Genomic DNA, 133,897 nt, shown 5'->3' on the forward strand with positions numbered 1-133,897 from the left:
TGTGATCTGACAACTATAGTGCATGGTGAGGACTTGTGAGACCTTTTGATGGTGGAAGACTACACAGAATTCTTTATCACTGGGTGTATATATATACTGTACACTGTATACTGGACACTTTTGGCAATATAGTATTACACTATGATTTGTTGTTTCTTTGTTTGTTTTTATGAGGGATACTGCTTCAAGATAGCACAAGTGGAATTTGACACATCAGAGCGCAGTTTCTGGGAGAGACTTTGGAATTTACACAACATGCTTGGTGATTGATACTGCGATCCATGAACACGTATATTTTTGGACTTATATATTTTTGGACTAATAATATATTGAGCACAGATTTATGTTTAATGCAATTAGTTTGTACAATTTATGTAGATAAGTGGAGGTTTTAGTGAGCGCACTTTGCATTGTGTATTGCTTAGTTTTGTATTATTGTAATACAAGGCTACCTAAGCCCGTTTAAAAATGGGCTCTAGGTAGTGATTTAACCACGCACGCCAGCCGTGCTCCCGCCGCGCGCCCGCCTGTCATGCGCGCACACGTCGGTCCTGTTTCCTGGCCTCACCTCCCGTCACAATGGCTTTCTGTACTGCGCACATGCGCAGTACAAAAAAGCTTTGGACAGAAATACAGCGAAAGTGGATGACACAGGGACAGTTAGGTTTTATTGTATAGGATTGCATATTGTTTTGTGTTCCGACCCTTGCCTGCCTCTTGACAACGAATTTGCCTAGTTCTTCTGTATTACTGCCATCTGATCTATTGTGTATGACCCAAGCCTGTTACCGACTACGTCTGTTGTGTATTGTATAACATAGCATCTAGCCTGATAGGCCCTGAGCTGCAGTTGCTCTGGGCAATCTTGCTCCCTTGCTCATTACTCCTGTGTCCATCTGTGGAGCCTCTTCCATTACCCAGCTACTTAGCCTTGTTGCGCTGGGTGGTCAGAAAGTATACCCCCCAGGCATTACATTATCATTAATGAATGATCCCACATCAATTTTCTCTCAAATGGTCCTACACCAACATCTTCTAGATTAAAGATCCCTGTTAAAACCCTATGCACCAATTGTTCCCACTACCAGCTCTTGCTATACTTAAGTATAGCAAACCCCTGACAACACCCATAAAACTTCCCGCGGACACTCCAAAATCCCGCCAGCTACTCCATATTTGCAGCACCACTTACATCCACCACTCACTGCTGAAACTTTGCTGGCCACTGCACTACAAAAGGAACTATGGAAAAAACATCTTTGAATGTATAATAAGGAGGGGTGCCATGAAGAGAAATCTTGTCCTTGCTTGTCACTGCTCACTGAGAGACATGCTCCAGTGCTGATGGCCTAGCATGTGCTGTATACAGTGATAACCCTAAAGCTGTTCAGTGATTAACACCTTAACTATCACTACACCATTGTTCCATTGTTAATTAGGTAGCTAGCTTGATTTCATTCAGTGACAGTCAGAGTGTGTGCTGCAGGCAGCAGCTGCTATATTCTGTCCTGTGTCTCTGTGTGTGCTATGCACAGGCCAGGCCAGCTGCTGGCCTGCTATTAGCCTTAGCTACAGTATAGTTAGGGAATAGGATTACTTAGTTATTGTGTCGTTAGTAGTACTGCAGTCAGTGCTAGTTAGTTGTTATAGTAGTACTCCTGTGTTAGCTTACTACAGAACTGCTATGCTGCTGAGCAGTGCCAGTGTGACAGTTAGTGTGCACTAGTGTCTTCTCCTCTGCTGTCTGACTGTCACTTGGCACTTGGCACTTGGCAGGTGGCACCTGGCAGTTGGCACTTGGCAGGTGGCACTTGGCACGTGCCAAATGCCACCTGCCACATGCCAAGTGCCACCTGCCAAGTGCCACCTGCCAAGTGCCAAGTGCCACCTGCCAAGTGCCACGTCTGGCATGCTCCTGGCAGACGTTACACCTGCTGCTGCTGCATTGCCCTGCTACTGCTGCCTTTGCTGCTCCCACCACCAGGGTGCCACAGGCCATTGCAGCCCCAGCCTCTGTGTGCTAATAGGTTTCTTAAAACCCACCTCAGGTTCTCTTTAAAGGGTTCACAGACATTAAGGGATACATTATTAAAAGTTCAGAAACACTATTCTAGAGGGTGGCTGGATAGTATTTTGGCTAAATACACCCCCTCTAACACTAGAGACTAGGGTTGAATTCTTACTGAAGCCTTTTACCTTTTCAGAATGTAGTCTAGGGGCAAGACTCCCTAACCTGCAGGGTAGCTTACTGAGTGTACCGCTAGTGGCTCTCATAGTTTAGCATAAAGGTTCTTACATTTTAACTCGATTATTTAATAATATAGTTTTATTTGTTTAAGATTAAACAATACCTTTAAAAGAAAAAAAACAACAAAAAAACTAAGATACTAAAAGTGGGTGTCTTCTTTTGTTTTTCTACATACCTTTACTGAATACCTCAGCTCTAGATATATTTGATTAATAAGTCTGATAGTTAAGTGGAGGACAGAAGGTTAAGGTTAAAGATGGGAGGCGGAGGGATGGTGGTTAAGGTTAAGTGTGGGAGGTTAAAGTTAGGCATCGAAAGGGGGGGGGGGGGGGGTCGGGAGTAAAGTTGGGTATCATAGAGGGAAAGTTCTCTAAGTGAATAGGGTGAGGTTTTGCTGTAGTAAAATATTGGTGAATTGTACAGATATTTTACTAATACAAAATACCACCGTAGACTATAAATAAAATATTAAATAAAGTAATTGAACCCCAGTCACCCGATGACCAACTGTGCCAACAATAGCAGTTCTAAAAATGGCTGAACTCAATGAAACAAATCTGATTAGTGGTTCTGCTCCCTTTTCTGAATTTGAACCCCGGTCACCAGATGACCGACTGTACCACGTTTGAGGCCTCTGCTATTACCAGTGGAAGAATGGCTGCAATTTAAATATTCCCCTTGAAAATCAAAGAGTGAAATTTGATTGGTCTATATAGGTGCTGCACACTGAGCTGGTGGTCATTTCAGATGCAGCCTTAGTGGCATGCGCTGGCATTCTCCTTGCTCTCCAACAAAATGTAAGTTACACTTTTTTTTGCTTAGCTGCTCCCAAGGTTTTAAATTTAGGTTAGGTCACTTGCCCGGAGGTCTGCCTCACCGTGGCGCAAGTGTCTAGTACTGTATACTTTGCATGCAAACCATACTGGAAGCTAAAGTTCCTCCTAGCGTAATAAGTGTTAGAATTGTTTTGGATGCAGGGCATGCATTTTTCAGTCTAATAGAGGCGGTGTATGCCTGAGCGATTAACCATTCCATTGCAGCATGTGTCTAGGGATGCGCAGCCTTCCCCTCACTTTTTCTTAACTTTGTAACTGAATAACTATCAGGTTAGCAGCTCCCAGCCCCTCCATCTGAGTTTCCTGTTTGCATAATAAGTAGTAGCAGATTTGGATATGATTTGCATCTGAATTGAATGCAAAATGTGCAGAGAGTTTATATAGGTGCTGCACACTGAGCTGGTGGTCATTTCAGATGCAGCCTTACTGTTATGCGCTGGCGTTCTCCTCGCTCTCCAACTAAATGTAAGAAACTGTAAAAATGTAAAGAGCACACCAAATACTTTAGAGTAACTTCTTTAATAACTTCAACTTTTCTTCATATAACACTGCAACATGTGCAGCAGATAGTCCATGTACAAAATGTGGTGCATAAAAATCACAAAAGGTGGTTTAACAGTTCAATCTTGTCAGATAACATAAAATGGTGGATGTATTTGACTCTCTGTGCTTGAATCTGTACTCTGGATCTGATTGGATCTATACTCTGATGATGAATCTACATTTGATCTTGTATTTGTGATCTGAATTTGATATTCAACTTGTATTTGATATTCAGCTTGTATTTGAATTGGCATGTGCTATTCGATTTGATTTGCATTTGAATTTGCATGTGTTATTTGATTTGCATTTGCATTTGAATTTGGTGGAACTGCAAGTAAACACGTAACAGCAGATTTACTATATAAGCCTACTCTACCACTATTAAACAATAAGGGAACATAGATAAGTGTATTCAATACCTATTTGACCTTCTGTACTTCCATAAAACTTCTCTGGAACTCTGGTCTCTTTTCTTTCTGATGAGCAATGACTCTAGAATGATCTGGCTAGGGGGTTTCCCACACAGGCTCAGTATGTAACTAGCTAGGATTGGTTGAGGCTCTGGTGCAGTGTGAGGCTGGCTGTGATTGGCTCATCTATGTGATGACTCTTAAAGGCATATTTCCCCCTGCTGCCTTTGATAACACAATGCATATATATTCTGTTATATAACATTCTGAAACACCTTTCAGCAATAACTCTGTTTTTTGGCTTAAACGTATGAACATGTGAACTGTACTGAGGTTTTTGGCAGGTTTTGGTATATATCAATATAAACTATAATAGCAACTTAGAACAGGTCTTAGCTGGCCAGCTACAACTTCCATTGCCATAAATCTATGCAATGGAGTGGGGTGAGCTGGGGGGAGGGGTTAAGAGAGGGAGGAGTGGGGTGAGCTGGGGGGGGGTTAAGAGAGGGAGGAGTGGCTAAGTTACAGTATGCCCGCTGCTACCGCCTCCTTCACTGTAACCCCCCAGCCTGACAAAGCTTTGCAGGGATGGGGGCACATATACCTGGCTACCTATACTGGTGGCATCAATACCTAGCTTGCTGTACTGGGGGCACCTTTACCTGACTACCTATACTGGGGGCACCTATACCTGGCTACCTATATTGGGGGTACCTACATTTGGAGGAAGAAAATACTGCATTCCAATATGTGAGCCTTATCCCATCTGTGAAACATGGTGGTGAGAGTGTTTTGGCTTGGGCCTGTTTTGCTGCACCTGAGCCTAGACCGCCTAGACAGCTTATCTTCATTGATGGGAACAATCAGTTCTGAACTACAGTATACCAGAGAATTCAAAATGAAATTGAAGTTATTACACCAACAGGTCAAATAAACCTTTGGTAGTCTTTGGAAGGTTTACAAGAAATCGTGTCCCCAAGTACTTCCAAAGGTGTGCGAGAGTGAGAGCTCGTGCATTCATAGTACAGAGTTGCCCTTCTACAGAAGCACTTGGGAGCATAAGTGCTTCCAAGCAGTGCTGCTCAGCAAGATTTCGGATATCTGAGTTACCCAGATAATCTAAACTTTTTCCACTATCCGAACCGGATTCGGATTCCGGATACCTGGGCCAAATCCGAATAGCCCTATCCGAGTTATTGCGGATATTAATCTGAAAATCCAGAATTCGTCGGATACTAAGGTCGGATATCCGAATCCGGGTACTGTAACCATGGAGATGATGTCCATGAAGTCATTGAGCCAATCAGAGGGCTCCCAGCCTAAGCCCAAGCAACCAATCACAGAGGGGAACCTTGGCCAGTCCCTCCTGTGTATAAGGAGGGGGGCCATGATGAAAAATCGTCCTTGCTTGTGACTGCACACTGAGACAACCCCAGTGCTGTTTGGCTAAGCAAGTGCATCACACTGTTAAACCCAGCGTTTTTGAGTGGAAACACCTTCACTACACTACTGTTATATTGTGTTATAGTTAGCTAGCCTGTGTAATTTGTCAGTGTCAGTCAGTCAGACTTTCAGCTGCAGCAGCTGCTAGTTAGGACCTGTGTCTGTGTGTGTGCTGTGCACAGTCCAGGCCTCCTGCAGCTGGCTGGCCTGCTATTAGCCTTAGCTAGCTACAGTATAGGTAGGATTACTGTGTTATTGTGTAGTTAGTGCAGTGCTAGTTAGTTGTTAGAGAGAGTAGTACTACTAGCTCCTACAGATTACTGCAGTGCTGCTCTGCTTCTGAGCAGTGTTAGTGTGTCTTCTACTCTGCTGTCTGTCACTCCGTGCTGATTTTATCCAAAGTCCAAGCCCAATATTAATAAAGAACAAGTACCCCACATCATCTGTGACATCAACACATTATCTTGTACTATGTCTGGCACTGGCAGCCGGGGGAGGGTCAGTAAGGCGAAGACGAGAGGGAGCAACATTGCGGCCTCCGTCAGCAGTTCTGCCGCCTCAGTCTCCATTCCGCCACTAGACACTGGCCGTCCAGCTGTTAGGGGGAGTAACACTGCAAAGACGCAGCAGCGTGTAGCGGCCATTTTCAAGCAGGGTCGGCAGCGCAAATTGGAGGAGCAGTTGTTTGAGGAGGGGGAGTATGATGTTGATGACGAGATGAAGGACCAGGTCTACCATCCACAGGAGGGGATGTCAGCTCTGACTCTGCGGAGGAGGATGCATCAGTGGGTCTGGCACGGAGGATCAGCATTGCTGACATTCGCAGGAGCAGCAGTGGGCATGGAATGCGTGACCCACAGCCTGCCGCTTCATTTGCCACTACTACCACCAGGTGCACCACTCAACCCCAGGCCCCAACTAGTGTTGGGCGAAGAAGTGTTTGCCACTGTTCGGGTTCTGCAGAACATCACCCTGTTCGGGTGATGTTCGAGTTCGGCCGAACACCTGATGGTGTTCGGCCAAACCATTCGGCCACATGGCCGAACTAAGAGCGCATGGCCGAACGTTCCCCGAACGTTCGGCTAGCGCTGTAATTGGCCGAATGGGTCACGTGGTTCAGACCCGAACGCGCTCTGATTGGCCGAACGGTCACGTGGTTCGGGTAAATAAATACCCGAACCACGTCATATCTCCGCCATTTGTCTGTGGGTTTAGCTTTGGGTAGGCAGGCAGGGTAGTTCGCGCTCCAGCCACGCTAGCCAGGGTCCCCCCAGTCATTGTGTCGCTGCTGGGAATAGTAGTACACCGCTCGCTCAGCCACACTATATAGCATTGTGTTTACTGCCACTCTGTGTACCTCGCTCAGCCACACTATATAGCATTGTGTTTACTGCCACTCTGTGTCTGCTGGGAATAGTAGTACACCGCTCGCTCAGCCACACTATATAGCATTGTGTTTACTGCCACTCTGTGTACCTCGCTCAGCCACACTATATAGCATTGTGTTTACTGCCACTCTGTGTCTGCTGGGAATAGTAGAACACCACTCGCTCAGCCACACTATATAGCATTGTGTTTACTGCCACTTTGTGTCTGCTGGGAATAGTAGTACACTGCTCGCTCAGCCACACTATATAGCATTGTGTTTACTGCCACTCTGTGTACCTCGCTCAGCCACACTATATAGCATTGTGTTTACTGCCACTCTGTGTCTGCTGGGAACAGTAGTACACCGCTCGCTCAGCCACACTATATAGCATTGTGTTTACTGCCACTCTGTGTCTGCTGGGAATAGTAGTACACCGCTCGCTCAGCCACACTATATAGCATTGTGTTTACTGCCACTCTGTGTACCTCGCTCAGCCACACTATATAGCATTGTGTTTACTGCCACTCTGTGTCTGCTGGGAATAGTAGTACACTGCTCGCTCAGCCACACTATATAGCATTGTGTTTACTGCCACTCTGTGTACCTCGCTCAGCCACACTATATAGCATTGTGTTTACTGCCACTCTGTGTCTGCTGGGAATAGTAGTACACCGCTCGCTCAGCCACACTATATAGCATTGTGTTTACTGCCACTCTGTGTACCTCGCTCAGCCACACTATATAGCATTGTGTTTACTGCCACTCTGTGTCTGCTGGGAACAGTAGTACACCGCTCGCTCAGCCACACTATATAGCATTGTGTTTACTGCCACTCTGTGTACCTCGCTCAGCCACACTATATAGCATTGTGCTCCGTGTCGCTGCTGGGAATAGTGCTACACCGCTCACCCACCACTGTATAGCATTGTGCTCTGTTTCGCTGCTGGGAATAGTGGTACACCGCTCACCCACCACTGTATAGCATTTCTGTACTGCCACTGTACTGCTGCCAGTCAGCGTGTACTTTAAGGATAAGTGAAATGAGGAAGAAATCCGGTGAAAGAGGGAGGGGCAAGGGAAGAGGTGTTTCCCCTGACGGTTCACGTACAGGCCACAGGGGAGCACCCAAGAAAACCCACTCAATACCGCCCATGTTGTTCAGGACAACAACCCTCACAAATCCAAAAGAACAGGACCAGATAATTACTTGGATGACCTCTCAAGCGTCCAGCAGTGGGTTAAGCAGCACCAGCACATCATGCACGAGGTCCGAGTCCTCAGCCAGTTACAAGGAGCCAGTGGGCACAAAGCTGACACAACCGGCAGCGACACCACGCACCCAACTGCCAGATAACCAATCCGATTAATTACCTCAGGACACAATGGGGTATTCGCAGGAGCTATTGCCAGCCCAACAAACTTCCACCTTTGAAAGGTCAATGGAGGAACAGCCAGAAATGTTGTGCCCGGATTCACAACCATTAACTGTGGGAAATGCACTGAAATACAAGGCGAGTCCGAGGACTTTGAAACCCAAATCCCAGAGCAAGTTGGGCAGGAGGGGTTGCAATTGCAGGAGGTCGGCCGACAAGATCTGGAAAACGACGTTGGAGTGAGCTGCGCAGAGGTTGTTCTGGGGAGCTCTACTCCACGGCGGCGGCCCCCCACAATGACATATGACGAGTTTGAGGAGATGGAAGAGGAGGGTATGGACAATGTGGACATAGACCCAGATTTTGTTTGTGAACGAGAACATCGCCATCGTAGCAGCAGCACAGATGAGTCTGTTGAAGAACCCACTGCTGCACGAGTTCGCCTTGTGCCACAAGGTAGGCGGCGCGCAATTTCAGGCACCACAAGCGTGGAAGTTCAAGTGAGAGGCAAAAGAGGCGCAAACAGAAATCGCCAGCAAGGCAGGTGCTCCAAAGTCTGGCCTTTCTTTGAAGACTGCAGTGAGGATAGTACAATGGTGATTTGCAAGGTGTGCAAGACCCGCCTGAGCAGGGGGAAACATATTAACAACGCTGACACTGTCACTTTCCGGAGTAGTGCTCTTGAGGTCTCCCAGTGTTCATCAAACACAACAACCAACAGCCCTTCAGTGTGCAGCCCTACGGTTCAGTTGTCTGTCTCGGAGATGTTTGAGCGCAAGAGGAAATTGCCAGCAAATGACCCCCGGGCCGTGGCAGTAACAGCCAGCATAGCCAAGCTTCTGGCCTGCGAAATGCTGCCATATCGAGTGGTGGAGACAAACAGCTTCAAGGGCATGATGTCAGTGGCCATCCCACGTTACGTGGTTCCCAGCCGCTACCACTTTGCGCGCTCTGCAGTGCCTGAGTTGCATGAGCACGTGGTCAGCAAAATAACCCGAAGCTTGAAGAATGCCATTGCCTGCAAGGTTCACCTCACCACTGACACCTGGACGAGTGCGTTCGGCCAGGGTCGATACATCTCCCTTACCGCGCACTGGGTGAACCTTGTGGAACCTGGCAGCGATTCCTCACCTGCTACGGCGCGGGTGTTGCCCACGCCGCAAACAGCTGCACCGCCGTCCCTCCCACTGGATAACAACAGCAGCACCTACCTCTCTGACTCCTTCTCCTCCAACGCATCTCAAAGCTGTACCTCATCCAGAAACGCTAACCAAGCAGCAGTAGGATCGTGGAAGCAGTGCAGCACAGCTGTTGGCATGCGTCAGCAAGCGTTGCTGAAGCTGATCTGCCTTGGGGATAAGCAGCACACAGGGGAGGAAATTTGGAGGGGAATAAAGGAACAGACGGATTTGTGGCTGGCACCGCTAGACCTGAAACCGGGCATGGTTGTGTGTGATAATGGGAGTAATCTCATTTGCGCTTTAAGGTTGGCTAAGCTGACACATCCCTTGCCTGGCGCACGTGATGAACCTAGTAGTTCAGCGGTTCCTGAGGACATACCCAGGCGTGGCCGATCTTCTGTTGAAGGTGCGACGAGTGGCCAAACATTGTAGAAATTCCAGTACTGCTTCAGGGGCACTCGCCAAGATGCAGGAGCGCTTCAATCTCCCCCACCATCGCTTGCTGTGTGATGTCCCTACACGCTGGAATTCTACGCTGCACATGCTAGCCCGCTTCTGTGAGCAGAAGAGTGCAGTGGTCCAGTACATGACGGCGCAGTACCGAGGCGCATCCGGACAGCTGCCAAGCTTCTGTGGATCCGATTGGGCCAACATGTTGGACCTCTGCCAAGTCCTCCAAAATTTTGAACAATCCACGTTGCTTGTGAGCAGTGACAACTCTTCAGTCAGCATTACCATACCACTGCTGTGTTTACTGAAGAGGTCAATGTTGAAAATCAAGGAAACAGCTGTCATGATGCAACTGGGGGAATCTGAAGGAGAAAACGATCAGCGTGATGGTACCAACATCAGGCCATCCGCCTCAGGAAACGCTGGCCCCAGCAGCTATGACGAAGAAGAGGAGGAGGAACAGCTGGAGTTGGAGCAGGAATTTCATGCCACCACTGACGAGGGCCAGAGCGGTGCACGTTGGACTTCCACAATTCAGCGCGAATGGTCAGCAGAAGCAGACCAGGAAGAAGGTGACGACTATGATGCATCACAACAACTATCACAACGTTCACAAGAGAATGATGAGGATTCTGGCAGGACTCTGTCACACATGGCTCAATTCATGCTAGACTGCATTGAACGCGACCCACGCATTGTGCGCATTATGGACAACACCAATTACTGGGTTTATACCCTTCTGGATCCACGGTACAAACACAATGTTCCAAAACTGCTCAAAATGGAAGAATATCAGCAGGCCCTTGTGGAGACTTTAGAGAGGAAATTGACATCCTCCCCCTCCTCTAGCCAGTTGTACACCAACAGACTGACTTCCGCAAACCCAGGACGACCAGGAGGGAAGCAAACAACACAAGCCGCAGCTAGTGCCCAAAAGGGAATGGTATCGGCAGTGTCCTTGGAGTGGGAAAATTTTCTGACACCCATGCAGCAGCCCACAGAACAGCAAGCGTGCGCATCCACCTCCAACACCGATCGCCTGGAGAAGATGGTCAAGGACTACATGTCAGATGGCGTAGCTGTGTTGAACAATCCATCTGCACCCTTCAACTATTGGGTATCGAAGCTAGACACCTGGCACGAACTGGCAATGTACGCAATAGAGGTGCTGGCTTGCCCGGCAGCCAGCGTTATGTCGGAACGCTGTTTCAGTGCTGCCGGAGGCATCGTCACAGATCGGCGTATCCGCCTCTCCACAGAAAATGCAGACCGTCTGACTCAAATTAAAATGAATCGATCCTGGATTGGAAACGACTACGCAACACTCCAGGACCCCAACCAAGTAACATGACCAATGAACATCTGAAATGGTTTAGCGTTGCCGGTCCCTTGTTACGGAACCTCTCATCTGTATTACATTTATGACTGCATGGCGGCAAAAAGCATTGCTATATCCGCACGCTATTTGTCCTCATGCAAGGCCTGGGTTGTTGTGTCTCAAAAAGCGTGGCCTTCTCCTCCTGCGCCTCCTCCTGTTCCATCACGTGTGCTGCTGCTGCTGTGTTAGCGTTGCCGGTCCCTGTTTATTGAACCTCTCATCTGTATTACATTTATGACTGCATGGCGGCAAAAAGCATTGCTATATCCGCACGCTTTTTGTCCTCATGCAAGGCCTGGGTTGCGTCTCAAAAAGCGTGGCCTTCTCCTCCTGCGCCTCCTCCTGTTCCATCACGTGTGCTGCTGCTGCTGCTGGGTTAGCGTTGCCGGTCCCTGTTTATTGAACATCTCATCTGTATTACATTTATGACTGCATGGCGGCAAAAAGCATTGCTATATCTGCACGCTATTTGTCCTCATGCAAGGCCTGGGTTGCGTCTCAAAAAGCGTGGCCTTCTCCTCCTGCGCCTCCTCCTCCTGTTCCATCACGTGTGCTGCTGCTGGTGCTGGGTTAGCGTTACCGGTCCCTTTACCTGGAACCTCTTCTCTGTATTACATTTATGACTGCATGGCGACAAAAAGCATGTTACCTGTGTAAAGAAACATGACATTTTCCACATTTAAAAGACAGTTTTTCCTTTGAAACTTTACAATCAATTTTCTCAAAAACTATAAGCTCTTTTTCAAATATTTTTTTTCCTCTTGTACTCACTCCCAAGGTGCACATACCCTGCAAATTTGGGGTATGTAGCATGTAAGGAAGCTTTACAAAGCACGAAAGTTCGGGTCCCTACTGACTTCCATTATGTTCGGAGTTCGGCGCGAACACCCGAACATCGCGGCGATGTTCGGCGAACGTTTGCGAACCCGAACATCTAGGTGTTCGCCCAACACTAGCCCCAACCACCACAGGGAGAAAATCAGAAGCAGCATCCCATTCTGGGCATAAGGGAAAATTGCACTCCTCAATTTGGCAGTTTTTTCATCTGCTCTCACTCCAACTATGGCACCTCCAGCTTCATAAACTATCTGGAAAAAAAGCACAAACAAGAGCACGAGGCATTCAAGAGGCTGAAGGAAGCTGCTGCTGGCCCTTGCAGTAGTCAGAGCACCATAACCCTCTTTGCCACTCCTGCCAACACTGAGGCCTGTTCAAGCAGCCAGTCCTCCTCAATGGTCTGTTCCCTCCTCGGCAAGCCAAAAACACCACCAGACCCTGCTGAGCAAGTCCTTCATGGTCAAGGCTCAGCCTCCCGGCAGCCGTCGAATACGCCAGCTGAGCATCCTGCTTGCATGGGCCATGTCCTCCCAGCTCCTCCCATACTCAGAGGAGAGCCAGATGCATGCGCTCCTGCAGTGCGCAGCGCCGAATTGGCCAATCTCCAGCTGGCACTACTTTGCAAGCATGGCCATCCCAGCACTGCACCAATTTGTAAAGGCCAATGTGGAACGTGGACTTGACCATGCGATGGGTGAGCGGGTCCATGTGACAATGGACTCATGGAGCAGCCGGTTCGGGATAGGCCGCTATTTGTCCTTCACCGCACACTGTGTCAGTTTGGTGGAAGTTGGTGAGGAGGGGACAGCAGCATCGGGCACAGCAGCAGCATCATCATCACCCCAGTGGGTGTTGCCACCCCGCAGCAGGTTCAGGGGAAGTGCAGCAGGTTCCAGCGGTGATCCACTTACATCCTCCGGCAAACCCGCCTCCAAACACCCCCGCCTCTGCATCAGCGTGAAGGCTCACCACTGCCATGCGCTGCTGGAGATGGTCAGCCTGGGGAAGTACAGACTGATGGCAGACCACGTCCTGGCCAAACTCCTAGAGCAGGTGAGGAGTTGGATAACCCCCAGAGGCCTGAGAGTCGGAGAGGTGGTGGCCGACAATGGGGTAAACCTGGTTGCCGCCATCCACCGGGGAAACCTCACCCACATCCCCTATCTGGCCCACGTCCTGAACCTGGTGGTGCAGAAATTTCTGCATACCTACCAGGGTATGGTGACTCTTTTGGGAGCGGCAAGGAAAACCGTAGGTCATTTTTGCCACTCGGGTGGGGCCACGGCGTCCCTGGAAGCCGTACAGCTGGAGCTGAACCTCCCACAGCATTGACTCATCATAGACGTTCCAGCACGCTGGAATTCCACCCTGGTTATGTTGGAACGTCTGGTTGAACAGAAGTGGGCTGTCAACCAGTTCCTGGCCAAAGCCACCATGGAGGCCACCTTGTCCGGGACCGGCACCACCCACATCCCGGATATCATCCTCAGTCAGTGCTGATTGGGGAATAATTCAGCTGGTGTGCTTGGTGCTGGCACCCTTCCTGGGGGCCACCAACATGGTCAGCCGGACCGTGCGTCGCTGTGTGAGTGGGTGACCATTAAGTGCATGCTGGGCAAGGCCCTTTATGCTCTGCTGGAAGTGAGAAAGGCAGCATTGAGCCAGCAGGAGCAGCAGCCAGCTGCACAGTCCACCTCTGTGCGGCAGGAGGAGGAGGTTGAAGAGGACATGCAGTATGAGGAGTTGGAGGTCCCTGACCATGAAGAAGAGGTGGCACAGCGGAGTGCAGCTGCATTGGTGCGGGGTTGGAGAGAGCAGGAGGAGGCTCAAGAGTCAGAGGTGGAGGAGGACAGCACTGTTATCTCGGAGGGTGCCGAAGATGTGTCAGCAGAGATGGCGTCCCTGTTCCCCATGGCAGCGCACATGCTGCAGTGCCTGCGCAGTGAACCAAGGGTGAAGCAGATGCATGCTCGGGAGGACATCTGGATCACCCTGATGCTAGATCCACGGCTGAAGGGGAAGCTGGCTCAGTTCCTGCCTGGAGGAGGATACCCGGTGCGCTAAATGATGGACTTGCAGCGGATTCTGGTTCAGCGCTTGGAGGAAGTCTTCCCCCAGCCTCCCATCCCCCCTGCTGTCACAATCCAGCCAGCACAGCAGCAGGTGCCCAAAAAACCTGCTGTCTCTGACAAAGGTGCTCTACACTATGCCAATACTGCTGCCTACAGAGGAGGTGCCTGCAGCAGCATCCGGCTCTCAAAGTCAGAACCAGCACCTGACCCAGATGGTGGCAGACTACATGGGGTCCTACAGCGGGCTTGAAACCATCACCCCTGTGGACCCCTTGGATTACTGGGTCAAGCACCTGGATATCTGGAACGAGCTGGTGCAGTACGCCCTGGAAGTGCTGTCCTGCCCGCCTTCCAGCATGCTGTCAGAAAGGTGCTTCAGTGCGGCCGGTGGCGTGGTCACCGAGAAGCGCTCTTGTCTGTCCACTCAGTCTATGGACAGACTGACGTTTCTGAAAATGAACCAGGCTTGGATGGTTGGTGAGTTCCTGGCCGCTGTTGTTGGTAAGAGGGGAAAATGAAGTGGCTGAGTGGGAATCACTATGCCTGCCTTACCACCACCCTTTACCACCATAACCTCCTGGTTCTGTCTTCAGTAATAAGCCTGGTTCCATTTTTTTCACAGCCGTGGTACCAACACTAGGTGCCATGATGATTATCTGAACACAATTGCTGTGTAATTTTTTGGAGGTGTCTGGGCTGATAACTGTGCTGTCCCAGTTGTGGGGAGGCCCCAACTGCGGCAGTACGACTGCTTCCTGGAACCTCTCCTTTTTAATGTTTTACCTGTGCCGTGGTATCAACACTAGGTGCCATGGAGATAATCTTAACACAATTGCTGTGTAATTTTTTAGAGGTGTCTGGGCTTATCACTGTGCTGTTCCAGTTGTGGGGAGGCCCCAACTGCGGTAGTACGACTGCTCCTGGAACCTCTCGTTTGTAATGTTTTACCTGTGCTGTGGTACCCATGGTGATTATCTTAACAAAATTGCTGTGTAATTTTTTGGAGGTGTCAGGGCTGATAACTGTGCTGTCCCAGTTGTGCGGTTGGGCTTTGGACACAATGTGGGCTGCACGACCGCGGTCTGGAACCAAGTCCTGATGTTAATTGACAGCCATTTTTTTTTGGGGGGGGGGGATTTTAAGTCTTCACAACATCAATTAGTGTTTCCCTTTAAAAAAAGCATGATGCTACATGCCTCATTTACCCTACGTTTTAGAAGCAATTTAAATGCCACTTCTGGTTTTCTACTCGTATATCAGAATCCGGGTCGATATCTCCGATTCTGGTTCGGATATCCGATTCGGATTCGTGTACCAAAAAGTTTGAATTTGGACATCCGATTTGGATTGGATTTCTAGGTAACCGGATCCGAATTCTATTCGAATTTTGAAAAGGGGTATCCGAGCAGCAATATTTCCAAGCCTTCCGTAAACTCCTGAAAGTGTGGAATTTAAATGGAGATGGCGGTGGACCGAGGACACAAAGAGAGGACCAGGAAAGCTGTAAGGGATCTAAAACATTCCCCTCCATTAGGGATGCTCATTTGGAGTCCGCGGAAATGCAATTTCCACATTTCCGATTGGAATTTGCATTTCCGCATCAGAATGCAGAAATCAGTAATACAAGTGCGGTAGGTGGATTTTCGCGGATTTCTGCCGGATATAACATACATTTCCACCAACTTTAACATCGATTTTCTCAAAAACTATAAGGTATTTTTGATTTTTTTCCTCTTGTTCACAGTCTAATGTTTAACAAACCCTAAAAATGTGGTGTTTCGAGCACCTATGGGGGCTTTGCTATTAACCACTAAAGTTGGCGGCTTTTGACTGTAATGTAAAATGCGGAAAATCCACATTATCCGATATGCGGTAATTTTATGACAATCAGAAGACTCAGAATAAATAAACCAATCACAGAATGAGGATTTAGGCAGAAATTTCTGCATTCTCTGATTGGTGTAACGTTTGCGAAATCGTTTCCGTGGTCAGCGCACCAGACGTGCGCTGACACGGCGGAAATCTTCCACAAACATGTAATTGGGAGAACCCAGGTTAGGTGCAATGCACGCGTACATCAAAAAAGGGCGTCGGGAAAAAAGGGCGCGTGGTGTAAACAATAAGCAGTATTATCGTTTATAAACATATTGTGTAGAATTTCGTTTACAAATAGTGTTTTAAGAATTTATAATTCATTAAATAATGTGTATGAGATCGTCAATTATTAAAACGTTAATCTTTCCTATTTCTAAACTGAAACTTATATTTACGTTTGTTAAAAACCCTCCCTGTTCCTATCCCTAACCCCTAGACCCCCTGGTGGTGCCTAAACCTAAGACCCCCCTGGTGGTGCCTAAACCTAAGACCCCCCTGTTGGTGCCTAAACCTAAGACCCCCCTGTTGGTGCCTAAACCTAAGACCCCCCTGTTGGTGCCTAAACCTAAGACCCCCCTGGTGATGCCTAAACCTAAGACCCCCCTGTTGGTGCATTAACCTAAGACCCCCCTGTTGGTGCCTAAACCTAAGACCCCCCTGTTGGTGCCTAAACCTAAGACCCCCCTGGTGGTGCCTAAAACTAAGACCCCCTATGGATAATAATGTTTTACAAACATTAATAAATAAAAAATGTAAATAAAAAAAATGTAAATAATTTTTTGGGTGGATAATAATGTTTTAGAAATGTTTTAGAAATAGTGATTTAGTATCGTCACGGGCTCATTTTGTAAAGTTAAATCATCACAAGCACAGGTATAAAACCTTAAAAATCTCCGGGAGCCGTTTGTAAAACGTTAATAATCTCCGGCGCCTTTTTTTCCCTGTTCGGCGCCCATTAAACGGTATTTATAATGGGAGTGAATGGGGCGCCCTTTTTGTCCACTTGTCTCATGCGCCTAAATCTCCTGCTTCCGGAATGCACCAGTAGAGGGTAATTCCCACCAGCAGATGGAGCTGTGGAGTGCAGACGAGCACAGCCTCTGCACGGCCACAGATGCCAGAAGGGAATTGTACAAACAGGATCAAGCAGGGCTGAATAGCCCTCAAGAGAAATAGCACAGGGACAGACAGAATGTGTGTTCACCAATCTAGCCGCCAACCGGCGACGGTGAACACACATCTTCAGAAACAAAAGCGGGAATGCAATCGCAGGAGAGAGGCGATTGCCAGAAGTGATACAAGGCTGAACAGAACAGAGCACGAGAGTAGCAAAGGCACAGCAAACAACAATTAGAAGATAAGGAAAATAACAAACGCTAGCTAAACGTGAACACCGCACTCATTTGCAACAGCGAACGCGTTTCATCACGATCACCGCGCGTTAGGCGCCCAGTGATAAGCGTGCTACCCTAACTAACCAATGACAGACAAACACGAAATAGAGAATGCGAACGCTTTACCTCACCGAGCCTACAGCAAGCGTTCGTATCAGACAAGACAGACAGACAGACAGACAGGTGGGGCTGCCAGTAGCAACCGCTGCTCTGGTTAACACCCCAAAGGCTGAGATACAGAAGGAGGCACTGCCACTACCACTAGGGCAAGTGCGATCCAAACAGATGGATCAGCCAGCAGCAACCGCAGCTCTGGCCTACACTTCCAGAGAGACAGAACGATTCCCTGTCGACCGCCATTGGTGACAAGGCAATTGAGGCATAGAAGGAAGCACTGCCACTACTATTAGGGCTAATGCAATCCAGACAGATGAACAGAAGGGGCTACCAGTAGCAACCGCTGCTCTGGTTAGCACCCCCAGACCGACAGAACGATTCCCTGTCGACCACCACTGGCGACAAGGCAATCACGTCGGGGAACTGCCAACCTCATAGTCCGACACGACAAGACCAAAACCCATCATTGACTACACATGAGTGAAGCTCCATAAGAGCTGCAAAGGTAGTCAGCACAACAGCAATGCCCACTGAAGTGGGCAAAACCTCAGACGGATCTGGGGGGCAGAAGGCATCTCCTAGAAATTTGCACCCTTTAGGAGGGACTTGGAAACCTCCAAAACATCAAACAAGATCTCAGAAGTGTCCTTTTCCAAGTTTTCTAAGAAGGATTCTGAACTATCCATGTTACAGGGCCGGACATCAAATACCTTCTGTGGACAGGGCAGATATACCAGGAATGGTTCTACCATATGCTGAGACTGAATTTCATCATCAAGACAAGGATCATTGACTACACATGAATGAAGCTCCACAAGAGCTGCAAAGGTAGTCAGCATAATAGTAATGCCTACTGAAGTGGGCAAAACCTCAGACGGATCTGGGGGGCAGGAGGCATCTCCTTGAAGTTCTGCACCCTTTAGGAGGGACTCGGAAACCTCCAAAATATCAAACAAGACCTCAGAAGTGTCATTTTCCAAGTTTACTGACAAGGATTCTGAACTATCCATGTTACAGGGCCGAACATTAAATACCTCCTGAGGACAGGGCAGATGTCCCAGGAATGGTTCTACCATATGCTGAGACTGAATTTCATCATCAAAACAAGGATACACAGGAATATCTAGTGAAACTAGCTCTGATTTTCTGAGTTTCGTTTCACTGCAGGCAGAATCCTCCATAGCAGTCAAACCAGACTGCAATTCTAAAATAGCACAGTGACAGACAGAATGTGTGTTCACCAATCTAGCCGCCACCCGGCAACGGTGAACACACATCTGCAGAAACAAAAGCGGGAATGCAATCGCAGGAGAGAGGCGATTGCCAGAAGTGACACAAGGCTGAACAGAACAGAGCACGAAAGTAGCAAAGGCACAGCAAACAACAATGAGAAGATAAGGAAAATAACAAACGCTAGCTAAACGCAAACACCACACTCATTCGCAACAGCGAACGCGTTTCTGCACGATCACCGCGCGTTAGGCGCCCAGTGTTAAGTGTGCTACACTAACTAACCAATGACAGACAAACACGAAATAGAGAACGTGAATGCTTGCTAAACGGTTACCTCACCGAGCATACAACAAGCGTTCATATCAGACAAGACAGACAGACAGGTGGGGCTGCCAGTAGCAACCGCTGCTCTGGTTAACACCCCAAAGGCTGAGATACTGAAGGAGGCACTGCCACTACCACTAGGGCAAGTGCGATCCAAACAGATGGATCAGCCAGCAGCAACCGCAGCTCTGGCCTACACTCCCAGACAGACAGAACGATTCCCTGTAGACCGCCGCTGGCGACAAGGCAATCGAGGCACAGAAGGAAGCACTGCCACTACCATTAGGGCTAATGTAATCCAGACAGATGAACAGAAGGGGCTACCAGTAGCAACCGCTGCTCTGGTTAGCACCCCCAGACCGACAGAACGATTCCCTGTCGACCACCGCTGGTGACAAGGCAATCGAGACACAAAGATGTACAGGCAAAACAGATAATACAATCTGACTGCATTAGAGGGAATGCCTAGTACAGTCCCAAGGAATTACTCTAAGATAAACTTTAACAAACAAACAAACAGGGCTGCTACTCTAGGAGAGTTCATCAGTAACATACCATGAAGATGACCAGCAAAGGATTCTGGGAGAACATGGTATTTATACTGCCAGCCTTCAAAGGAGGCAGGTAGGCGATTTGCATAACGAATGTATGCAAATTCCTCAGCAGCAGAACAGGTCTGAAACTTGCAAAGCAAAGACACGTCTCTTTTCCAGAGACCTGCAGCCTTCAGACTCAGGGTACGTTTCCACTAACGCGAATTCGCATGCGTTCCCCGCATGCAAATTCGCATAACCAATAAAAGTAAATGAGCCTGTGCCCACTTGTCAGGAAAACGGAGCGTTTTCTTGTGCAGGAAAAATCTGCACAGCAGAGCTATCCGAATTCGGACACCGCACATACCGCATGCGATTCGCATACAATGTATTTAATAGGGAATTCGCATGGCGGTTTTGTATGCAAATTTTCATGCGAATTCGCATACGATTTTGCATGAAATCAATGAAAAAGCACACAGGCACTGACATGGTTAAATTCGCACACAGCATCATCCATGCAAAGTCGTATGCGAATTCGCGGTAAAATTCGCATACAACCGCATGCGATTTCGTTCCTGCATGCGAATTCGTCTGCGGGGAATCCGCGGCGATTCCACACCGCACTAGTGGAAACGCACCCTCAACCTCCCTGCCGTTATAAAAAATTGCTGCGCACGGCAGGGAGGGTGTTTTTTGGCATTTTTTTTCTTTGTAGCATGTAGCTAGCCTAGCGCTAGCTACATGCTTCCCCCCTCCCTGCGGCGTCCCCCCGAATGCGCCGATCGCCGCCGGTGCATATACCCATCCGGAAATCCCGTTCTGAACGGGATTTCCAGGAGGGCTTCCCCCGTCGCCGTGGCGACGGCCGCGATGACGTCACCGGCGTCGTGACGTCAGAGGGAGTCCCGAACCACCCCTCGACGCTGCCTGGCACTGATTGGCCAGGCAGCGCACGGGTCTCGGGGGGAGGGGGCACCCTCTGATGCGGCGGGTTGCGGCGAATCGGCGCGGAGCGGCGGCGATCGTAAGTTACACGCAGCTAGCAAAGTGCTAGCTGCGTGTAACAAAAAAAAAATTATGCAAATCAGCCCAGCAGGGCCTGAGGAATCCTCCGCGGCAGGTTACCCCGAGCTGAGCTCGGGATAACCGGCAGGGAGGTTAAGGAATGGTCAAACAGCTGTCTGTCTGTGCAGACAGCTGAGTGGATCATTACAATTGGCCTCAGGGTTTGTTAAACCGAAGACTGTGAACAAGAGGAAAAAAATAAGTTTTCAAAAAGACCTTATAGCTTTTGATAAAATCGATGTTAAATTTGGTGGAAAGTTTCCGGTGGAAATCCGCATCGGAATGCGGAAATCGGTAGCGGAAAGTGGAATCAGTAGCGGTAATCAGCAATGGCAGAATGCGGATTTTCCATGGAATCGGAAATTGGCATTTCCGACCATCCCTACCCTTCATAGGTGAGTGTTTTATTTTTATTTTTTTGTTGTTGGGTGGCTTCGCTTTTGCTTTTAGGAAGTACATCTTAGAAAATGTTCTGAAACACTATCCTAGAGGGTGGCTGACTGGGTAGTGTTCTAGTTTAAGATACACCCTTCAATATAAAAGACTAGGCTTGAATTCTTGCTGGAGCCAATAATCAATAACCTGCACAGTGGCTTACTGAGTGTGCCCTTATTGGCTCTCGTAATTTAGTACTGTATCCCACATTTTCATGAGATTATTTAATACAATTTTTACATTTGATCACGATTAGTAAAATGTATTTCCTGTATACCTTCTCTTTTCCTGTATACCCTTAGGGCAGGTTTCCACTATCCGGCGTGTGGCATCCAGATCGCTTAGCCGTGACATGCGTGATTAGTGATTTGGGTACATGCTGCAGAAATCTGCAGCATGCTATTCAGAATCGCACCACAGTGTGACTCGGATAGCAAACAGTTGGAAGTTTAGGCAGCATTTCCCCGCCCGACTCACCTGCGGAGAAACGCTGCCGATTTGAGGCAGATTTTGGCCGCATTCGGCCCTAGTGGAAATGTGCCCTTACTGGGTGCCGTAGCTCTCGATATTTTTGATTCATAAATCTGGCAATAAAGTGGATTAGAGACAAAGCAAAGAAAGACAGCGCCGGAGATTTTGGTGCAGCGGGCAGCTTCATAGGCTAAAGCGGCGCTCAGACAGTAACTTGGGCGCCGTCAAAAGATGAAGCCCAAATTACTTTAAAAACATGGTTATTTGGCTGCCAGCAATATCTGAAAGCCAAATTACATCTTACCCCCTGTGTCCACGACAACCTGGAGGGGGAATAGTAATTAAAGCCGGGACTTTTTCAAGAGAAGGGTGAGCCGTTTTGTGGCTTCACCCTGCGCCCAAATTTCCTGGTGGTATAATTATATGTACTCGGATTCAGAGCCGGCTCTATGCAGGGGCAAGAGGGGGCAGAGCCCCTCAAATAAATGTTATGCCCCCACAAATATCTGGGCGCCTTGCACACGCAGTGAGCCTCGATCTCTCACTCTCCCTCTGCCACTGGTTTTCTTTTGGAACGCAAAAGCGGCAGAGAGAGACGTCAATGATGTTGTTAAGAAGAATAGATCAGTGTGGCACTCCCTTGATTTATGGAAGATCTGTGGGTAGATACTTCAGTAGGCCAGGCCTCCCTGCCTTCACAGTTTCCCCTTTCCTTATCTATCCAGGTTGCTGTAGACGTGTGCCCCGTTAATAAACTTGGAAGAAAGGGTATCGCATGAATCTTGTATATGTTACGGCCAGAACCCGAAGTTTGGCCACTTCTAGTTCTGGCCGGCCACTTCGGGTTCTGGCCGGCCAATTCGCGAAGTGCCCGCTGCGCTGCGGCCAATGTTAGAAACGGATCGTTTACTCTGATATGAATGTATCTTCTGGCCGCAGCGCAGCGGCCAAACGTATTAATTTGTTGCAATTTTAAGCCGGCGGCAATGTAACGATTCAAGCCGCCGGCTTTTTCATCTGCCTCATCTCTCTCCCTCTCTTTCTTATGGCCAGCCGGCGGGGGGGGGGGGGGGGACACGCGAGTCCCCCCGGGAGTCGTTCGTCGCAGCAGGGGCAGCAGAGCGGGGAGGCTGCAGACATTGCTTCTGCCAGCACCCGCTCTGCAAGAACGGCAGGCTTCCCTGCCGCGACGAACGACTCCGGAGGGACACGCGTGTCCCCGCCCGGCTGCCCATAAGAAAGAGAGGGAGAGAGATGAGGCAGATGAAAAAGCCGGCGGCTTGAATCGTTACATTGCCGCCGGCTTAAAATTGCAACAAATTAATACGTTTGGCCGCTGCGCTGCGGCCAGAAGATACATTCATATCAGAGTAAACGATCCGTTTCTAACATTGGCCGCAGCGCAGCGGGCACTTCGCGAATTGGCCGGCCAGAACCCGAAGTGGCCGGCCAGAACTAGAAGTGGCCAAACTTCGGGTTCTGGCCGTAACATATACAAAGAAGTAGTAACGTGCACCATCCGTCAGTTCTCAGCTTAATTTATTGTGCCTGGTATGAAAAGTGGCAACTCTGGGGTGTACAACATCAAAACATGTACCTTGTCATGCTGTGCAGGCGGTGGCAGGGGTGGAAGTGGGTGCTTGGGCTACAGGTGGGATCAGCAATGCCGTTTCGCGTCCAACAGGACGCTTGGTCACACTGTGTTCCACTCAATGTTGAGTGGAACGCAGCATGACAAGGTACATGTTTTGATGTTGTACACCCCAGAGTTGTCACTTTTCATACCAGGCACAATAAATTAAGCTGAGAACTGACGGATGGTGCACGTTGCTTAGAGTGACCAGACGCCCCGGATTGCCCGGGACGCGTCCCGGATTCGGGGTCCGCTGTCCCAGGCAGCATGAGGTCCCGGGAAACGTCCCGCTTTCAGCAGCGGGATGTCCCGGCCTCGGTACTCTGGCCACTCTATCCTCATGAACTGGCAGCGGCGTCTATAGACGCCGTGCCAGTTCATTGCCCGCAGCCCCGCTCCAGCCTCCTTACTGTCTTCTGGTGTTTTGACACCGGCAGGCGAGCAGGGCTACGGCAAGATGGCTGCCAAAGCTCTGTACTGGAGACTATTTGTGTCTCCAGTACAGGGCTTCGGGCGCCATCTTGCCGTAGCCCTGTCAGTGCGGAACTCTGCAGGAGGAGGAAGGTGGTCCCAGGAGCAGCACGCCAGAGGCCGGAGACTTCTGCCAGGTGAGTAAATGCTTTTTCCAGGTGAAATGTGCTCCAATTACGTTTTTTTCTGGTGAAATGTTTGCCCGCATTGTGTTAATTTTCTGGTGAAATGTTTGCCCGCATTGTGTTAATTTTCTGGTGAAATGTTTGCCCGCATTGCGTTTTTTTTCTGGTGAAATGTTTGCCTGCATTGCGTTTATTTTCTGGTGAAATGTTTGCCCGCATTGCGTTTTTTTTCTGGTGAAATGTTTGCCCGCATTGCGTTTATTTTCTGGTGAAATGTTTGCCCGCATTGGATTTATTTTCTGGTGAAATGTTTGACCGCATTGCGCTTATTTTCTGGTGAAATGTTTGCCCGCAGTGCATTTTTTTCCGGTGAAATGTTTACCTGCATTGCGTTTTTTTTCTGGTGAAAATCGTTTATTTTGTACTGACATGTTTGCCCGCATTGCGTTTATTTTGTACTGACATGTTGCCCGCATTGCATTTATTTTATACTGACATGTTGCCCGCATTGCGTTTATTTTGTACTGACATGTCTGCCCGCATTGCGTTTATTTTGTACTGACATGTTTGCCCGCATTGCGTTTATTTTGTACTAACATGTTCCCCGCATTGCATTTATTTTATACTGACATGTTGCCCATTGCGTTTATTTTCTGGTGTCTGGGGTAACTGTTACTGCATTTATTATTTAATGGTCATAGTTGGCTATGTTTGCTGCTTTGTGGTTACGGTATACTATTAGCATCAAACAGTTTCTGCACACCCATGATGCAAAGTCTCATTTGAACACATCATGGCGTAAACACTGCTTTCTTATGCCTCGCTGTTAAATCATTACGTTAGCTCCGCCCATACAATGTCATGGCCACGCCCATTTTTCACCACGGCAGCCCCCCCCTGAGTCTTCGTGACTGCGCGCTCCTTGTGTCCCCCCCACTTTTCGCGGCGCCGTGCTGCCGCCCCTTCGCAGGTTGGACCCACAAAAATCTGGTCACTCTAACGTTGCTGCTTCTTTGTATACAAGATGCAGAGAGAGACGTCAGCCTGGGTGTCAGCTGACAGGCAGCACAGCAGTCACATGACTGCTTCTCTGATCATGCAGATCAGAGATGCTGCTTTGCTCTGCCCCATCCTGCTCTACTGTGCCGACACAGATTGAAAGAAAGAGCGGCAGCCAGCAACATTATGAGCAGTAGGACAGCTTGGGTATGAAGAGGCAGGAGGAAAAGGGAGGTAGAGCTGCTTGTGTTGCAGAGTCTCCAGAGAAACAGTAAGTTTGCCTGCCGCTAGAGATGATGGGACTTGGACTCCCCCCATGCGCACAGCAGTGAGGACAGAGAGATGCTCCAGCGCATGGTGGTTTGAATCAGTTTTGCAGCCATGTTTCTCAGCTCACTGTCCCCTCCATGCAAACACTCCTATCTCCCTCTCCCAGCACCAGCTGACAGGTCTGTTCACCCATCTCACATTTACACTCTTTCTTGCCTGGACTTTTCTAACCCACTATTTGTCCTTTTTTTTCTATTATTCATGACTATTTCATATAATTATTGTGATGTATCAAAAGCACTAGTCTAGTGAAAATTTCTAGTGAAACATTGCAGCAGTACGATTATTTTATGGTGAAACACTGCCCACATTACTATTATTGTATGGTGAAACACTGCCCACATTATGCTTATTTTATGGTGAAACGCTGCCCACATTACTATTATTTTATGGTGAAACACTGCCCACATTACGATTATTTTATGGTGAAACGCTGCCCGCCCCACATTACTATTATTTTATGGTGAAACACTGCCCACATTATGATTATTTTCTGATGCAATATTGCCGCATTACAATTATTTTATGGCGAATCATTGCTGCATTACGATTATTTTCTTGTGCAAGATTGCCACATTACAATTATTTTATGGTGAGTCATTGCTGCGTTATGATTAATTTATGGTGAAATATTGACGCATTACAATTATTTTATGGTGAAACACTGCTGCACTGCTTGCATTTCATGTGTCAGAGGTAATGGTTCCTGCATTTCATGTGTTAAAGATAACGGTTTTTGCATTTTATGTGTTGGAGGTAATGGTTCTTGCATTTCATGTTTCGGAAGTAATGGTTCTTGCATTTGCCGCCTCACTGTTATGCGTTACATTACAGCTAGCCCCGCCCACATGACGTCATGACCACACCCATTTTCACCGCACTAGCACTGCTGATAAAAGTTTGCCCCCTTCATATTTCTGACTGCCCCCTCATATGTGTCTGTCTAGAACCGGCTCTGCTCGGATTAGAGACTCCTCTAGTAGTACAGGAAATATTTGTGAAAAATAAGGAATGGTTCCGCTGTTACTGGATAAGGGAACATTTTTACATAGTTGTGTGTTAATGCCTCAGGTTTTGCCTTACTGTAAAGCATTACTTGGGGTTGAAAAATGTAACTCATTAGTCATCATTGCAAAGCATAGTTTTTTTAGGCGTAGCAGAAAAACAATTCTTTGCATGCTTTTATTATTTGTACTTCTACCTCTTATTTCACTAAAGAGGTCATAGTTTTTCATTTTTTAGCATGGGGGCATAGTAGGCAGCACTCACACCTTGCAGTGATGGGTCCCGGTTCAATTTCCAGCCAGAGCACCATCTGAACGGAGGCTGTTTGTGTGGGTTTCCTTCTGGTATTCCGTTTTCCTCCCACATCCCGAAACATACCAATTAGTTAATTGGCTTCCCCCTAAATTGTCCCTAGATTATGACTATGGAAGGAAATAGATTGTGAGCCCCACTGAGGGACAGTTTATGATAAGACAATATACTCTACAAACCGTTGCAGAAGATGTTGGCATTATATAAATACTAAATAATAATTTAAAAAAATATATATTATTATACCGCCAGTTCTAAGTTCAGCCTTTGTTCACACTATGGGGTTGATTCACTTAAGCGTGATAACGGCTATCACAGCAGTTATCACGCGATCTGCCGTGCGCAGCGCTTTGCGCACGTAAAAGATTACTCTGCGGGATAAACGGAGGTTTGCGTGCGATCACGCGCTTGTTTCACATCATAAACATCCCTTTATAACGCGGAATAATCTTTTACGCGCAAAGCGCTGCACACGGCAGATTGCGTGATAACTGCTGTGATAGCTGTCTACAATGCTTTTATGGACAACATGCACACACTGGCTAAGTTATGAAAAAAATCTCACAATCTAACACACACAGTTTGCTTAACATTACACACTGTGCGTAGTATGTGCAAGGTCTAAGGCTACTTTCACAGTGGGACTTGCGTTCTGATGCAACGTTTAAGTCGCAATGTAAACTAACAAAGCAACGTCCCAAAACACTCATTACGCAACTTAATGCCCTGTTATCGTTTCATACAGTAGAGCATACAGGCAATGAAAAGTATGTTTCCAATTCATCACTGAGCATGTGCAAACAGTCCAACACAGCTAATGACGTGTATAACGCACCGCATGCAGCACTTTCTAATAATGCTACACATTACACACAACGCAACGTGTGCACTGTGAATGTCGCGCAGACTTAGTATTGCTGTGCGTTAGTCTGGTTGAGACATTTTCTAACGTGCAACTTTAACGTCGCACTGTGAAAGAGGCCTAAGGGCTCTTTCACACCAAGACGTTGCGTTTTAGGGAACGTTAATGTTGCATAACGTGCCCCTAACGCAACGCATGGTGGTGCTAAAGTTGGACGCTACATAGAGACACGTTATGCGTCTCTTGGTGCACCGTTTTCGTTCGATACTGGTAGTATGAAAACGGTGCATGCGTTAAAAGACTGTGGAGACCACGTGATCGGAGCCCTCCGCATTACGTGGTCCCGCCAGCCAATCGTCGCACAAAGCGGCCGCTCCAGGAAGTAAACACATGACGGCACACAGTGCAGTGGATATTAATTAGCCATTTGGCTAGGCACAATAGCGGACTCTCCCCTCCTCCTCCTCCAACATTACTGAGCATGTGTAAACAGTCTAACGCGGTTAAAACCGCGTATAACGCACAGCATGCTGCACTTTCTCAGAACGTGCAGCGTTACACTGTAACGCAACGTGGGCACTGTAAACAGCCCATTGATTTTTCATTACTGTGAGTTGGGCTGCGTTACAGGCTGCTGTAACGTGCGCCAGTAACGTCCCACTCTGAAAGCAGCCTGAAACTATTCAGTACATACCAAACTTTACTTATTCACTTTTTTCTCTTGATTTTTCAAACCAGCCAATATTTTCAGAGTTTACAGTCTTTTAACCTGAAATTGCGGCAATTTTGAAAATATGTGTGTGGTACCTCAAAGATTCGGATCGAATCAGAAAATTGGATCGGAATGATTGAATCAAAATAAAAGAAAATGGTATGGTGTGTGGCCACCTCAAGCGCTTTGAGTCCTATGGGAGGAAAGCACAATAGAAATGTTGATGTTGGTTCTTGGTCCCACTGTGAAAGTAGCCTAAAGGTTGTACACAATGCACATTATAAAGATATCACTGGGTAGGGACATTAGGTGTGCAAATTACTAGGATTCAGAAAAAAAAATGGGACACCTCTAGGCACTGGTGTAGGGTTGTGTAGTGTGCTTGGTGCACTCTGGCAGAAATGGGAGTGGTCACAAGACTTTGTAGTCATGGTCAAATAATGTATGTGACGTTACAAAGCAGGGATATCAATAAAATCAGTCCCTTCCCCCTAGTTTTGAAAAAGCCTCATTTTCTTAAAGGACCACTATTGCAAATAATTTTTTAAAAATGCAGTTAAAATCTGAGTGAACTGAAGGATTTTGGACTAATCCATCTCCTCACAGGGGATTCTCAGGGTTTTCTTTGTTTTCAAAAGTATTTCCTGGACGGCAGTTGCTCAGTGTAACTGCCAAAATAGTGTGCAAGCGAGTAGGGATGCTGGCTGGTATCTTACTACTTTGGCAGTGAGACTTAGCAACTATAAAACAAAATATCGTATTTTTCAGACTATAAGATGCTCCTGACCATAAGACGCACCTGGTTAAAAGGAGGAAAAATAGATATACTAAACCTGGTGCATCCATAGTGAAGAGGCATCTTATGTATTATGCCCCTTTGAACCTCTTGCATCTCCCTGTGTCCTCCTGTGTCCCCATGTGTCTGAATCTGTCCTCATTTTGCCCTTCACTATGCCCCTTTGTGTCTCCTCGTGTCCTCCTCTATGCCCCCTTAAGTCCCCCTGTGTCCTCCTCTGCATGGGCACAGAACAGGGAGTACCCAACATTGTGGCGGGTTAGAGGCTCGTATTGGCCTGCGTTCCCAAGTCACAAACTTCCTGCATTTGGACTATAAAATGCAGTGACTATTTCTTTCCCCATTTTTGGAGGAAAAGTCTTGTTTGGAGTCTTACAGTCCAAAAAATACAGTACTTTTGAAAACAAAGAAAACTCTGAGAATCCCCCAGTAATTGTTTTCTCATATTATAACTGCTTACTTTTTATGCTATAGGAAAACAGAACAAAAACAAACAAAAACAAAAAAACATTGTATGCACTGCACCGTTATCTAGGATAGCTATTTTTATTTTTATCGATATATAAAGCACCAACATATTCCGTCGTGCTGTACAGAGTAAGACCAAACATGAGATACATAATAATACAGAAAATAGCATGCACAACATATTGACATTTCTACATTACACAGAATTGGTAGACATAGCAATTAAAAGGACAAATGATGAACATGATGATCATTTCTAATTGTGACCGTAAGAGAAACTTTCCTGCCAGTAAAGTCTACAAAAACAATAAACACATCCATCACTTTACATGCATACACAAGGTATGCATTTGTATTCAAAGACGTGAAATCTGGAAATTCCCAAAGCTTTTCAGAAAAAAACAGGTTCTTCTAGTGTAAGAGTACACGGGAAAGGGGTGAATAGTATAGTACGTATATTCACTAAAAGGTAACATAGAGAAAACTATTACTCTTTGTTGCACAAATATGAAGTATACATATTAAAAACTAAAATTAAAAGATGACTCTGGCCTTAGAGATTATGGTATGCAGCTTTACATATGTGAAACTTTAACTGTATAGCTTCAATTGTTGTTTTTTTTGTTTTTGTTTGTAAAATTCAGTATTTGTAATTCAAAAGCAGAGAAGCATTAAAAAATAGTCATACATATAGACGGGCGCTGTACAAGTGTTTTTGGCAATTAAATGGTATTAAAAGTTATTTTTTGGTTTTAAAGATGATAGAAATCTTAGCTTGCACTTTTTGCAGCATTTACAAATAGTACTTTGTTTGGAGTACAAATTGTCCAGCAACTCACTCTATGGCCCAGTGCACAGCGAGCGGTTTTAGGAGCGATCCGCCAGTGAAAACGCTTGGCTAATGTATTTCAATGGGCTGATGCACACCAGCGGTTTGAGGTTTTTAGCAAACCGCAAACGTGCCTCCTGCTGCACGTTTGCGGTTTGCAGAAGCGTTTCTGCCTCAATGTAAAGTATAGGAAAAACGCAAACCGCTCTGGAAAACGCTAGATCAGAGCGGTTTTCCAGGCGTTTTTGTTACAGAAGCTGTTCAGTAACAGCTTTTACTGTAACAATATTTGAAATCTGCTACACACAGGGCCGGTTCAAGTAACAATTGGGCCCTAGGGCAAAATTAGCCTGGGGCCCCCCCAACAGACAACCCCCAACCAAAAAGCGTCATTAGAGGCCTTTTGTTGCAGCCAAATGTCCCTCCTGGGCCCCTGAGTTGGCTGTTGACCCTCCCCCAATCACCTCCCAACTTAACAGACTCTGCAGAGTCCCTGGAGAGCAACAGTTAGGATGGGGGAGGGACACCTTGGGGGTCCCTACAGGCTCTGGGGCCCTGGGGCAGTTGCCCATTTTTTCTATGGTAGCTCCGGCCCTGGCTACACAAAAACGCTCCCAAAAACACTAGGCATGTTTAGAAAACATTTCTAAACATGCCTAGAATCGCTCTGAAATCTGCTCCAAAAACTGGTAGCATTTTGAGGATCTTCAAGATTCCACATATACACACAAAGCGGGGTTTTTTTTTGAACCAAAGTTCTCTTTTATTCTTCAAATTTTCTTCAGAAAGTTGGTGATAAGTGTAGATACAACATCAGACCATCACTTCACATTAAAAAGGCATTTTTAATGTGAAGTGATGGTCTGATGTTGTATCTACACTTATCACCAACTTTCTGAAGAAGATTTGAAGAATAAAAGAGAACTTTGGTTAAAAAAAACCCCGCTTTGTGTGTATATGTGGAATCTTGAAGATAATCTTTAGGGGTGGAACCACGCTACTTTTTTATCCTTGGCAATAATATTTTGAGGATCTGCTAGCGGTTTTGGTGTGCACTGGGCCTATGGCTCCGTACACACATGCAATTTTAATCCCTACACACATCCAATTTTACCACTGTCATGTGGTATGGGCGTCAACAGATTTTGAATCATATGAACAGACTGTACGTATGTTCTCATGCTACTGTATATGAAATGGTAAAATTGGCCAGTCATCTGCAGATAAAAATTAGATTTGTAATATGTGTATGGTCCTTTCAGGTGGCCACACTGATACAATAACATTTTACACCAATTGCATAAAAACAAATCAGTTGTACAGAAAAATTGAACTTTTTTTTTCATTTGTTCAAGAAAATCTTCGATAAAAGATCGGGAGTGGTGGATTTTTTTAAATCAGTTTTTATGAAAATGTAATGGTAGGGTTCATGATCAATTTCTTAATGTATAAACCCAAGCCATTTTTTCGGAGTCTTAAATCATTTTTTATTAATGGGGGAAAAATTGAACACAGGTGTGTGATATATTGGTCACATTTTTTAAATGTTACAATCAGCCAAAAAAAATGATTGCAATTCTTGAATTGAAAAAAATAAAATAAATAAATTGTATGGTGTGTCCACCTTTAGTTGTAACAGTAAGTAGCTTCACTGAACAGGAGCCATTGTTATTTATTTCAACCACCTGTATGAATTTATTGAGCAATAGCACATTTTGAAGCTTCATCCAATTTTCAGTTTCTATTTAAAGGACAACTGCAGTGAGAAACATATGGAGGCTGCCATATTTATTTCCCTTTATACAATACCAGTTGCTTGGCAGTCCCGCTGGTCTATTAGGATGCAGTAGTTTCTGAATCATGGCAGAAACCAGCATGAAGATAATCTTTCAGATCTGACAATAATGTCAGAAACACCTCATCTGCTGCATGCTTGTTCAGGGTTTATGGCGAAACGTATTAGAGGTAGAGGATGAGCAGGATAGCCAGGCAACTGGTATTGCATAAAAGGAAATAAATATGGCAGCCTCCACATCTCTCTTACTTCAGTTGCCCTTTAACTACTTTGGCCTCCTGGACGTACTAGCTACGCCCAGGAGGCCATGTGCGCGTCCGCGCGCTCCCGCGGCCGATCGCGCGTGGGCACGCGCGCTCCCGGCCGCGGATCATTAGCCCACGAATCAGTGTATCGGGCTATGGTGCCCGATCACTGATTCCTCTCCCCCGCAGAAAAAGCGACAGCTTCTCTCAGAAACTCAGAAACTCCTTTTTCTGGCTGTTGCGTCCCCCGTGCGTCCCTCTAAGCGTATGCTACGCTAAGAGTGACGTCATGTAAACAAACTCATGGCCGCCATCTTGTGGCCAAAAAGTAATACTACATCTGAAAGTTAAAAAAAATAAAAATTAACACACATTTACATTATAAACACATTGTTTACCTCCCACCCTCCCAAAACTACCCAAATAAAATGTTTAATATAAAAAAAACAAAAAAAATCACAATAAAAAAAACAAAAAACATGTAAATATTTACCTAAGGGTCTAAACTTTTTAAATATCAATGTAAAGATGAAATATTTATATATTTTTTTTTATTCTAAACTTGTAAATAGTGATAGATGCAAAACGGAAAAAATGCACCTTTATTTCCAAATAAAATATTGTCGCCATACATCGTTATAGGGACATAATTTTAATGGTGTAATAAACGGGACATATGGGCAAATACAATACGTGAGTTTTAATTATGGAGGCATGTATTATTTTAAAACTATAATGACTGAAAACTGAGAAATAATGCATTTTTTCCGTTTTTTTCTTATTCTTCCTGTTAAAATGCATTTACAGTAAAGTGGCTCTTAGCAAAATGTACCCCCCAAAGAAAGCCTAATTGGTGGCGGAAAAAACAAGATATAGATCAGTTCATTGTGATAAGTAGTGATAAAGTTATAGGCTAATTAATGGGAGGTGAACATTGCTCGGATGCATAAAGTGAAAACGACTGAAGGCTGAAGTGGTTAAACAATGTGGAGTGGCTGTGCATTATATGCACATACAGATATTTAGGCAGGCTGAAATAAGATTTGTTGCTAATCTTTGAGATATATTGAGCTGAGCACATTGAATTGTGTTTTTCTCAAGAAAAAATGGTATTTTTCTTGAACCTGAGACATAACTACCTAAGGTAAGCACAGAGGTGTGTCCATGCTGGATCCCCATACTTCTGTGCCATGTTTGATTCTCCCCTCATCCCATATGGTCCCAGACTCGCAGTCATCAATAGCTTAAGTCAAATTTCTTAAAGAGAACCCGAGGTGGGTTTGAAGAATATTATCTGCATACATAGGCTGGATCTGCCTATACAGCCCAGGCTCTGTTGCTATCCCAAACCCCCCTAAGGTCCCCCTGCACTCTGCAATCCCTCATAAATCACAGCCACGCTGCTGACAAACAGCTTGTCAGAGCTGGCTCTGTTTATCTCTATAGTGTCAGTCTGCTGCTCTCCCCGCCTCCTGCAGAACTCCAGTCCCCGCCTGCATCCCTTCCCTCCCTGCTGATTGGAGGGAAGGGACAGGGGCAGGGACCGGAGCTATGCAGGAGGCGGGGGAGCAGCTGAGACTGACACTACAGATGTATACACAGCCTCACAGCACGGCTGTGATTTATGAGGGATTGCAGAGTGCAGGGGGACCTTAGGGGCAGAGCCGGGACAAGGTCCTCCAGCACCCAAGGCTGAGACACCAAAGTGCGCCCCTCCATCCCTCCCATCCCAGCCGTCACACACTGATTGCTATTAGACTAAGAGGGCCACAGGGCTCACAACCTCCCCAACACCTTAATCTCTTGTTATCTGGCTTGCAGTCACTGCTATGTATCCCCTTTTCTTATTTATTTCTGCTTAATACACAATTAGGAATGACAGCTGAATGAATTCTGCGCCCCCTACTACACTGCGCCCTGAGGCTGGAGCCTCTCCAGCCTATGCCTCGGCCCGGCCCTGCTTAGGGGGGTTTGGGATAGCAACAGAGGCTGGGCTGTATAGGCAGATCCAGCCTCTGTATGTAGATAACATTCTTTAAACACACCTCGGGTTCTCTTTAAGGCCCGTACACACGCCTGACTTAAAGAGGAACTGTAACCAAGGATTGAACATCCCAGTCAGTAGCTGATACCCCCTTTACCATGAGAAATCATTTCCTTTTCTCAAACGGATCATCAGGGAGCTCTGTATGGCTGATATTGTGGTGAAACCCCTCCCACAGTGTGATGTCAGCACCAGGGTCCTGAAATCACACTGTGGGAGCCTTGTTGCATTGTGGGAAATGACAGCTGTTTCCAACTGCCAAAAATGCATCATCTCCTTCCACAGACATCACCTGTCAGCAGTAAAAATGTCACCATGTGATAAATGTCAAAATGTAAATCAGAGAGAGGAAAGATTTTACAATGAGCAAACACAGACTAAATCATTTATAAATAATTATTGTAAAAATTAAGCACTTTTTTCATTACATTATTTTCAATGGCGTTCCTCTTTAAGTATAAGGTATTCAGGTGTGTGTATGGCAGCCCCCAACCCGCGACCAATCCACCTGACGGATCTACCCACTCCCAGTGTTGCAGATCCCCGCTGATACCATTGCTTGGGCAACTTCTCCGCCTGCCACATGATTTTGCGCAATCGCCGCTTGTCGTCCCTCCATTGTTCCCCTCCTACCCCACATAGAAGCACAGAGTGTCATTAGTTACACAGCTGACATGCGTGTGTGCAGCACAGCGTTATTGCCCAAGAGGATCAGGTTCTGATCTCACATGGGTGATATCCGTCAAAGGTGTGTAGGCATCTTTAGGGTTTGTTCACACCTAGAGCGTTTTGGGGTTTTTAAGTGTTGGCGATTTTGAAAATCACCCTAAAAGCACTTGTGCAATGATTCCCTATTAGAGCGTTCACATCTGAGCGGTTGGATTGCGATCTGCTCCCCAAAGCTCTGCCTGTACCATTTTTCGTGCCGATTTGGCTATAATGGAAGGTATAGGGAAGTTGCAAAGTGCTTGAAAAAGCACTTTGTATAGTGATTTCCTCAGCGCTTTCATGAATAAACTAGTTGACCTCAGCCCTTTTAAAATCGGGCTCTAGGTCTCGCTGCCGCCAACGCCTCATGTTAGTGCGCATGCAGGCGTACCCTGTCCACCGCGCACATGCCCGCCTGTCTCCCTGGCCCCGTCCCCCTGTCCTAACGGCTGTCTGTGTGCGGCACGTGAGCAGTAGCGCAAACACACGGACACAGACAGGATGATGCAGGCAGAGCCGGGACAAGGTCCTCCAGCACCCAAGGCTGAGACACCAAAGTGCGCCCCTCCATCCCTGCCACCCCAGCCATCACACACTGATTGCTATTAGACTAAGAGGCACCACAGGGCCCACAACCCCCCAACACCTTAATATCTAGTTATCTGGCTTGCAGTCACTACCATGTATCCCCTTTTCTTATTTCTTTCTGCTTCAAACACAATTAGGAATGACAGCTGAATGAATTCTGCGCCCCCTCCTACACTGCGCCCTGAGGCTGGAGCCTCTCCAGCCTATGCCTCGGCCCGGCCCTGGATGCAGGGACAGTTAGGGTTTTATTGTATAGGATACATTGTATTTATTCATTTCCGGGTGAAAGAGTTCACTTCCTGACTAATGTCAGGAAGTGAAAAAACAGAATCGAGCTGCAAAAGTGCTTAGAAAAGCGCTTATAAAGCGTTGGGAAAGGCGATTTTAAAAATCGCAAAAAATTGCCCAGTGCTTGAAATAGCGCTGGCGATTTATAATGTGACCATAGCCTTAGAGAGGAAAAGGCAGGCCTGTGGCAATGTTCCCTTCTATAACCCCACTACTGTATGTAACTCTAACATGGATGTCTTTGCTTACCTTAGGTAGCTTTGCATGGGATCAGGTATGCTTTAAAAGAAAAGAAAAAAAAAAAAAAAACCTCTGGTATGCAGAGCCCTAGGGCTATTTTCAAACTATACTCTTTGCATTGTGGATCCTGAAAAGTAGGATGACAATGCAATGGTGATGAAAAGTCACATCGCACATTGTCGATGCGATGTATACAGTGCAATGTACAGTCCACAGACATGCTTACACTGAAACTGTGACTGTGCATGCCTAATGGTAATGCACAGCATGATGTGTGATATTCTGATGAAAATTAAACCTCCCAACTTTTTGAGATGAAAAAGAGGGACCCTTAAGCCACACCCCTACCACACCCCTAATCACGCCCCCATCACGCTCCTAGTCATGCATACCATAAAGATTTAATTAGAAAAATATGTTGTTTTATAATTCAACCCACACTGGTCCTTTCTATCCTGGTTCATTTTTCACATTTATCATCCTTCATATTAACATTTTAAAATTAGTAATATATCAATTTAAAGGATGGGAATAAAGTTTAAAGTGAATCAAACTCATTTTTAGTAGAAATACATATATATTTAGTAGAGAAATCTATATATTTACATAGAAAGAGGGACAAAGTCCTGAAAGAGGGACAAATGAGGAGGAAAGAGGGACAGGGGGACAGGGCTTCCAAAGAGGGACTTTCCCTCCGAAAGAGGGACAGTTGGGAGCCATGGAAAATCATTGCACCACATTGCAACTGTGACTGCGCATGCCCCCTGGTAAAGCACAGCATGATGCGTGTTAGGGCCCGTTTCCACTACACGCGGTGCAATGCGATCAGCGCACCGCAAGGAAAATGCTACCAATTCACATCAATGGAGTCGTTTCCATTGATGCAAATTTACCTACGCGATCTGGCGCGATGGGACGCTGGGGCAATCATGGATAGCATGCTGCATTTCTCTGCAGCACGCATGTGATTTCCCATAGCTGCCGACGGGAAGCCGCATGACGCCGCATCCGGTGTACGGATGACAACTGTAAGTACCTGCAGGGGGGTGCGAGGCGATGCGATTATCCACTCGCATCAAAAACGCCAGTGGAAACGAGCCCTTTTTCTGATGAAAATATCACACCACACTGCAAACGCACCAGTATGGAAACATCATTGAAATATAATTACATTGTCCCATTTCTAGGGGCATGAGGCCCACGCGAATGCCCTGAGCGCTGGGGGGGGGGGGGGGTGATGGAGGGGACGCCGCAGCAGAGACACAGGCCGTAGCAGTCCCCCGGAAGCTGGAGGGGGATCCGGCAGCCCTACAGAGAGACACAGTCGAGTAGTAAGGACAGCGGCAGTGGGCCAGACACGAACCGGAACCGGAGACGGCAAACCCGGACCAACCCTGAGCCAAAGTCAGACGCAGTCAGATGAGTATCGGCCTGAGAGCCATCTACAATTATTATTATTATTATTTATTTATTTATGTATTTATTTATAAAGTGCCAACATATTCCGTGGTGCTGTACAATGTAAGAAAACAAGGTATACATAATGATACAGACAATGATATACATCATAAATGAACACTGATACAAAATACAGAGCTGCTGGTTACAATAGCAAATTTAACATGATGACTAAAATGTATAAATGCCTAAGAGTGCAAACAATTAAATTAATAACATTCAATGACACAAAAGGGTGAGAGCCCTGCCCTTGCGAGCTTACAATCTAAAGGAATGGGGTGGAAACAAGAGGTGGGAGAAGTATACAGTATATATACAGGCAGTGTGTAATTAGGTTATTTAGTGGGTGCATGGCCTAAGCTATAGAATATGCTTGTCGGAAAAGGTGAGTTTTGAGAGAGCGTTTAATGATTTCAAAGGTGGGAGAGTGGCGGATGTGCTGTGGAAGGGCATTCCAGAGGAGGGGTGAGGCACGTGAGAAGTCTTGTACACGTGAATGTGAGGAGGTAATTGTTGAAGAGGATAGAAGAAGCTCGTGTGCACAGATCTGAGATTGCGTTTGGGTTGGTATCTGGAGATTAGTGAGGAGATGTGCAGGGGAGAGAGATTGTGGAGAGCTTTGTAGGTTAGGGTTAAGAGTTTGAGCTGAATCCTCTCATTAATTGGTAGCCAGTGAAGAGCTTGACAGAGAGGAGCAGCAGAGGAAGAGTGAGAGGAGAGATGAATGAGTCAAGCAGCAGAGTTCAGTACAGAATTGAGCGGTGCTAGTCAGTTAGTTGGAGTCCACCAAGCAATATATTGCAATAGTCCAATCGAGATATAATAAGAGCATGTACTGACATTTTGGTTGTGTCTACAAGCTAAAAAATGAGTACAGGTAGTAGCCAGTGTCCAGCATAAGCTTGCTGATGATAGCAACCCAGAGCCTGGAGAGGCCCGAACTCTGTTCATAAGTGGCGTTACTAGAGACTGCCTGTGTGAGAAAGGTATATAGACACAGAGACATTGTGTTAAGAATACAGTTGCTTATGCAGAAGAAAGCTGCTGATATAAAGTGAGAAAAGTTCCTGTTGATTATAAGAAGTTAATTGAAAAGTCAGGCCTTGCTGTCACTGAGAGACATTAATAGCCTCCATAAAGTACCCTGCTGAGCTGACACAGTCCCCGCTTGCATAAAGTCCTGCTATATATATATGGAGACATTATTCCTGTCAAGTCCATTTCAAGTTAAGGGTTACACTTCATATGTTCTACAGTCAATGTGTTCTGCATGATTACAAAGAGTTTGATATTTAAAGAGAACCTGTCAGCATTACAAAGTTAGTGGAGGAGGAGGAGTTACATTGCATCTTGTGATATTAAAGTGTGCTGCAGGAGAAACCAGGTGATGCCTGATCAAGAAACAGAGTTAACTTACTTGGATTACACGTTTTGCAACAACTCTAATTTGGAGCTTATTAAGCCTTAAAGTCAAAGTGCACTTAGGGAGAGTTCTATTGTAGGAGGGTGGTGTTGATGGTATAGAGGGGTGCATTGGTCACTTCATATTTTGTTTTATTTGTTGTTATTTGCTCTAATACTTTTTGTTTATTTCGATTTATATTTTATTTTGTTTGTTATTTTGGGAGGCCCAATCCAAAGGGGAGGTATTAAGAGTAAAGTGTGTTAAGTGCTACAAATACAGTATTAAGAGTCTCAACTACTTTTGAACAAGGTGAATATCCTATTTGGAGTAACCAACAAACTGTTAACTGTTCAGTACTATATTGCGAACTGTCACGAGTGTCCCCCAAGGTTTTACTGAGCAATATAGCTTGGACTTGTGTAACGGTTGTGGAACTTTCTCCGTGATCAGCGCACAACGCGTGCGCTGACACGGCGGAAATCCTCCACAAGCGTATATTTGCAGGCACCCAGCAAAAAGGTGCTACGCACCTGTAGAGGGAAATTCCTGTCGGCAGATGGCGTTGGGGAGTGCACAGGAACCAATCCTCTGTACCTCCACAAGTGCCAGACAGGAATTGTACGAAGCGCAGAACGCAATCGCAAGAGAGGCGATTGCGAATGAGATTGAGCAAAGGGATAGGTTGTATGTGTGTGCGCCAATCCAGTCGCCACCGCGCGACCACGCACACACAACAGCAGATACGAAATAGGAACGCGATCGCGAGAGGTGCGATCGCCAGACGTGACACAAGGCAGATCAGAATAGAATACGAGGGTAGCAAAGGCACAGCAAATACAATAAGGAGATACGGAAAATAACAACGCTAGCTAACCGCGAACACCGCACTCATTCGCAACAGTGCACGCGGTTATGCGCGATCTCCTCGTGATAAGCACAATAGAGACAAGCACGCCTAACTAACCATTAACAGACAAACATGAAACAGAGGACGCGAGCGCTTGCTTAACGGTTACCTCACCGAGCCTGCAGCAAGCGTAGCGGACAAGACAGACACACGAAAACAGGGACAAACGAGAGATAGGATCCACAGCACTAGCGAAAAGTGGCTAGCGTGATCCAGGTACAGAGTAGCAGAACAGAAGGATCCCCAGCGCTAGCAAAAAGTAGCTAGCGCGATCCCAGGAGACAGAACAGAAGGATCCCCAGCGCTAGCGAAAAGTAGCTAGCGCGATCCCAGGAAACAGAACAGAAGAGATAGCTGGTAGCAACCGCTGCACCAGCTATACTCCAAGAACAGAGATCAGAACCATTTCCTGTCGACCACCATAGGGGCAGGACAATGGCAACAGGCAAGACAAGACAGAACAGGCAATACGGATAATACAACCTGACTGGGCTAGAAGGGGAGCATAAAGCAACCCCCAGGAATTAACTATACTAGATAGCAATGGCTGACACTCCAGCAGTGTCCATCAGGAACAGACCATGGAAGGGAAATGTCCAGCAAAGCATTCTGGGAACCATAAAGCTCTTATAGTGCCAGTCATCAAAGAAGGCAGGTAGGGGATTTGCATAACGAATGTATGCAAATTCCCCAGCAAGAGAACAGACCAGAAACTTGCAATGGAAAGACAGGTCTCTGTTCCAGAGACCTGCAGCCCACAGACTAGAGGAATGGACAAACAGCTGTCTGCCTGTGCAGCCAGCTGAGCGGATCATCACAAATTGGTTGCAAGGGACTGAGAAATGATTAGGTACTGGACTCAATTGCTCAGTAGACCAACCCCTTTTCCCAGCCCACGCCCAACAACGGTACTGTGATCTGTATATAGTGGTTGATTGTTGTACAAGAAGACCTTTTGTAGCTCAATATATTTTTTATGTAACTAACCTTTTATTCCGCAGCTTTTACCGGCTGTGAAGACTAGAGTATTGTGCATTTTGACCTTTGATGTGCAAGGGAAGTGTATTGAGACATTGACGTGTTTTTGGTTGATTGCAACTACTGTGACCACCGTTGGGTTACAAATAAATCTTTGATAATTTCATCTGTCAGTGTCTGGGGGATTCCACTCAGCCGGAACATGTTACTAATGGATAAAACGGGTTACATCATTTTGGCATAGTAGGCAGGATGGAGGAAGAGCTACAGCAGGAAGGTCAAGATACCACTCCAGGAACCAGCACACAAGCCGCAGGGGAAAGTCATTGTCTGGTGGATTCCACTCAGCCAGAGCCTGGTGCTAACGGATAAAATGAGTTACACTGGTAATATTGCTAGGCACAGACAGCGAATAGCAGTATTACCACCGTCAGCAGTGTCCCAGCTGTTATGCAGTTAGTGCGACCCAAGGTACAAGCATCACTATGGTTGGTAGTTATCGCATTAGTAGTATGGTAGTTACCTGTGTGAATCATGGACTGTGGGCAGGGCCGGATTTACACTTCAGGAGCTTGTAGGCACAGAGATTCTAGTGCTATAATTAACTCTGCCCATAACACAGGCCACACCCCCAATATCAGCCCTTATTTTCTTATAAAACATAAATAACTAAATGTACATGAACCTAGCAGTGGTATAAATCAAAGAGTGGGCCTGCTCAGCAAAATCTTGGACAAGGCCCCCTGTCCTGTACTTTAATAATAATAAAAAATCTAATAATTATATAATATGGCCCTACTTACCATACAAAATAAACTACACACAATCGGAGGAGGGGCTACACATGATTGGAGGCTACACATAACTCTCCACCTTAGAAAGTCACCACCTTACATTGTCTCAAGCCCACTCCCCACCACGATGAGAGGAGCAGGCGGCAAAAGTCAGTGTGTGTGGCCAGAGTGGGTGCGGTGCAGGGAGGATGCAATACCCACGCTGCCCACCACTCTACCCTCACTTTCACAGATGGCACTGATTAAGCCTTGGATTTCCACCCCTAACTACATGCGGCTGCCAGACTGGAACCGAGTGGCAAGTGACATGACCCTCCAACTGAGAGAGGGGACATTGAGGATGGGCTCCACAAAAGGTGCCTATAGGCATGGGTCTACAGTGCCTTATGATTAATCCGGCCCTGACTGTGGGTCATGCTAATTTTGTAACGTGCTGTACACTGCTGACGGTAGTTATGCTATTATTGCTGTGTGCTACTTGCGCACACGGCAGTATTGTCAGCAGTTAGTGCATGGTAAACAATGGAATAATGACTATTTAAAGACATGCATGTTATAGGCCAGCGATGGCAAACCTATGGCACGCGCTGCTGCGCTATAAACTGCATGAACTGCCCGCAGTGTATACTAGACGCCGCGCCAGTTCATAGCCCGCAGCCCCACTCCAGCCTCTATAGTCTCCCGGGAGGCAGAGCAGGGCTACGGGAAGATGGCGTCTAAAGCCCTGTACTGGAGACTATTTGTGTCTCCAGTACAGGGCTTCGGGCGCCATCTTCCCGTAGCCCTGCTATTGCATTCAGCACGGGAGACATGCAGGAGGATCGTCCGGGGGAGCTGCGCGCCAGAGGCCGGCCGGGAGAGGAGACTTCTGTCAGGCGAGTAAATTCCTTTTTTGCAGGTGAAATGTTGCCCACATCGTGTTATTTTCTGGTGAAATGTGGCCCACTGCATTTATTTTCTGCTGAAATGTGGCCCACTGCATTTATTTTCTGGTGAAATGTTGCCCACATCGTGTTATTTTCTGCTGAAATGTGAGCCACTGCGTGTATTTTCTGGTGAAATGTGGTCTACTGTGTTTATTTTCTGGTGAAATGTTGCTCACTGCGTTTATTTTCTGGTGAAATGTGGCCCACTGCGTTTGTTTTCTGGTGAAATGTGGCCCACTGCGTTTATTTTCTGGTGAAATGTTGCCCACTGCGTTTATTTTCTGGTGAAATGTTGCCCACTGCATTTATTTTCTGCTGAAATGTGGCCCACTGCATTTATTTTCTACTGAAATTTGTCCCACTGTGTTTATTTTCTGCTGAAATCTGGCCCACTGCGTTTATTTTCTGGTGAAATGTGTCCCACTGCGTTTATTTTCTGGTGAAATGTTGCCCACTACGTTTATTTTCTGCTGAAATGTGGCCCACTGCGTTTATTTTCTGGTGAAATGTGGCCCACCGAGTTTATTTTCTGCTGAAATGTGGCCCACTGCGTTTATTTTCTACTGAAATGTGGCCCACTGCGTTTATTTTCTGCTGAAATGTGGCCCACTGCGTTTATTTTCTGCTGAAATGTGGCCCACTGCGTTTATTTCTGTTGAAATGTGGCCCACTGAGTTTATTTTCTGCTGAAATGTGGCCCACTGCGTTTATTTTCTGCTGAAATGTGGCCCACTGCGTTTATTTTCTGCTGAAATGTGGCCCACTGCGTTTATTTTCTGCTGAAATGTGACCCACTGCATTATTTCCTGGTGAAATGTTGCCCACTGTGTTTATTTTCTGGTGAAATGTGGCCCACATTGCGTTATTTTCTGCTGAAATGTTGCCCACTGCGTTTATTTTCTGCTGAAATGTTGCCCACATTCCGTTTATTTTCTGGTGTCTGGTGTAACTGTTGCTGCATTTATTATTTAATGGTCATAGTTGGCTATATTTGCTGCTTTGGGGTTACGGCAGGAATACTAATAAATAGCATCACACAGTTTATGCACACCCATGATGCGAATCCTCGTTTCCCCACATCATGGCGGAAACACTGCTTTCTTATGCCTCGCTGTTACATCATTATGTTAGCCCCGCCCATACAATGTAATGGCCACACCCATCCCCCCCCCACACACACACACACCCCATAGGCACTCAGTGATAAATAGGTTGATGCTGGGTCGCAGTTTTGGCACTCGGCCTCTGAAAGGTTCGCCATCACTGTTATAGGCAGATGACTGCTTTAATATTGCGTGCCATATTACTGCAAAAATGAAGGGGGTGGGGGAGAAAAAGAAAGAAAAAAGATGTATTTATTTTTCTCAGCTGACAAAGCAAAATAAAGACTCGTGTTTTGCTATGGATTTGCATTTCCTATCAGACACTGCAGAGGATTAACTTAAGAAGCAATAACAGGAAAACCACAGCCGGGGAGGAGAAACCGCTCTGAAGACTCTGGTTTCCACCCGTGCAGGTAAACTGAGCGACTACCGGATACCCAAAATCGGTGAAATTCAAAACTCCGTAATCACAGATGCTTTTTGTGCTGCAGCCACGCAAAGTTGATGCCGAAATTGCTCCTGTTAGGAAAGAAATGCATAACATTAAAAAAAAAAAAAAAAAAAAAAAAAAAAAACATTAGCTTAGGTGAGGTTCTATCCCACAGTGTTCCAGTTCATTATTTTTTTTTCATGTTTATCAGGTTTTGTTGTTTTTTTTTTTTCTTGTTTTTTTAATCACATTTTGCATATATTGTCAATCACGGTATGGCTAATTATACTGCACATATTCAGTTACAGTGGCTTGCAAAAGTATTCGACCCCCTTGAAGTTTTCCACATTTTGTCACATTACTGCCACAAACATGAATTAATTTTATTGGAATTCCATGTGAAAGACCAATACAAAGTGGTGTACACGTGAGAAGTGGAACGAAAATCATATGTGATTCCAAACATTTTTTACAAATGAATAACTGCAAAGTGGCGTGTGCGTAATTATTCAGCCCCCTTTGGTCTAAGTGCAGTCAGTTGCCCATAGACATTGCCTGATGAGTGCTAATGACTAAATAGAGTGCACCTGTGTGTAATCTAATGTCAGTACAAATACAGCTGCTCTGTGACAGCCTCAGAGGTTGACTAAGTGAATATTGGGAGCAACAACACCATGAAGTCCAAAGAACACACCAGACAGGTCAGGGATAAAGTTATTGAGAAGTTTAAAGCAGGCTTAGGCTACAAAAAGATTTCCAAAGCCTTGAACATTCCAAGGAGCACTGTTCAAGCGATCATTCAGAAATGGAAGGAGTATGGCACAACTGTAAACCTACCAAGACAAGGCCGTCCACCTACACTCACAGGCCGAACAAGGAGAGTGCTGATCAGAAATGCAGTCAAGAGGCCCATGGTGACTCTGGATGAGCTGCAGAGACCTACAGCTCAGGTGGGGGAATCTGTCCATGGGACAACTATTAGTCGTGCACTGTACAAAGTTGGCCTTTATAGAAGAGTGGCAAGAAGAAAGCCATTGTTAACAGAAAAGCATAAGAAGTCCCGTTTGCAGTTTGCCACAAGCCATGTGGGGGACACAGCAAACATGTGGAAGAAGGTGCTCTGGTCAGATGAGACCAAAATGGAACTTTTTGGTCAAAATGCAAAACGATATGTGTGGCTGAAAATTAACACTGCACATCACTAAGAACACACCATCCCCACTGTCAAATATGGTGGTGGCAGCATCATGCTCTGGGGGTGCTTCTCTTCAGCATGGACAGTGAAGCTGGTCAGAGTTGATGGGAAGATGGATGGAGCCAAATACAGGGCAATCTTGGAAGAAAACCTCTTGGAGACTGCAAAAGACTTGAGACTGGGGCTGCCACACGCTATCGCTGCCATTCTGTCTGTGGCCGTCACACGCTGTGGCTGCCATGCTGTCTGTGGCTACCGCATACTGTGGCTGTCTGTGGCTGCACTGTTTTTAGCCGTCATGCTGTTTGTGGGTGCTGCGCTGTCTTTGCTGCTCTGTCTTTTGGCCATGCGGCTATTGGCACCGCTGAGGCCACACTGTTGCTGCCTGTGGCCGCGGTGCTGTCTGTAGCTGCACTGTCTGGGGTAGCAATCACAATCTAACTCAAACTCACAATCTAATCCCTACCATAGTCATAGGGCTCAATTCACAAAGCGGTGATAACTCAGTTATCACGCCTAAAAGACTTTAGGCGTGATAACCTTTGCACCAGAAAAGTTATCACCGCTTTGTGCTCTAACTCGTCCCATAGGGCTTAATGGGCACTTCGCGCGAAGCACGGTGCGCTGCGCACGTAGCGCACCGCGCTACACGTGCAAAACTTTGCGCGCGGGAGTTCGCGAGAAATCCTTCAGATCACGCCTAAACTAAGTTTAGGCGTGATAAAGGGCTTTTCACAGGCGTGCAAAGTGTTTGCACCGCTTTGTGAATCAGGCCCATAGTCTAATGTCCTACTACATAATTTGCATTTATATAGCAATTAGATCTTCTGCAGTACTTTACAGAGCTCAGAATCATGAGGTGCATGAGCCCCAAGCTAAAATTTCTCTGGTTGGCCCCCAGTGTCCCAGTCCGACCCTGGATGACATCATCCACATTCCTCTCACCTCAGGTTCTCTAGAAGCTTTGTACACAAGTTATATGATTCTTGGGCAAGGCAGCTGGACATGGCCACCTCTGGCTGCTAAGTATCTAGCATGGATATAATGGCACCCAACCTCACCAATGCATTGTCAAAAGGAAGAGTTGGAAATGTCAATATTCAGCTCTGTAGAAATTCTGATTACCGCAAATATTGAATACTGATTTCTGCAGAAAGGTGGGTTTTTTTTGTTTGTTTTTTGCTATTTTTGTTAATGAAGTTATGGAATTTTTAAAAAAATGTTTTTTACAGAATATGCTAATTTTTTTTCGTATATACACTATTTTGCTGACTTCCTTGATACACTACTGAATTCCCCGATTGGCCAAATAATTCCCAAAGCATTGGACCAAAGGCTGCAGAATTTTTCTTTGGTAATTCGAATACCACAGAAATTTTAGACCAATCACAAGACTTAGTAAAACTCGGTAGTATCCAAGCCTTGTGATTGGACTAACATGTTGGTGGTATTCTGACTTCTGAGGTAAACCTCTGCATTCTCTCATTGGTCTTATACTAGTATTTCCAAATTCCAAGTGTTGTGATTGGCCTAAAATTGGACATTTTAGGCCAACCACAGGACTTGGAAATACCTGGTAGTATTGGACCAATCAGAAAATTTGGAGGTTTACCTCAGAAATTGCAATACCAAGGAAAGTCTTGTGTTTGGCCTAACATTTCTGCAGAATTCCAATTTCCACAGAAAAAGTATGTGGCCTGTGACTGTTGAAATTCTTCAGAGAAACACCCTGTGCTGAGAATTTAGCATGTGTACAGCGGTCCCCAATGTCTTAGCAAGCCATCCACCGGGTAGATTGAGTTGGCCAATCTCTAGCCAAGAGCATTGTTTTCCCCACTCACCTGCCACGTGACATCCCTTGAGTGCTTTTCCCTCCTCCCGCTCCCCTGCATAGCAACAGAACATGTTGCTATAGAGACCTGTCTGTACAGTGTTGGCCCTGCACTGTTGCCTGAGAGATCGAGTAACAATCCCTCGCTGGTGACATTTCTCATTCTTGTGTACCTGGCTTAATTTTTTTTCAGGCTGAGACATTCCTTGTTCAAAGAAAAACAACCAACTGTTAACCTCCTAAATGGTAACCCCGAGTCAGACTCGGGGTGGAAATACGCAGCTCAGATCGCTAATCCCGTGCTTGAGTGAGTTACATGCAGGAGCTGCTGGAGATCTCTCTGTGGTAAGATTTTGTTTTGTTTTTTTTTCTTATTTTTAGGGTCTAAAAGTTTGTAAATAAATTGCACGGCTTTTAAACCCTAAATCTGGAAATAATCATAACGCCAGGGAGGTTAATCAGCTGTGGGAAATAAGAAGAAAAATATTGTAGTAAACATGACTGGTTATCCAGGATGCAGTTACTGTAGGACGCAGTTACTCCAGGGTGCAATTAATGACACATTTATTTGAAGTATGAACAAAGTACAGGCTTTCTTTGGACACCGGTTTAACCTCTTGAGGACTGCAGTGCTGAACCCCCCTAGTGACCAGGCCATTTTTAGTAAAATAGGCCACTGCAGCTTTAAGGCCAAGCTGCAGGGCCACACAACACAGCACACAAGTGATTCCCCCCTCCCCCCTTTTCTCCCCACCAACAGAGCTCTCTGTTGGTGGGTTCTGATCGCCCCCCAGTTGTTTATTTTTTCTTTAATAAATAGTTATGTGTGTGTTTTTGTATGATTTTTTAATATTTTCCTCTTTTTTTTTCAACAAACCCCTCCCACCCCTCAGCCAGCCAATACTGTCGATCGGCTGTCATAGGCTCCTGCCTGTCACACGGCTGTCCCCAGTACAGCGCTGCTGCCGATCGCATCGCTCACGGCTGTCCCCAGTACAGCGCTGCTGCCGATCGCATTGCTGTACATATATATACACGGCGATCATCCCATCTAACAGTCTCCCGAGCGGCGGTTGCCACTCAGAGACTGAAGGCGGGGCAGAGCTCCGCCCCCCAAGCAGGAGATGCGCACGCAGCCTGCGCATGATCTCCTGCATTAGCTGGCCCCAAGACTTTACGCCGATCGGCGTTATGCGGTCCTGGGGCTGCCGCCGCGGCCACACCCATTGGTGTGACGCTGTCGGCAGGAGGTTAAAGGATACCCGAAGTGACATGTGACATGGTGAGATAGACATGTGTTTGTACAGTGACTAGCACACAAATAACAATGCTGTGTTCCTTTTTTTTCTTTCTCTGCCTGAAAGAGTTAAATATCAGGTATGTAAGTGGCTGACTCAGTCCTGACTCAGACAGGAAGTGACCCTCACTGATAAGAAATTCCCCTTTTTATCTCTTTCTTGCTCCCAGAAGCCATCTTTTGCTAGGAAAGTGTTTTTGTAACGATTGGTGTCAGCACACAGAGAGTATCTGATTATTGATGATCTGAAGTATCACCAACAATACAGATGTATACCTGATTATGGATGATCTGCAGAATCACCAATAATACAAGTATGACTAACCTCTGGACACCCAATGAGTATAAGTGCTTGGTGCAACTGAGAGGCTATCTCCCGTGGAGCGAGAGACACAGATGCTACTGCTGCCAGTGACCACCTGAGAGGCAGGTGGCCCTTGACTGTGCAGAGACTATCTCTTTAAGCGGAGGAGATAGAAATATACTTGCAGCCAGTGATTCCCTGATGGATTGGAATCAGACTGTACTGCAGTCAGTGGACTCCTATGAGGTAGAGGCCACTGGCTGAACTGCAGGAAGGACTCTCTGAGGAGCAGGAGGTCCATGCAGTTAACTGACACCTGGTGGATTAGTGTCACGGGTAGTACAGACAGACTGATCACTCGAGGGAAGAGTGACAGTTAGAAGGGTCAGACAGGCCAGGTCGGCAACACACGAGCAGATAAGGTACAGTGACAGAAAGCATGAGAGAGGTCAACAAAGCCAGAGGTCATAACATATATCAAGCACAATCCTAGTTTGAGGTGTGAGGTCCTTGGTCTCGACACCCGGAAACTAGTCTAAAGAATAACACAGTCTCCTATGCTTGGGTGTGAGGTCCTTGGTCTCAACACCCTGGAACTGGTCTAAAGTATAACACAGTAATGACACAGTAATCCTATGCTTGGATGTGAGGTCCTTGGTCTCAACACCCTGGAACTGGTCTAAAGTATAACACAGTAATAGCACAGTAACCCTATGCTTGGGTGTGAGGTCCTTGGTCTCAACACCCTGGAACTGATCTAAAGTATAACACAAAGATGACAAAGTAAACATTAAGAGCGGAATCTGGCTAAGTGTGAATTCCCAGGTCCAACTGGTTCTAACACACTGTAGGATCTGACTGAGGTCTGAGTGCTCACACATAAGTATTCGCAACGGCAGACAACCAGCAACTGACAAGCAAGATCTATATATACTACGGCGCTCCACAGCGCCGCCCCCAGCCGCTCAGCCAATCAGGAGTTCCACTGGGCTCCGATCAGCTGATACCTCTCCTGCTGGCATAAAGGTCCTGTCTTCTGGCGCGCGCGTGCGTAGCTCTCCATCTGTGTGCACTAGAAGGCCCAGGCAAACCAGACACATGTTGCTGTGCAGAAACCGCCGGTCTGAACGCGGAGACAGCCGCCCCGCCGTCAGGCGGCATCTCTGCTATTCATTACAGTTTTATAGTTGGAATTTCTTATAAGTGAAGTTCATGCTGTAGTCACTTCCTGTCTGAGTCAGGACTGAGTCAGCCACTTACATACCTGATATTTAACTCTTTCAGGCAGAGAAAGGAAAAAAGGAACACAGCATAGTTATTTGTGTGCTAGGCACTGTACATACACATGTCTATCTCATCGTGTCACTGTAACGATTGTGGAATTATTTCCGTGGTCAGCGCACAGGATGCGCGCTGACACTGCGGAAACCCTCTACAAGCGTATAATCTGAGAGAACCCAGCTGCGGTGCAATGCACCTGTAGAGGGGAATTCCTGCCGGCAGATGGAGCTGTGGAGAACAGAGGAACAACCCCTCTGTACTGCCACAGATGCCAGATAGGAATTGTATGAGGGGAAGCAATGCAGAGCAAGATAGCCCTTAAAGAGAGAGAGCACGGAGACAGAATGTATGTGTGTCCACCAATCTAGTCGCCACCCAGTGACGGTGAACACACAACAGTGAAGACCAAGTGGGAAAGCAATCGCAAGAGATAGAGATTGCTAACAGCGACACAAGAGTGAATAAGCACAGAGATGGAATGTATGTATGTCCACCAATCTAGTCGCCACCCAGCGACGGCGAACACACAACAGCGGAAACCAAGTGAGAACGCAATCGCAAGAGATGACGATTGCTAACAGCGACACAAGACTGAATAAGCACAGAGATAGAATGTATGCGTGTCCCCCAATCTAGTCACCACCCAGCGACGGGGAACACACAACAACGGAAACGAAGTGGGAACGCAAACACAAGAGTGGCGATTGCCAATAGTGACACAAGACCGAATAAGACAGAGCAGAAGTGTAGCAAGAAAGACACAGCAATAAACAATGATCAGAACATCAAGGAAAATAACAAACGCTAGCTAAACGCGAACACCGCACTCATTCGCAACAGCGAACAAGTTTAAGACACGATCACCGCGCGTTAGGCGCCCAGTGATAAGCATGCCACCCTAACTAACCAACGAACACAAACACAAAATAGAGAACGCGAACGCTTGCTAAACGGTTACCTCACCGAGCCTACAGCAAGCGTCCGTACCAGACAAGACAGACAGATGGGGCTACCAGTAGCAACTGCTGCTCTGGCTAGCACCCCTAAGGCAGAATATAGAAGGAACCACCGCTGCTACCGCTAGAGCGGATGCAATCCAGACAGACAAACAGATGGGGCTACCAGTAGCAACCGCTGCTCTGGTTAGCACCCCTAAGGCAAAATATATAAGGAAGCACTGCCACCACCACTAGGGCGAATGCAATCCAGACAGATGGAGCAGCCAGTAGCAACCGCAGCTCTGGCCTACACTCCCGATTTCCTGTCGACCGCCGCTGGTGACAAGACAATCGAGGCAGAGAAACAGAACAAGGCAATACAGATAATACAACCTGACTGCACTAGAAGGGATGCCTAGTGCAGTCCCAAGGAATTACTCTAAGATAATCTTTAGCAAACGATAGCAAAGGCTGACACTCCAGGTGTTAGCAGGAACAAATCATCATGACTAGCAAGGAATTCTGGGAGCACAAAGTATTTATACTGCAAACCATCAAAGGAGGCAGCTAGACAATTTGCATGACAAGTTTATGCAAATTCCTCAGTAGCAGAGCAAGTCTGAAACTTGCAAAGTGAAGACATGTCTCTTTTCCAGAGACCTGCAGCCCTCAGACTTAAAGAGACTCTGAAGCGAGAATAAATCTCGCTTCAGACCTCATGTGTGCCCCTGCTAAAATGCCGCTATTGCGCGGCTAAACGGGGGTCCCTTCACCCCCCCCCCCCCCCCCCGCATACCTTGGTTGCAAACTTGGTCGTGATTTATTTCTTCCTGGAGGCAGGGCTAACAGCTGCAGCTCTGCCTCCAGTCGCGTCTATCAGCGGCGCATCGCCGCCTCTCCCCCGCCCCTCTCAGTGAAGAAAGACTGAGAGGGGAGGGGGAGAGGCGGAGATACGCGCTGACAGACGCGCGTGGGGCAGGGCTGCGGCGGTTAGCCCTGCCCCAATGCGGAAGCGCTCCCCGGCTGTACGGAGGGGATTTGGGGGTGAAGGGACCCCCGTTAAGCCGCGCGATAGCGGCGTTTTAGCAGGAGCACACATGCCCCTGCTATCTATGAGGTCTGAAGCGAGATTCATTCTCGCTTCAGACTCTCTTTAAGGAATGATCAAACAGCTGTCTGCCTGCACAGACAGCTGAGCGGATCATTACAGTCACATGCCGCTTTGGGTATCCTTTAATAGACTTACTGAGCTGGGGAGAGGAACTACTATAGATGATGAGAAATGTAGAATTTGGAAGTGTATGTGTAATATAATAGTCCTAAACAGAAAAAGAAACACTTGGAAGCATACATTGCTTAAAAAAAAAAAAAAAGACAAAATTACCTGTCAAACTTCCATTCAAGAGAACACATTGGTTTTCATTCCCCAAGCATTGCATGGAGCTTGCATTGCAGGAAGTGGAGCTAGGGACACAGAATGGGCATGTCAACCCATTGGCCACTGAGTTATCTGCTGGCACTGAGAGAAAAGGTAACATGTCATAACATAGAAATACTGGGCATCTACTTTTTCAAAATCAATATATTTCTGATGATGGAGGCTACACCCTAAAAATGATTCTCCAATGACTGACCAGCAGGGATGATCATCCGGATTTCGGGTATCTGGGTAACTCGGGTATCCGACCATTTTTACCCTATCCGGCCAGATCCCAGATACAGTAGATGGGCAGATATCCGGATAGCTATCTGCAGATATTTTCAGATAGTTTCACCACCGACGCGGATATCCGCGGATTTCTCCCAGATATCCGAACCCGGATTACCCGGATTCCAGGTTCACTAGGTGGTGGTGGTGGTATGTTTTTAGCTGCTAAAACGGGATAAGGAGCCTTGAAAAGATAATTTCCGGTTTTCAATTTGGGTATCCGAATCCGGCCGGATACTAAGGTCGGGTACCCGAATTCAGTTCGGGTATAAAAATGTCAAATTTGGATATCCGATCCGGATCGGATATCTGGATACCCGGATCCGGATCAATTCAGGTATTAAAAAGTACTACCCGAGCATCCCTGCTGACCAGTTTTATGGTCTTCATGTAGCCCATAATGCCAGTTGAAGCTAGTTCATCACACGACATGAACACTGGGGCTGCATTCTACCCTCCCTTACCACGGCCGCCTTCTGAGCCAGGGGCCATTTCCTCTAGGATAGTCCCCGGCCCCCTCACCTCCATCATAGATCTCAGTTTAGCGCAACCTACAGCGCTGATCAGCAGCACTACGGGTCGCGCTGAAATGAGGTCTATGACGGAGGCGATGGGGCCGGGGACTATCCTACAGATAGTGGCCGCTGGCTCAGAAGGTAAGAGGTGTGACGGCATGGGAGGAGGGGGGGGGGAGCAACCTGGCCATCTACTTTGTTAATCTATACTGGGGAAACTATACTGGCTACCTATACTGGGGCAACTATACTACCTATACTGGGGACAACTATACTAGCTACCTATACTGGGACAACTATACTAGCTACCTATACTGGTGGGGCAACTATACCAACTATCTACAGTATACTGGGGAAATTATACTTATTGTACTGGGACAACTATATAACCTACACTGGGGCAACTATACTAGCTATCTATACCAGGGCAACTATACTACCTATACTGGGGGGCGCAACTATACTAGCTACCTATACTGGGGCAACTATACTAACTACCTATACTGGCGGGGGGGGGGGGGGGGGGGCAACTATACTAACTATCTACAGTATACTGGGGAAATTATACTACCTGTACTGGGGCAACTATGCTAGCTACCTATACTGGGGCAACTCTACTACATATACTGGGGGCAACTATACTAACTACCTATACTGGGGACAACTATACTGACTACAGTATACTGGAGAAATTATACTACCTATACTGGGGGCAACTATACTAGCTACCTAAACTGGGGGCAACTAGTGATGCTCAAATACCCCTTTTTAAAATTCGAGTTTGGTCGAATTCGAATAGTAAATTATTCGAGGTCAGTCGAATATTCGAGTCGAATAATTTTTACTATTCGATTCGACCTCGGACTTCGAGCTCACTATTCGAGTCGGTATTCGAGCTCACTATTCGAGCTGACTATTCGAATTGGCCTTAAATAGCTTCCAACACTTGTTTTGAGGGTGAATGATGCAAGAAACATCTTTTTTTCCAAGTAACAACAGCAAGTGATTATGTGGGGATGTTCCTTTAAAAAAAAATGTGGAAAGAGAAGTTGTGTCCTTAATTTTGTTCAGTAGTGTTACTGTATATACTTGTTCTTCTTCTTCTTTATCTTTCTTCTTCTTCTTCTAGATCTTCTTCTTCTATATCTTCTTCTTCTTCTTCTATATTGTCTTCTTCTTCTTCTTCTTCTTCATCTTCTTCTTCTTCTTCTTCATCATCTTCTTCTTCTTCTTCTTCATCATCTTCTTCTTCTTCTTCATCATCTTCTTCTTCTTCTTCTTCATCATCTTCTTCTTCTTCTTCTTCTTCTTCTTCTTCTTCTTCATCATCTTCTTCTTCATCTTCTTCATCTTCTTCTTCTTCTTCATCTTCATCTTCTTCTTCTTCTTCATCTTCATCTTCTTCATCTTCTTCTTCTTCATCTTCTTCTTCTTCTTCATCTTCTTCTTCTTCTTCTTCTTCTTCATCTTCTTCTTCTTCTTCTTCTTCTTCTTCTTCTTCTTCTTCTTCTTCTTCTTCTTCTTCTTCTTCTTCTTCTTCTTCTTCTTCTTCTTCTTCTTCTTCTTCTTCTTCTTCTTCTTCTTCTTCTTCTTCATCTTCTTCATCATCTTCTTCATCTTCTTCTTTTACTTCTTCATCTTCTTCTTCTTCATCTTCTTCTTCTTCATCTTCTTCATCTTCTTCATCTTCTTCTTCTTTTTCATCTTCTTCTTCATCATCTTCTTCATCTTCTTCTTCATCTTCTTCTTCATCTTCATCTTCTCCTTCTCCTTCTTTTTCAATATCGTCTTCTTCTTCTTCACGTATTTCTCTTTTCAATTTTTTTTTACAGAAATGCAGCTATTTTTGAGCGTAACAAATAGCTGGTGGGCACACGCATGTTGGAAGCGCCATTGTATGTGCTCCCTGGCAGTGGAAACACAAAGACAGCAGGAGGTAAATTCAGCAGCAGGAGGAGGAGGATGAGTGTGTGGCAGCAGGCAGTCAATGAGGCAGGCAGCTCGCCGTGACATAATAGCCCTGGTACCTAGCGGTGATACCAGGGCTGTAAATAAACACAACAGGAGGTCCCAGACAGCGGTCGTGCAGCCCACATTGTGTCCAATACACAACTGGGACAACACAGTTTTCAACCCGGGCACCTCAGAAAAATTAAACCTTTTTTTTTTTTTTTAATGGTTTGTTTGGTTTTGGTTTTGCAACCAATATAGCTATTGTTTGACGTAATAGCTGGTGGCAGAGTGGCAGCAGAAGGTAATTCTGTGTACCCTGGCAGTGGGAAACACAGACAGACAGCAACAGCAGCAGGAGGAATGGAGGAGTAATGTGAGCAGCTATTGTTTGACGTAATAGCTGGTGGCAGAGTGGCAGCAGAAGGTAAATCATCTGTGTAGTGTACCCTGGCAGTGGGAAACACAGACAGACAGCAGCAGCAGCAGCAGGAGGAGGTGTGGAGGAGTAGTGTGAGTGTGGCAGCAGGTAGGCAGCGTGACATAATAGCCCTGGTACCTAGCGGTGATACCAGGGCTGTAAATAAACACAACAGGAGGTCCCAGACAGCGGTCGTGCAGCCCACATTGTGTCCAATACACAACTGGGACAACACAGTTTTCAACCCGGGCACCTCAGAAAAATTAAACCTTTTTTTTTTTTTTTAATGGTTTGTTTGGTTTTGGTTTTGCAACCAATATAGCTATTGTTTGACGTAATAGCTGGTGGCAGAGTGGCAGCAGAAGGTAAATCATCTGTGTAGTGTACCCTGGCAGTGGGAAACACAGACAGACAGCAGCAGCAGCAGCAGGAGGAGGTATGGAGGAGTAGTGTGAGTGTGGCAGCAGGTAGGCAGCGTGACATAATAGCCCTGGTACCTAGCGGTGATACCAGGGCTGTAAATAAACACAACAGGAGGTCCCAGACAGCGGTCGTGCAGCCCACATTGTGTCCAATACACAACTGGGACAACACAGTTTTCAACCCGGGCACCTCAGAAAAATTAAACTTTTTTTTTTTTTTTTTTATGGTTTGTTTGGTTTTGGTTTTGCAACCAATATAGCTATTGTTTGACGTAATAGCTGGTGGCAGAGTGGCAGCAGAAGAAGGTAATTCTGTGTACCCTGGCAGTGGGAAACACAGACAGACAGCAGCAGCAGGAGGAGGAATGGAGGAGTAGGCGAGCAGCTATTGTTTGACGTAATAGCTGGTGGCAGAGTGGCAGCAGAAGGTAAATCATCTGTGTACCCTGGCAGTGGGAAACACAGACAGACAGCAGCAGCAGCAGCAGGAGGAGGTATGGAGGAGCAGTGTGAGTGTGGCAGCAGGTAGGCAGCGTGACATAATAGCCCTGGTACCTAGCGGTGATACCAGGGCTGTAAATAAACACAACAGGAGGTCCCAGACAGCGGTCGTGCAGCCCACATTGTGTCCAATACACAACTGGGACAACACAGTTTTCAACCCGGGCACCTCAGAAAAATTAAACCTTTTTTTTTTTTTAATGGTTTTTTGGTTTTTGGTTTTACAACCAATATAGCTATTGTTTGACGTAATAGCTGGTGGCAGAGTGGCAGCAGAAGAAGGTAATTCTGTGTACCCTGGCAGTGGGAAACACAGACAGACAGCAGAAGGGCAGTACACAGCAGCCCACTGTAGGTGTAAAATGTGTGGCTGCAGGCGACGTAATAGTCAAAGTGAACCAGGCTGGCTTAGTGAGCAGGAGCCAGGAGGTGGTAAAGGGTGGTAAGGCACATTAACGATGGTTCCGGCAGCCAGTTCATGTCCCCCTCTCGCCGACAACAGGGGCCAGGAACTCGCCTTCCACCCACGCCTGGTTCATCTTGAGAAACGTCAGTCTGTCCACAGACTTGTGAGACAGACGTGAGCGTTTCTCGGTGACCACGCCACCAGCTGCACTGAAGCAGCGCTCGGACAGCACGCTGGAAGGGGGGCAGGACAGCACTTCCAGGGCGTACTGCGCCAGCTCGCTCCAGATCTCCATGCGCTTGACCCAATACTCCATGGGATCAACAGGGGCATCGCTGTCAAGCCCGCTGTACGACCCCATGTAGTCAGCCACCATGCGGGTCAGGCGCTGGCTGTGACCGGAGGAGGATGCTGCTGCATGCATCTCCTCTCTAGTCACTGCTGCCGGAGCCTCTACAGTCCTGTAGAGCTCGTGGCTGAGAGACAGCAGGTCTGTGGGGCGCTTGCTGCTGCTGGATGCAGGCACCTGCTGCTGCCTCTGTGCTGGCTGCTGGACAGTGGGGGTGGAAGGCTGGGGGAAGGCTTCCTCCAAGCGCTCAACAAGGGCCTGCTGCAAGCTCCTTATTTGTTGCGCTGGGTCTCCTCCTGCAGGCGGCAGGAACTGGCTCAACTTCCCCTTGAGGCGTGGGTCCAACATCATGCTGATCCAGATGTCCTCCCTCTGCTTCATCTGGATCACCCTGGGGTCCCTGCGCAGGCACGTCAGCATGTGCGCTGCCATTGGGAAGAGGCGGGCCACGTCTGCTGGCACATCGACGTCAGTGCTGTCCTCATCCTCCTCCTCTGCCGCCTCATCCTCTCTCCACCCCCGCACCAACTCAGCTGCGCTGTGCTGATCCCCCTCATCAGCAGCCAGGTCAGGGACCTCCACCAAGTCCTCCTCCTCCTCCCCCTCAGAGGTGGACTGCGCAGCTGGTTGCCGCTCCTGCTGGTCCAAGGCTGCCGCTCCCTGTTCCAGCAAAGCATCGAGGGCCCTGTTCAGCAGAGAAACCAGGGGCACCCACTCGCAGACCATAGCATGGTCCCTGCTCACCATGTTTGTGGCCTGCAGGAAGGGAGCCAGCACAAAGCACACCTGCTGCATGTGCCTCCAGTCATCATCGGGGACGATGGACGGGATGTTGCTGGTCTTGTCCCTTCTCTGAGCTGCGGAAACAGTGGCCAGGGCAAGGTACTGTTTGACAGCGTGCCTCTGTTCAACCAGACGCTCCAACATCGCCAGGGTGGAGTTCCAGCGAGTCGGAACGTCAAGGATCAGCCGATGGCGTGGCAGATCCAGCTCCTTTTGCACGTCTTCCAGGCTCGCACAGGCTGCAGCCGAGCGCCGGAAGTGACGCACAACATTCCTTGCCGTTTCCAGCAGTTCGCCCATCCCCTGGTAGGTGCGCAGGAACTTCTGCACCACCAGGTTCAGCACGTGGGCAAGACAGGGGATGTGGGTCAGGTTTCCCCTGTCTATTGCGGCAACCAGATTGGCCCCATTGTCGGCCACCACCTCTCCGACTCTGAGGCCTCTGGGGGTCAGCCAAATCCTCTCCTGCTCCTGGAGTTTGGCCAACACATGGGTTGCCGTCAGCTTGGTCTTCCCAAGGCTGACCAAGTGCAGCAGCGCTTGGCAGTGGCGGGCCTTCACGCTGCTGCTGAGGCGGGGGGTTTGGCCAGGTGTGCCGGAGGATGGCAGAGGATCGGAGGAACCTGCTGCAGTTCCCCTGACCCTGCGAGGTGGCACCACCCACTGTGTTGCTGCTGCTGCTGTGCCCGCTGCTGCTCTCCCATCCTCACCCCCTTCCACCAAGCTGACCCAGTGGACAGTGAAGGACAGGTAGCGGCCTGTCCCGAAGCGGCTGCTCCAGGAGTCCATGGTGACGTGGACCCTTTCACCAACCGCGTGCTCCAGCCCTCGCTCCACATTGGCCATCACAAAGCGGTGCAGTGCAGGAATGGCCTTGCGGGAGAAAAAGTGTCTGCTGGGGAGCTGCCAGTCTGGGGCTGCGCAAGCAAGCAGCGCACGAATGTCGCTCCCCTCCTGCACGAGCGTGTACGGCAGGAGTTGGGAGCACATGGCCCGTGCCAGCAAGCCGTTCAGCTGCCGCACGCGACGGCTGCTGGGAGGCAGAGCCCTAACCACCCCCTGGAAGGACTCGCTCAAAAGGCTCTGGCGTGGCCTTTTGCTGGCACGGGAATCAGCAGACACAGCGGAGGAGGCCACTGAGGACTGGCTGCCAGAACAGGCCTCAGTGTCGGCGGCAGGAGTTGCAGAGGGGGGAGGAGCAGTGCGTTTCCGCACTCCTGCTGGTGCTGCTGGAGGAGCAGGAGGGCGGGTGGCTGCTGTTGCTGCTGCTGCTGAAGGCTGTGCAGTGATGGGTGTGGTGCCACTGCCAGCACCAGATGCCTTCAGCCTCTGGAACTCCTGATGCTGGTGGAAATGTTTCGCAGCAAGGTGGTTGATGAGCGAGCTGGTGCAGAACTTTAAGGGGTCTGCACCTCTGCTCAACTTCCGCTGACAGTGGTTGCAAGTGGCGTACTTGCTGTACACTGTGGGCATGGTGAAAAAGCGCCAGATTGGAGACAGAAACATCCCCCTACGACATGGAAGCGCTGCTGCCTGTCTCCCTGTGGTGGTTGGGGGTGGGGCTTGGGGGGCTTGGGTGCGGCTGGTGGTGGTACTGGCAGATGCTGCTGCTGCTGCTGCTGAGCCTGAGACACCAGCAGGCTGTGGGACCTGCCTACTGCTGCTGCCAATGCTTGCAATGATGCGCCTCCTTGCAAGGCCCACAAGAGCATCCTCCTCCTCCTCCTCAGAGCTGCTGAGGACGACATCCCCTGGAGGTGGTGGCACCCAGTCTCTGTCTGTCACCGGGTCATCAACATCCTCCCCCTCCTGAAACATGTCCTGCTGGGATGAGGACCCCCCAAACTCCTCTCCTGATGCATGGATGGGCTGCTTGACTGTCGCCACAGTCTTGCTGTCCAATCCCTCATCCCCCAAAGTGCCCATCAGCATCTCCTCCTCAAGATCGCCAACAACAGCAGACAATTTACTCATGATGCCTGGGGTCAAAAGACTGCTGAATGACAGGTCGGCGAGTGACGGTGAACTGGCCTCCTCCCCAGACCCTGCTGGGCGGCTGCTGCGAACAGGGGTGGTGGTGGTGGTGGTGGTGAGGGTGGAGGCCTCAGATGCAGAGCTGATGGCGGGCTGCTCATCCTCCGTCATGAGTTGCACCACAGTGTCTGCATGCTTTTCCTCAATGGGACGTTTCCGACCCGGCTGGAGGAAAATGGGAGCAGGTGCTACACGCTGCTGCTGCTGTGTCTCTGCAGCGTGAGTTGCAGATGCTCCTGCTGGGCGGCGCCCAAGGCGTCCACGGCCAGTGGCTATGGGAGGAATGTTAGCCACTGACGCTGCTGCTGCTGCTGCGGAACTGTGCATGGTGGCGCGCCCGCGGCCGCGGCTTGCCACAATGCTGCTCCCTCTCCTCCTGATTCCCTTGCTGCCCTTCCCCTTGCCCAAACCGCGCTGGCTGCCACTTCCAGACATCTTCAATGTTTTGGGCGTATAGACAAAAGTTTTTTAAAAGGGCGGGTGAAAAGTGGGGTACTTTAATGGAGTGGGTTGGTTGGTGAGGTGACTGAGTGAGTGTCCCCTAGTACAGTAAGTAAGTAGTAACAGTCAGGAAGTACAACTAGCAGTTACAATAATCAGTAGTAATCACAAGTAAATTTAGTGTGTGTACACTCAGACAGTGAGTGCACGCACGCAGGAGCTAGTAGCCTATGAACACAGTGACTGAGTGTCCTAGACTCCTAGTACAGTAAGAGTAAGTAGTAACAGTAAGTAGAACTAACTAATTACAATAATCAATCAGCGATCAGAAGGAAATGGAGTGTGGGTGTGTGTACACTCAGACAGTGAGTGCACGCACGCAGGAGCTAGTAGCCTATGAACACAGTGACTGAGTGTCCTAGACTCCTAGTACAGTAAGAGTAAGTAGTAACAGTAAGTAGAACTAACTAATTACAATAATCAATCAGCGATCAGAAGGAAATGGAGTGTGGGTGTGTGTACACTCAGACAGTGAGTGCACGCACGCAGGAGCTAGAAGCCTATGAACACAGTGACTGAGTGTCCTAGACTCCTAGTACAGTAAGAGTAAGTAGTAACAGTAAGTAGAACTAACTAATTACAATAATCAATCAGCGATCAGAAGGAAATAGAGTGTGGGTGGTGTGTGTACACTCAGACAGTGAGTGCACGCACGCAGGAGCTAGAAGCCTATGAACACAGTGACTGAGTGTCCTAGACTCCTAGTACAGTAAGAGTAAGTAGTAACAGTAAGTAGAGCTAACTAATTACAATAATCAATCAGCGATCAGAAGGAAATAGAGTGTGGGTGGTGTGTGTACACTCAGACAGTGAGTGACCGCACGCAGGAGCTAGTAGCCTATGGACAGTGACTGAGTGTCCTAGACTCCTAGTACAGTAAGAGTAAGTAGTAACAGTAAGTAGAACTAACTAATTACAATAATCAATCAGCGATCAGAAGGAAATGGAGTGTGGGTGTGTGTACACTCAGACAGTGAGTGCACGCACGCAGGAGCTAGAAGCCTATGAACACAGTGACTGAGTGTCCTAGACTCCTAGTACAGTAAGAGTAAGTAGTAACAGTAAGTAGAACTAACTAATTACAATAATCAATCAGCGATCAGAAGGAAATAGAGTGTGGGTGGTGTGTGTACACTCAGACAGTGAGTGACCGCACGCAGGAGCTAGTAGCCTATGGACAGTGACTGAGTGTCCTAGACTCCTAGTACAGTAAGAGTAAGTAGTAACAGTAAGTACAACTAACTAATTACGATAATCAATCAGCGATCAGAAGGAAATGGAGTGTGGGTGTGTGTACACTCAGACAGTGAGTGCACGCACGCAGGAGCTAGTAGCCTATGAACACAGTGACTGAGTGTCCTAGACTCCTAGTACAGTAAGAGTAAGTAGTAACAGTAAGTAGAACTAACTAATTACGATAATCAATCAGCGATCAGAAGGAAATGGAGTGTGGGTGTGTGTACACTCAGACAGTGAGTGCACGCACGCAGGAGCTAGTAGCCTATGAACACAGTGACTGAGTGTCCTAGACTCCTAGTACAGTAAGAGTAAGTAGTAACAGTAAGTAGAACTAACTAATTACGATAATCAATCAGCGATCAGAAGGAAATGGAGTGTGGGTGTGTGTACACTCAGACAGTGAGTGCACGCACGCAGGAGCTAGTAGCCTATGAACACAGTGACTGAGTGTCCTAGACTCCTAGTACAGTAAGAGTAAGTAGTAACAGTAAGTAGAACTAACTAATTACGATAATCAATCAGCGATCAGAAGGAAATGGAGTGTGGGTGTGTGTACACTCAGACAGTGAGTGCACGCACGCAGGAGCTAGTAGCCTATGGACAGTGACTGAGTGTCCTAGACTCCTAGTACAGTAAGAGTAAGTAGTAAGAGTAAGTACAACTAACTAATTACGATAATCAATCAGCGATCAGAAGGAAATGGAGTGTGGGTGTGTGTACACTCAGACAGTGAGTGCACGCACGCAGGAGCTAGTAGCCTATGAACACAGTGACTGAGTGTCCTAGACTCCTAGTACAGTAAGAGTAAGTAGTAACAGTAAGTAGAACTAACTAATTACGATAATCAATCAGCGATCAGAAGGAAATGGAGTGTGGGTGTGTGTACACTCAGACAGTGAGTGCACGCACGCAGGAGCTAGTAGCCTATGGACAGTGACTGAGTGTCCTAGACTCCTAGTACAGTAAGAGTAAGTAGTAACAGTAAGTACAACTAACTAATTACGATAATCAATCAGCGATCAGAAGGAAATAGAGTGTGTGTTGTGTGTGTACACTCAGACAGTGAGTGCAGTGCGCACACGCAGGAGCTAGTAGCCTATATGAACAGTGACAGTGAGTGTCCCTACGGGTACAGTAAGAGTAAGTAGTAAGTAAGTACAACTAACTAACAATAATCTATCAGTAATCAGAAGGAAATAGAGTGTGTGTACATACAGACAAACAGTGAGTGCACACACGCAGGAGCTAGCTAGTAGCCTATAAACAGTGACAGTCAGTGAGTGTCCTACTCCTAGTACAGTATAACTACAATACTATTAGTAAAGGACAGCAGAAATACTGGTATAGATGAGAGAAATAAACAGAGGACAGCTGCCCACAGAGGCAAGGCCCCCCTGAGGCCTAAACCTGTAAGCTTGCAGCAGCTGCCTGTCTCTAATGTAACACACAAGCTACTAACTAAAATACAATGTCTATCTAACTAACAACAATATAGGTGTATATGGCAGGTGTAGGTGAGCAAAAACGCTAGGTAAATGATCACAATAGAGCACTTGCTAAGCCAAAGCACAAAGGAGCAAATCTCTCTCTGTACAAGTCTCAGGCAAGCATGGAGAAACGGAACATGGCGGCCGCTATTTATAGGGTAGGGGCTGGCCAGGGTCCCCCTCTGTGATTGGCTGCCGTCAGAGGGCCTGGGAGCCCTCTGATTGGCTCTAAGGACATCAATCTGGGCTATGACGCTATTCGAGCTCGGTACCGAGCTCGAATAGCGCCGGGTTGCTCGAATAGCTCGAATAGTGAATGGGCTATTCGAGTGTACTCGGATAGCCCATTCGAATAGCTCCAGCTATTCGGAGCTCGAATACCGAGCTCGAATAGCTGAAAAAGAGCTCGAATATTCGAGCTACTCGAATATTCGAGCTCTGCTGAGCACCACTGGGGGCAACTATACTAGCTACCTATACTGGGGGCAACTATACTAACTACCTACAGTATACTGGGCAAATTATACTACCTATACTGGGGGCAACTATACTTGCTACTTATACTGGCACAACTATACTTCTACCTATACAGGGGGCAACAATATTGGCTACATATACCAGGGGCTAATATACTAGCTACCTATACTGGGGCAACTATAGTATCTATACTGGGGGCAAGTATACTAGCTACCTATACTGGGGAAATTCTACTACCTATACTGGGGGCAACTATACTAGCAGCCCGTACTGTTTAACCTACACTGGGGGCAACAATACTGGCTAACTATTTTGGCTACATATACTGGGGGAGACTATACTAACTACCTATACTGGGACAATTATACAACCTATACTGGGGGCAACTATATTTGCTACCTATAGTGGGACATGTGCCTGCTGTGCCTTTTGGTACATCCGACCCTCTCTGATTTGCTAATTTTATGTTAAAACTTACAGCAATTTATAATTCAGAAGAAAAAAGGCAAAGAAAGGCACTTACAGGAAGGCAAAGTCACGTTGCAGTTGTCGGTGGTGCAGCATGATGTCGCCAGCTTTATCTTCCCTCCGACAATGCCAATACTTCCCTGTACATTACACTGGCTCTCGGACGCACACGACATGCCAACAAAATGTGTGGAAATTGTTCCACTTGAACCATCTAAGAGTAAACACTTTCTGTTATGTCAAAAAAGTTTGCAATGCGTTGTTTAAAACAAACCTAAAGTATATGTAGAGAATCATTGCAGATGGAAAAAAAGAAAAAAAGGAAAATAACATTGACTAGAGTGTCCATAGGTATTTCTCTGCATCATCTCTCTTTTTTGTCATTTTTTGTCATTGATATTTAGAAAGTTTAATAAAACAGAATCAAGTATGCATATAGTTGTTAATCAGTAGTTGACTGAGGGCATATTAGGCCATATACCCGATTCACTTTTGTGCTGTTTTATCTCCAAAGAGTTATTTTCAAACCTTATCAATAAAAATACTTTTAAAGCTCCCACTAAACAAGAAATTACTCAAAATCAGTTTGATACTATCTTTATCGTACTTTTACAATTTCTAAAAAGTTATTATTATTATTATTATTATTTTTAGGTACGATGAAAAATGAATTCATTAGAGAGCACTCAGCAGAACATTTAGACTGGGTGTGCACATGGCTGTGTGTGAGGGCCCGTTTCCACTATCACGAATTTGCATGCGTTGCCCGCATGCGAATTCGCATAGCCAGTACAAGTGGATGGAACTGTTTCCACTTGTCCGTTTTCCTGAACGTTTTTCTGTGCAGAAAAAATCTGCATGGTAGGGCCCTCAGAATTCGCCTGCGTGTGGAATGCAGGCGAATCGCACGCAATGTATTTAATAGGGAAATCGCATGCGTTTTCCCCATGCGTTTTTTGCCGCGAATTTGCATGCGATTTCGCATAGGTACCCATGTTAATTCACACAGGCAGTGACATGGTTAAAATCGCATCACCCTAACCTATGCGAAATCGCGGCAAAAAACGCATGCGTAATCGCACCCGCATGCGATTTGCCTGCGGTGATTCGCCGGCGATTCCGCAACGCTATAGTGGAAACGGGCCCTGAAAGGGCGAGTTTTCTGTCATGTGCAGGTTTTTTATTTGTGCGAATTTTTAGTGCATCTGTGGAGATATATAAAAGTTCAGTCCAGATGTGTAAGGCCTAAGCAAAGCAGCAACCTTGATTCCCAGGTAGAGGGAGAATGCAGTGAAGTTAGCGGTCCATATACTGTTCCTCTTACCCATCCCGAGCCTTTAAAAAGGAGTGGCTAGAACTTGGCCTGTATTTTGTATTTGACTGATATGATGCAGAGTTATTATTATCTTTATTGCTCTGACCTAGCTGGAGAGGTCTCCCTCCAGCTGTAGTCCATGGATATGGTTTTGTGGTGAACATAGAAAAGAATTTCACCCATTTGGTGGTATGAGTGGAGGAGGTTAATGCAGGTATATAAAGCACACTTGCTTGGCCCAAGTCCATTGGGGGACCAAAGACCTGGATATTAGTTTCTAGGCCCCTTAGTCCACACAAGTCACAAGACTTCTAAAGGAATCTGTGGTCTACAGACTAGATTAGTGTTTCTCGAACATTTCTTCCTGACTCCACAATGGTGCATGTTATGCAGGCAGCCTCACCTATGCACAGGTGGGGTAATTAGTGTCTCAGCTACATGGAATCCACTTAGCTGAGTCACTGATTACCCCATTGGTCTATAGGTGAACTTGCCTGAAAAACATTGTTTGGGGAGTCACAAGGACAGGTTTGAGAAACACTGGACTATATGAACCCCCAGTATGCTGTAGTTAGAGGTGACCCTGATGGAATGAATATCTCGTCAGTGGATTGTCGAAAGCAGGGTGAGTAACCCCTCATTTACACTCTCATCAGAACGCTGCATAGGGAGTGAGGGAGGCGCTCAGCGAGGGGAGGGAGCCACCTTTCCTTCATCAGGCACCTGTAGGTACCTACGGTACCTTATGGTAAATCCGGCCCTGCTATACAGCCATGGATTGGCCTCAATGTCTCTTTTTTTAAAACAAAGGTATGTATATGTCCTCCTCTGAAGCGTCATACCTTTATTAAGTCTGTGTGAAGTCCCATTCCTCAGATACGCCCTCCCACTTCTAGCATTTAGACTTGCTGCCACCCTATAAAGATTTATAGCCAATCATACTTTAGAGGGCAATACACTTTGGTAGACTTTAAACTTTCATAGTTATACAACTAATGGCTTCAGGAGGATGTTTTTCTTTTCATAAAATTCAGAATAGATTCCACTGAACCCATCAAGATGTAAATCATCTATGAAGATGTAGTAAAACACACATACATGTATTGAGTGTGATGATATATACACTCAGCCTCAGGTAATGTATAGCTACATCGGCCGCTCCGAATCAAACGCTGCAAGGGACGCGCTCGCGACCCGCTGGCGATTGACGGAAATTTTCTGCTTGGACCGATCGACGGGAACAATCGTTTTCGGAGGGAAATCGATTGTTCGGTCAGCGTTTGTGCAACGATTTCACAGCAGATTCGATCACAGTGATCAAATCTGCTGTATATCGGTGGGAAAATCGTTAAGTGTATGGGCCCCTTAACAATGAGATAAAAATATACATATATTTATAACAAATCTATCAGATTGGGTACCATGGGACTTGAGTCAAACTGAGTTTTGCCTTCTGTGAAACTGTACTGGCCTGTTAGTGGCTAGGTATGGGTTCCTGCCTGCCACCTGCTGCCACTGATTGAACTGGAGGCGTAGCGCTGAGGGGAGAGCCCGAGGTGAGGGAGCGGGAGGGGGGAGTGTCCTCCCTCCCTGCCGATGTGTGGCCATGCTCTTCCCTCATGCTGTGACCCCTCCTGCCACCCAAAACGGCCTTGCCAATCCCCCCTGTGGGTGCAGGGGCTGCAGCCCCTATTGTTATGCCACTGTAGGTCACTATCTCTTACCGCTGCACTGTAAATTGCTCAACATCCTCATGACACTTCCGCCTTCACAGCTGGATGTCCAGTACATGGAGGGCAGCATGCAATGAGAGGCGGCGACATAGATGAGTTAACCCTCTAAGACACATCCTGCTGCCACTAACAAGCTTGTTCAGATTTACAGAAGGCAAAACTCTGTTTTACTTGTTAGCATACTTGTTTATGTCTATAAGGGAAAAAAACTAACACACATACTCAAAACATAACACAATCTGTCCACTAAAAACAAACATGCAAGAACAAAACAATGTGGACAATAGCCTCTAAGGGTCCTTTTCCACTAGCAATCGCAATCACAAATCACAAACGCCAGCGATTGCGATTGCGATTTTTCATTAATTCTGTTATGCGATTGCGATTTGTGATTTTCATTTGCATTGCATTATCATTGTAAAAATCGCTCCAGCAAGCGATTGCGATTTGCGATTAGCGATTTCCAAATCGAATCACTATAGTGGAAAATACTTCTCGTGATTTCTATGATAAAGTAACAACTCTAGCGATTTAAAAATCACTAGCGATTTGCGGTTTTGCGATTCAGCAATCACAATCGCTCTAGTGGAAAAGGGCCCTAAGGCCTAGTGCACACCAAACACCGCTAGCAGATCCGCAAAACGCTAGCGGTTTTTTAAGCGTTTTTATCTTCTTATTATGAAGCATTTTGCTAGCGTTTTGTGGTCTTGTGTAGCGTTTTTTTGTGTAGCAGATTACAGATTTTGTTACAGTAAAGCTGTTACTGAACAGCTACTGTAACAAAAACGCCTGGAAAACCGCTCTGATCTGGCATTTCATCAAGCGTTTTGCGTTTTTCCTATACTTAACATTGGAGGCAGAAACACCTCCGAAATCCCAAAAATGCTGCAGCCTGGGAGTAGGCGTTTCTGCAAAACGCCTACCGCTCTGGTGTGCACCAGCCCATTGAAATACATTACCCACGTGTTTCCACATCCGCAAGCGGTTCTGAAAACGCTACCAAAACCGCTCGGTGTGCACTAGGCCTAAATCCACAGAGGCCCACATCTGTTGGGGCTCCATCGGCTTACCCGTCCTCTGATACAGCGGCCCACCCTTCAGATTAGTTGTTGTAGTGGCCATCATTGTTATGTGTGGGTAGGAGTCAAGATGACTTTATTTGTTGCATGATTCTCAGCAGAGGGGCCCCAAGGCTGTGAGGGGCCCTAAGGGTAGATGGGGAACGTAATGTTAAAGTGTGAGGCCCAATCACAGTTTTGCTGGAGGGTCTCAGGATTTATACTTACTGTATATATAGATTTGTTTGATATTCTGCAGGCAATACTAAGATGGAGCTATCAATTCATACAATCCGCCTCTAAAAACACGAGACATTTTCTGGTTGTACAGTCTTCGAAGTTTTAAAAGCTTGGTTCTTAATGGGTGAATGCAGAACTTACCTGCACTAACTTCCGCATACAGGGCTCTACATGCTAAGCCAGAAGTACAGGTCACACTGGGGCCCGTGCACATGGCTGCTGTTATATTTGAACATTTCATACAAGAGAGCGAATGGCCTAATGAAAAAAACAAAAACACGTTGATGATGACACAAAAATCCTACTTTTGGTCAAAACAGCAACAAGATAAAGTGGGATTAAATGTTATACTTATAACTGTGTAGAGTTGGGCTTTATGCTGGTAGTACAATACAGCTAAAGTGTACCAGAGCTGACTTAAACAAAATGTTTTACACATACCTGGGGCTTCCTCCGGCCCCATTCGCACTGATCGCTCCTATGCCGCCCTCCTCAGCCTTTTCCAGTTGGGGCCAGTCTGCACAAGAGAAGTGCGCTCTCTACATAGCTCTCCGGCAGCTGCTGAAGTTACAGGACCCGGTACTGGTGCAGGAGAAGGCTGAGGACTGCAGCGTGGGAGAGTTCCATGTGAATGGGGCTGGAGCAGGGCCGGTTCTAGAGTTTTTGCTGCCTGACGCAAACTTGTGAGGATGCGCCCCACCCCCCAATTTGGAATGATGGCACAACACCCAACAATTTACTCTGCTTCATTTAATGTTCTCACATGACATGCTGCAGCTCAACACGATAGCACACTGGCTGGCTGTGAGTCTGTGACAAACACACTGCTCACTCTCAGCCACTCCATGCCTCCTCAGGAAGGTACACACAGTACAAAATCCTGCCAATGAAATCTCTGCTCCTGACTGGAGGAAGCCCCAGGTATGTATAAATGTTTTAGTTTAAAGAGGAACTCCAGTGAAAATAATGTAATAAAAAGTGCTTCATGTTTACAATAATTATGTATAAATGATTTAGTCACTGTTTGCCCATTGTAAAAATTTAAATTTAAATCCCTGATTTACATTCTGACATTTATCACATGGTGCCATTTTTACTGCTGGAAGTTGATGTAGATGCTGCTTGCTTATTTGGCAGTTGGAAATTTCCCACAGTGCAACAAGGTTCACAGACAGGAAACTGCCAGGGCCATTGTCCTCAGAGTTTCTTGTGGGAGGGGTTTCACCACAATATCAGCCATACAGACCCCCCGATGATGCGTTTGTGAAAAGGAATAGATTTCTCATGTAAAAGGGGGTATCAGCTACTGATTGGGATGAAGTTCAATTCTTGGTCACGGTTTCTCTTTAAAGGAGTCATCAGGGCATAAATGGGAAACTGAGCGGTGCTTACGGGGGGCTTCCTCCAGTCCCAAGCTCCCAGGACCTCCCTCGCCGCAGCTCTGCCCGCAGCCGTTTACCGGAGCTCCGACCCGGTCCCCGGCGATGACGTCAGAGCGACCTGCGCTGTCAATCACCGCCACGTGGGCCCGAGCAGGCTCAGTAGTTCTGCGCCTGCGCGGTCCGCTCCGGCCCACGAGGCGGTGATTGACAGCGCCGATCGCGCAGGCGCAGTACAAAGCGACCTCCAGGTCGCTCTGACATCATTGCCGGGGACCGGGTCGGAGCTCCGGCAAATGGCTGAAGGCAGAGCTGCGGCGAGGGAGGTCCTGGGAGCTTGGGGCTGGAGGAAGCCCCCGGTAAGTACCACTCAGTTTACTATTTATACCCTGATGACTCCTTTAAGTCAGTTCTGTTTTTCTTTAAGGGACGTTGTGACCCTGCAGCATTAAAGTGCCTAACCAATTTGCACACACAGTTCTACCTAAATGCTTTAACGCAATAGCAGCTTCATATGAAATGCTTTGATTGAAAGCTGCTTGGTGTAGTGACAGCCTCTGCCAGCATGTCTTGTTTAGCTGTGTGGCAGTAAGAACTTAGTTATATTTACCTGTTCCGTATGACTTCTTATCTTCCTCCATTGGCTGCTCTGAATCTCCGACACGTCTTCTGGGTCCCGATCACATGATAGATCAGGATGCAGTAGACCGTGTAAGCGTTACAGCGCCACCCGGTGGTGGAAGAGGGGGGATGGAAGAGTCTCTTCCATCACCCCTCTTCCACCACCGGGTCATTCTGTAATGCTGACATGGTCTCCTGGATCCCAATCACAACCTATCATGTGATCGGAACCGAGAAGGTATGTCAGTAATACGTTGCCACCACAGTGGAGGAAAAGGAAGCCATCTAGACAGGTATGTATGAGAGCTCCCTGCCACCACCCCTACCTTGTCTCTAGATACCCTTCGTTTGGGATCCAGGGCTGGCATGTATTGGGAGAAGGGTGGGCCTTACATGCCACTCCTCCAAGTCCAGGCCTGAGTCTGGCAGAAGGGGGTTAATTGGCTCACCTGCACAATTTATAAGTAACTGCAGCTCTCAGAATGCAGTGGGCTGTGTGCGGAGCAAGAAGGCTCCTGAAAGGCTGTGCAGCAGAGAGGGCTGCCAGGCCTGTTACAGCAGGGAAGCTGCGGAAATGCTGGAGGGAGTTGGACTCCACTACTGGTAATCTAGGAGAAGCCTGGAAAAGGTGAGTGGTCCAGGACTGCCATTAGGCCCATGGCAGGGTGTCACTGAAGAGCCGGTGTGGCTATTGCGAGTAAACAGGGGTGGTATGCAGTAACCCCAAAGATAACCCGAGGTCAGGGTTGGCACAGAAGCAGAGTGCTGTGCATACAGTGTGATTGCTGAATACCCAGTGTGGTGTATTTTTGTTGCTGTTTTTGGACATTGTTTGACTGACAAATACATTGATATTATTTTATTTTAACCCTAAAAAGACTCAGTGGATGGTACATTGTGACCCTCAATGCTATGATCTCCTCTACCAATATGAGCTAAACACCAGAACTTCCCCCAGAATATAACACTATGTAAATCTATAATAGTTTTTCACAATGCACAATACACACAGTATCAATCACCGTTCTAGGTTGGTAAAATACACCTAACGCTTTGGTTAAGTGAGAAAGATTCACTGCAAGATAAAATTTATGATAACCCCTCGCTTATCCCTACTCTTGAAGAAGTTTCCTCACATCCTGTTTGGAGAGGAAGTAATTGGAATTCTCAAAAATGGAAACATAGGACAACAATACAAAGCTAAAACACATGCTAACTTCTTACTATCTTATCCAAAACTAAAATAGTCCTCCTCTCTCTTGTGAATGCACTGCATTTGTGCAAATAATTTGTCTAAATCAAATTTAAAGTCTATAGCACTGTGTTTTTAATTTTTTAGTCCTTTATAGACACTGGCCTGGAGTGCCATTTGGGTGCAGGGCGCGATTGTACTGTGTGCCTTCTCAACACTGAGTGGCTCCAGGAAGCATCCAGCGCATGTGTAAGTGACAGACAGACATGCTAGTGCAGGAAGCACAGAAGACACTGTAGGCGGCCCCACCCCATTTTCCCTGCACAGTATATGCCTGCTCAGCTCGTTGCTAGCTGTGGTATCCAAGGGCCCCGCCCATAGCAAGTGCCATTTGCAGACATACAGGACTGCCAGCTCTGCGGTGTGTGCTGCTCGTCTTCCTGGGCTAGCATCAGGAAGGTTTGCTGTGCCCTGCCTAGGAGAATGCGAGGTAGCCGCCTCCTCAAGATAGTGAGTAACACAGTGTACCTACCTGCGTGTGCTCCTCATTCTGGGTATGTAACTTGTGGCAGGCCTGCAGCTCCTCAAATGTGGAAATTAGGCAAGCTAATATCACATACACAAGCTTTGCACAAACATCTACACACATAAACAAACAGAAAGATCATGTGTCCTTATGCATGGCTAAACCTGTAAAAATGTTGCCTGCATGCTGTATCCTCTGCAGCTCCACAGTGTGTTCCTGCCTCTGTTTTTGCCGGTTATTGTTATCTGCTTGAATCTCTGCTGAGACCTCAGCTAGTTTGATTGCTCCCTGGTTGAAAAGGCAGATCCACAAGCAATTTTAGCCATCTGCATAGGTCCTGGAGAGAGTCTAGGGTAGGGGCCTGGTGGGTGCTAGCCCCCACCAAATTTAAATGAAAAACCAGGTGACCATTAGTGTTGGGCGAACACCTAGATGTTCGGGTTCGCGAACGTTCGCCGAACATCGCCGCGATGTTCGGGTGTTCGCGCCGAACTCCGAACATAATGGAAGTCAATGGGGACCCGAACTTTCGTGCTTTGTAAAGCTTCCTTACATGCTACATACCCCAAATTAGCAGGGTATGTGCACCTTGGGAGTGGGTTCAAGAGGAAAAAAAATATTTGAAAAAGAGCTTATAGTTTTTGAGAAAATTGATTGTAAAGTTTCAAAGGAAAAACTGTCTTTTAAATGTGGAAAATGTCATGTTTCTTTGCACAGGTAACATGCTTTTTGTCGCCATGCAGTCATAAATGTAATACAGAGAAGAGGTTCCAGGAAAAGGGACCGGTAACGCTAACCCAGCAGCAGCAGCACACGTGATGGAACAGGAGCAGGCGCAGGAGGAGAAGGCCATGCTTTTTGAGACACAACAACCCAGGCCTTGCATGAGAACAAGAAGCGTGCGGATAGCATGCTTTTTACCGCCATGCAGTCATAAATGTAATAAAGATAAGAGGTTCAATAAACAGGGACCGGGCGTCAACGCTAACCCAGCAGCAGCAGACGTGATGGAACAGGAGGAGGCGCAGGAGGAGAAGGCCACGCTTTCAGGTGCAACTCAGGCCTTGCATGAGGACAAAAAAATGTGTGCGCAAAGCAATGCAATGAGTAGTTTTCAGGACACAATGGGCTATTCGGAGGAGCTATTCCCACCCCCACAATCTTCTACCTGTGAAAGGTCAATGGAACAGCCACAAATGTTGTGCCCGGATTCACAACCTTTTTCTGTGGAAAATGCACCTCGCACTGAAATGCAAGGCGAGGCCGAGGATGAACATGACGTCAACAACTCAACATGACGCAAAATGGGGGCGGAACAGAAAGCTGCTTTCAATGTTTTGAAGGCCTTAATTGCCTCCGGTGGCCAGTTAGATGCATCATTCATCACACCCAAATCCCAGAGCAATGTGTGCAGGAATTTGAATCGCAGGAGGTGTACCGAGATCATCTGGACAAGTGACCAAGTGACCAAGTGAAAAGTGACAAAGTGACCAGTGACAAAGTGACAAAGTGACAAAATGACAAAGTGACAAGTGACAAAGTGACAAGTGACAAGTGACAAAGTGACAAGTGACAAAGTGACAAAATGACAAAGTGACAAGTGACAAAGTGACAAGTGACAAAATGACAAAGTGACAAAATGACAAAGTGACAAGTGACAAAGTGACAAGTGACAAAGTGACAAGTGACAAAGTGACAAAATGACAAAGTGACAAAATGACAAAGTGACAAGTGACAAAGTGACAAGTGACAAGTGACAAAGTGACAAGTGACAAAGTGACAAAATGACAAAGTGACAAGTGACAAAGTGACAAGTGACAAAGTGACAAAATGACAAAGTGACAAAATGACAAAGTGACAAGTGACAAAGTGACAAGTGACAAGTGACAAAGTGACAAGTGACAAAGTGACAAAATGACAAAGTGACAAGTGACAAGTGACAAAGTGACAAGTGACAAAATGACAAAGTGACAAAGTGACCAGTGACAAAGTGACAACTGAGAGGTTGTTCTGGGGAGCTCCACTGCACTCAGTCGCATATGAGGAGAGGTCTCGTCGGGACTGCTGATCCTCCTCAGCTTGCTCAAAGCCTTGAGGGTTCCTGAAGATCCTCTGCTTGGAGTTCGCCGGGGTTCAGCTTGGTGTCGGGGTCGGCGGCGTCCTCCTCACTCCAACGTGGCAGATCTTCTGTTGAAGGAAAAAAAAAATTGTTAAAAGTCCAGTACCGCTTCTGAAGGACTCACCAAGAGATGCAGGAGCGCTTTAATCTAGCGCACCATCGCTCGCTGGGTGATGTCCCTCCCTACGCGCTGGAATTCTACGCTGCACATGCTAGCACGCTTTTGCGCAGTGCCGAGGCGCATTCCAGCAGCTAGCTACCAAGCTTCTGTGGATCTGATTGGGCCACCATGTTGGATCTCTGCCAAGTCCTCCAAAATTTTGAGCAATCCACGTTGCGTGACTGAGCAGTGACAACTCTACAGTCAGCATTACAATACCACTGCTGTGTTTACTGAAGAAATCAATGTTGAAGATGGAAACCGCTGGCATGATGCAAGTGGGGGATTCTGAAGATGAAAAAAGATCAGCGTGATGATACCAACATCAGGCAACCTGCCTCAGGAAAAGCTGGTCCCAGCTATGACAAAGAACAGGACGAGAAACAGCTGGAGTTGGAGCAGGAATTGGATGCCCCCACTGCCGAGGGACAGAGCGGTGCACGTTGGACTTCCACAATTTAGCGGGAATGGACAGCAGAAGAGGAAGAAAGTGATGCTGGTGACGAATATGGTGCATCACAACAATCACAACGCTCACAAGAACATGAAGACAGAGGAGTCTGGCAGGACTCTCTGGCACACATGGCTCAATTCATGCTAGACTGCATTGAACGCGGCCCGCGCATTATTCACTATTCATTATTATTCATTATTCTGGAATCTGGACAACACCAATTACTGGGTTTATACCCAGTTTATGCAAACACAATGTTAAAAAACTGATTGAAGAAAGTGTCAGACAGGTCAAAAATGGAACAATTCCAGCAGGCCCTTGAGGATGGAGACTTTAGAGAGGAGATTGACATCCTCCTCCTTCTCTAGCCAGTTGTACGCCGACAGACTGACTTCAGCAAACCCAGGAGGACCAGGAGGGCAGCAAAGAACACAAGCTGCTGCTAGTGCCGAAAAGGGAATGGTATTGGCAGTGTCCTTGGAGTGGGAACATTTTCTGACACCCATGCAGCAGCCCACAGAACAGCAATCGGGCAGTTCCACGTCCTCCAACACCAATCGCCTGGAGAAGATGGTCAAGGTCCAGGACTACATGTCAGATGGCGTAGCTGTGTTGAACAATCCATCTGCAGACAGACGGTGAGTGTGACAGGCAGCACAGAAGGACCATGGCAACTCACTCATAGTACCACAGTTTGATAGTGTTGTCCAAAAAATTATATGGATCCGTGGACCCGGGCACTGCGGGCAGTACTGGGAAGTGGGAACGCAGATTTTAGTACCTAAACGCACGATACAACATGTTTTCCGGGGTCGGACTCTGAGGCACATACAGATGGTCCCGATCATCATCCTCATCATACAACTCTTCTACTGAGTCTGACCCACCCACCACCTCTGCCACCCCAACATCCCCAGACACAGACCCCTCATCGTCCTCAACATTAACTTGGGATGCTGGCCTGAGCCAGACCTCCTCCTCCACATCAGGCCCCATCATCTCCTCAATGGCAGCCCTCATTAATCGCTCTGGCGACGGACCGATGGACACAACGTTCTCCTTCGGGGAGGGCTGCTGCTGACCACTGGCTGCTGGGCTGGATGTTATAGCTTGCGTGGGGCGCTGGCTGTTGCTGTTGTTGGGAGTGCTGCTCACAGCGGAGGTCTCTGAGGAACTCATGGTGAGCTCATATAGTGGTTGGCGGTGAGTGGAGTATTACTGATCCCAGCAATATACACACTGACTGGCAGAGTACGCAATGCTATATAGTCTGGCTGAGCAGTGTACACAGAGTGGCAGTACACACAATGCTATATAGTCTGGCTGAGCGGTGTACACAGAGTGGCAGTAAACAATGCTATATAGTCTGGCTGAGCCGTGTACACAGAGTGGCAGTAAACAATGCTATATAGTCTGGCTGAGCGGTGTACACAGAGTGGCAGTACACACAATGCTATATAGTCTGGCTGAGCCGTGTACACAGAGTGGCAGTACACACAATGCTATATAGTCTGGCTGAGCGGTGTACACAGAGTGGCAGTACACACAATGCTATATAGTCTGGCTGAGCCGTGTACACAGAGTGGCAGTACACACAATGCTATATAGTCTGGCTGAGCGGTGTACACAGAGTGGCAGTAAACACAATGCTATATATAGCGTGGCTGAGCGAGGTACACAGTGGTAGTACACACAATGCTATATAGTCTGGCTGAGCCGTGTACACAGAGTGGCAGTAAACACAATGCTATATATAGCGTGGCTGAGCGAGGTACACAGTGGCAGTACACACAATGCTATATAGTCTGGCTGAGCCGTGTACGCAGAGTGGCAGTAAACACAATGCTATATATAGTGTGGCTGAGCGAGGTACACAGTGGCTGTAAACAATGCTATATATAGTGTGGCTGAGCGAGCGGTGTACTACTGTTCCCAGCAGCGACACACAATGACTGGGGGGGACCCTGGCTAGCGTGGCTGGAGAGCGAACTACCCTGCCTGCCTACCCAAAGCTAAACCCACAGACAAATGGCGGAGATATGACGTGGTTCGGGTATTTATTTACCCGAACCACGTGACCGTTCGGCCAATCAGAGCACGTTCGGGTCCGAACCACGTGACCCGTTCGGCCAATCACAGCGCTAGCCGAACGTTCGGGGAACGTTCGGCCATGCGCTCTTAGTTCGGCCATGTGGCCGAACGGTTTGGCCGAACACCATCAGGTGTTCAGCCGAACTCGAACATCACCCGAACAGGGTGATGTTCTGCAGAACCCGAACAGTGGCGAACACTGTTCGCCCAACACTAGTGACCATCAGCGCTGGGCAAAAATTGCTATCTTGCCTAGGGCCCCATTTCATCTTAATACTTTATTATCCTTTTCTGCCTGAACGTTGCCTTCCCTGACCTCTTGCTTGATCATGACTTGGATTGTCTCCCGTCCAGAGGAGTAGCTGGAGCGGCGTGGGGATGGTCGGAAATGCCAATTTCCGATTCCGTGGTAAATCCGCATTCCGCCATTGCCAAATACCGATTCCGCTTTCCGCTACCAATTTCCGCATTCCAATGCGGAATTTCCGCCGGAAATCGCAGAATTTCCGCCCGACTTTAACATCAATTTTCTCAAAAACTATAAGGTCTTTTTGAAAACTTTTTTTGCATCTTGTTCAGAAGATTCTGTTTAATAAACCCTTAAACCCTTACAATTTCGGCGGATTTTTACTGTAATGTAAATGCAGAAAATAGGCAGATGCATATTTTCTGCATTTTACATTACAGTAAAAATCCGCCGATTTTAGCAGTTAATAGCAAAGCCCCCGTAAGGCCTAGAAACACCAATTTTCAGGGTTTATTAAACTGAATCTTGTGAACAAGATGCAAAAAAAAGTTTTCAAAAAGACCTTATAGTTTTTGAGAAAATCAATGTTAAAGTCAGGCGGAATTTCAGCGATTTCCGGCGGAAATTTCCACGATTTCCGGCGGAAATCCACCTAACGCACTTGCATTACCGATTTCCGCATTCCGATGCGGAAATGCAATTTCCGATCGGAATTTTGGAAATTGCATTTCCGCGGAATCCGAATGAGCATCCCTAGAGGGGCGGTACATCTGTCCCCTGATGCAGCATCTGGGGGGCGCAGTTATAGGTTTTACTTTCCCTGCTGCGTCCCCGTCGAAGAGTCTATAAAAGATGAAGGAAGAATCCAATCTTCTCCCCTGCTTCCCCCTGTTCTCTGCCCCGGAGTTTTGTTTTGTTTTATCTCCCTGCTGTAATCAGTGCTTGCCATGTTTGCATCAGCAAAGTAGAAAATGTGTATTTCTGCGTATCTCCCAACTTTCTAATGCCTGGCACACGCGATGCAATTTTCTGCCAGGTGGATGGGTCAAATTGATCATTTCTGGCATGTCTAATCTGCTAATGATGGAAAACAAGATGGATTTTTTGCAGTGCTGATCTGAAAATCGATCCTGTTCTTAATCCGGTGCAGATCAGACATGCAGGAAATTCTAAAGGAAGTTCTAAAACTCAAACATCTCTAGGAAAGCTTGATGGACCCCCTAATGGTTCACACCTTGTCATGAGGGGGCGCAAAAACTGACTTTGTCCCTGGGTGCTAAAAACCCTAGATACACCTCTGCTCCCATCTACTCTTGCCTTTGGCCTGATTCATGTTGATGGTTGCCCTAATCTTCTGGCTATTTCCTCAATTTCACCTCCAGACATGAGTCTGCATCACGCAGTCTGTGATGGACCCCATGGACCATCCTTTTGTCACTTTTTCCAGTGGGGTAGGCAATCCTGCTAGCAGCAAATAGACTGTCACCCACTAGTGGTGGTGAAGACCAATAGTCACTTAGATTATGTGCCCTTGGAGAGCTTGTACTTACCACTAGTGCCTCGGTCAACAGTGCACCCAAAACTCATAACTGGAGGTGGTGGTGTGGAATAGTATGTAGGCCCCATCTGGGCTTCCGTGCTAAACACCAGTAAACTGGATGGACAAGTTTGCAGCAGGTGTGTGAAAGAATGCTTTTCATTGCCCCACCTGCTGTGCTTACATGCGATCTAAACCTCTAGCTCTGGAATGTATGAGTAAGTGACATTTGTCAATGCCTTCAATAAAGTGCTTTTTGTTTCCTGTAGCCTGTCTTTAACAAAACTTGTGTTCCCTCCCTAAGCTGCCTACTGATTCTATATGACTCCTGTTAGGGAAATGGAAATTCCACTCTTAATCTAGGTTATATGCTCATCCAGATCCGGGTACCCGGGTAAACCCGGGTACCCGACCATTTTTACACTATCCGGGTCGGATCCAGATCCAGATACCTGGGCCAATATCCGGGTATCTGTCCGCATAATCCGGGTACCCGCGGGTACCCGCAGATATCCGATGGGTATCTGGATCTGGGTACTGTAACAAGGGAGATGATGTCATTGAGCCAATCAGAGGCGTCCCAGCCAATCAGAGGGCTCCCAGCAGAAGCCCTAGTAACCAATCACAGAGGGGAACTCTGGCCAGCCCCACCTGACCTCATTGAGCCAATCAGAGGCCTCCCAGCCTAAGCCCTGGCACCCAATCACAGAAGGGAACCCTGGCCAGCCCCCCTGTGTAATAAGGAGGGCTGGCATGATGAGACAGATCGTCTTTGCTTGTGTGACTGTCTGGCTGGTCACTGACAGACTTGCTCCAGTGCTGTTGGCTTAGCAAGTGCTGCCTGTATACAGTGATAAACCTAAAGCTTTGAGTGCTAAACACCTTCACTACACTATTGTTCTATTGTTTTTTTTAGCTAGCTAGTGTAATTGTTTGCTTTCATTCACTCAGTTAGGTCCTGTCTGTGTCTGTGTGTGCTGTGCAGGCCAGCAGGACAGTATAGGTTAGGGAATAGGAGGATTACTGTGTTATTGTATTGTAGTTAGTACTGCAGTTAGTTGTTAGAGAGTAGTACTGTGTTATCTTACTACAGATTACTGCAGTGCTGCTGTGCTGAGCATTGTCAGTGTCAGGACCGGCCCTAGACTTTTTGCCGCCTGAGGCAAATTTTTAAAAAATTGTCACCGCCGCCCCTCCCCCCCCCCCTCGGGGGGGGGGGGGGGGGGGGGCGCTCTGGGGGGCCGCCAAGCTGGAGGGGTAGCTGGCAGGACGGGGGTATTGGGCCAGCGGCGGGGAGGGGGGTCGGACCCCCCCCTCCTTCGCCTGGGTCCCCTGTCCTTCGCTCCCCTCCAGCCTAAATAGAAGCAGCCGTATGTGTAAGAGGCACGGGCGGGGAGGACACTCACCTCTTCCCAGCGTGCGCTCCACTGACGTCACTTCCTGCTGCAGGAAGTGATGTCAGTGGAACGCACGCTGGAGCGAGGAGGAGGTGAGTGTCTCCCCGCCCGTGCCTCTTACACATACGGCTGCTTCTATTTAGGCTGGAGGGGAGCAGAGGACGGGGGACCCAGGCGAGGGAGGGGGGGGGGGGGTCCGACCCCCCTCCCCGCCGCTGGCCCAATACCCCCGTCCCTCCAGCTCGGCGGGCCGGCTCCCCGCACCCACGGACGGGCGGGTGCCGCCCCTGGAATTTGAAAGTTTCACCCCGCCTCATGAGCGGGCCGGCCCTGGTCAGTGTAACAGTTAGACAGATAGTGTGCACTGTCTGTCCTCTACTCTGCGGTCTGTCACTCCGTGCTGATTTGATTTAAAGTCCAACCCCGATTTCATTAAAGTAAAAGTACCCCACATCATCTGGTGACATCATCACGTATAAGTTGTACTATGTGTGCTGGCACCGGCAGCCGGGGGAGGGGCAGCAAGGGCAAGAGGACAGGGAGCAACATTACGGCCACCCTCAGAAGGTCTGCCATGTCAGTGTCGACCCCAGTGGGCAGCCTACCCTCAGTCAGCGAGCTTTTCGCTCCAAGCACCACGATTGAACTTAGGGCTGTTAGCCGCAAGGAGTTTGAGGAGGATGTTCTGGGTTTTGAGGTGGGGGGGTATGATGTTGATGATGGAATGAAGGACCATGACTACCATCCACAGGATGGGGATGTCAGCTCTGACTCTGAGGAGGAGGATGTATCGGTGGGTTTGGCACGGAGGAACAGCATTGCAGACAGTGGCCGTGGAATGCGGGACCCACCACATCCTTCTGCCGCTACCACCAGCCGCACCACTCAACCCCCAACTGCCACAGGGAGAAGAGCTGCAGCATACCATTCAGGCCGCAGGGGAATCTTCACCTCCCCAATCTGGCGGTTTTTCACTCTGCCCTCATTGGACAGCAAGTTTGTCATATGCAATGTGTGCAAACTACAGATTAGCAGAGGTTGTGACCCCTACAAGTATGGCACCTCCAGCTTCATCACCCATCTGGCCAAAAAACATGTTGTTGAGCATGAGGAGTTCAAGAGGCTGAAGCAAGCTGGCGCTGGCTCCCACCGCCACGGTGCCACAGGCCACTGCTGCTGATACCACCAACTATATTCAACCCAAAACACAATTGCAGTGTCATTTTTTGGAGGTGTCTGGGCTGAAAACTATCATGTTCCAGTTGTGCGATTGGACTTTGGACACAATGTGGTCTGCACAACCGCTGTCTGGAACCTATTCCTGATGTTAATTGACAACTTTTTTTTTTTTTTTCATTTTATGTCCACCAAATAATAAATTAGTGTTTCCCTTTAAAAAAAAAAAAACATGATGCTACATGCATCATTTACCCTAAAACCCCTTTTTAAAGCTATTTAAAGGGCACTTCCGGTTTTTCTATCCAGATACCCGAATAGGTCGGCTACCCGCAGGTAATTTGGTCGGATACCCGAATTCACTTGGGTATCCGCAAGGTCGGACCCGGGTACCCGAATTGGATCCAGATATCTGGGTACCCAGATCCGGGCGGGTATTAAAAAGTACTACCCGAGCAACCCTGGTTATATAACGTTATTGAAAAGTATCTTTTCATTAGGTTTGCAGCATGTCAAGAACATCTCAATCTGGCAGTATGTTCATTGTAGACATGACAGTTAAGGTGGGCATACACTGACAGATTGGAGCTGGACATGCCCAAAAGATAAATCCTTCTTTGATTCAAATCTGATCATGGAGGGATCTATTTCCAACACACTCTGCAAATATATTTTTTAATAGATTTCAGCTTGAAACAGCTGACAAGGAGGTGTAACGATCGGTGTAACACAGAGAGGGTCTGATTACTGGAGATCTGCAGTATCACCGAGAATACAGATATATACCCGATTATTGATGATTGATCTGCAGTATCACCGATAATCAGATATATCTCTAACCTCTGGACACCTGAGTAATATGAGTGTTTGGTGCAACAGTAATACTTTGAGGAGGGCCCCTGCAAAGGGGGTACAAGGCAGTATGGGATACTGCCCAAAGAACAGGCTTCTTCCAAAGCCTGGAGCTCCCCAAGGGGAGGAGTCAGGCTAAATGTGAGAAGGACCAGAGTATGAGTGACACCAATGGTGGAGTGTCACTGACAGATCTGTGAACTATCTCTAACCAGAGGAGATAGTTCTCGAGGTCGGATAAGCCAGGTCGGCAACGGGGTATCAGATATAGCGAAGTACAAAATCAGTAATCAGAGTAAGGTCAGTAAAGCAGAAGGTCATAACAGATAATAAACAATGCCTAGTCTTGGTGTGAGCTCCGTGATCATCAACACCCTGGAACTAGTCTGGAGAATAACAGATAGTAATACAGAGTCCTAATCTTTGGATGTGAGGTCCTTGATCATCAACACCCTGGAACTAGTCTGAAGTATAACAGATGGTAATACGGATTCCTAATCTTTGGGTGTGAGGTCCTTGATCATCAACACCCTGGAACTAGTCTGGAGAATAACAGATGGTAATACGGATTCCTAATCTTTGGGTGTGAGGTCCTTGATCATCAACACCCTGGAACTAATCTGAAGTACAACAGATGGTAATACAGATAATACACAGAATTCCTAGTCTTGGGTGTGAGCTCCGTAGTCATCAACACCCTGGAACTAATCTAAAGTATAACACAGATACTGACAAAAGGTCTGAGTGCTTCCACGTAGTGATCACAACGGCAGACAACCAGAGAATGACCAGCACCCAGTATATATAGCAAAGCGCTCTCCAGCGCCTCCCCTAAGTGCTGGACCAATGGAAACTGGCTGAATTGTCAGCTGACCGGCTTGGTCAGCTGACTCCCTTCTGGCTGTTATAAAATTTCTGCCTCTCAGCGCGCGCGCGTCTTTCTGAACCTGTGTGGACTATCAGTCCCAGCCACACCAGACATGTGTTGTGAAGCACCCGCCGCGCTGGACGCGGAATCCACCGCACCGCTATCAAGGCATGCGGCGGTTCCTCCGCGTTCGGCTACACTACTGTATGCAGGCCCACGCGTGCAAGCCGCCGCGTTGGACGCGGACTCAGCCACCTTGTTCTGAGTACACGCGGCGGCTTTTCCGCGTTTTCTCACAGAAGGACTGAATGATGAACCTTGAGGTCTCCCCCAATTATTAGTGCTCTCCCAAGGCACCTGTCTGGCTGGTGTGTTCCATCTCCATTCCTGCAGGTGCCTGTTTACTTTGACTGCTGGCTTGCACATACACATGTAGCATGCTGCTGGGTCACAGAGAGCAGTCAAGCAAGTGGGGATTAGGGACAGTATTCTGTGAACTTCTATATATTATTATACAGTGGAGGAAATAATTATTTGACCCCTCACTGATTTTGTAAGTTTGTCCAATGACAAAGAAATGAAAAGTCTCAGAACAGTATCATTTCAATGGTAGGTTTATTTTAACAGTGGCAGAAAGCACATCAAAAGGAAAATCGAAAAAATAACCTTAAATAAACGATAGCAACTGATTTGCATTTCATTGAGTGAAATAAGTTTTTGAACCCTTTAACAATAAAAGACTTAATACTTAGTGGAAAAACCCTTGTTTGCAAGCACAGAGGTCAAACGTTTCTTGTAATTGATGACCAAGTTTGCACACATTTTAGGAGGAATGTTGGTCCACTCCTCTTTGCAGATCATCTCTTAAACCCGTAAGGTTTCGAGGCTGTCTCTGTGCAACTCTGAGCTTGAGCTCCCTCCATAGGTTTTCTATTGGATTAAGGTTCGGAGACTGACTAGGCCACTCCATGACCTTAATGTGCTTCTTCTTGAACCACTCCTTTGTTGCCTTTGCTGTATGTTTTGGGTCATTGTCGTGCTGGAACACCCATCCACGACCCATTTTCAGTTTCCTGGCAGAGGGAAGGAGGTTGTTCAGGATTTCACGATACATGGCTCCGTCCATTTTCCCGTTAATGCGATTAAGTTGTCCTGTGCCCTTAGCAGAAAAACACCCCCAAAGCAAAATGTTTCCACCCCCATGCTTGACGGTGGGGACGGTGTTTTGGGGGTCATAGGCAGCATTTTTCTTCCTCCAAACACAGCGAGTTGAGTTAATGCCAAAGAGCTCTATTTTGGTCTCATCAGACCACAGCACCTTCTCCCAGTCACTCACAGAATCATTCAAGTGTTCATTGGCAAACTTCAGACGGGCCTGCACATGTGCCTTCTTGAGCAGGGGGACCTTGCGAGCCCTGCAGTATTTTAATCCATTGCGGTGTAATGTGTTTCCAATGGTTTTCTTGGTGACTGTGGTCCTGCTAATTTGAGGTCATTCACTAACTCCTCCTGTGTAGTTCTAGGATGCTTTTTCACCTTTCTCAGAACCATTGACACCCCACGAGGTGAGATCTTGCGTGGAGCCCCAGAGCGAGGTCGATTGATGGTCATTTTGTGCTCCTTCCATTTTTGAACAATCGCACCAACAGTTGTCACCTTCTCTCCCAGCTTCTTGCTAATGGTTTTGTAGCCCATTCCAGCCTTGTGCAGGTCTACAATTTTGTCTCTGACATCCTTGGACAGCTCTTTGGTCTTTCCCATGTTGGAGAGTTTGGAGTCTGCTTGATTGATTGATTCTGTGCACAGGTGTCTTTTATACAGGTGACTAGTTAAGACAGGTGTCCTTAATGAGGGTGACTAATTGAGTAGAAGTGTCTAACCACTCTGTGGGAGCCAGAACTCTTAATGGTTGGTAGGGGTTCAAAAACTTATTTCACTCAATGAAATGCAAATCAGTTGCTATCTTTTATTTAAGGTTATTTTTTTGATTTTCCTTTTGATGTGCTATCTGCCACTGTTAAAATAAACCTACCGTTGAAATGATACTGTTCTGAGACTTTTCATTTCTTTTTCATTGGACAAACTTACAAAATCAGTGAGGGGTCAAATAATTATTTCCTCCACTGTATATATATTTAGCATGTTCGATTTGCCCCCTATACATCGTCATTGAGCTAAACTCCGACCCCTTACCTCACAGTCAGCAGACACATGGCAGCCAATCAGCTAGCACCCCTCCTGGACCCCCTATCAAAAAGCAGTTGCGGTGGTCATATTGGATTTCTTCTCTACTGGCTGCTGACTGTTAGTGAGAGCATGGTCAGACTTGCTGCAGATAGGTAGAGAAAGCATTAGCTAGGCCTGTGTTCTTGTTTCTCACTGTGAAAGCATCACAAACAGCCCTTTTGAGGGCTAGCACATCGGTCTCCTGTGGTGTGTGTGTGTGTGTGTGTGTGTGTGTGACACTCCACAGCCCACTGACACCCAGAGCTGTCTGCACACTACTGCTGTTGCTACATTAGGTTGCATGCACAGTGCCACTCCAGTGCATTATTATTTCATTGTATTGTGATAGAACTATTGCATTACTCTGTGTGAGACATTCCACAGCCCACTGACGCCCAGAGCTCTGCATAATGTGATTTCTGCCATTTAGGGTTTCAAACCCGATATTGCGTCAACTCCGTAATTTTTTGTGGGACTTTTGGCATGGATCCCCCTCTGGCATGCCTCTGTCCAGGTGTTAGACACCTTGAAACAACTTTTCCACCACTTTTGTGGCTTTGTGTAGGTTGTAGGTTTTAAAATGCGCCTGCCCATTGAAGTATATGGTGTTTCGCTGAGTTTGCATGTCGCGACATCCCTAGGGGGGATTGAGATAGAAGGACATAGGAGGGAGAATATTGGCTGGAAAGGTGAGTGAACTCTGTTGTGAGCCCTCTGCATCAAAACAGAGCCCTGGGGGAGCACTATTAAAACTTGGGGGAGACCTGGGGGGGGGGGGGGGATCCATCAGCTGAATTAGCTTACACCAAATGTTACATACAATTTTGCAATTATAATTCTCATGTAATTACAATTTTCAAAATTGAGTTGGTTTTTCTTTTTTATTTCAAAAACATGTTTGATTATATCGTTACAACATGTTTGTTCCCACAAACAAGTGGGAACAAATGTTTTTTTTTTTTTAAACTCAGTAAAATTACATGGAGCCTCCAGAGGACCCTTCAAGACCACCGATCCAGCGCTGGGACCCGCTGGAAGTCTGTGGTCACAATCCCATCTGTGAACATGCATGGCCAGACTGTGCAGAACATTTCCTCCCACCTTCACAGTAGCATGGAGCTGATTGGGCTCAGAGGAAAAATGCCAAGCTCAGTCATCCCCATGGAACTGCTCAGGTGTGAGGTGGCGTGTGCCTTTGCAGTGCAGCCGTGCTCATTCACGGACAGGACCACAGTCACAATCTTTCAGAGGGTACCAGCGCTGGATCTCAGGTTTACATTATAATGCATAAAATGTGTATGCGGAACGCGGTATATAGTAAAAGTGTAGTGGTGTCTTTAGTGTTGTGTATACGGTACTACAGAATGCCGATTTACTACCACCTTGCTGTACCAGTCATTAGATGTACAGAGCAGGTACGATTGTTACCTCATTTCCAACACTGGTGTTAATCTATGGATTGATAGCATAGCTCCCAGCTGTCCCTTTTTTTTTAGAGGGACAGCCCCTATTTGAGAACCAAATCCCTCTGTCCCTCTTTATTCCTCTACTAGCTAATTGCCCGGCGTTGCCCGGGTATGTATTTGGCTGGTGTTGGCTCCACCCACTTTTTCTAACCCTAACACACAATTACTCAATGACCAAGTTTGTGAGCTTTGCCGTCTTTGGCATCAAAAATTTGCATTGAAATGAAAAAAATCTGATTGGCTGTTTGTAGCTCCACCCCCTTTTCTGAATTTGAACCCCAGTCACCCAATGACCAACTGTACCAGGTTTGAAGCCTGTGCCATTAACAGTGCAAGAATGGTAGCAATTAAATATTCCCCTTGAAAAACAATAGGTGAAGTTTGATTCACTTTTGTAGGCTCCATCCATTTTTCTGAATATTAATCCCAGTCACCGAGTGACCAACTGTGCAAAGTTTGAGAACCCTACCATTAACAGTGTAAGAATGGCTGCAGTTTCCATTTTCCCCCGTGAAATTTGTATTTATCTCCACCCACTGATGACCCGGCATTGCTCGTGTATGTATTTGACTGGTGTTGGCTCCTCCCACTTTTTCTAACCCTAAAGCACAAACACTCAATCACAAAGTTTGTGAGCTTTGGGGTCTTTGGCATCAATAATTTGTATATTCCCATAGAAATTAAACAAATCAGATTGTCTGTTTGTGGCAGTGCCCCTCTCCAGCATTTGAACCCCAATCACTCGACTAACTGCAGCAGGTTTGAGGCATCTGCTTTTAACAGTGTAAAAATAGCAGCAATTTAATTATTCCCCTTGAAAACCAACAGATGAATTTTGATTGGCTATTATAGGCTCCACCCACTTCCCTGAATATTAATCTCAGTCACCCAGTGACAATCTGGGCAAAGTCTGAGATCCCTGCCATTAACAGTGTAAGAAGGGCTGCAGTTTCCATTTCCCCAGTGAAATTTGTTTTTGGCTCCGCCCACATTTTGTAACCTGGACACACAGTCACTCAATGACCAAATTTGTGAGCTTTCGGGTCCTTGGCATCAATAATTTGTTTTTTTCCCATGAAATGGCTCTGTCTCCTTTTCTGAATTTGAAGCCCAGTGACACAATGACCAACTGTACCAGGTTTGAGGCTTGTGCCATTAACAGTGCAAGAATGGCAGCAATTTTAATATTCCCCTTGAAAATCAACAGGTGAATTTTGATTGGCTTTTTTAGGCTCCACAGACTTTTCTGAATATTAATCCCAGTCACCCAGTAACCAGCTGTGCAAAGTTTGAGAACCCTGCCATTAACAGTGAAGAAGGGCTGCAGTTTACAATTTCCCAGAAAAATCTGTTTTTGGCTCCACCCACTTTTTGTAACCTTGACACACAGTCACTACACAATGACCAATTTTATGAGCTTTTGGGTTCCCGGCATCAAAATTGTGCTAATGGAAGCAGTCTAGAAAATCAATAGGTGGATTTTGATTGGCTGTTGTAGGCTCCACCAACTTTCTTGAATCTTAATCCCAGTCACCCAGTGACCAAGTGTGGAAAGTTTGAGAACCCTGCAATTAACAGTGTAAGAATGGCTGCAGTTTACATTTTTCATTTAAAGGACTTACGAGGTGAAAATAAACTTCTGAGAAAAACAATTATATCTATCCTACTTCTCCTAAAAATGACTTTTTTAGATATCCTAAAGTTTTATTTTATATTTAAATCTAGTTTTTAAGTTTTTACAGTTTCATTGTCTCTGCTCAATGACACCTTCATTGAAGTATGCCAGAGCTCAAATCTATGAATTATCGACCCTTTTTATCTCTTTTCTGCTCTTAAAAGCCATTTACTGACAGAAAAATGTTTTATGGCTGTAATTACTTATCAGTGAGGGTTATGCTATAGTCTGACCCAGTCCGACCCGGTCCTGACCCAGACAGAAATTGTCACTTGCATACTTGATGTTTAACTTTTTCAGGCAGAGAAAGAAAAAAAGAAACACAGCATAGTTATTTGTGTGCTAGGCACTGTACATACACATTTCTATCTCATCATGTCACATGTCACCTCGTAAGTCCTTTAAAATGAATGGCTGAAATTTGATTGGCTGTTTTATGCTCCGCCCACTTTTCCTGGATTTGTAACCTCGGTCACCAAGTAACCAACTGTGCCATGTGTGGGGACTCTGGCTTGATTACTGTGAGAATGGCAGCCTTTTACATTTTTTCCATTGACATGCATGGGTGAAATCTGATCTGCTGTTTGTAGCTTCGACCAGGTGTGCAGGGGGGGCGTGAGACCCCCAGAACATATCATCCCAGGTAGTAAGGGATCTGTATACCAAGTTTTGTTCAAACGGGTCAAGGCGTTTTTGAGTGATCGCGGCACATACACAAACACACACACACACACACACACACACACACACATCCGATTTTAATATATATATATATATATATATATATATATATATTTATATATATATTTATATTTTTTTCTTCTTTCTTTTTTTTGTGTGTGCGGGGGGGGGGGGGGGGGGTGGGGGGGGCAAGCTTTCTAGTTGTTTGGGGTAATATGTACAAGCTGACCTATTGCCATACTTAATTCTTACAGGCTTTACTTCAACTTGGGCACAACCAATTCGATTGAGACTACACCTTAAAGGGGAACTGAAGAGTCACATAAAAATAAGAGTTTCACTTATCTTGGGCACATACACACATACACACATACACACATACACACATACACACATACATACATACATATATACATACATACATACAGGAGGGGTCGAGTCCTGCGTGGACGCGGGTGAACGGTGTTCACCCACTTTTTCTTCAGAGTGAACGCCGTTCACCCTGGCTTGTGTGGAGGGAGCAGAGCAGAGAAGGCGAGCTATGGGGACAGTGGGGATGGGCGGACATCTCCCCCCCCCATCCCTCACCTTTGTGCTCCCCTTCCTGCCTCTCTCCCCTCCACTCCAGCGTTGTTAAGTGTCGGGCCGGCGGCGAAAGTGGGCGGAGACTTTCCGCCTTCTTCCAGCCGCAAGGGACGCTCCGCTCTGTGTGCGGCTAGAAGACCAGACTAGCCGCACACAGAGCGGAGCGTCCCTTGCGTCTGGAACGAGGTAAGTCTCCGCCCACTTTCGCGCCGGCCCGACACTTAACAACGCTGGAGGGGAGAGAGGCAGGAAGGAAAGCACAAAGGTGAGGGATGGGGGGGGGGGGGAGATTTCCGCCCATCCCCACTGTCCCCATAGCTCGCCTTCTCTGCTCTGCTCCCTCCGGGTGGGGGGCTGGGGGCACACCTGGGTAACCTGGGCACATATACCCCTGCCTACATATACTGGGGACATATACACCTGCCTACCTATACTGGGGACATATACACCTGCCTACCTATACTGGGGACATATACACCTGCCTACCTATACTGGGGACATATACACCTGCCTACCTATACTGGGGACATATACCCCTGCCTACCTATACTGGGGACATATACACCTGCCTACCTATACTGGGACATATACACCTGCCTACCTATACTGGGGACATATACACCTGCCTACCTATACTGGGGACATATACACCTGCCTACATATACTGGGGACATATACACCTGCCTACATATACTGGGGACATATACACTTGCCTACATATACTGGGGACATATACACCTGCCTACATATACTGGGGACATATACACCTGCCTACATATACTGGGGACATATACACCTGCCTACATATACTGGGGACATATACCCCTGCCTACAAATACTGGGGACATATACCCCTGGCTACCTGGGCACATATACCCCTGCCTACATATACTGGGGACATATACCCCTGCCTACATATACTGGGGACATATACACCTGCCTACATATACTGGGGACATATACCCCTGCCTACATATACTGGGGACATATACCCCTGGCTACCTGGGCACATATACCCCTGCCTACATATACTGGGCACATATACCCCTGCCTACATATACTGGGCATATATACCCCTGCCTACATATACTGGGCATATATACCCCTGGCTACATATACTGGGCACATATACCCCCGCCTACATATACTGGGCATATATACCCCTGGCTACATATACTGGGCATATATACCCCTGGCAACATATACTGGGCATATATACCCCTGGCAACATATACTGGGCATATATACCCCTGGCAACATATACTGGGCATATATACCCCTGGCTACATATACTGGGCATATATACCCCTGGTGACATATACTGGGCATATATACCCTTGGCTACATATACTGGGCAGTGGGCACATATACCCCTGGCTATATATACTGGGCACATATACCCCTGGGTATATATACTGGGCACATATACCCCTGACTACATATACTGGGGACATATCCCACTGGCTACATATACTGGGCACATATACCCCTGGCTACATATACTAGGCAACTATACCTCTGGCTACATATACTGGGGACTACTATACTCATGGCTACTTATACTGGGGACACCTATAGACCTGGCTACCTGGGGGTACCTATTTTGGGGGAACTGCTGTCAGATTATCTGCCTTTTTGTGGAACCGCTGTTATGTATTTTGGGGAACAGCTGCCAAATTATGTATATGTTAGGGGAACGGCTGCTGCCAAATTACGTGTATTTTAGGGAACTGCTGCCAGATTGTGTATGTTTGGGGGACCACTACTGCCAGATTATATGTCCTTTGGGTCTTACGTGTATTTTGGGTGATCCGCTGCCAGGTTTCGCGTATTTTGGGGAACTGCTTCCAAATTATGTGTATGTTGGTGGAACTGCTACTGCCACATTGTCTATTTTGGGGGAACCACTTCCATATTATCTGTATTTTGGAGGAACTTCTACCAGATTATATGTCTTTTTGGTGAAATGCTGTCAGATTACATCTATTTTTGGGGGATACACTACGGCAGAGCTCAAACTTCCTCGGCAGACCTTTTACATCACTGCTAAGGTCATGTATATTTGGCCCCACCCATGACCACGCCCACGGGTTGCTTGACCACGCCCGTTTTTTTGGCACGCCGCAGGAATTCTCCGAGTGAGTCCACTCACTTCTTTTCCCAGGACTAGACCCCTGCATACATACATACGATTTTGTATATATAGATTTATATTTATGCTCCTTTAATTCTCTATATTCAACAAGTGTCCAGGAGCGCCACCAAAGGCTCAAAAGAAAGCTGGCGTGCCAAGGTCCTCACCCCGGTACCAGGGGGTCACAACGATAAATCCACAGAAAAGGACCGGCACCACATGAAGTATTTAGAGCTCTTTAAAGTTTTATTGATGCAAGCATGACAGCAACAACAAACCGCAGTTTCAGCTTCTCATAGCCTTTATCAAGTTGCCAAATGATCATACACCTCAAAGTGCAAATACACACATATATATATCACAGTGACACGCCCATCCTAGGGCCCAATGACCACTAGGAACTTTGATGACATGAGCTGTGATGCTTTAAGGCTGAAGGACTCGGGTATACGTAACGTGAGTTAATTTAAACCGCCCAGCCATACTTTAATTGACACCTATATTTCTAGAGTTACAGAAGATCTTTCAATTGTTGAACGTGACTTTAGGAACGGTCTGTTTCGGGTTTCACACAATTTGTCCAGATCTGAATATCTTGCACTTGAAGCTTTACAGAACAACAAGGATATTGTTGTCTGCCCCGCCGACAAAAGTGGGGCAGTGGTTGTGTTAAATCAAGATCATTACATGGGGGAAATTGAAAGACAACTTTCTGATACTTGTGTCTACATTGAATTGCAATGTGATCCACTGTCTAGGATACAGGGACGTATGTTGGGCGTTTTGAGAAATGCCCTTGCCAGGGACATTATTGATGAACTGTTATTCAATTTTTTACAACAGACCAATCCCACTACGCCTCATATATATATATTCTTCCCAAGATCCATAAAACATTGGATCGTCCACCTGGACGACCTATAGTGGCGGGTGTGGGTTTGGTCTTTGTCCCTTTGGCAAGGTATTTGGATAAAATTCTGCAGCCCATTGTACAATCACTTGATTCTTATTTGAGGGACATCGGAATGTTTCTGACTAAATTGAGAGCATTGCCAGTATTGGAGGATGATGTGGCCTTGGTCACATTGGATGTTGAGAGCCTCTACACTTCCATCTCTCATGATGGGGGTGTAGAGGCTGTCGATTGGTACATCATGACTCAATCTGATTGTACCAACCCCCACATAAATTTTTGATTCAGCTTCTAGAGATTGTACTCAAAGAGAATTATTTTGAGTTTAGTGGGCATCTCTATGGCCAATTGCGGGGCACTGCTATGGGTTCTAACATGGCCCCCTCCTATGCAAATTTATTTATGGGGCTATATGAGGAGACTTTTGTCTACCTGAACCCCCTTTTCCGCCAGCATACTATATGCTGGTGGCGGTATATTGATGTATTTTGCATATGGAGGGGGCCGCGACATACATTGGATGAATTTATCCATTTAACTCACCAGCAGTGTCCCGCAATCAAACTTACGGCCAATTGGGATCCAGAACAAATAGCGTTCCTTGGTGTTTTGGTACGTAATAATGATGGGACTTTGTCCACCAACTTGTACACCAAGCCAACGGACAGGAACTCCACCCTTCACTATGGGAGTTTTCATCCCAGTGGATTGAGGGATAGGATTCCTGGGAGTCAGTTTTCTAGGGTGGATAATATTGTGAGCGATCCTGCAAGATGCACCGATCGTAAGATTGAATTGTCCAATAAGTTTCAATGGAGGGGCTATCCGTCTGAAGAGGGGTAGACGACATGGCAGGCGGGGCACTAGGGGGATACCACGTGTTCCCTTTGTGTCCACATATAATACATGCAGTGATGTTGTGGCAAGAACTTTGCGGAAGCACTGGCATTTGTTGCGGGACGATATCCCCAGGGTACCTGAATTCAGATACCCCCTCCATCATGTCATTTCGACGGGCACCAACGCTAAGGGACAAGTTGTGTATTAAGTCGGTGCCTTCAGGGCAGGATCGCTCTAGTAGGACAGGAATGTTCCCCTGCCTGTCCTGCCATATGTGCAATAGTGTAATACGAGGTAACACTTTTCAGCACCTGACCTTGGGCACTGTGTATCATGTCCGAGGACACTATACTTGTGATTCTCAATATGTTGTTTATTTGCTTAAGAGTCCCTGTAGTTTTATTTACGTGGGTATGACTACACAGTGCCTTAAGACACGGATTTCCTCTCATAAATCAGCAATCAGAAATGGCAGGCAGGACAGGCAGTGGCGGAACACTTTAAGGCCTGTGGGCACAGTGCTTCCCAGCTTAGGGTGATGGCCATAGATGGGGTTTCACCACAATGGAAAGGAGGGGATAGACAAAAGGAGCTTCTGCGTAGGGAGGCAGGCTGGATTAGGCGATTGGACGCCATGGGGAGTGCAGGACTCAACAAGGAGTTGGACTTGGGATTTTGTATATAATTGTTGTTTTGTTCCCAATTATATATCTCTGTGCTTATATGTACTTGTTCTATATAGTTTTATTTTATCATGTTTTTAATTTTTGCATTTCAGACCAACATGCAAGGCTGGATGGTGAGACCAGGAGAGTTCCCCTTTAACTCCGCGGCGGTAGGGTGAGTGCTGCGGTATTGTGTTGTTCTGTAGTGCGTCTGTGTTACCTAGTTACATAGGCGGACTTTCAGCCGCGTTGCACCGCCCACCGCTGTGATGCGGAGGCTCTTTGATTGCTGCCTGGTGCGACGAATCGGACGCATTGTTTTTAGCCTGATGCGACGTAATAGTCGCATATGATTGGGCGGCCGTATCAAGTGACTGTTCACATGACTCTGAAGTCACACTGCTCGCCTCCATGGATGGAGGCGGCGGTTGTTTGATACAATGCGCCCGTTTCCTGGCATGCGGCTGTGCTCAGAGCGGGGACTACTTGCTTACTTCTGATTGGTGAGTGACCTTTTAAAATGAAATGATGCTATTTGTTTGTATAGAGTGGTCAGTCTCCTATCATGCTTAAAAACAAGAAGAGAATCGAGAGCCCAATATGGTGCAGTATTGTCAGGTAAAATGAAGAGTTCAATACAATTTTATGTGTATATACTCACAAACACGGGTTACCCATAGGCAACCACTTTAAATGCAGGTGGGGAGCATTAGGACCTGACCCCACTCAGGTTAAGAAGTCGCTCTCTGTAGATAGTAGATGGGGATGCACCCCTCCACCCAGGGTGGACTAGAAGATCAGCAAAAGCTCGGTATACAGAGGCGCCAGAGTAGAGTAGAGTGGGGCCGAACCTCCGATTTTAGGTTCGCGAACTTCCGCGGAAGGTTCGGTTCGCGTAAAAGTTCGCGAACAGCAATAGACTTCAATGGGGATGCGAACTTTGAAAAAAAAAAATTATGCTGGCCACAAAAGTGATGGAAAAGATGTTTCAAGGGGTCTAACACCTGGACCCCTGAATTTGACGCAAAGCAGCGTTTTAAGGGCAGAAATCACATTGAATGCTAAATGACAGGCCTAAAGTGCTTTAAAACATCTTGCATGTGTATACATCAATCAGGTAGTGTAATTAAAGTACTGCTTCACACTGACACACCAAACTCACCGTGTAACGCACCGCAAACAGCTGTTTGTGTAGTGACGGCCGTGCTGGACTGGTGCGCACCATGGCGAGAGTGCAGGTTTTGGTGGCTTTACAGCCCATATGGTCGCCTGGCTGATGTAGCTGAATGACAGAACAGTGACTGTCCAGCTGATCAAATTTGGTCTGACCACAATGAGGCAACGACCTTATTATCGTATCGACCTTGTCCATATCGGGTATGCACGGAGTGGTATATCACACTGCGTGCACTCACGTAGGTAGGTGGGTTCACTTAACTGCACAGGTATGCGCACTGATGCGGTGGGTTCACTGAAAAGAACAGGTATGCAGTGGCGGGTTCACTGAACAGAACAGGTATACAGTGGCGGGTTCACTGAACAGAACAGGTATGCAGTGGCAGGTTCACTGAACAGGTATACAGTGGCAGGTTCACTGAACAGAACAGGTATACAGTGGCGGGTTCACTGAACAGAACAGGTATACAGTGGCGGGTTCACTGAACAGTACAGGTATGCAGTGGCAGGTTCACTGAACAGGAATGCAGTGGTGGGTTCACTGAACAGGTATGCAGTGGTGGGTTCACTGAACAGGTATGCAGTGGTGGGTTCACTGAACAAGTATGCAGTGGTGGGTTCACAGAACAGGTATGCAGTGGCAGGTTCACTGAACAGGTATGCAGTGGCAGGTTCACTGAACAGGTATGCAGTGGCAGGTTCACTGAACAGGTATGCAGTGGTGGGTTCACTGAACAGGTATGCAGTAGTGGGTTCACAGAACAAGTATGCAGTGGTGGGTTCACAGAACAGGTATGCAGTGGCAGGTTCACTGAACAGGTATGCAGTGGCAGGTTCACTGAACAGGTATGCAGTGGCAGGTTCACTGAACAGGTATGCAGTGGTGGGTTCACTGAACAGGTATGCAGTAGTGGGTTCACAGAACAAGTATGCAGTGGTGGGTTCACAGAACAGGTATGCAGTGGCAGGTTCACTGAACAGGTATGCAGTGGCAGGTTCACTGAACAGGTATGCAGTGGTGGGTTCACTGAACAGGTATGCAGTGGTGGGTTCACAGTACAGGTATGCAGTGGTGGGTTCACAGAACAGGTATGCAGTGGTGGGTTCACAGAACAGGTATGCAGTGGTGGTTTCACAGAACAGGTATGCAGTGGTGGGTTCACAGAACAGGTATGCAGTGGCAGGTTCACTGAACAGGTATGCAGTGGCAGGTTCACTGAACAGATATGCAGTGGTGGGTTCACTGAACAGGTATGCAGTGGTGGGTTCACAGTACAGGTATGCAGTGGTGGGTTCACAGAACAGGTATGCAGTGGTGGGTTCACAGTACAGGTATGCAGTGGTGGGTTCACAGAACAGGTATGCAGTGGTGGGTTCACAGAACAGGTATGCAGTGGTGGGTTCACAGAACAGGTATGCAGTGGAGCGCTCACAGGTTTGAGCGCTCAAACCTACTGCTTGACCCACTGAGTTGTGCTCCCATTTTTGCCTGAAGAAGCGGGGTCACGCCCGCGAAACGCGTTGCATTTGTGGAGTTGAATAAATTATTTGTCAATACTGTTTTATCGAGACTCGAGTGAGTTTTCTTTTTTGTAAGAGGGAGGTAAGTCCACCCTAACATCCCCCTCTGCTTTTAAACGGTTTTTAAAACGTTTTACTCTACTCTGGCGCCTCTGTATACCGAGCTTTTGCTGATCAGTCTCCTATCAGGTCCTCCATATTCCAGCCTTTCTGATTGGTCATTGGGCCCTAGGATGGGCGTGTCACTGTGATATATATATGTGTGTATTTGCACTTTGAGGTGTATGATCATTTGGCAACTTGATAAAGGCTATGAGAAGCTGAAACTGCGGTCTGTTGTTGCTGTCATGCTTGCATCAATAAAACTTTAAAGAGCTATAAGTACTTTGTGTGGTGCCGGTCCTTTTCTGTGGATTTACCTTTATTTCTCTATTTATATTTATTTATATTCCTTTAGTTATCCCTCTTTTAGGACTCATGTACAGATCAAGGAAAACATATGTCTTTTTCTATTGAAAAAATGTGTATAATTGATATTAAATATTAATGTTGATGCAGCACGGTGGCGTAGTGGTTAGCGCTCTCGCTTTGCAGCGCTGGGTCCCTGGTTCGAATCCCAGCCAGGGCGCTATCTGCAAAGAGTTTGTATGTTCTCTCCGTGTCTGCGTGGGTTTCCTCTGGGCACTCCGGTTTCCTCCCAAAAACATACGGATAAGTTAATTGGCTCTCCCTAAAAATTGGCCCTAGACCACAGTACACTACATAATATAGACATATGGCAATGGTAGGGATTAGATTGTGAGCTCCTTTGAGGGACAGTTAGTGACAAGGTAAATATATACACTGTACAGCACTGTGTAATATGTCGGTGCTATATAAATACTAAATAATAATAATAAAAAAAAATAATAATTATATAAATATTGATATTAAATGTCATTCCCATCCCTTCAAATTGATATACAGTGGTGTGAAAAACTATTTGCCCCCTTCCTGATTTCTTATTCTTTTGCATGTTTGTCACACTTAAATGTTTCTGCTCATCAAAAACCGTTAACTATTAGTCAAAGATAACATAATTGAACACAAAATGCAGTTTTAAATGAGGATTTTTATTATTTAGTGAGAAAAAAAACTCAAAACCTACATGGAGCTGTGTGAAAAAGAAATTGCCCCCTGAACCTAATAACTGGTTGGACCACCCTTAGCAGCAATAACTACAATCAAGCGTTTGCGATAACTTGCAACGAGTCTTTTACAGCGCTCTAGAGGAATTTTGGCCCACTCGTCTTTGCAGAATTGTTGTAATTCAGCTTTATTTGAGGGTTTTCTATCATGAACCGCCTTTTTAAGGTCATGCCACAACATCTCAATAGGATTCAGGTCAGGACTTTGACTAGGCCACTCCAAAGTCTTAATTTTGTTTTTCTTCAGCCATTCAGAGGTGAATTTGCTGGTGTGTTTTGGGTCATTGTCCTGCTTCAGCACCCAAGATCGCTTCAGCTTGAGTTGACAAACAGATGGCCGGACATTCTCCTTCAGGATTTTTTGGTAGACAGTAGAATTCATGGTTCCATCTATCACAGCAAGCCTTCCAGGTCCTGAAGCAGCAAAACAACCCCAGACCATCACACTACCACCACCATATTTTACTGTTGGTATGATGTTCTTTTGCTGAAATGCTGTGTTACTTCTACGCCAGATGTAACGGGACACGCACCTTCCAAAAAGTTCAACTTTTGTCTCGTCGGTCCATAAGGTATTTTCCCAAAAGTCTTGGCAATCATTGAGATGTTTTTTAGCAAAATTGAGACGAGCCTTAATGTTCTTTTTGCTTAAAAGTGGTTTGCGCCTTGTATATCTGCCATGCAGGCGGTTTTTGCCCAGTCTCTTTCTTATGGTGGAGTCGTGAACACTGACCTTAATTGAGGCAAGTTAGGCCTGCAGTTCTTTAGATGTTGTCCTGGGGTCTTTTGTGGCCTCTCGGATGAGTTTTCTCTGCGCTCTTGGGGTAATATTGGTCAGCCAGCCACTCCTGGGAAGGTTCATCACTGTTCCATGTTTTGCCATTTGTGGATAATGGCTCTCACTGTGGTTTGCTGGAGTCCCAAAGCTTTATAAATGGCTTTATAACCTTTACCAGACTGATAGATCTCAATTACAGTACTTTTGTTCTCATTTGTTCCTGAATTTCTTTGGATCTTGGCATGATGTCTAGCTTTTGAGGTGCTTTTGGTCTACTTCTCTGTGTCAGATAGCTCCTATTTAAGTGATTTCTTGATTGAAACAGGTGTGGCAGTAATCAGGCCTGGGGATGACTACAGAAATTGAACTCAGGGGTGATAAACCACAGTTAAGTTATTTTTTAACAAGGGGGGCAATCACTTTTTCACACAGGGCCATGTAGATTTGGAGGTTTTTTTCTCACTAAATAATAAAAACCATCATTTAAAACTGCATTTTGTGTTCAATTATGTCTTCTTTGACTAATAGTTAACGGTTTTTGATGAGCAGAAACATTTAAGTGTGACAAACATGCAAAAGAATAAGAAATCAGGAGGGGGCAAATAGTTTTTCACACCACTGTATTTCTTGTTTTCAAATGTTAATATGATGGGAAACTAATGGCAATAAAAAGGATCAGTTGGAATTGAATTATAAAACATCTTTTGTTTATGAATTCTTAGTGGTATGCATGACTGAGGCATGCCTGGAGGTGTGACGAGGGCATGTTCCTCTTTAGGAGGTATGTTGATAGTTTGACACATCTGTCTACCAGGGCCTGCGCAAACCTCTGTGGAATTACTGATGAATCTGAAATAATACTTGTAGCTTAGCAATAGATTGCACTTTTCTCCACAAAAGAATTAACAAACAAAAATGTGTCAATCTGGGGATAGGTTGAGAATGGAAAAGAATGCAGATTCATGACTCTTACTAAGTGAAGGGACAGAGACACAACAAGAGATACATAACAAAGGGAGAGAGAAAGAAAGAGAGGAAACAGCAGCAGAAATTATCTTTGATTCCCCAATAGATGCCCCCCATACTCCTGGAATATTCTGTCAACCCCCTACAAATTTAATCTCTCTCCTTGTCAACCAATTCAATAAACAGATGTTTTTTTTTTCAGAAGCACAACTAAAATATAAAATTGTATCTAAAGTTTGGCTCCAATTCAATTGAGCATGCAGTTATGTTAAATCTGATTTGCCCCCAAGTATATCTGAAATAGCAAACATCAATATATATGAGCTGCTGTCAAAAACTGCAAAATTGAGTTACTCCTATCTATCATTAAATAGGTAAAATAAATCAGATAGACTCTTTTTTTAGGTCTTGCAAAGAGATGGTCTAGACGCTAGACCAGGCATAGGCAAACTTAGCCCTCCAGCTGTTAAAGTGTAACTGTCGGGCATAAAATAAAAAATCAATTCTTTATTTTTATCTGGTAAACAAGTAATACGGATGCTAACCAGGCAATCCAAAAGTTAAAATCTCTATTACTATTTTTGTTTATAAATGATCATTCCCCAGTTTACCTGACTCTTATTTGGTACGTTGCTGCACAAAGGAAGTTGCAGGGCATGCTGGGTTGTCTTTTTTTTTTGCTTCTTTATTTCCCCCAGACTTAACTAATGTACAGAAGCAAAAAAGGACAACCCAGCATGCCCTGCAACTTCCTTTGTGCGGCAACGTACCGAATAAGAGTCAGGTAAATTGGGGAATGATCATTTATAAACAAGAATAGTAATAGAGATTTTAACTTTTGGATTGCCTGATTAGCATCCTTATTACGTGTTTACCAGATAAAAATAAAGAATTGATTTCTAATTTTATGCCCAACAGTTACACTTTAAGGAACTACAAGTCCCACAATGCATTGCAGGAGTCTTACAGGCACAGTCATGATTCATAAAGGCAAATGCATTGTGGGACTTGAAGTTCCTTAACAGCTGGAGGGCCAAGTTTACCCATGCCTGCGCTAGACTCTAGAGGTGCTAATAAAAAAACCCTCTCTCAGGTTAAGAAAAGGCTCCCATGCAGTACGTGAGCTGATCAGTATTAGAGATGGCCCGAACCTCCGCAACCTTTGCAAACATGCAAACTTTTGCGAACCGCAATAGACTTCAATGGGGAGGCGAACTTTGAAAGCTAGAAACATTTATGCTGGCCACAAAAGTGATGGCAAAGATGTTTCAAGGGGTCTAACATCTGAGTTTTTGCATTGGGCAGTGGGATACACGCCAAAAGTCCAGTGGATTTGACGCAAAGCAGCATTTTAAGGGCAGAAATCACATTGCATGCTAAATTGGAGGCCTAAAGTGCTTTAAAACATCTTGCATGTGTATACATCAATCAGGGAGTGTAATTAGAGTACTGCTTCACACTGACAGACCAAACTCACTGTGTAACGCACCGCAAACAGCTGTTTGTGTTGTGACGGCCGTGCTGGACTGGTGGGCACCATAACGAGAGTGCAGGCGATAGCGGTTTTCAAGCCCATATGGTCGCCAGGCTGAGGTTGCTCAATGACAGAACAACAGTGACTGTCCAGCTGATCAAATTTAGTCTGTCCACAATGAAGCAACGACCTTATTATCTTTGGTGTGCCACCCCCCAAGACACTCATATAGCCATCAGTCATTGCTTCATTGTGATATGCAAGCCCCTTCACTGCAGCAAGGTAATGATCACGAAGGTAAATTGACACATGTACATGCCTTTTGTTTTGTTGTTGCAGCTGCAGTGCAGCCAGAAAAATCAGGCAGGCATGTACACGCACCAGAAAAATTATTATAGCGGCCGGTGCTAGCTAAAAATTCGGGAATCCACCTGGAGTCCTGGACCCTGATGGTGGTGGCGGAGAAGGCAGTCAAGCGGCCTGCAGGCAGAGATGCTGGGTGGGCAGCGACTTAGTCATGGGGCAGGCAGTTACATGGCGTGCAGGCAGAGATACTGCATCTGCGGGTACTGACTTAGTCTTCGGGCGGGCAGTAGCCCTCCGGGATTCATGCCTCATTCATTTTGATAAAGGTGAGGTACTGAACACTTTTGTGACTTAGGTGACTTCTCTTCTCAGTGACAATGCCTCCACCTGTGCTGGATGTCCTTTCTGACATGACGCTTGAGGCAGGGCAAGACAGAAGTTGGATGGCAAATTGCGACAGCTCTGGCCACAGGTCAAGCCTGCGCACCCAAAAGTCCAAGGGTTCAACACTGCTCACAGTGTCTACATCCACACTTAAGGCTAGGTAGTCGGCTACCTGCCGGTCGAGCCATTGGTGGAGGGTGGATCCGGAAGCGCTAATGCGAGGTGTTGGACTAAAGAATGTCCGCATGTCCGACATCACCATGAGATCGCTGGAGCGTCCTGTCCTTTCCTGCGTGGACATGGGAGGAGGATTACTGGCAGTGGAACCTTTATTCTGTTGTGCTATGACATCACCCTTAAACGCATTGTAAAGCATAGTTGCCAGTTTGTTCTGCAAGTGCTGCATCCTTTCTGCCTTCTGGTAATTTGGAAACATCTCCGTCACTTTGTGCCGAGGGTCTAGTAGCGTGCGTGACCACCCAGTACAGCTCATTCCCCTTGAGTTTTTTTTATACGGGGGTCTCTCAACAGGCTGGACAGCATGAAAGATTCCATTTGCACAAAGTCGGATGCAGACATACTATCAATCTCCTCTTGTTCTTCCTCAGTGATGTCAGCTAAGTTCTCCTCCTCCCCCCAGCCATGAACAATACCATGGGAATGTTGAGCAGCACAAGCCCCCTGCGACACCTGCTGTGGTTGTTCTTCCGCCTCATCCTCCACCTCCAAAACAACACCTTCCTCATCATCTGACTCCTCTTCCCCACACGACTCTTCCTCCTCCTCCCGTCTATGCTGCTGCAGGTGTTGAAGAATCATCTGCTATATGTGATCCTCTGCAGATTGTCAGCTTAGCCTCAGGCAGTGGTCCCGCCTCTAACTACCACTGAGCCAATGACTGCACGAGCTCACCAGGAAGCACGAGATCTTGTGCGCAGAGCTGTGCAGATTCGTGAGCAGTGCTGTTTTTTGCTGTTTGCGATATCCGACCCTAGTATTTGGGATATCCCGAATGGCTGTCAATTAACATTAGGCCTAGGTTCCAGACACCGGTCGTGCAGCCCACATTGTGTCAAAAGTCCAACCACACAACTGGGACATGACAGTTTTCAGCCAAGACACCTCCAAAAAATTACGCAGGGTTAAATACTATATAGGTGGTATCAGTGCCCTGTGGCACCCTGGCCTGGCGGTGTGAGCAGCACAGGCAGCAGGAGCAGGGCAAAGCAGCAGGTGTAATGTGTGCCAGGAGCATGCCAGACGTGGCACGTTGCAATTGGCACTTAGCACGTGTCACGTGGCACTTGGCACTAGGCACTTGGCACATGTCACGTGTCACGTGGCACTTGGCACGTGTCACGTGACACTTGGCACGTGGCACTTGCCAAATCAGATAGCGTAAAAAAGTTTGGATGTCCGGGTTACCCGGATATCCGGAATCCTGAAGAGCAGGATTACCGCCCGGCTGGCTGCGTTACCGGCTGTCATCACCGCGTGGCCAGTGTAATGACAGGCAGGGCGTCTGTCATTACACTGGCCACGCGGTGATGACAGCCGGTAACACAGCCAGCCGGGCGGTAAATGATTTTACCCAGTCGGCCCGCCCACTTGTTTGATCCTTGGGACGACACTGGATATTGGTGGCGGAGGTCAGTAAGTGGTACGCAGAACACATGTATCCTTACTCCAGATACTGGTGGAGGTAGCAGTGTGGGAGAGTAAGCAGTGCCCTGGGCTAATTGGCCACTGGGGTTCTGCTATCATATAGCTAAACTCTGGCTAGTGGCATAGGCAGCAGCAGGGGTTACTAAGGGCCATTCCACACTGAAAATCACAATCCTGATGTGCTGCTTTTCAATATTGTTGAATGGACATTTTACTGCTGTTTTCAGGGGAGTAATTGATTGACAACTGGCAAGGTTGTGTTTCCTGATGTGGAACGAAAAAAAAAAGCCTTGGGAAGTTTTTTCAAAAATCAAATAACATAGCACTTAGGGATGCTCATTCAGATTCCGCGGAAATGCAATTTCCGAAATTCCGATTGGAAATTGCATTTCCGCATCGGAATACGGAAATCGGTAATGCAAGTGTGGTAGGCGGATTTCCGCCGGAAATCGCAGAAATTTCCGCCGGAAATCGTGGAAATTCCACCTGACTTTAACATCGATTTTCTCAAAAACTATGTGGTCTTTTTGAAAACTTTTTTTGCATCTTGTTCACAAGATTCAGTTTAATAAACGCTGAAAATTTGGTGTTTCTAGAACGTAAGGGGGCTTTACTTTTAACTGCTAAAGTCGGCGGATTTTTACTGTAATGTAAAATGCAGAAAATCTGCATCTGCCTATTTTCTGCATTTTACATTACAGTAAAAATCAGCCGACTTTAGCGGTTAATAGCAAATAACCGCTAAAGTCCTAGAAACACCATTTTCAGGGTTTATTAAACTGAATCTTGTGAACAAGATGCAAAAAAAAGTTTTCAAAAATACCTTATAGTTTTTGAGAAAATCGATGTTAAAGTCGGGTGGAATTTCCGCGATTTTCGGCGGAAATTCCGCATTGGAATGCGGAAATTGGTAGCGGAAAGCGGAATCGGTAATTGGCAATGGCGGAATGCGGATTTACCGCTGAATCGGAAATTGATATTCTGACCATCCCTAAATTAGCACTGTTTGCCACATTATTTGCACATCAATCTGGCATGTTACCCAGATCCTTAATACCTTTGTATGTTCTCCTATGGGACTCGGCTGACTTTACTTGCTCTTATTACTTGCTCTTATCTCCTAATTAAACAATTTTTAATGCATCTTACCTACCTGTACAATTTTTGGGGATTTCAGCCTGTTCCTGGTACTCCCCCACCATTTCATTAAATGTAGCTCTGCCTATCCCTATTTACGCCCTTGTGCCTCTTTCCTCTTATATATATTGCCTCTAATATTATCCATTTGCCTCCTTTTATGGAGCTCTGACTCTTGCTGTTTATCAAGCTGCGTCAATGATCCTATACCATCTTCCTCCCCACCAGGGCAGTTTCTAGGCTGAACGACACCCAAGGCGAGGGTGTAAAAATTGTGCACCCCCCACCCCTGTGGACTAGCGAACCCTTACTCTTTAGGGACAGTCACACAGCCACAGGTCACAAGTAGATCTGCCTACTTACTAGTGACCAGCCGCTCATCCAGGAGGAAGCAGAGACCAGGAAAACCAACAGGAGAAGAGAGCCAGAAAGCCGACTCCTCCATGGGCGCCGCGACAGCCTACAGTACCGCTACAGGACGTCAGGTGTCATCACATGTTGGTGACGTGATGATGACTTGATGTCGGATGCAGGCAGCCACAGGATGCCCAGGAGGAGTCAAGGAAGATGATCATGCCGGTAATCTTTCTTCTTCCATTTGACTGCACCACGCGTCACCAGCTCCCTATTGGTTATGTCCTTCTGCCTGCGCCCCCCTACTTCTGCTTGCCGGTGCCAAGGGCGGTCGCCCTGCCCGCACTGCCCAAGAAACAGCCCTTCTCCCCACATTTGTTGGGCATCTCCAGTTATGGGGCAATAACTGCATACTCTTGCATGCCCTATCTCTTTCTCTGACCTACGATCCCCCCCACATAGCTCCTTCTCCATTGGGCTAAGGTGTTTCCACCTCACTTCTCATTACAGAGAATTTTTTTCTTCCCTTTTCTCTTTTTTCTATTTCTTTCCTTTTTTTTGACACTTCCTCACTTACACGCTCACTATCCCACACCGTGGTGTTACCTTTTCCATTGTACCTTACCCTGATCCCCGCTATGACCACCTTGCTTGTAGACCATTTTCTCTTGCAAACAATATTTGTTTATTGCTTACTGACAGCAGTGCTAAGCACTCATGCGGTGTTACACAGGGAATCCCCAGCTGTGGCCATGCCTACTGGTGTGGTCTGCGCCTGATATTTGCCCCTGTGTTCACGTCCTTAATTCATTGGACAGCAGCTGCCCAGTAGAATATTTTGAGCAAGACAAGCCTTCCTCATCTCACTATGCTGACGTAGCTCCATTGCTCATAGTCCTCCACCAATGGTCGCGTTAGAGAGGTGAGTCTTTGTGGGTTCAACGGAAGTGCACCTCCTACGAGACACTCTTAATGGCTGCTCACTCACATGCACATGTGCACAAGCCTCGGAAGAAGCTAGGAATCCCTCCGCAAAATGGTCATAAGGTTGCTCACCACTGGCACCTACTGCCCCTCCGCTCGATCCCAGCACAGCATTGCATAACACTTCTACAGATAAGAGGCAACCAGCATTCGTTTGGACTTTGGAATTGGTTACATGCTGCAGCTATGTCACTTGTATGCTGTCTTCACCTTATGAATTAAACTGCATAGTGCCGGAGTTCTGTTTCTTTGTAATATAAGCAAATCACATAGCACTGTGATTGTCATGTTATTTGCATGGACTCCCATTCATTTAACTCAACCAAATGATGGCCAACTGCAGCATGCACTACAATTGTGATTGGGCTCCACCACTCTGTACAGAGCACCACAATTACTTTGTTAACCACAGTGCCCTGGTGATCAGCAAAACACGTGCTTCCAAAATCTTATTGAAGTGCATGCAGTTTGGAAGTGGTGCCTGGAGTTTGGCTTTCATATAATTGAGCTCTGGATACCAGCAGAGGCAGCAGTGGGGGGTAAGTAATAAGGCGCCTGGGGTTCGGCAAATGGATGCAGCATGGCCCTCAATTTAATTTGCTTGGCGTCAGGCTTAGGTAGGGGTTAGTGTAAGCAGGGGCGCCTCTAGCCATTTTGTCACTCCAGGCAAGTAAACCTGACCCCCCCACCCCCATAGTGCCCCCATGTAAATAATCGTAACGCAGCAATGTTTCACTAGAAAATAATCGTTATGCAGCAGTGTTTCACTAGAAAATAATGGGCAGCATTTCACCAGAAAATAATCGTAATGTGGGCAGTGTTTCACCAGAAAATAATCGTAATGCAGCAGTCTTTCACCAGAAAATAATCGTAATGCAGCAGTCTTTCACCAGAAAATAATCGTAATGCAGCAATGTTTCACTAGAGAATATTCGTAATGTGGCAATCTTTCACCAGAAAATAATTGTAATGTGGCAATCTTTCACCAGAAAATAATCGTCTTGTGGGCAAAGTTTCTTCTTGAGAAAGCGGGGTGACACCCATGGAACCGGTGGATCCGTCCACCCTGGCAATATTGAGATGCCACACTCCCCTCCGGGTGTTCCGGGTCCACTTACCTGGGTGATGTATGCTTGTATTCACTTCTATTGCCTCCCTGTTAGCCACCACCAGCATCTATTAAGATATATGGCCATTTAACCTATTGTTTTATTGTATGTTATGCACTGATTGTTTCACACTATTGCACTTTATTCTGAACCCGGGTTCCAGCACACGCAGTGACATTGCATGCACAGCGTGTTGCTGGATTCATAGGTGGATTATGGTAATATTGAACATTGATTATTGAATATTTATCTCTGAACATTTTAATTGTTTTTATATGTGTGTTCAATTCATGTTACTACTAATTAATAAACATTTTGATATTGAGAGTATACCTTGAGTGGTGCTGCTATGTATGGGGGGACCTTTTCTCTTTTGTACTTCATGACTCCTTACCCACCCATAGCACACTTCTAGTGGTCGAGTGCAGTACAGAACTTAGTTTTGCATCCTGTGGGCAGTGTTTCACCAGAAAATCATGCAAACTTTAAACAAATAAATAATTTACTCACCTGCAGAATTCTTCTCTCCAGGCGTGCAGCTCCTGGGATTCCAACTGGGAAAGTCCCACGCTGACACTGGCAGAGTAGGGCTACGGGAAGATGGCACCCGAAGCCCTGTACTGGAGACACAAATAGTCTCCAGAGCAGGGCTTCAGACGCCATCTTCCTGTAGCCCTGCTCTGCCTTCCGGAAGGCTCCACAGGCTGAGGTGAGCTGCAGGGAGTGAACTGACACGGTGTCTATTAGATGCCACGGCCAGTTCACCACCTGTGGGGGGGCACAGTCCCCCCCAACCCGCAGCAGCACCCTTCCCCCCATGGCGTCCCAGGTGACCAGTTGGTTAGGCCTGGTGTACGAGGCACCCCTGCACAGGAAGGGTCGAGGTTAGTGTTAGGTGTAGATAGGGAAGGATAAGTAAAATTGACAAATTGGGTGCAAGTGGTGCTGTGAAAGTTGGGGAGTGCCATAGGCACCTATAAACATGCCAGATGTACACAAAAATTTGGGCATGGGGATGGCCTGAAAAATAGAGGCAAAACTCTGCAGGAGAAAAATAGCAAGGGCAGAGTTCTGCTGCAGTGTGGCAGAATTGTGCAGGCAATGCAGCGGGCATAGTGGGGTCAATAGTGCCAAACTCCACTGCAAAATAGGTGCGAGGGATTGTTAGTGTTAGACATAGACTGGGGAGGGTTCTTGTTACGCATCGATAGACAAGGGTTCTTGATAGACAACAGTGGAGGGTTTTTGTTAGGTATAGGTATGAGAGGATTTGTGTGAGAATTAAAGGGAAGGTTCACGGTGATAAAAAAAAAAAATCCACTTACCTGGGGCTTCCTCCAGCCCGTGGCAGGCAGGACGTGCCCTCGCCACCGCTCCGCAGGCTCCCGGTCTTCTCCGGTGGCGCACCCGACCTGGCCAGGCCGGCTGCCAGGTCGGACTCTTCTGCCAAACCAAAGTGCGCCTCACACGGGCGCGCTCACGTCATCAGATGTCCTCCAGGCTGTACTGCGCAGGCGCAAAACTACTGCGCCTGCGCAGTACAGCCCAGAGGACGTCCGATGACGTCAGCGCACCCAATTGAGACGCACTTTGGAGCGCAGAAGAGCCGGATCTGGCAGCCGGCCTGGCCAGGTTGGGTGCGCCACTGGAGAAGACCGGGAGCCTGCGGAGCGGCGGCGAGGGCACGTCCTGCTTGCCACGGGCTGGAGGAAGCCCCAGGTAAGTGAATTAGTGTTTTTATTTTTTTAGTAACTACCGTGGATCTTCCCTTTAAAGAGGAAGCAAAAACGGGAAAAAATAAATCAATACATTGCAAAGTGATAAGTTAAAAAATAGAAGAGAGATCAAGTAATGATAGATATTTTCCATGTAATTGGTTGATATTGTTTGATCCACCTTCACGTAATCACCTTTACTACTGGCAGATATGAAAAAAAACAGACAGCACCAACTAAAATAATCTATAACCACACCCCCTAACAATGCCACAGGCTAAAAGGTTGTTTTTTATAGCTATACATATGCACTGAGGGAGATACTGGTTGATTGGCAGTTAGAAACATCAGTTATTTCCCACAATGCAACAAGGCTCACATACAGGAAACTGTCAGGAGCTAGGTCCCTGACATCACACTATGGGCGGGGTTTTAATACAATATCAGTCATACAGACCCTCTGATGATCTATTTGATTGGTTACAGTTCCTCCTTAAGGTACAGAGGGACATAGTAGAATACCAGAACTATTGCTGAAATTCTACCATGGTGGATAGTACAATATTGGTAAATTTACCGATATTCTATTACTGTTATTGTGTGCCTATTTTCCCTCACGCCTCTTTTGTATAAATGCAGGGTAAGTGTGAGGTATAGGTTTCGGAAGCCAATGTTACTGTTATTTTAACTATTAGAATATTTCGACACCCAAATCACCAAATACTTCTTTCACATGTACGCCCAAGAGGAGGTATGGTTAATACAATGGTAAGGTGAGGACATATGCTTGACAGATCAGGGATTCTTAGTCTAATCTGACTCTTCCAGCTGCATAATTCATTTTACACAATACTAGAACCAAAAAGTCAGCACAACCATCAGACAACTGGCGTTGGTAAACCTAAGAAAAGTCATTAACATCCACGAAAATGATCCTTTCAGTTTCGGACTACCCTGTTGATACAAGTTGCTTTCACCCACTGTGGCATGCACAGTAGACTTCTTAAATATTTCTAGACTACTTACCAAATTTGGCTAGAGTCAGGAGTACACCAAGAAGCCACCAAAAAGATAACATTATTGATGCTTTAATCTTCACTAGTTTGGAGTGCAGTAAAACAAGCCTCGATGGCTGCTGGGGTAATAATGTACCACCCTTGTTTTTTTGTGTTATGGTCATGGAAATATAAACACATAAAACTAGTTCAGCAGCATGCAAAAAACTTGGCAGGTCAGAAAAAAGAGAGGCTTTGTTACACATTTTCAGGAGTCATTTCCTCATTGTGCAGTCCATTCTTACTGTATGTGCATTTTCTGTAACTGACAGCGGTTTCACCTTTCAAGTTTCAAGTTCACCCTTCAAGTTCATTGGTTCCACAACTTCTAGAAATCCAAGCAGACCAAACAATTTTGCTGCAGGCATATGTATATATCATTTAATGAAAGAAGAGGACACCAAGAGTCCGATATGGTGTAGTATGCAAAATAAATGAGGTGTATTAAGGTAAGTAATTATGAGGCTGCATTTCCACTTGTGCGGTGGGAATCGTCGCGGTAAAAATTTGCATGCGGATTTCGCATGCGGTTCTATGCGAATTTTCATGCAAATTTGTATGCGAATTTGCATGGATCACGATGTATGCGAATTTAACCATGGCAGTGCCAGTGTGATTTTCCATTGTTTCTATGCGAATTTGCATGAAAATTCGCAAACCCACACCGCATGCGAATTTCCTATTAAATACATTGTATGTGATTCGCATAGCGGCATGCGAATTCTGATGGCTCTGCCATGCAAATTTTTTCTGCACAGAAAAACGCAAAGGAATCCTGACAAGTGGAAACAGTCCCATTCACTTGTATTGCTATGCGAATTCGCATGCGAAAAATGCATGCGATTTCACGATAGTGGAAATGGCCCTTATACCGTATATACTCGCATATAAGCCAACCCGCATATAAGCCGACCCCCCAACTTTCCCCTGAAAAACCAGGGAAAAATGATTGACCCCCATATAAGCCGGGGGTAGGAAATGCTGGATTGGTGCAGCCCCCCAGTGTGTCCCAGTATAGCTAGTATAGTGCCCAGTATGGGTAGGTAGTGCCTCAGTATAGCTAGTATAGTGCCCAGTTTAGCTAGTATAGTGCCCAGTTTAGCTAGTATAGTGCCCAGTACAGCTAGTGTAGTGCCCAGTATAGCCAGTGTAGTGCCCAGTATAGGTAGGTAGTGTCCAGTATAGCTAGTATAGTGCCCAGTATAGCTAGTATAGTGCCCAGTTTAGCTAGTATAGTGCCCAGTTTAGCTAGTATAGTGCCCAGTATAGGTAGGTAGTGCCCCAAGTATAGCGCTCCCCCCGCTCCCCCCGCTGCTATTACCTGCTTAGGCAGCGGCCGCTTCCTAATCCCTTCTCATTCTCAAATGCTGGATTGGTGCAGCCCCCCAGTGTGTCCCAGTATAGCTAGTATAGTGCCCAGTATGGGTAGGTAGTGCCTCAGTATAGCTAGTATAGTGCCCAGTTTAGCTAGTATAGTGCCCAGTTTAGCTAGTATAGTGCCCAGTACAGCTAGTGTAGTGCCCAGTATAGCCAGTGTAGTGCCCAGTATAGGTAGGTAGTGTCCAGTATAGCTAGAATAGTGCCCAGTATAGCTAGTATAGTGCCCAGTTTAGCTAGTATAGTACCCCAGTATGGCTAGTATAGTGCCCCAGTATGGCTAGTAAAGTGCCCAGTTTAGCCAGTATAGTGCCCAGTTTAGCCAGTATAGTGCCCAGTATAGGTAGGTAGTGCCCCAAGTATAGCGCTCCCCCCGCTCCCCCCGCGGCCGCCGCTGCTATTACCTGCTTAGGCAGCGGCCACTTCCTAATCCCTTCTCATTCTCAAGTTGCAGAGTGTATCACAGCAGCGCGCCCGGCGCTGCTGCTGTGACGATGCAGGGTGCAGGAAAGAGCACGGCTCCCTGTAGCAGCGATCTGTATCGCCGTTACCAGGGGAACCGCTCTTTCCTGCCCCCTGCAACGTCACAGCAGCAGCGCCGGGCGCGCTGCTGTGATACACTCTGCAATTTGAGAATGAGAAGGGGAATGCGGATTAGGAAGCGGCCGCTGCCTAAGCAGGTAATAGCAGCAGCGGCCGCGGGGGGAGGGGGAAGCGGGGAGCGGGGAGGGGGGGAGGGGGGAAGCGGGGCGTGGACCACCCACCCACCATCTGAGCACTAGACCACCAGGGAAGACTCGCATACAAGCCCACCCCCCAACTTTTGACCCACTTTTTGGGGGTCAAAAATTCGGCTTGTATGCGAGTATATACGGTACTCACAAAACTGGGTCAACATAAGGCAACCACTATACAGGCAGGTGAGGAGATTAGACCAGTCATCACTCAGGATTAAGATAGAATTCAATTGTGATAAGTAGTGATAAGGTTATTAGCAAATGAAAGGGAGGAACGCTTACAGGTGAAAATTGTTCTGGTCCATAAGGGGAAAAAACCCTCAGTGGTAAACTGGTTAAAATTTCACTTTTTAAGGAATGAGTAAACTAAAATGAATTAATAATTGACATGTATCACCTGAAAGTTCCTGAAAGAGAGACCATTTTGATCCACCAAAAAGAGATGTTTTCAGGCCTATTAGATATATCAAACCTACAATACATCAACTAAGGCCTACAGAGAAAGACGACCTTTATGTGATTTTAGAAGCCAGAGTATGCACGGATTCTTGAGATTGTTAGTTCACAAGGGCAGGGCTTTCTCCCGCTTTTGTGTCCTGGAAATCATTATACATTTTATTCATCATGGTACTTTTAACACTGTCATTACCAATTCTGTATCTTGTATTCTGTATTTTGTATCATTTTTGTATTTTGTCACCAATTTTGTATTTTATTTTGTATATTGGTGTTTACCATTGTCTGCATTATTATTTACCCCATGTTCGTCTCTTACTTTGTACAGCGCCACGGAATATGTTGGAAATGTATAAATCAAAAAATAATAATTTGTATTATTTTTTGTGGCTCGTTTAATTAATCTTCAGCATTTTAAGTTTTTATTTAAACAGCTCAGATCTGAGCCATTATGCTATCATCATGTTGCTTTGATTGAACACTTTTTCAATTATTTTTGTATCTCTGGTGGGGGTACTGTTTATTATTTATGAGCACATGTGGGTTGCTCCTGACTAAGCCCTATTCCAAAGGTGAAACATGTTAGGTGTCACCTGTTAACTACCTATCACCTTTTAGTGCCCACCTAATACATGCAGTGTGGCATGTGTAGGACAGGGGTTATATGTGTTTGACTTCCACAAGCAAACACATATCTTTATGTGTGGTCTGAATATACATTTGCACATTGTTTAATAGCTAGTGAGACCTACCAAAGCCTCTAAGGGATGACATGTTTATGTTAATGCTGGGCCCATACATGCCTAGGGTGCAGTTACTGTCTAGCAGCAACACACTGGACAATTGTGATGGATACCATACCAATAAAGATTATATTTCATGATGCAATAAAAACTACCAAGCATGCTAGACATTTTTATTGGATAAATATTTATCTGTCAGTTTTATTTATTTTTGATTATATATGAAACATTACGCATTATTATATAAAGGTTATTAAAAGCTTAAATTGACACTGAAGCAAAAAACCAAAACAAAAAAAACAAAAAACAAAACAAATAAACAAAACAAAAAAACAAACAAACAAAAACTTATGATATAATGAATTGTCTGTGTAGTACAGATAATGAATAGAACATCATTAGCAAAAAAAATAAAATAAAAAAATAGTCTCGTTAGATAAGTTGTGAAGTGCTGAATTGTAAAAATTAGGGGGGTATAAACCTGTGGGCTGAGGAGGTTAGAGGACATCTATTGATTAAAGCAACTTTTTTTTTAATGCTGTATGTTAGGGCACACATTACCATAAGTACTGGGAGCAATATCTTTCCTCACACAGTTCTACTTCTCTGCTGTAAAATCAATGGTGAATGCTGGTGATGTAGCAAACATCAAATTTCCTCTTCGCAAACAGTGAATCCAAATTTCTGCATATGTTCATGAACCGGCTATTTGCAGTGAGCTCCATAGACTTAAATGGCAGGCGAACGGCAGTGGTTAATACCAAAGCCTCTGTACGAGATAGCAGGGGCGGTTTTAGCAACAATGGGGCCGCAGGGCAAAATAAACCTGGGGGGCCTCCCAACAGATACCCCGGAACAAAAATCAGCATTAAGGGACCTTTTTTGCAGCTGGTATAGTCAGGGTGTGAAGCCCCAATCGGTCGGAGCTCCACATTCTGGCTATCCCAGCCTGCATGGAGGACAAGGGGTTAAAAAGTTTCAGGAGGGGGGACCCCACATAATTTCTTTAAAAAAAATTCCCACACTCTAATGCGGGGTATCCGGCCGGATTCGGATATCTGGATAGAAAAAACGGATGTCGGTAATCCTGCGCTTACCATGTCAGTTTCTGCTGCCTCCGCTGGCAGCGCATCTGGGACTGTCAGGGATGATGTCAGCAGCGTTCATGCTGAGATCCGGCCGCATGATTCTCAGACTGCAAATGAGTGTGGACACATGCGCTGTCAGCGACACCCTTCTTTTACTCTAAGGAAGCGTGTGAGCTGATCACCTGTCAGCTGACACGTATGGCTCCACCTCCAGTGCCTGATTGGCCAAGCGGCTTAGGGGCGTGGTTGCCTGCTTACCTGGGCTATTTAAGAGCTGTGCTGTCACTTGCTCACTGTCTGCTCTAGCTTACACTTCGCAGTGAAGGCTTCAGATCATAGTCAGTTCCGTGTGTGGCTTGAACCGGCAAGACCCAGGGGATTCCATACCAGCTAGCCTATATTATTATTATTATTACTGATTGATATTCTGTGTTTGACTTCTGCTTGATCCTCTGAATACTCTTTTCCTATCGATTTTGTACCTTTGCCAATCTGATCTGTTGCCGACCTCTGTCTGAACACTCACTTAGCTTTTGCCTACCGATTCTGTACCTTTTGCACATCTGATTGTTGCCGACCTCTGCCTGTCTCCTAACGTTGTATTTGCCTGCCGATTTTGTACTGTGTCTGTCAGATCTGTTACCGACCCTGTTTTGCCTGACCATTCTCATTATCTGTATTCAGTGTTAGTGCTGCCTTCTACTGACACTGTCTGTGGACATTTCCCGTTCAGGGAACGTCTGATTTTTGTCTGTCTGCTAGTGCTCACACACAAGCAGATCGTTACACCAGAAGTGGCCTTTAAATTGCTTTAAAAACATTTGTTTAAGGTAAATAAGGCATGTATCCAGGACCGGATTACCGACAAGGCAACAAAAGCAGTCGCTTGGGGCCCCATTCAGAGTCAAAGGGGCCCTGTGATAAAACGTGGAAAAGCCGCCGCGTGTACTTTCGGCAAGGTGGCTGATTCCGCGTCCAGCGCGGCGGTTTGCATGCAGGAGCGTGCGTCTGGTGTGACTGGGCCTGTTAGTTCACGCAGGCTGAGGAATATGCGCGCGCGCGCTGAGAGGCAGAACCTTTATGACAAACAAGGAGGGATCAGCTGACCAGGTTGGTCAGCTGACCTCAAAGCAAGTGACTATTGGTTGATCGCTGATGGGTGGCGCTGGAGAGCGCCGCGCTATATATAGTCACTGCTGGTCAGTCTCAAATTGTCTGCCGTTGCGAACACTACGTGGAAGCACTCAGACCTTAGTCAGATCCTACAGTGTGTTAGAACCAGGAGGACCTGGGAATTCACACTGAGCCAGATTACTTCTGTGTATTATTGTGTTATACTTCAGACTAGTTCCAGGGTGTTTTATACTACGGACCTCACACCCAAGATTAGGGACTTTGTGTTATCATTCTGTTATACTTCAGACTAGTTCCAGGGTGTCAAGACCACGGACCTCACACCCAAGATTAGGGACTCTGTGTTATCATTCTGTTATTCTCCAGACTAGTTCCAGGGTGTTGAGACCACGGACCTCACACCCAAGACTAGGCATTGTTGATATCTGTTATGACCTATTGCATTCGTGACTATTCCTCTGCTTTCTGATTCGGTACCTACGCCTATCTGATTATCTGTTGCCAAACCCTGCCTGCCTTTGGATACCGAATCAGCCTTCTGTCTATGTACCTTGTCTGTCTGTGTGTTGCCGACCTGGCTTGCCCGACCTAGAGAGCTATCTCTCTCCTTAGAGATAGTCTCCAGACCTGCTAGTGACATCCACCTTTCAGGTGTCACTCACTCACAGGTTCTTCCTACCTTCAGCCTGGGACTCCACCCCTTTGGAGGCCTCAGGCTGTTGGACGGTTTTTGTACTTCCCAAAAGGCGGTATCGCCCATACTGCCAGAGACCACCTGCTCCTCGGGTGGTCTTACTCAAAGTCATTACTGTTGCACCAAACACACTCACATTATAAAGGTGTCCAGAGGTTAGTTATACTTAGATTATCAGTGATTCTGCAGATCATCATTAATCAGGTATAATCTGTATTCTTGGTGATACTGCAGATCACCAATAATCAGATTCTCTCTGTGTGCTGACACCGATCGTTACAGAACGGCAGACCAAAACAAAATGGACGCACTTAACAGCCGTCTTGATGCACTCACCACCTCGGTGGAAAATTTAATCCAAGTGCTGGACAGTCATCAGACGCAGATCAACGCTTTGTCTGGGTCTGCACAAGTCCTACAGACAGCTGTGAATATAGTGCGATCTCCTCCAGGTACAGACTTACGTATGCCTGTGCCCGAAAAGTTTTCTGGTCACAGATCTGACTTTCAGAATTTTAGAAATTGAGTGTTATCGTACTTTGAGTTGAGACCTAATTCGTCGGGAACCGTGGCACAGAGAATTACGTTCATTAATACCTGATGTATTGTATTGTTTCAGTAAGAACAGATTGTTAGCCCTTTCTTCTTAGCACAGACCAGCTAGCGGATTCCTCTTTGCCCAGATAAAAGTAGCGGTGGAAGCCTTATACCTGAAATATAAGTGGTTTTGTCGCTCGCATTTTCACTCCTGTCTTGTCTGTTTGCCTGATTTCACCGATTGCATTCACGAGATTGGATGGTCTGTGGGCTGAAGCTGATTGGGAGGCATAAAGGGATCAAGCTAGTATGGGGCGTGTGACAAGTAGGGGTTAAGTGTACACCAATGTGTGTTTATTGTTTTCACTTACATAACTGCTAGTTATATTACAGCAATATTACAGCACATCTATCTACCTGTTACCTCCTCTGATCAGTTTTCCTCCTCAGACTCTCCTGCATGCTGCGAGGAGAATGCAGTAAAGTATTTGTGAGCTGTGTTAGGAGTGAAGGATGATTTTAAAGCAGACGGAGAGAACTGTGGGAATAAATAAAGTGCCTCTAGCACTAGTGATAATGTGAACCCTAATACAGAGTATTTACAAAAAAAAAAAAAACGTTATCGATAGTTGTCCTTTAACCATTTCTGTCGCCCGGACGTGAAGCTCACGTCCGGGCGGCTGCTCTGCTGCAGTGCCATGCTTAGGCACACTCCTGCGTGCAATCGCGGGCGCGCCCCCGTGGTGTCTCCCGGTAGCCCTGGGATCACTGAACGGGAACATGGTTTCCGATCACCGATCCATGTCCCCAGCAGAAAAATCGAAGCGCTCTTACAAGAGGCTTCAGTTTTTCTGCACATAAAAATTTCCGCATCCCCCTTGTGCTTCCGCTTACCGAGAAGCACAAAGAGGGAAAAAAAGCTCAAGGTGGCCATCTTGTGGCCAAATAGTAAAACTACATCAACATATTTTTTACATTACAATTTACACATATAATAACATTAAAAATGAACAGTTTATTTCCCACACCAAAATACTACCTAAATACATTTTTTAATGGGAAAAAAAATTACAATAAAAAAAAAAGACATAAATGGTTACCTAAGGGTCTGAACTTTTTAACCACTTAAGCCCTCGGTCGTTTTCACTTTATGCATCCGAGCAATCTTCACCTCCCCTTCATTAGCCTATAACTTTATCACTACTTATCACAATTAACTGATCTATATCTTGTTTTTTCCGCCACCAATTAGGCTTTCTTTGGGTGGTACATTTTGCTAAGAGCTACCTTACTGTAAATGCATTTTAACAGTAAGAATAAGAAAAAAACTGAAAAAATTAATTATTTCTCAGTTTTCGGCCATTATAGTTTTAAAATAATACATGCCTCCATAATTAAAACCCACGTATTGTATTTGCCCATTTGTCCCGGTTATTTCACCATTTAAATTATGTCCCTATCACAAAGTATGGCTACAATATTTTATTTGGAAATAAAAGAGCATTTTTTCCGTTTTGCATCCATCACTATTTACAAGCTTATAAAAAAAAAATAGAAATATTTCATCTTTACATAGATATTTAAAAAGTTTAGACCCTTAGGTAAATATCTATGTGTTTTTTTTTTTATTGTAATTTTTTTTTTATTATTATTAAACATTTTATGTGGGTATTTTTGGGAGGGTGGGATGTAAATAGTATTTGTTTGGGGTAAATATATGTTTATTTTAATATTTTTTTACATTTAGATGTAGTTTTACTTTGTGGCCACAAGATGGCAACCTTGAGTTTGTTTACATGATGTCACTCTAAGCGTACAATATATGCTTAGAGGGACATAGGAGCCAGAAAAGGCGAAGCTTCCAAGAGAAGCTGTCGCTTTTTCTGCTTTTTCATTGATTCCTGGGCTATCGATCCGAGGATCGGGAGCGCGCGTGCACGCACGCGATCGGCCGCAGGAGCGTGCGGGTGCGCACATGTCCTCCTTGACGTAGTTCTAGGACAAAGTGGTTAATATGCATTTGAAGGGGGTATACTACGAACATTTTTTAAATTATAAGCTTGTAAATAGTGATGGACGCAAAACTGAAAAAATGCACCTTTGTTTCCAAATAAAATATTGGCGCCATACATTGTGATAGGGACAAAATTTAAATGGTGTCAAAACCGAGACAAACGGTCAAATAAAATACATAGGTTTTATTTATGGTAGCATGGATTATTTTAAAGCTGTAATGGCCGAAAACTGAGAAATAATGATTTTTTTTTCCATTTTGTTCTTATTAATCCTGTTAAAATGCATTTATAAAAAAATAATTCTTAGCAAAATGTACCACCCAAAGAAAGCCTAATTAGTGGCGGAAAAAACAAGATATAGATTAATAAATTGTGATAAGTAGTGAAAAAGATATTAGCGAATGAATGGGAGGTGAAAATTGCTCTGATGCATTCAGTGAAAAATACCCGCGAGCTGAAATGGTTAAAGAGATTCAGAGATGAGTCATAAGGCAATTTTACTTTCCCAGGGTTCTTCCAGCCCCATAAGCACGGATGAGCCCCTCGCTGTCCTCCCACGGTCTACCGTTCAGCCGCAGTGAGCCCGAGTAATAGGCTCAGTGACGTCAGTCTGGGTCTACACATGCGCGCAAGGTCTATGCATGCGCAAAAGACCCAGACTGGCTTCAACTGAGCCCATTACTGGGGATCACCGCGGCTGAACGGGAGACAGCAGAAGGGCAGCGAGGGATGCATCTGTGCTTATGGGGCTGGAAAAAGCCCCGGGAAAGTAAAAAAACTGCCTTATGACTCATCTCTCTTAAAGGAATCATTAGCCAAATTACATGAAAGCCAATTTACCTACCTGAGGCTTTCTCCAGCCCCTTGCAGCCGACTGTCCCACGTTGACAGCTCCGTTTGCAGCCACCGGACCAGGGTCCCCCTATGCAGGTCTTGGTCTTTCTGGTGGCAGAGAGTACAGATGGCATTGCTCTCATCGGAGGCAGACACACACAAAAATTCCCACACCGCTGAGCCCTGGGGTGATGGCACTTTGGTGGTGGCGGCCGACTGAGTGTTAAGTGCGGTGCCAGAATCAGAGCAGGAAGATATGTTACGCTTTCGTTCGGAAGCTGAGGAAGATGATGTGTTCTGTGTTAAATAGTCAACTTCCTCCTGACAATCTTGGGGGTTGATGGCACGCGCCTTCTGAACACTGTACTTTGGTCCAGGGCCACACAAAATCACGACAGCATGACCTCGAACACACCTGGCGGGTGGCCTGCCTCTGGGTCTCCCTATGCCTCTGCCTCTACCTGTTTTGTCCATATTGGGGGGGATGAAGTGAAAGGTATGTGCTGACTTGACTAATACAATGCGCAGTCACACAGGTGCAGTGAAAGGTATGCAGTGACTGGTATTACAATACAATGTGCAGCTGTCACACAGGTGCAGTTAACATGTTTGCATGGACTGCTATGCTAAACAGCGTGTGGTCACATAGGTGCAGTGAACAGGTATGCAGGGATTGGTATTACAAATGTGCACCTGTCTCACACACACACACAGGTACTGTGAACAGGTGCAATGACACTGCGTGCGGTCACGTAGGTATGTAGGTAGGTGCACTGAACAGGTGAGTATGCAGTGATTGGTATTACAAATGTGCACCTGTCTCACACACACACACACACACACACACACACACAGGCACCGTGAACAGGTGCAATGACTGGTGGTATTAACAATGCGTACGCTCACGTAGGTAGGTAGGTAGGTGCACTGAACAGTGAACAGGTGCAGTGATTGGGATTACAAATGTGCAGCTGCCTGTCACACACACAGGTAGTCACTGAATGTGCTGGGCCTGGCAGTGGCACAGTAGGAATTACCACCAAGGGGCCAAAGGCCAGCTGCAACTGTCTGACAGGGCTGTATATGATGCAAGTGGGCCATTTTTAGCAATATGGAACAGCAAGGAGAAAGCTAACAAGCCTATAACAGCCTAACTAAGCTTTCCCCATGTGAGTCTGCAGCAGCTCTCCCTTCTCTAATTACTGCAGGCACACGAGTGAGTGAAATGCCTGACGCTGCCTGCCTTTTATAAGGGTGGAGGGGCTCCAGGAGGGAGTGTAGCCTGATTGGCTACAATGTGCCTGCTGACTGTGATGTAGAGGGTCAAACTTGACCCTAATGATGTAGTATAGGGGCGAATCGAACTTCCGGAAAAAAGTTTGCGGTTCTCCGCGATCGCGAACCACGGAAGTTCGCCGGTTCCTGTTTCGCCAGCGAATCATTCAGGCCATCTCTATCAAGCCCACGTTGTACATGGTGTACTGCTCAGGCGCAGTAGTTCTGCATCTGCGCAGTGAGCTGCGGGCAATGTGGCCTTGATTAACAGTGGCGCTTGCGCAGGGGCAATAGAGGATGCCTGGTGAGACACCGTGTGGGAACCCCGAGCTGGCGGCGGAGAGCGGAGCAGCGGTGTGGGAAATGTCAGCTGCAAGGGGCTGGAGAAAGCCCCAGGTAGTAAGTAAATCGGCTTTTATGTAATTTGGCTGATGATTTCTTTAAGGACAAACACCCTGCTTTGTTTAAGAGATATTTACCGTACCATACTTTTATTCAAGAATGGAACTTTGAATTCTGTTATAGACTACTGATTGTGATGATCTGCTCGGCTGCCTGTGCAGGCAGACAGCTTTTTGACCATTGTTTGGGTTTGCATGCTGCAGGACTCTGGAAAGAAGAGCTTCTGTCAGTTTTGCAGCCTGTGCTTGCTGAGGAATTTGCATACGTTGTCATGCAAATTGCCTGGCCACATTCATTGGAGGCGTGTACTATAAGTACTGTGTGTGTCCCACAATGCTTTGCTGTTCATAAGGATTTCGTCCTATGTAACACTCCTGGTGGGGTGTCAGCCTTACTCTCTGTTTGAAGATCAGCTTAGAGTAATTCCTGGAAACGGTGCTAAGCAGATTTCCCTAGTGCAGTTAGGATTGTTTTATCTGTTTGTTTGTCCTGATGCCATTGTCCTGTCCCAAGGATGGTCGACAGGAAATGGTTCTGATCTCCGTTCTTGGAGTATAGCTGGTGCAGTGGTTGCTACCAGCTATCTCTTCTGTTCTGTTTCATTGGATCGCGCTAGCCACTTTTAGCTAGCGCTGTGGATCCTTCTGTTCTGTCTGTCTGAATCGCACTTGCCCTAGCGTTAGTGGCAGTGGATTCCTCTGGTCTGGATCTTGGACCTAACCTCGGCTGCGGTCGCTGCTGGTTACTCCTTCTGTTTGTCGTGTGCTTGGATCACACTGCTCTGACAGCAAGAGCAGTGGATCTTTCTGATACCTGGTTCGCACTGGCTCTGACGGTAAGAGCAGTGGTTCCTGTTTGATCGATTCTCGTTGTCTGTCTGTTTGCGTGCGCTTGCTGGTGCCTGCGGTAAGGCAACCGTGTAGCAAGCGCGTTTGTGTGGTGTCTGTCTTGTGTCGGTTAGTTAGGCGTGCTTGTCTCTATTGTGCTTATCACGTGGAGACCGCGCATAACCGCGTGCACTGTTGCGAATGAGTGCGGTGTTCGCGGTTAGCTAGCGTTTGTTATTTTCTGTATCTTCTCATTGTATTTGCTGTGCCTTTGCTAACCTCGTATTCTATTCTGATCTGCCTTGTGTCACGTCTGGTGATCGCACCTCTCGCGATCGCGTTCCTATTTCATATCTGCTGTTGTGTGTGCGCGGTCGCGGGGTGGCGACTGGATTGGCGCACACACATACAACCTGTCCCTTTGCTCGTTCTCATTCGCAATCGCCTCTCTTGCGATTGCGTTCTGCGCTTCGTACAATTCCTGTCTGGCATTTGTGGAGGTACAGAGGATTGGTTCCTCTGCACTCCCCAGCGCCATCTGCCGACAGGAATTTCCCTCTACAGGTGCGTAGCACCTTTTGCTGGGTGCCTGCAATTACACGCTTGTGGAGGATTTCCGCCGTGTCAGCGCACGCGTTGTGCGCTGATCACGGAGAAAGTTCCGCAATCGTTACAGTATGACCAGCCCAACCCAAAACCCCAGTGTAGACGGAAATTCCGATTTGTACGATTTTGTCGAGTTTGGGTCCTGTGTCTTTAAGAGCTTTAAAAGGCTTAAGTCAGAGACCAAGGCGGAATTTCTTTCTGAATGTGTGAGGTTTTGTCTGAATCCCACCTTTCAGATTTCTGATCCGTCCACGTCGGTTCTTCTTTTTGCCTATGTGCTCTTAAAAAACGATTTGTTCACCTGGGCATATGATGTGCTAAAAACCAATTCTTGGAATGATAATCTGTATCAGTTTCTTGCAGTGATATTTTCTCACTGGTTTAAACTGCCTGGCTTACCACCTGCTCTGATTGATTGTGTAGCTGCTGATAAGTCAGCTGATCTTTCCCTTCCATGCAAAACCTTTCAGTATGACAATCAGTTCAATGTGTCAGTTGTAGTGTTGGGCGAACAGTGTTCGCCACTGTTCGGGTTCTGCAGAACATCACCCTGTTCGGGTGATGTTCGAGTTCGGCCGAACACCTGATGGTGTTCGGCCAAACAGTTCGGCCACATGGCCGAACTAAGAGCGCATGGCCGAACGTTCCCCGAACGTTCGGCTAGCGCTGTGATTGGCCGAACGGGTCACGTGGTTCGGACCCGAACGCGCTCTGATTGGCCGAACGGGTCACGTGGTTCGGGCCCGAACGCGCTCTGATTGGCCGAACGGTCACGTGGTTCGGGTAAATAAATACCCGAACCACGTCATATCTCCGCCATTTGTCTGTGGGTTTAGCTTTGGGTAGGCAGGCAGGGTAGTTCGCGCTCCAGCCACGCTAGCCAGGGTCCCCCCAGTCATTGTGTGTCGCTGCTGGGAACAGTAGTACACCGCTCGCTCAGCCACACTATATAGCATTGTGTGTACTGCCACTGTGTACCTCGCTCAGCCACGCTATATATAGCATTGTGTTTACTGCCACTCTGTGTACACCGCTCAGCCAGACTATATAGCATTGTGTGTACTGCCACTCTGTGTACACCGCTCAGCCAGACTATATAGCATTGTGTGTACTGCCACTCTGTGTACACGGCTCAGCCAGACTATATAGCATTGTGTGTACTGCCACTCTGTGTACACGGCTCAGCCAGACTATAAAGCATTGTGTGTACTGCCACTCTGTGTACACCGCTCAGCCAGACTATATAGCATTGTGTGTACTGCCACTCTGTGTACACCGCTCAGCCAGACTATATAGCATTGTGTGTACTGCCACTCTGTGTACAAGGCTCAGCCAGACTATATAGCATTGTGTGTACTGCCACTCTGTGTACACCGCTCAGCCAGACTATATAGCATTGTGTGTACTGCCACTCTGTGTACACGGCTCAGCCAGACTATATAGCATTGTGTGTACTGCCACTCTGTGTACACCGCTCAGCCAGACTATATAGCATTGTGTGTACTGCCACTCTGTGTACACCGCTCAGCCAGACTATATAGCATTGTGTGTACTGCCACTCTGTGTACACCGCTCAGCCAGACTATATAGCATTGTGTGTACTGCCACTCTGTGTACACCGCTCAGCCAGACTATATAGCATTGTGTGTACTGCCACTCTGTGTACACCGCTCAACCAGACTATATAGCATTGTGTGTACTGCCACTCTGTGTACACGGCTCAGCCAGACTATATAGCATTGTGTGTACTGCCACTCTGTGTACACGGCTCAGCCAGACTATATAGCATTGTGTGTACTGCCACTCTGTGTACACCGCTCAGCCAGACTATATAGCATTGTGTGTACTGCCACTCTGTGTACACCGCTCAGCCAGACTATATAGCATTGTGTGTACTGCCACTCTGTGTACAAGGCTCAGCCAGACTATATAGCATTGTGTGTACTGCCACTCTGTGTACACCGCTCAGCCAGACTATATAGCATTGTGTGTACTGCCACTCTGTGTACACGGCTCAGCCAGACTATATAGCATTGTGTGTACTGCCACTCTGTGTACACCGCTCAGCCAGACTATATAGCATTGTGTGTACTGCCACTCTGTGTACACCGCTCAGCCAGACTATATAGCATTGTGTGTACTGCCACTCTGTGTACACCGCTCAGCCAGACTATATAGCATTGTGTGTACTGCCACTCTGTGTACACCGCTCAGCCAGACTATATAGCATTGTGTGTACTGCCACTCTGTGTACACCGCTCAACCAGACTATATAGCATTGTGTGTACTGCCACTCTGTGTACACGGCTCAGCCAGACTATATGGCATTGTGTGTACTGCCACTCTGTGTACACCGCTCAGCCAGACTATATAGCATTGTGTTTACTGCCACTCTGTGTACACGGCTCAGCCACACTATATAGCATTGTGTTTACTGCCACTCTGTGTCTGCTGGGAACAGTAGTACACCGCTCGCTCAGCCACACTATATAGCATTGTGTTTACTGCCACTCTGTGTACACCGCTCAGCCACACTATATAGCATTGTGTTTACTGCCACTCTGTGTACACGTTAGGGATGCTCGGAAAATTCCGCGGAATTATTAATTCCGTGATTCCGGCCGGAATTAGGTTAATTCCGATTCCGGTAGTCAAATCGGAATTCATTTACCTCTCAAACGGAATTCCACGGAAATGTTATATTCCGTCGGAATTTTCCGGATAAGCACAAAATTCTCTCTCTCTCCTCCTCCTCCTCCTCCTCCTCCTCCTCCTCCTTCCATCCATCCATCCTATGCAGTAGGGAATTGCAGATTTTCAAAACAGCTTATATACCATAGCTGGGATTTGAACCCAGGACCTAGTGTGTAGCAGGTATCTGTCTTAACCTCTAGACCATGACCCACACTACATGCTAAAGCTGGCGGTAGCATAAACCATACTTCCATTATGATCAATTCGATAGAAAAAGTAGCATGATTAAGGATTTGTACTTTTTGAAAAGCATGCTTATATACCATAGCTGGGATTTGAACCCAGGACCTAGTGTGTAGCAGGTATCTGTCTTAACCTCTAGACCATGACCCACACTACATGCTAAAGCTGGCGGTAGCATAAACCATACTTCCATTATGATCAATTCGATAGAAAAAGTAGCATGATTAAGGATTTGTACTTTTTGAAAAGCATGCTTATATACCATAGCTGGGATTTGAACCCAGGACCTAGTGTGTAGCAGGTATCTGTCTTAACCTCTAGACCATGACCCACACTACATGCTAAAGCTGGCGGTAGCATAAACCATACTTCCATTATGATCAATTCGATAGAAAAAGTAGCATGATTAAGGATTTGTACTTTTTGAAAAGCATGCTTATATACCATAGCTGGGATTTGAACCCAGGACCTAGTGTGTAGCAGGTATCTGTCTTAAACTCTAGACCATGAACCACACTGCATGGTAGTAGGTATCTGTCTTACCCTCTAGACCAGGGGTCCCCAAACGTTTTGGGTTGAGGGCCAGGTCAACATACTTCAGACCGCTGGGGGGCCGGAGTAAACATAAAATGATGTAGAAGTCTTTGCGGACCAGACAGTGAAACATACCCAGGTGACAATCTGCAAGCCAATTGGACAGCAGTGTCACCTGATGTGGAATTTGATTGGAAACCAGCAAAATTTCTGCTTTCTGGCTTCCATGTGGATGGGGGGTGCTGCACTGCTATTCCATATGTGGACCACCAATATTTAAAGATGTAGCTGACTGCATTTATAAGCAATACATTTTCTGTGTGGGGGGCCGGTAAGAAAGCCTTAGAGGGCCACATTCGGCCCGCGGGCCTTAGTTTGAGGACCACTGCTCTTGACCATCAACCACACTCAGGGCCAGGCTTTAGCATGTAGTGTGGTCAGAGGTGGGACAAGGTCCTTCAGCACCCAAGGCTGAGACAGCAAAGTGCGCCCCCCCATCCCTCCCACCCCAGCTGTCACACACTGATTGCTATTACACTAAGAGGTGCCCCAGGGCCCCCACCCCCAACACCTTAATCTCTACTTATCTGGCTTGCAGTCGCTGCTATGTATCCCCTTTTCTTATTTCTTTCTGCTTCAAACACAATTGGGAATGACAGCTGAATGAATTGTGCACCCCCTCCTACACTGCGCCCTGAGGCTGCAGCCTCTCCAGCCTCAGCCTTACTAGTGGGTAAGACAGATACCTACTACCATGCAGTGTGGTTCATGGTCTAGAGGGTAAGACAGATACCTACTACACACTGTGTCCTGGGTTCAAATCCCAGCTATGGTATATAAGTATGCTTTTCAAAAAGTACAAATCCTTAATCATGCTACTTTTTCTATCGAATTGATCATAATGGAAGTATGGTTTATGCTACCGCCAGCTTTAGCATGTAGTGTGGGTCATGGTCTAGAGGTTAAGACAGATACCTGCTACACACTAGGTCCTGGGTTCAAATCCCAGCTATGGTATATAGTATATAATGGAACGGTAACGGAATTTCTATATGGCGGAATTCGGAATTGTGCCGGAAACGGAAATGGGCTATTCCGACCATGCCTGGTACACGTCTCAGCCACACTATATAGCATTGTGTTTACTGCCACTCTGTGTCTGCTGGGAACAGTAGTACACCGCTCGCTCAGCCACACTATATAGCATTGTGTTTACTGCCACTCTGTGTACACGGCTCAGCCACACTATATAGCATTGTGTTTACTGCCACTCTGTGTCTGCTGGGAACAGTAGTACACCGCTCACCCGCCACTGTATAGCATTGTGCTCTGTGTCGCTGCTGGCAATAGTGGTACACCGCTCACCCACCACTGTATTGCATTTCTGTACTGCCACTGTACTGCTGCCAGTCAGCGTGTACTTTAAGGATAAGTGAAATGAGGAAGAAATCCGGTGAAAGAGGGAGGGGCAAGGGAAGAGGTGTTTCCCCTGACGGTTCACGTACAGACCACAGGGGAGCACCCAAGAAAACCCACTCAATACCGCCCATGTTGTCCAGGACAACAACCCTCACCGATCCAAAAGAACAGGACCAGATAATTACTTGGATGACCTCTCAAGCGTCCAGCAGTGGGTTAAGCAGCACCAGCACATCACGCACGAGGTCCGAGTCCTCAGCCAGTTACAAGGAGCCAGTGGGCACAAAGCTGACACAACCGGCAGCGACACCACGCACACAACTGCCAGATAACCAGTCCGATGAATTACCTCAGGACACAATGGGGTATTCGCAGGAGCTATTCCCAGGCCAACAAACTTCCACCTTTGAAAGGTCAATGGAGGAACAGCCAGAAATGTTGTGCCCGGATTCACAACCATTAACTGTGGGAAATGCACCGGGCACTGAAATACAAGGCGAGTCCGAGGACTTTGAAACCCAAATCCCAGAGCAAGTTGGGCAGGAGGGGTTGCAATTGCAGGAGGTCGGCCGAGAAGCTCTGGAAGACAACGTTGGAGTGAGCTGCGCAGAGGTTGGTCTGGGAAGCTCTACTCCACGGCGGCGGCCCCCCACAATGACATATGACGAGTTTGAGGAGATGGAAGAGGAGGGTATGGACAATGTGGACATAGACCCAGATTTTGTTTGTGAACGAGAACATCGCCATCGTAGCAGCAGCACAGATGAGTCTGTTGAAGAACCCACTGCTGCACGAGTTCGCCTTGTGCCACAAGGTAGGCGGCGCGCAATTTCAGGCACCACAAGCGTGGAAGTTCAAGTGAGAGGCAAAAGAGGCGCAAACAGAAATCGCCAGCAAGGCAGGTGCTCCAAAGTCTGGGCTTTCTTTGAAGACTGCACTGAGGATGTTACCATGGCGATTTGCAAGGTGTGCAAGACCCGCCTGAGCAGGGGGAAAAGTATTAACAACCTCTCCACCACCAGCATGAGCCACCACATGCTATCCAAACATCCCACTCTGTGGGCAAACGCGGCAGGACAGGGTACCAGCAACACTGCCTCCCTTGGGTTCACCAGACTCACCACCAGACCCGCCTCAGCAGCAGCAGTAGCCCAGCCATTGCGTGGTTCACAACATTCACAAACATCAGACGACGCTGACACTGTCACTTTCCGGAGTAGTGCTCTTGAGGTCTCCCAGTGTTCATCAAACACAACAACCAACAGCCCTTCAGTGTGCAGCCCTACGGTTCAGTTGTCTGTGTCGGAGATGTGTTAGCGCAAGAGGAAATTGCCAGCAAATGACCCCCGGGCCGTGGCAGTAACAGCCAGCATAGCCAAGCTTCTGGCCTGCGAAATGCTGCCATATCGAGTGGTGGAGACAAACAGCTTCAAGGGCATGATGTCAGTGGCCATCCCACGTTACGTGGTTCCCAGTCGCTACCACTTTGCGCGCTCTGCAGTGCCTGAGTTGCATGAGCACGTGGTCAGCAAAATAACCCGAAGCTTGAAGAATGCCGTTGCCTGCAAGGTTCACCTCACCACTGACACCTGGACGAGTGCGTTCGGCCAGGGTCGATACATCTCCCTTACCGCGCACTGGGTGAACCTTGTGGAGCCTGGCAGCGATTCATCACCTGCTACGGCGCGGGTGTTGCCCATGCCGCAAACAGCTGCACCACCGTCCCTCCCACTGGATAACAACAGCAGCACCTACCTCTCTGACTCCTTCTCCTCCAACGCATCTCAAAGCTGTACCTCATCCGGAAACGCTAACCCAGCAGCAGTAGGATCATGGAAGCAGTGCAGCACAGCTGCTGGCATGCGTCAGCAAGCGTTGCTGAAGCTGATCTGCCTTGGGGATAAGCAGCACACAGGGGAGGAAATTTGGAGGGGAATAAAGGAACAGACGGATTTGTGGCTGGCACCGCTGGACCTGAAACCGGGCATGGTTGTGTGTGATAATGGAAGTAATCTCATTCGCGCTTTAAAGTTGGCTAAGCTGACACACATCCCTTGCCTGGCGCACGTGATGAACCTAGTAGTTCAGCGGTTCCTGAGGACATACTCAGGCGTGGCCGATCTTCTGTTGAAGGTGCGACGAGTGGCCAAACATTGTAGAAATTCCAGTACTGCTTCGGGGGCACTCGCCAAGATGCAGGAGCGCTTCAATCTCCCCCACCATCGCTTGCTGTGTGATGTCCCTACGCGCTGGAATTCTACGCTGCACATGCTAGCCCGCTTTTGTGAGCAGAAGAGTGCAGTGGTCCAGTACATGACGGCGCAGTACCGAGGCGCATCCGGACAGCTGCCAAGCTTCTGTGGATCCGATTGGGCCAACATGTTGGACCTCTGCCAAGTCCTCCAAAATTTTGAGCAATCCACGTTGCTTGTGAGCAGTGACAACTCTTCAGTCAGCATTACCATACCACTGCTGTGTTTACTGAAGAGGTCAATGTTGAAAATCAAGGAAAAAGCTGTCATGATGCAACTGGGGGAATCTGAAGGAGAAAACGATCAGCGTGATGGTACCAACATCAGGCCATCCGCCTCAGGAAACGCTGGCCCTAGCAGCTATGATGAAGAAGAGGAGGAGGAACAGCTGGAGTTGGAGCAGGAATTTCCTGCCACCACTGACGAGGGCCAGAGCAGTGCACGTTGGACTTCCACAATTCAGCGCGAATGGTCAGCAGAAGCAGACCAGGAAGAAGGTGACGACTATGATGCATCACAACAACTATCACAACGCTCACAAGAGGATGATGAGGATTCTGGTAGGACTCTGGCACACATGGCTCAATTCACGCTAGACTGCATTGAACGCGACCCACGCATTGTGCGCATTCTGGACAACACCAATTACTGTGTTTATACCCTTCTGGATCCACGGTACAAACACAATGTTCCAAAACTGCTTGAAGAAAGAGTCAGACAGGTCAAAATGGAAGAATACCAGCAGGCCCTTGTGGAGACTTTAGAGAGGAGATTGACATCCTCCCCCTCCTCTAGCCAGTTGTACGCCGACAGACTGACTTCCGCAAACCCAGGACGCCCAGGAGGGCAGCAAACAACACAAGCCGCAGCTAGTGCCCAAAAGGGAATGGTATCGGCAGTGTCCTTGGAGTGGGAAAATTTTCTGACACCCATGCAGCAGCAGCCCACTGAACAGCAAGCGTGCAGATCCACCTCCAACACCGATCGCCTGGAGAAGATGGTCAAGGGCTACATGTCAGATGGCGTAGCTGTGTCGAACAATCCATCTGCACCCTTCAACTATTGGGTATCGAAGCTAGACACCTGGCACGAAGTGGCAATGTACGCAATAGAGGTGCTGGCTTGCCCGGCAGCCAGCGTTATGTCGGAACGCTGTTTCAGTGCTGCCGGAGGCATCGTCACAGATTGGCGTATCCGCCTCTCCACAGAAAATGCAGACCGTCTGACTCAAATTAAAATGAATCAATCCTGGATTGGAAACGACTACGCAACACTCCAGGACCCCAACCAAGTAACATGACCAATGAACATCTGGGATGGTTTAGCGTTTCCGGTCCCTGTTTATTGAACCTCTCATCTGTATTACATTTATGACTGCATGGCGGCAAAAAGCATTGCTGCTATATCCGGACGCTTTTTGTCCTCATGCAAGGCCTGGGTTGTTGTGTCTCAAAAAGCATGGCCTTCTCCTCCTGCGCCTGCTCCTGTTCCATCACGTGTGCTGCTGCTGCTGGGTTAGCGTTGCCGGTCCCTGTTTACGGAACCTCTCATCTTTATTACATTTATGACTGCATGGCGGTAAAAAGCATGCTATCCGCACGCTTCTTGTCCTTCTGCAAGGCCTGGGTTGTTGTGTCTCAAAGCGTGGCCTTCTCCTCCTGCGCCTCCTCCTGTTCCATCACGTGTGCTGCTGCTGCTGGGTTAGCGTTGCCGCGTGGTCCCTGTTTATTGAACCTCTTATCTTTATTACATTTATGACTGCATGGCGGTACAAAGCATGCTATCCGCACGCTTCTTCTTGTCCTCATGCAAGGCCTGGGTTGTTGTGTCTCACAAAGCGTGGCCTTCTCCTCCTGCGCCTCCTCCTGTTCCATCACGTGTGCTGCTGCTGCTGCTGCTGGGTTAGCGTTGCCGGTCCCTGTTTATGGAACCTCTCATCTTTATTACATTTATGACTGCATGGCGGTAAAAAGCATGCTATCCGCACGCTTCTTGTCCTCCTGCAAGGCCTGGGTTGTTGTGTCTCAAAGCGTGGCCTTCTCCTCCTGCGCCTCCTCCTGTTCCATCACGTCTGCTGCTGCTGGGTTAGCGTTGCCGCCCGGTCCCTGTTTATTGAACCTCTTATCTTTATTACATTTATGACTGCATGGCGGTACAAAGCATGCTATCCGCATGCTTCTTGTCCTCATGCAAGGCCTGGGTTGTTGTGTCTCAAAGCGTGGCCTTCTCCTCCTGCGCCTCCTCCTGTTCCATCACGTCTGCTGCTGCTGCTGGGTTAGCGTTGCCGCGTGGTCCCTGTTTATTGAACCTCTTATCTTTATGTAGCAAAGTGTGGGTGTCTGTGCACCCTCTGGAAAAAAACACAGGAGACAGGGACGGGAGCCCAATAGTGTAATATGTCAAACCAATATTGGATATAAAGGGTAGAAAAAAAACTACTCACAAAGGTGGGTTGCAGTGGGGCAACCGACCACAGGAAGCAGGTGGAGACAACAAACCCGACTCCACTCGGGGTGACCCCTAGGGATCTGGATGCGGTCGCTCTCCTTGAAAAAAGAAGGGGGACAGGTTCCCACCGTGGTAACCCACGTGTGTTCTGTCCCAACCCCTCAGACCATAAGGTATGGGGGTATATGATGCACAAATTGGTTGAAAGAGGCGCCCTGGTGGTAATTAAAAGCATTTAAAAGCAGTTTAAAATTGACAAGGCCTGTGCTATTAATAAAATCCTTTGTTTCATCAAAGATTTTCGTTATCTGAGGTAAGCCACCTCAAAATACCTTGTCAATTTTAAACTGCTTTTAAATGCTTTTAATTACCACCAGGGCGCCTCTTTCAACCAATTTGTGCTCTTATCTTTATTACATTTATGACTGCATGGCGGTACAAAGCATGCTATCCGCACGCTTCTTGTCCTCATGCAAGGCCTGGGTTGTTGTGTCTCAAAAAGCGTGGCCTTCTCCTCCTGCGCCTCCTCCTGTTCCATCACGTGTGCTGCTGCTGGTGCTGGGTTTGCGTTACCGGTCCCTTTTCCTGGAACCTCTTCTCTGTATTACATTTATGACTGCATGGCGACAAAAAGCATGTTACCTGTGCAAAGAAACATGACATTTTCCACATTTAAAAGACAGTTTTTCCTTTGAAACTTTACAATCAATTTTCTCAAAAACTATAAGCTCTTTTTCAAATATTTTTTTCCCTCTTGTACCCACTCCCAAGGTGCACATACCCTGCTAATTTGGGGTATGTAGCATGTAAGGAAGCTTTACAAAGCACGAAAGTTCGGGTCCCCATTGACTTCCATTATGTTCAGAGTTCGGCGCGAACACCCGAACATCGCGGCGATGTTCGGCGAACGTTCGCGAACCCGAACATCTAGGTGTTCGCCCAACACTAGTCAGTTGCCACTTCAGGTTTTAAAAAGCAGCCATCCAAAGCCTCTAAGTCTAAACGTAAAAGATCTAGGAAGGCTTCCCAGCGGAAAGATCCGTTGCCCATAGCAACCGCAAATAAAGAGGTTATTTCGGTCAAGTCTGAAATGTGTAAAACCATTTAGTATAACAATGATGTTGATCTGTTTCCTGTTTTTTTTGCCTCAATCCAGAGCTTATGTGGATCCTGCTATAGGTAGGATCGCATACTATACTAAAGCAGTTAAAAAAATCTGCAAACAATCCACAGCAGCGCTTCTGGAATGATGATCAGTGCAGTATTAAACCTGTATCAAGAAAAAAATTGTACACATAGCGGGTAACCTCCAAGGCACTTGTACACCCTGTGCATAAACCAACACACAATGTGCCCAGGATAACAGCCACCGCATGCAGGACAAGGGGTCACGCTCCCCCCCTCAATTCCCTGCTCACCAGATCACTGCTTGAATATCAGGCATGTAAAAATAATGCTGCAACAGACCGCTGA

At 46.8% G+C, this 133,897-nt stretch overlaps 1 protein-coding gene across 1 annotated transcript; it reads right to left on the reverse strand.

Annotated features, from left to right (window-relative positions):
- Window positions 1–38,460: 38,460 nt before the first annotated feature.
- LOC137522950 (phospholipase A2 inhibitor and Ly6/PLAUR domain-containing protein-like) lies at window positions 38,461–110,148 on the reverse strand. The gene is made up of 5 exons (XM_068243108.1): window positions 110,081–110,148; window positions 68,636–68,752; window positions 64,204–64,362; window positions 52,272–52,406; window positions 38,461–38,471 (listed from the first exon to the last, which is right to left on the reverse strand). The coding sequence occupies exons 1-5, from the start codon at window positions 110,130–110,132 to the stop codon at window positions 38,461–38,463; spliced, it is 474 nt and encodes a 157-aa protein (XP_068099209.1). The 5' UTR covers window positions 110,133–110,148.
- Between the last annotated feature and the right edge of the window lie 23,749 nt (window positions 110,149–133,897).

Source organism: Hyperolius riggenbachi, chromosome 6 (genome assembly GCF_040937935.1).
Source record: "Hyperolius riggenbachi isolate aHypRig1 chromosome 6, aHypRig1.pri, whole genome shotgun sequence".
NCBI lineage: Eukaryota > Metazoa > Chordata > Amphibia > Anura > Hyperoliidae > Hyperolius > Hyperolius riggenbachi.

Bases quoted from the DNA above. Each gene is read 5' to 3' on its own strand.
- LOC137522950 (XM_068243108.1), bottom strand. From the start codon at position 110,132: ATGTTATCTTTTTGGTGGCTTCTTGGTGTACTCCTGACTCTAGCCAAA. The intron at 64,363-68,635 runs GTAAGTTCTGCA...GTTTACTCTTAG, and splicing joins GTATGCGGAAGTTAGTGCAG to ATGGTTCAAGTGGAACAATT. The intron at 52,407-64,203 runs GTAAGTGCCTTT...CTTTTCTCTCAG, and splicing joins CAACGTGACTTTGCCTTCCT to TGCCAGCAGATAACTCAGTG.